Genomic DNA, 143,815 nt, shown 5'->3' with positions numbered 1-143,815 from the left:
ACTGGTCATGTCAGTGGGCTTGGCTTGGAGGCTGCACCAAGGACAAGGAGTGGCCCCCACACTTTCCTGATGCCTTGAATGGCTGGCCCATGGCAGGGCCCCCCTGGAGGCCAGCATTGGCTCCTGGTACTGCTGGCACTCAGATCCCTGCTGCCCACAGGTAAGGGCCTCTCCTGATCCTGATCCTCTGGGAAAGAGGGGACATGGGTGCAGAAGGGCCTGGGGCTCATTCTCAGGCGGCCCTGAGTGTCAGCGGCTCTGGTCTCCCTTTGCTGTCTGGTCTCTGCCCAACCTCTTCCTCTCTCATGTTTCCAAACACCTCACCAAGAGACCACTCTCCCTCCCTTTCTCCCCTTACTCTCCTGCTCTGTACCTGTCATTGTATTCCACCATTACTTATTTACTTGTTTGTTTATCTCCCCCTCTAGCCTGTGAGCCCCATGAGGGCGGTGACACTGTTGTGTTCACTGATTTGCCCCCAGTGCCTGGAATGTTGCCTGCACATAGTAGGCCCTTCATAAATATTCATCTCATAACCTAGTTTAGTCTGGCTGGAGGTGGGAAGCATGGTGGCCGAAGGCTTGGGTTGGGCGTTGAACCCACGTTCACCATTCACTGGCTGTGTTTCCTGAAGCCACTTGACTTAGCCCGTCTGGGACTCAGTTTTTCCATCTGTAAAACAGACATGATGGTGAGAACAGCACAGTTTGTAGGGCATGTTAGGAGGACTCAATGGGGTCATGGAGACAATATCTGGCATGGTGAAAGTCAGTGAGTAGAAGCAGTACTATTGTGAAGGGGAAAGGGCATGCATGGGTGGAGAGGGGGCTTGGGGCTTGAGGCTTGAGGAGAAAAAGCCCGTAGGATTTATGATCACACATGGAGCTTAGAGATTCGGTTTATCTGATGACCCCATTCTACTGAGGAGAAAACTGAGGTTTAGGGAGGTCAGAATTTGCCCAGGACCACACAGCAGGAGAGGCGGGGCCAGGTCACCCAGTTACTCGATGGACATTTGCCTGCTGAGTCCCTGCTGTGCACCTTTGCAGGCTCTAAGGACACAGCCAGCCCATGACCTTCACAACAAGGGCAGGTCGGAAAGATAAGGGTTTTGGAAGTTGTCAGAGTTTCCTGGGTCCGTCATAGCAAAGTGCCACAGTTTAGGCAGTTGAAACCACAGAAACTTACTGTCTCATAGTTCTGGAGGCCAGAAGCCTGAGATCAAGGTGTTGGCAAAGCCGGTTCCTTCTTAAGGGCCTCAGAGGGAGAATCTGTGCTAGGGCTTCTAGCTTTGGGTCGTTGGCAGGCAATCTTCGGCATTCTCTGGTTTCTGGAAGTCTCCCTCCAACCTCTGCCTTCAGCTTTTTACTTTTTAAATTTTTTTAATGTTTATTTATTTTTGGGAGAGAGACAGACACAGAGATGGAGACAGAGAGACAGAGTGTGAACAGGGGAGGAGCAGAGCTGGGTGTGGGGTGGGTGGGGAGCCTTCCCCAAGGAGGAGGGGTTTCTGGTGAGCCCTAGAAGAAGGCTTGGCTGGCAGACAGCCTCTTTCACTGGCCCAGCCAGAGGCAGGTGCTAGGGGTCCCAGTCCTGGGGGGTGAGATTTAAGTCAAAGGAGTCTGCCCACCCACCACCCCCAGGACCCACATTTGCAGAGAGAGAGATGAAGTGAGGGAGAGAAGGACCCTCTTTACTCCAGTGGTTCTCAGACTGGAGGGCATGAGAGCCACCAGAGGGCTTTTTATTTTTTTAATGTTTATTTTATTTTTGAAAGAGAGAGAAAGACAGAGTGTGAATGGGGGAGGGACAGAGAGAGGGAGACACAGAATCCGAAGCAGGCTTCAGGCTCTGAGCTGTCAGCACAGAGCCCGATGCAGGGCTCGAACTCATGAACCATGTGATCATGACCTGAGCCAAAGTCAGACACTTAAACCTACTGAGCCACCCAGGCACCCCACCCTAGAGGGGTTATGAAAACACGGTTTCTGGGACAGTAGGTCCAGAGAGGGGTGGCATGGTTTACAAAGAATTAGCCCTCTACTTCACATCCATTCAGATGACTACTCTAAAAATAAATATATACATTATAAAAAAAAAAAAAAAAGTGTTCCTAAGGAGAATCTGGAGTCCTCGTGCTGATGAGAATGTAAAATAAGGTGGCCACTATGGAAAATGGTATGGTGGTTCCTCAAAATATTAAAACTAGAATTACCATATGATCCTGCAGTTCTTTCTTTTTTAATTTTTTTAAGTTTATTTATTTATTTTGAGAGAGGCAGAGACAGAGACAGCATAATCAGAGAAGGGGCGGGGGGGGGGGAGAGAGAGAGAGAGAGAGAGAGAGAGAGAGAGAGAGAGAGAGAGAGAATCCCAAGCAGGTTCCACACGTCAGCACAGAGCCCGACGTGAGGCTCAAACTCATGAAACTGTGAGATCATGACCTAAGCCGAAATCAAGAGTGATGCTTAACTGACTGAGCCACCCAGACACCCCTGATCCTGCAGTTCTGATTCTGCAGACAGTGAAAGTTTTACTTCTTCCTTACCGATTTGGATACCTTTTATTTCTTTTTCTTGTCTGATTGCTGTGGCTTGGACTTCCAGTACTATGTTAAATAAAAGTTATGAGACTGGATGATGTCTTTCAGTTTTTTACTGTTGAGTATGCTAGCTGTAGGTTTTTCATATATGGACTTTATTGTGTTGAGATATGTGCCCCCTAAACCTAATTTGTTGAATGTTTTGTCGCAAATGGATATACTTTGTCAAATGCTTTTTCTGCATCTATTGAGATGATCATATGGCTTTTATCTTTTCTCTTGTTAATGTGATGTGTCATGTTGATTGATTTGCAAATATCGAACCACCCTTGCATCCCTGGAATAAATCCCACTTGATCATGGTGAATTTTTTTTTTCATGTATCATTGGATTCAAGTGCTAATATTTTGTTGAGGATGTTTGCATCTATGTTCATCAGAGAGATTGGCCTATAGTTGTCTCTTTTTTTGTAATGTCTTTTTCTGGTTTGGGTATTTGGGTAATGCTGGCCTTGTAGAATGAATTTGGAAGCTTGCTTTCCTGTTTTATTTTTTTGGAATAGTTGGAGAAAATAGGTATTAACTCTTCTTTAAATGTTTGGTATAATTCATCTGTGAAGGCATTGGGTCCTGGACTTTTGTTTGTTGTGAGTTTTTTGATTACTGATTCAATTTCATTGTTAGTAATTGGTCGGTGAAAATTTTCTATTTCTTCCTGATTCCATTTTGGAAGGTTATATGTTTCTAGGAATTTATCCATTTCTTCCAGGCTGTCCAATTTGTTGGCATATAATATTTCATAATATTCTTGGGGCACCTGGATGGCTCAGTCAGTTAAGCATCTAACTTCTGCTTAGGTTGTGGTTAGTGGTTAGTGAGTGGTTAGTGAGGTTGAGCCCCGTGTTGGACTCTGTGCTGACAGCTCAGAGCCTGGATCCTGCCTCAGTTTCTGTGTGTGTATGTCTCTCTGCCCCTCCCCCTATCATACTCTGTCCCTCTCTCAAAGAATAAATAAACATTAAAAAGGTATATATATTCTCAGGGCACCTGGGTGGCTCAGTTGGTTACGCGTCTGACTTCAGCTCAGGTCATGATCTCGCGGTCTGTGAGTTCGAGCCCGCGTCGGGCTCTGTGCTGACAGCTCAGAGCCTGAAACCTGCTTCAGATTCTGTGTCTCCCTCTCTCTCTGCCCCTCCCCTGCTCATGCCCTGTCTCTGTCTCTCTCTCAAAGAATAAACATTAAAAAAAATTCTCTTACAATCTTTTATATTTCTGTGGTGTCAGTTGTTATTTTTTCCTTTTTCCTTTTTGATTTTGAGTTCTCTTTCTCTCTCTTTTTTTAATTTACAAAATTTTTTTAAATGAGACTGGCTAAAGATTTATCAACTTTGTTGATCTTTTGAAAGAACCAGCTCCTGGTTTCATGGATCCGTCCTATTGTTTTTTTAGTCTCTATTTCATTTATTTATTTTTCCAATCTTTATTATTTCCTTCCTTCTATTGGCTCTGGGTTTTGCTTGTTTTTCTTTTTCTGGTTCCTTTAGGAACTAAATACTACAATACTACAAAGCTATAATATTACAAAGCTGTAGTAATCAAGACAGTATGGTCCTGGCATAAAAATAGACACATAGATCAATGGAACAGAACAGAGAGTCCAGAAATAAGCCTATGCTTTTAGGGCCAGTTAATCTATGAAAAAGGAGGCAAGAATGTATAATGGGAAAAAGACAATCTCTTCAGCCAATGGTGCTGGGAAAACTGGACAACGATATGCAAATAATGAAACTTTGCTGTGTGTGATGATATGGACAGAGCTAGAGGGTATTATGCTAAGTGAAATAAGTCAGGGAAAGACAAATACCATATGATTTCACTCATATGTAGAATTTAAGAAACAACACAAATGAACAAAGAAAGCAAGAGACAAACAAACAACAACAACAACAACAACAACAACAACAAAACAGACCTGGGGCGCCTGGGTGGCTCAATGGGTTGGGCATCCGACTTCCGCTCAGGCCATGATCTCACAGTCCATGAGTTCGAGCCCCGCGTTGGGCCCTGTGCTGACAGCTCAGAGCCTGGAGCCTGCTTCGGATTCTGTGTGTGTGTGTGTGTCTCTCTCTGCCCCTCCCCCGCTCATGCTCTGTCTCTCTCAGTCTCAAAAATGAATAAATGTTAAAAAATTAAAAAAAAAAAAAACCAGACCCTTAAATACAGAGACAAAACAGGTAGTTGCCAGAGGAGAGGTGTGGTGGGGGGATGAGTGAAGTAGGTGATGGGGATTCAGAGTGCACTTAACTTACTGTGATGATCGCTGGGGAATGTATAGAAGCGTTGAATCACTATATTGTACACCTGAAACTAATATAACACTGTATGTTAATTGCACTTGAATTTTTTTTTTTTAAAAAGGAGGGAAATGCTAACATGTGCTGCAACATGGATGGACCTTGAAGACACTGTGCTCAGGGAGATAAGACAGACAACAGGACAGGTACTATAGGAATGTACTGGGGCACCTGGGTGGCTCAGTTAGTTGAGCATATGGCTGAGGTCGTGATCTCATGGTTCGTGGGTTCAAGCCCCGTGTTGGGCTCTGTGTTGACAGCTCGGAGCCTGGAGCCTGCTTCAGATTCTGTGTGTCACTCTCTCTTTGCCCCTCCCTGCTTTCTCTCTGTCTCTGTCTCTCAAAAATAAACAAACATTTAAAAAAAAAATTTTAAAAGGAATGTACTTATATGAAGACCCTACAAGGGCAACATTCATAGAGACAGAAAGTAGATGCTGGGAGCCAGGGGCTGGGCCGGGGGGATGGGGAGTCAATACTTAATGGGGGCAGAGTTTCAGTTTGGAATGACAAAAAAGTTCTAGAGATGTGGATGGTCGTGGTGTTTGTACAACTATATGAATGTGTTTAACACCATTGGACTGGACACTCCAACGTGGTTAAGGTAACAAATTTGATGTCATGTGTATTCTACCAGAATTGCTGTTAAAAAAGGAATTAGTCCGGTGTCTCCCATATTGGCCAAAACTAAGTGTCAGCTTTTGTTGAGAATGTGGACATCATTCCATTGTTATTAATACTGGAGTTTGAAATGGTGCTAACCCAGTAAGCACAAGCAATCCTAAAAGCATGGTGGTATTATGATTAACTAAAACTGTTTGCTTTGTGCTGGGATTTGTGCTAAGCCTTTTGGCCCGTTAGTCTCGCCAATGACCCTCAGAAACAGGTGTTATCATACATAACTCTGACTTACCAAAGGGGAAACACGGACACAGAGCAGTTGAATGCCTCGTCCAGACCCGCACAGGATTTGAACACAGCATTGATGTCAGAGCCCACTACGTTGCTATGAAATTATAACAAACTGGGCCATCCTGGCCGGCTGTAGAGCTTAGAAAAAAGTAGGAAGTGACATGCAGATTTTGGGGAAATATAATTCTAAAAACCCCATTAAATCATAAGCATTAAACCAGAATGTGCTGCACTTAACAGGCAATCAGCTCAGAGATTGAATGCCTGGCAGAAAGGAACTCTACCTTTCTACGGAGCCAAAACATGCAACTATTACCCAGATGGTTTCAAGAAAAACGATAATTAGTCCTCAAGCCAGAAGACTTGAAATACCATTTATTACACCATAGGTCATCTGAGATTCACCCTGGTAATTGGGGTGACCATCTACACTCCCTGACTCTATCCACAAGAAGGCCAAACTTCTATCTTAATGACAGGACGTGATTTTGAAATTTGGAGCAGGGTACCCGCTGAAGTTAGTCTCCTACCCTCCCACAAAGACTGGGAGACAGGGAGATTTAAGCCTCTTATTTATTTATTTTTTTAATTTCTTAATGTTTATTATTTTTAAAATTTTTTAATGTTTTTATTTATTGTTGAGAGAGAGAGAGAGAGAGAGAAAGAGAGCATAAGTGGGGAAGGGGTAGAGAGAGAGGGAGACAAAGAATCCAAAGCAGGCTTCAGGCTCAGAGCTGTCAGCACAGAGCCCAATGCGGGGCTTGAACTTGTGAACTGCGAGATCATGACCTGAGCTGAAGTCAGACACCCAACCGACTGAGCCACCCTGGTGCCCCTAATGTTTGTTTATTTTTGAGAGAAAGAGACAGAGCAAGAATATGGGAGGGTCAGAGAGAGAGAGGGAGGGAAACACAGAATCTGAAACAGGCTCCAGGCTCTGAGCTGTCAGCACAGAGCCTGACGCAGGGCTCAAACTCACGGACCGTGAGATCATGACCTGAACTGAAGTCAGACACTTAACTGAGTGAGCCACCCAGATGCCCCTTAAGCCGCTTTTTTTTTTTAATGCTTTGTTTATTTTTGAGAGAGAGAAACAGAGAGTGAGCAGGGGAGGGGCAGAGAGAGAAGGAGACACAGAACTAGAAGCAGGCTCCAGGCTCTGAGCTGTCAGCACAGTGTCCAATGCAGGGCTCAAACTCACGGACCGTGAGATCATGACCTGAGCCAAAGTTGGATGCTTAACAGACTGAACCACCTAACTGCTCCAAGCCTCTTATTTTTAATTTTTATTTGCCCTGACACAGATAAATCCAGGATATGATGTCAAAGGAATGTAACACAGAAGCAGAGAGAGGGGCGCTTTGCCTTGTTTTTGTCACCCAGGGGACTGCAAAAGAATTCACAGGAATTAGGTCTTACAGGAACAAGAGTGAAAAGGGCCTGGGGTGAGGGCAACTGGAGCCTGAAAGGCACCTGGGATGCTTGTAGACCACGTCCCACTTTCATGGTTATGCCCCCAGGCTCTTGTCCTCCAGATAAAATGCTAACTTCTCACCATGTGTGTCCTATAATCGGGTCCATTCTGCTCTTCTGCCCCTCAGCTCCTTCCTGCAGCTACATCTGGAGAAGTTTGGGCCACGGGGCCTTTGCACTTGCTGCCCATTCTGCCTGAGTGCTCTCTGTCGTTCTCCCCGAGGCTGGTGTAGCTTATCAGAAAAATAATACAGGAAAATACCCTGTTTTAGAGTCTTCAGAGCATTTAAATATCTGAAATTACCTTGTTTGCTTAATGATTCTGTTTCCTGCACTAGACTCTACGTTCAGTGACAGTGGTGAGCTGCAGGGTGGTAAAGAGTGCTGGTCTGAGGCCACACAGCTGAGGTTCAGATCCTAGCTCTGCTGCGTGACTTGAGGCCTCCCTGAGCCTCCACCAATGGGGAAAACCAAAGAGCTTCAAGAAGGATTAAATAAACAACTGCTAGGACATGTAGGTGACACAGAATAGGGACCACAAAGGGGTTTGCTGTTTTTGTTGTTATGATAGTAATAATATTCGTCTACAGGAGCTTCCCCCTTATCCGCGGTTCTGCTTCCCGAGTTCCTGGTGGGCAACCGTGGTGGGGAAGCAGATGATCCCCCTTCTGAGGAATGGTCGGGAGGCCAGTGTCTGTTGTGGCCTGCCCCCTGCCCCCGCCCACCCCCCACCTCTGCATCTCATCAGTATGCATTTTATCATTTCCCATCATCACAGGAAGAAGGGTGAATATAGCACAATAAGATACTTTGAGAAAGAGACCACATTCCCATAACTTTCATTACAGTATATTAGAACTGCTCTGTTTTATTAATGTTGTTGTTAATCTCTTCCCGGGCCTCATTGATAAATCAAACTTTATCATTGGTACGTGCATCCGGGAAAGCACACAACACGTACAGGGTTCGGTTCTACCTGCGATTTTCATGTCAGGCATCCACTGGGGGTTTGGGGACAGGTCTTTCCCACCCCCCACACACCCCCCTTCGCCCCCCCCACCGGATAAGGGGGGACTCCTGTCATCTTTAGCTTCTAGCATAGAATTTAGCACACATTAGACACTTGGGCACTTTTATTGGATGGGTGGACAGGTGGTGGGCAGGTTTCTGAGTGAAGGACGGTACTAAGCCCTTTCCACACTCCTGATGTGGTTTCTATCAGGGAGCCTTGGGTGGAGAGGGGATGGGGGTGGGGGGGTGCTGCGCTGGGCTGGGCTTCTCATACCCCTAGCTCCCAACCTCCCCACTTCAGAGTTCAAAGGTCAGATCAAACAAATGGAGAGAAACACTGTCAGGAAGGGAAATCTCGTGTGTCTTTGAGGAGGTGAAATCTTGAAAACCAAGTTTGCTCTTCAAGGAGCCCCCGCTGACTCAGCTCTCTGCTGCCTGAGAGAGAGAGAGAGAGAGAGAGAGAGAGAGAGAGAGAGAGAGCGAGCACAGCCCTTGGCTCGCAGCCAGAAAATTACCATCATAAAGCTTCTATTTGTGCTAGCCCTTTTTATTCCCCATAGATTTTGGAAGGAAGAGAAGGCTCCCTACGGTGCAAAGCGTTGCAGGGGGGAGAGGGGACCCCCCCATTTGTGTCAGTTCTATCGTTTTTTCCCAGGGCTGCTTTTGTGGTCTGGCAGCAGGAAATTATGCGGGAGGTTGCCTGCAGCTCTGCAAGCCTTGTGACCCCGATCCTGTTTGGTTAGGATTAAAGAGTGTCAGGACTGCTCGGCTCAAGCCTTGGGAAGACGTGCCAAGAAGTCATTTATCTCCTTCAGGCCTCTAGGTGTGTCGGGGCTCACAAATCATCGAGAATGAAGAAGGGACGACCGCAAATAGGGGCTTGTGGTCTTTCCCTTCGGGTGACAGATAGGAGGCATGACAAGTATAAAAGGGGAGAGATAGAGACAGAGACACAGAAAGATACTGAGAGAGAGAGAGAAAGAGAGAGAGAGAGAGAAAGAGAGAGAGAAGCGAGCTACCTGTTTCCCTGCATTTCTGTCCCATTCATCAAGTGCCCACTTAGTCACAAAATGTGGCACAGAGACAGGCAGCAAATGGACCAAGATATTTAGATCAGTGGCTCTCAAGCCCGACTGCATATCTGAATGCTCTGGAAGCTTTAAAACACAATCCTGTGTCAGCACGCCGCCCCACGCTGGTATTTTTCTTTAAAAAAAAAAAAGCTTCAGCAGATTTTTAACTCACAGAGGGGTCAAGACCCATTGATATACACCAGAGGTTTCCAAATGATGACCTAGGGCTTGACTCAGGCCTAAGGAGGTGTTTGTATTGCTACACAGTGTCTTAAAAATATTTGTATTTATCATCAATATTTTATTTATTTTAATTTTTTTAATGTTTATTTATTTTTGACAGAGAGAGAGAGAGAGAGAGAGAGAGAGAGAGAGAGAGAGAGAGCGCATGAGCCGGGGAGGGGCAGAGAGTGAAGGAGACATAGAATCTGAACCAGGCTCCAGGCTCTGAGCTGTCAGCACAGAGCCCAACGCAGGGCTGGAACTCACAAACCGCGAGATCATGACCTGAGCCAAAGTTGGATGTTAAACTGACTGAGCCACTCAGGCACCCCTGGGATCAGAATTTCTATTTGTGTAGTTTTGTAGTTGAAAACAAGGCTCAGAAGGATTTGACAACTTGCCCATGGAAATGCAGCCAGTAGGTGATAGAGGGGAGCTTAGGGGTTTAAGTCTGGGGGGTCCATACCACTCTTTGGTAGGCTGAAGTGTTTTCAAGGAAGGAGAGAGGAGTAGGGGAGAGCATTTGGGCATGGCTAAGGGGAGGCGGATGATCCAGGGTGAAGGGAGAGACAGGACAGGAGACAAAGATTGGAACAGAAGCCCTTTTTCATTCTACAAACATTTATTGAGCACTTACTGTGTGCTAGGCACTGCAATGGGGATGCAGTGTTGAGCAAAATGGACATTATCCTTGCCTTCTTAGAGTTGATGTTCCAGAGGAGAAGGGGCCAAGAAACAAATGAGGATATGTATCATGTCTGAGGGTACTAAGTGCTATGGAAAGAAGAGAAGAGAGAGAGTAGGTGACGGGGGTGGCATGGGGGTAGGGGTGGTCCTTGAAGAAGTGACATCTGAGCAGATGAATGACTGAGGGGACAGTGGGACCATATAGATATTTGGTGAAAGGATTTTCCAGGCAGTGGGACAGACAGTGCAAGGGCCCTGAGGCAGGCGTGAGTTTGAAACAGCACAGAGATCAGAGTGGCTGACTGCAGGGGAGAGAAGGGATTAGGGGAGGGACATGAGGTGGGGTGGGGGGACATACAAACAGGTCCTCATCAGGACTTTGGCTTTTTCTCTGACATAAATGCAGGGCCATAGTGCTTTGGCTGATCGTGCTCTGTTCTTATTTTTAGCAACCTCCTTCTGGCTGCTGCTGCGTGACAAACAGACCAGCAAGAGGAAGGGGAGGAAGGCAGGGAGGCCGGTCGGAGGCTACTGCCTCATCCGGGAGAAAGGTGATTGCAGGAGACTAGGTGTGTGGTGAGAAGCCGTCCACTTGTGGGTGGATGTTAAAGACCTTGAAGGGTGTACTAACAGACTGGCTTTTGGGAAAGGGGGCAAATGCGTCACAATTCAGGGATTCAGGTGGTTGAGAATGGAAATCAACAGTGCCTCGAATTAGTATTTACAGAAAGGTATAGGGTGAAAACCCACAGTACAGAAAAGGAACAGCTCATGCTCTGTATCACTTTCACAGAAGTAGGGAAAAGGCTTTGCTCTGGGGAGATGGGAAATGGCCTAAGTCTGGGTCACATGGTCCGACAGCCTTTTGGACAGAGAGAGGGAAAGCTCTGGGGCCAGGTCAGTGTGGTGGGTGAAGAGCTGGGGCATTCTGGACCGTCTAGGGTGTGTGGGGTCGGGGAGGGGTCGGGTTAAGAACCACAACCACAGCTGCCCTTCATCAAGCGCTAATTAGGGTTGGGCCATTCATGGAAGGATGTCAGGAAGACATTAGCTCATTTAATGCTACCCCCGAGCAGTATGGGAGCCACACTCATTTCCATCTTCCAGATGAGTAAACTGAGTCAGGGCACGTAGGAAGTGCACCCAAGTTAACAGCCTCTTTCTGGCTCAACAAAACAGATATGAATCTGGAGCGATGGAGGTGGGGGGCAGGGGAACAGACAGTAAACAAAGATGCAAATAGATAACGTCCGGTGCAAGTCAGGGATGTGGAAGGAAAGAGAAGCGGGTGGTGAGTGATGGAACAGACCTGGAATGAAAGCAGAGGAACCACAGAGTCACGGGATTTCTGACACTTCCTGCCTGAAGGTCTGCGGCCGGCCGGCAGGTGCTAGCTCCTGGCAGGAGGTAAGGACAGACCTGGTCCTTAGGGTGAGTGCTGCTTCACACCCAGTAGAGAACAGAGTGGAAAGATCCTTTCCTTCTGGCAGTGACCCAGTGCTCTCGGCTTGCTGGGGGCCGGTCCCTCTCTTGCCAGCTCACCTGGTACCCCTCGCTCCCCCCGATGGCCCTCGTGTTCTTTCTGGGCTGCCCCTGAGGTTTGGGTCCACTGGCGAGAGCCGCAGCATCTGCCCTGGCAGCCTCCAGCTTCCAGTGGCCACTCCGCACTCGCTGGTCCAAACTGAGAGGCACCAGAAGCGTAAAGCAAAGGCTTAGTTAAAAAAAAAAAATAGAATGAAGGGATGTAAAACTTCTCGCTGATATATTTTTTAATGTTGTTTATAAGGCAAAATGATAATGTTTGGGGGGCATTGCATGTGATACAATACAGCATTAGAATTAACATCTTCTAGGGGCGCCTGGGTGGCTCAGTCGGCTAAGGATCAGAGTTCAGCTGAGGTCATGATCTCACGGTTCGTGGGTTCGAGCCCCCCGTTGGGCTCTGTGCTGACAGCTCGGAGCCTAGAGCTGCTTTGGATTCTGTGTCTCCCTCTCTCTCTGACCCTCCCCCCCCCACTGTCTCTCTCTCTCTCTTTCTCTCTCAAAAATAAAAAAAAAAATCAAAAAAATTTTTAAAAAAGAATTAACATCTGTTTCTTTTTCTTTTTAAAAAACGTAGCTAACAGTGACAAAGACTCTCTCCTTGACCAAATTGTTGTCAGACTCTTCTCATCAAGGCCTTGACCTTGGCCTTCTGCGTCCACTCTGTCCTTGATCAAGCCTGCCTACCCCAGTCTGAGCAAGAACATGGCTAAGTCAGCTTATGGAGAATCCCCCCATCCTTCACATCTTATCAGCTTCCTCATCCTTCGATGTGCAAATCCTTGACCTGACTTTAGTGGCAGAGTGGGTCAATTTAGTGAGAATCCCCAGCTCTGATGTCTGTTTTTAGTCATGTTCCATGCACAGACCCCTCACCCTGCCCCTTGGCTGTAAATCCCCACTTGCTCTGTTCTATGCTGAGTTGATGTCCGTCTCCCTCCCTTGCTGTGATTCCCCTACTGCAATGGTCTTGACTTAAGTCTTCCTCACCATTTCAACAAATGTCAGAATATTTTGTCCTTTAACCATAGAGAATTTAAAAATCATCTACATGGCTTGCATTTGTGGCTCGCATTATATTCCTAGCGAGCAGCGCTGCTCTGGGATTTGGCACAGAATCCTCCCCTCCTACCTCCGGGGTGATTTTCCTACACCTCCTGGACCTCCTTTCATTGCTGACTATGAGCTTGTGTTTCTTCCTTCCATCCATCAGTCTACCTCTGCAGTCTGCTCAGCATCCCTAGCTAAAGTTAATGGCTGGCACACTGAGTTTTGAAGCATTGCTCATTTATTCATTCATTCTGCCAGTGTTAAAAAAAAAAAAAAAAAAAACATTTAATGACCTGAGAGTATGGAAAGGAAGACGTTATTCAAAGGGGTGGGGGACTATCAAGGTAGATATAGGGACCATCATAGTGGGATTTTCCAGTTGGGGAGAGAGATTGGGCTCAACTTTGAAAACTTTACACATAGAGTTGGCATTTACAGAAATCACTCTCTCAGTTCTTAGGTTTGCATGAAATTTTCTATTTTCTATCTTCAGGTTCCATTTCAGATTGAAATTCTTTCACGACTTCCAAATGGAGAAGTCAAGCGTATAGTTTGGTACAGGAGAATGGAGCTCAGTGGAGACTCGGTAGCAGAGCTTAGGGCTAAAGCCCCTCCCTGGCCCACCAGACGTGTGCACCCTGCCCTGAGCCCCATCTCCCTTCATCTGTCATCCTGGCTCGCTCCAGCCACAGTGTCACCTTTCTGTTTAACACAAAAATGTGATATAATGTCCATAATGGCTTTTTTTTTTTCTGGCTCAGGATCTAGTGAAAGATCATGCATTTCATTCAATTGTCATGCCAATTTATTCTCCTTTAATCTAGAATAGCGTTCAGCCTTTGACTTTCATGATATTGACATTTTTGAGAGATCAGGACACTTGCTTTGTAGAACGCTCCTCAATGTAGGTTGGTCTAATGTTTCTTCATGATGAGATTCAGGGTATGCATTTTGGTGGGTACCATAGAAGCAATGCTGTGTCCTCCTCAGTGCATCATATCAGGAGGCACGGGATATTGGTTTATTCCATTCCTGGTGATATTAATTTGGACTTCCTGGTTAAGGTGATATCAGCCTAGTTTCTCCACTGTCAATTTACTATTTTCCTCTTTGTAATCATGAGTAATTTATGGGGAGACTCTCCGAAACCATGTCTTGTACCTCATTAAATCTTTACCCACTGGTTTTAGCACCTGTATTAATCAAAGTTCTCCAGAAAAACAGAATCAACATATCCATATATATTGAGACAGAGAGAAATTAATTTTAAGTAATTTGCTTATGTGATTATTGAAGCTGACCAGCCCCAAGATCTGCAGGGTGAGTAGGCAAGCTGGAGACCTAGAAGAATCAGTGATGTAGATTGCAGTCTGAGCCTGAAAGCATGAGAACCATAAGAACCAGGAGACTCTGGGGTATAGTTCCAGTATGAAAGCCAGCAGGCTTGAGATCCAGGAAGAACCAGTGTTTCAGCTTGAGGCTGAAGGCAGGAATGTCCCAGTCCAAAGGTAGTCAGGCAGGAGGAATTGTGTCTTAGTTGGGGGAGTGTCAGCCTTTTTGTTCTATTCAGGCCTTTGACTGATTGGATGCAGCACCCCCACATTAGGGAGAGCAATCTGCTTTACTCAGTCCACCATTTCAAGTGTTAATCTCATCCAAAACACCCTCACAGGATAATGTTTGACCAAAGGCTTGTGCTCCCTGCAGCCCAGTCAAATTGACATGTGCACTTAACCATCACAGCATCCATTGGTGATTCCTGCTGAATCAGTTATTCCCATGATGGTTGCAAAATGTTGATTTTCTAGCTCTGTCATTACTTCAACATTTATTCACTGGCATGCTGCTATAAGGGCAGCTTTTTCCTCCCTCATTGAGTTATTTGTTTATGTAGATGCCCAAATTATCCCAGGCTTGGCCAGTGGGGGGAGCTTTTTTGTCCTATCGTGGTACCCTATTTATCTCTGAGCATCTTCCTTATTTTCTGGTACAAGATATTCCAGACTTTTTATATATTTTCCAAGAGAGAAATCTTTGTTTTCTTCAGTGATGTTTATTTTTCAATTTAATTTGATTTTCTTTAGAGAGAGGGTGCAAGTGAGTGAGGCTGGAGAGAGAGAGAATTCCATGAGGGGCAGAGGGAGAGAGAGAGAGAGAAGTGGGGCTCACCTGAGGCAGGGCTCATGCCCACCCAAAGCGGGGCTTGTGCTCACCCAATGTGAGACTCGAACTCACGAACCATGAGATCATGACCTGAGCCAAAATCAGATGCTTAACAGACTGAGCCACCCAGGCACCCTTCAGTGATGTTTAAATGTTTAAAACAGGGCCTGGTACACAGTGTGTGGCTACTCAGTGTGTGTTGGTTGAAGAATGAATGAATGAATGAATGGTCCCTGGCTAGGGCTTGAGAGGCATCAGGACACTCCCTGCTTGTCTACACTCTTGGTGTATATTTATGTATATTTGTTTCTTCACTAAGGTCTAGATGTATCAATGGGTAGCTAAGGGTGTGTGTGGGTGTATCTATGAATTGGTATGTGTCGATATGTACACTTCTGTATGTCTTTGTGGTTAAATCTGTGGGCAGGTCAGTTGGTAAGTGGTGCTACTGTCTTTCAATTTGGGGATCAGTTCCTGGTGCTGCATGTTTGTGGGTATATGTTCAGGGAGCTGTGGGTGCTTGTATATAGGATCTGCTGGAAAAATGTTTTGATTAAGGGGACTGGATGTCTGCACATACATTTGAGAGTGAAGACTTGTTTATTTTTTCTTATTTTTTTCTCGGAATTTATGTTTTATTAAAATTTTTTTAATGTTTATTTATTTTTGAAAGAGAGAGACAGAACGTGAGCGGGGGAGGAGCAGAGAGAGGGAGACATGGAATCCGAAGCAGGCTCCAGGCTCTGAGCTGTCAGCACAGAGCCCAACATGGGGCTCGAACTCACAAAACTTGAGATCATGACCTGAGCTGAAGTCGGATGCTTAACTGATGGAGCCACCCGGCTGCCCAAAAAACTTGTTTATTTTTAAAACTGAGATATAATTGACATACACCATGATTTTAGTTTCACATGTACAACATAATGACTCAATATTTGTATATATTGCAAAATGATTGCCAATAAGTCTAGGTAACATCCGTAATGAAACATAGTCACACGTTTTTCTGTGATGAGAACTTTTAAGATCTAGTCTCAGCACCTTTCAAATATACAATACAGTACTGTTAACTGTAGTCACCATGCTGGACATTATGTCCCCAGGACTTATTTAGTTAAGGGGAAGTTTGTACCTTTTGACCTGCTTTACCCACTTTGCCCTCCCCCGAACCCCTACCTCTGGCAACCAGCAGGCTGTTTGCTGTACTTATGAGCTTGTTTTCTCTTGTTTTTGGATTCCACGTATAAATGAGATCATACAGTATTTCTCTTTCTTTGTCTGACTTATTTCACTTCGCATTATACCCTCTAGATCCATCCATGTTGTTGCAAATGGCAAGATGCCATTCTTTTTTATGGCTGAGTAATATTCCATTGTATACATATACCACATCTTCCTTATCCATTTACCCACCAGTGGACACTTAGATTGCTTCTGTCTCTTGGCTGTTGTAAATAAGGCTGCAATAAACATGGGGGTGCAGATATCTTTTCGAGTTAGTGTTTTTGTGTCCTTTGGATAAATACCCAGAAATGGAATTGTTGGCTCAGAGGGTAGTCCGATTTTTTTTTTTGAGGGACCCCCACACTGTTTTGCATCGTGGCTGCACCAGTTTGCATTCCCAGCAACAGTGCACCAGGAGAACCTGTTTACTTTTGCTTGTTGGCATCATTACTGCTCTCTATTGCTATGTTTTTTTTAAAAATGTGGCAGCTTAAAACGACAACCACCTTTGGCTGAAGTGAGAAGTCTATGTGTCCACGTTGTGTTGACTGAATCTGCGGTCGTGTAAAGGCTGGACTGGGCCATGCCTTCAGGATGGTTCTCTCTTCTGGGTGAGAGCGTTGCTGTCCCCTTGGTGTGGCTTTCCCCAGCACGGCGGATCGTGGGATCGAGCCCCACCTCAGGTTCTGGGCCACCGAGCATGGAGCCTGCTTGGGATTCTCTTTCTCTCTTCCTCTGCCCAGCTCCCCACTTGCTCTCTCTCTCTCACTCTCAAACACAAATAAATAAACTTTGAAAAAAAAAGTCGCAGGACCACGCCCAGATTCAAAGGGTGGCGAAATAACCTCCACCTGTTAACGGAAGGAGAGGTTTGCGGCCGCCCCACCCACAGAGGTTCTTGCCGTGACCACACTTCACGAAAGTGACGATGCTTCCTTGATGTCCTCTTACACCCAGTCCACGCCCAAATGTCCTGGTCATCTCTGATAGGTACCCCCCCCCCCAGTTTCTTTTTAAAATTTTGACTCCTGTAGTTAACATACTAGTTTAAATATTAGTTTCAGGTGCACAATTTAGTGATTCAACACTTCCATTCATCACCCGGTGCTCATCACAAATGCACTCCTTAATCCTCATCCCCTATCTTTTTTTTTGAAAGAGAGAGAGAGAAGAGGTGCAGAGAGAGAGGGAGACAGAGAATCGCAAGCAGGCTCCATGCTGTGAATGCAGAGCCTGATGCAGGGCTCGAACTCACAAACTGCGAAGACATGACCTGAGCTGAAATGAAGAGTTGGACACTTAACTGACCGAGCCACCCAGGTGCCCCAATCTTCATCCTCTATTTAACCCATCCCCCCACCCACCTCCCCTCTGGTTACCATCAGTTACTCTGTAGTTAAGAGTCGGCTTCTTGGTTTGCCTCTTTTTTCCACACCATGATCATTTGTTTGGTTCTTAAATTCTACATATGAGTGAAATCATACGCTATTTGTCCTTCTCTGACTTGTTTCACTTAGCACACTACTCTGTAGGTCCAGCCATGTTGTTGCAGATGGTAAGATTTCTTTCTTTTTTGTGGCTGAGTAAAGAAAAAAACCTTGCCATCTGCAACAATGGGATGGAAGAACACACACACACACACACACACACACACACACACACACACACACACCCCACATCTTCTTTATCCATTCATCAGTCTATAGACACTTGGGTTGCTATTGTAAATAATGATGCTATAAACATACGTGTGCATGTATCCCCTTGAATTAATGTTTTTGTACTTGTTGGGTAAATACCCAGTAGTGCAATTGCTGGATTGTAGAATAGTTCTATTTTTAACTTTCTGAGGAATCTCCATGTTGTTTTCCACAGTGGCTGCACCAGTTTGCATTCCCACCGACAGTGCAAGAGGGTTCCCATTTCTCCACATCCTCTCCAGCATCTATAGTGTCCTGATTTGTTCATTTTAGCCACTCTGACAGGTGTGAGGTGACATCTCATTATAGTTTTGATTTGCATTTCCCTGATGATGAGTGAGTTGAGCATTTTTTCATGTATCAGTTGGCCATCTGGATGTCGTTTTTGGAGAAGTGTCTCTTTATGTTTCCTGACCATTTTTTTTAAATTGGGTTATTTGCTTTTGGGGTGTTGAGATTTATAAGTTCTTTGTATATTTTGGATACTAGCTCTCTATCAGATATGCCATTTGCAAATGTCTTCTCCCATTCCATAGGCTGCCTTTTAGTTTTGTTGATTGTGTCCTTCACTGTGCAGAAGTTTTTATTTTGATGAGGTCCCAATAGTTCGTGTTTGCTTTTGTTTCCCTTGCCTCCAGAGATATATCTAGAAAAATGTTGTTATGGCCAATGTCAGAGACATTACTGCCTATGCTCTCTTCTAGGATTTTGATGGTTTCTTGTCTTCATCCATGGAAGACCATCCAAAATGGTCTTTCATCCATTTTGAGTTTATTTTTGTGTATGGTGTAAGAAAGTTGTCTAGTTTCATTCTTCCGCACGTCGCTGTCCAGTTTTCCCAACACCATTTGTTGAAGAGATTGTCTTTTTTGCACTGGATATTCTTTCCTGCTTTGTTGAAGATTAATTGACTATATAGTTGTGCGTCCATTTCTGGGTTCTCTATTCTGTTCCACTGATCTATGTGTTTGTTTTTGTGCCAATACCATACTGTCTTGATGATTACAGCTTAAAGTCCGGAATTGTGAAGCCTCCTGTTTTGCCTTTGTTTTTCAAGATTGCTTTGGCTACATGGGGCCTTTTGTGGTTCCATATACGTTTTGGGGTTGTTTGTTCTAGCTCTGTGAAGAATGCTGGTGTTATTTTGATAGGGATCTCATTAAATGTGTTGGTTGCTTTGGGTAGTATAGACATTTTAACGATATTTGCTTTTCCAATCCATGAGCATGGAATGGTTGTTTTTTTTTTTTTTTTTTCATTTCTTCATGTTGTCTTGCATTTCTTTCATCAGTGTTTTATAATTTTCAGAATACAGGTGTTTCACCTCCTTGGTTAGGTTCATTCCTAGGTATCTTATTATTTTGGGTGCAACTGTAAATGAGATCATTTTCTTAATTTCTCTTCCTATTGCTTCATTATTAGTGTGTAGAAATGCAACAGGTTTCTGCACGTTGATTTTGTGCCCTGTGACTTTACAGTTGGTTTCTTTGAATAGAGGAACACAAGGTCCACACATCCGGTGGGTGTTTTTCCTGGGTCTTTACTGTGTTACAGACCTGGGGTGACTGTGGTCTGTGAGGTAGCCTGAATACTTACGAAGAGTCCTGCGGGTCTGTTTCTGATTGTGTGTTTCCTGGGAAAGGACACAGTTGTAGAGGCAGATAACAGTGGCAGTATGTTTCTAGGTGGGTGGGGCAGGGTGGTCAGTGGGTTTGCGTGAAGATCCTGTTGAGGTATGTGAATGAGCTCCCATGTCCCTGAGGCAGCATGCCAGTGAGGGGTGAGGACCCGAGAGTGGCCGAGTCTGGGTGTGTACTGCCTGTTTGGAGTGGGTGAGTCTGGGTGTGGATTGTCTCTAACCGCAGGTCAGTTTGTTTTAGTGACAGGTGAGTGTGGCTTTAAACAGAAGGTATCTAGAGGCAAAGACAGTTGACATTTCTCTTCCAGTTTTTTCTGGGGAGGCTAGTAGTTGAGGTCCCAGGAAAGGTCCTGAGTCTCAGTGACTCTGGCCAGCTGAGGACCCTTCTGCTTGGGACAGGTGTTCCGGGAAGCTGGGTGCTGACCTTGGCTCTATCCCCAGGGCCAGCCACACTCAGAGAGAGACACACACAGAGAGAGAAAGAGAGAGAGAGCTTTGTTTGCTTTAAACCCAATCATCCGCAAATGCAATTGTGTTTTGTTCCACACCTCACTGTTTCTTCCACCGGGTGCTCACAAATCTTTCCCTCTTGGTGTGTTATGGGGCTCAACATGAGGACGATCGAGATCCGCCCTGGATGGAAATCTGTAGGGGAAAAGACAGACAAGCCCAAACGTGTTGTTCGATTTCAGCCTTTCTCTGTCCAGGGCAGACAGTCTTGGTATCTTGGTGCAAGGGTTCCTTCCTTGAGGCGGAGGGTGGGGGCTGGTCTCTGCCCCTCAGGTACTCCCTTTCCCGCAGACTTCACCACTGATATATGAGGGATGTTGGGGCCAGGACAGTAGCTAAGTGCCCTGACTTTGCAGCCACATGCTCCGGATTCAAATCTGACTCAGCTACTCACTAGCTGTGTTACAACAGACATGTTACTTAACCTCTCTGTGCCTTGATTTGCTTCTGTGTAAAATGAGAGTGATTATAGTATGATACTGTCCGATAGAAATATATTGCGGGGCGCCTGGGTGGCTCAGTCGGTTAAGCGTCCAACTTCAGCTCAGGTCATGATCTCACGGCTTCGTGAGTTCAACCCCCCACATAGGGCTCTCTGCTGTCAGCAAAGAGCTCACTTCAGATCCTTTGTCCCCTCTCTCTGCCCCTCCCCCACTCACATTCTTTCTCTCTCTTCAAAAATAACCTTAAAAAAAAATATATATATATATATATGTATATAGTGAGCCTGTGGCCCTTAAGTGTTTGTAGATCAGGGAAGGGGGAGCCTTTTGTAGTGGCAAAGATTGAAGAATTTAGGCAAGAGGCGAGGTCAGGGTTTCAGTCCCGATTGGACTGATTTTAAAGCCCGAACCTAATTCTCTGAGAGGCCGGGAGGGAAAAGGCAGATGCACCCCTCCCCCACAGAAGGGACAACCCCGCCGAGCTCCCCAAGTAACTGGAAGGGGGTCCTCTATGACACCCGCCCCAGCCTGGGGCCCGCTACCCGGGGGAGAAAGGCCTGGGCACTGCGGCTGTTGGTGACTCTGATTTTGCTACGTCTCAGTCACCATGAGCCTCCCCTTTCTCTCCACACCCTGGAAGCCTTCGGGTTTGTGGTTCTTCCCTTTCCTGGGCTTTACGGCTTTACGGAGCTACAATGGACCTATAACATTGTGTAAGTTTAAGGTGCACATGTGCTAATTTGATACATGATGTGCTGCAAAACCGTAAAGGCCCAGCCTCAGCCAGCACCTCCATCACGCCGCGTGGGGCCGTTTCTCTTCTGCGGTGAGGTCACTTGAGACCTACTCTAGCCAGAAAAAAAAAAAAACAACAAAAAAACCCCCCCAAAAACCAAAAACCAAAAAACAAATGATCTGATTGAAAAGGGGGCAAAGAAGCTGAACGGACATTTTTCCAAAGAGCACATACGGATGGCCAAGGCACGTGAAAAGTTGCTGGACGTAACTCATCGACAGGGAAATGCGAATCACAGCCACAATGAGGGGTCACCTCACACCCTACAGCTAAGTGTTGGGAGGATGCATGTGACCCTCAGGGGACATTATCTGTCCCCATTCCTTCTGCTTTCTCAAGAACCTGGACCCTGGAGAGGGGGCATTATCTTGTCCCAGGAACTGTACTTCCAAAGTTAGTTTCTTTTGAAGTTTATTTAATTTGAGAGAGAGAGAGCACAAGCGGGGGAAGGGACAGAGAGAGAGAGCGGAGAGAGAGAATCCCAAGCAGGCTCTGCACTCTCAGCACAGAGCCCGACGTAGGGCTCAAACTCACAAGCCACAAGATCATGACCTGAGCCCAAGACGGACGCTTAACCGACTGAGCCACCCAGGCGTCCCCAAAGTTTAATGTTTAAAAAGGCTCCTACTTCAAATTGGGTTTTACAGCTTCTCAGTGTCTGTAAAACCCAGTAACTTCCCAGGCCTGTGTGTGAGTTGCTTATCTCCCGGGGAGGAAAGTGGTGGGATGGTCGCCTGGTAGGAAGGGGCCACGGCAGGGGGATGGAGGCGTTGTTCTAGAATAGGTCCTTTCTTTCTGGGCCCCCACACCTGTGCTTGCTCCCCGCAGGGCTGTGCCAGCCCCGAGCCAGGTGGGTGGCTGTCCTGTCTGGGAAATCCTTTTCCTCTGGTTGCAGGGAAGTAAGTCTCGCTGACTTTGAGACGTGGGCCCCAGATCCGTTCCTCACAAGGCCGCATGTCTCCTGCCTGGAGGGCCTCCTGTTTCTGCAACTCTTACGCCTTCCCGGGGATGTGAACATGCAAGAAACAGCGTGCTGACACAGTGTTGTGTGCCCCTGGCACGTCTTCCCCGAGCTTCGGTTTCCTTCCCTGTGAGGTGTCCCTGGGTAATGCCCATCTACCTCGCTGGGCGGTTGTGACGATTATTATAATTAAGTGATAAGAATGACCTCTGCCCAGCTTCTGCTTTCCAGCATCAGAAGGCTGTTTAAAATTTTTATTTATTTTTATTTGCTTATTTTTTAGTGTTTGTTTTAGTTTTGAGAGAGGGAAAGACCGAGTGTGAGCTGGGGGAGGGGCAGAGAGAGAGGGAGACACAGAATCCGAAGCAGGCTCCAGGCTCTGAGCTGTCAGCACAGAGCCCGACGCGGGGCTTGAACTCGTGAACCGTGAGATCATGACCTGAGCCGAAGTCGGACGCTTAACTGATTGAGCCACCCGGGTGCCCCACAGACTCTGCCTTTTAGTAAGTGATTCCCAAGTGGATTCAAGTTTGAGAAGCACTCCCGTTAATGTTAACCAATACTGACAAGAGTTGTCATAAAGGGTGGGAGCCAGCACGATCAGTGCACGCTGGCGATCCAGTAAATGATAAATGATAGGGCCACGGTGTTCCGTGTGTATGATTGCAGCTTCCAGAACGGGGCTGATCCTGGGCTAGCCGTTTGTTTGCAGGGATCTTTTGCAACCAGGGGTTATTTGTTACTCGGGGACTGTTCACAGAGGAATGCTTCTTCCAAAATACATTTGCGGCTCAGAATGTTCTAAGTTACCAAAGAGGTAACACGGGCTCTCCCCCATCTCTGTGTTCTTTATACACTTCAAGAGAGCCAGTGCACCCTGGCTGGGGTTCTCCTGGTCTGGCCCCACCCGAGCCCTTCCTGGCAGTCCTGCCCAGCTGCCTCTGTGGTCACTTGAGATTAGCAGCCTGTCACGGTGTTACCTGAGCCCGCTGACACCCACAGGTGTGGCCAGGAGACCATGAAGAACCGTAGGGCATGATGGTCACTAGACCAAGCGGACGGCGGGAGGGATTCCTCCTGGCAGGCGGGATGTGCCCCCCAGCCTCCGCGAGGGGTAGAGGAAGTGCAGGCTGACCCCCGCCCGCCCAGCCAGCAAGAGCTGGGCAGGGTTTTGGTGCCGGACGTGAGGGCACGTGGCTCTAGATCCCACTCTTACTTTGTTTTCTAACTCAAAGCACCAAGCAGATGCATCTCCTTTGCAACAACTTCATTCACTCAGTCACACAATTGGCAAGTATTTATTGAGCACCTGCTTTGTGGCCATGCTCGTGCTGAGTGTGAAGGGTACGCAGCAGGCAATGCAGTTAAGGTCTCTGCTCTCACAGAGGCAGAACATCTAGAAAGTTACAAAAAAGCGAACAGAGGTCCGGGTGAGCAAGGGGCTGGAGGCAAGTACAGGTAAGGTGGTCACTTAAGAGGTGACATGTGAGCTAAGACTGAAAGGGTGAGAGGGATCCTGCAGGAGGAAGGGCATTTCAGGCAGAAGGAACAGCCTCTGCGGAAGCCGTTCTTGGGAGAGAATATGTGTGGCATGTCCGGGGGCTTTAAGAAGGCTGGAGTGGCTGGGGTGTGCGAACCAGGAGTCAGAAGAGGTCAGCAAGGTAGGCAGCGGCCAGCTTGGGTGGGGCGTTTGTCTCAGGCATCTGTTGGTACGTGACAAATTACCCCACCTCCAAACTTAAAGGCTTGAAACATTTGTTACCCCAGTTTCTGTGGGTCAGGGATCTGGGTGCAGCTTAGCTCCTCCATCGGGCTCCCACAGGCTGTAGTCAGGGTATCATCTCAAGCTCACCGTTGGCAAGATTCAGTTCCTTGTAGCTGTTGGATTAGGGACCCTCAGTTCCTTGCTGGCTTTTGGCAGGAGACCACCCTCAGTTCCTCGCCCCACGGTCCTCTCCCACATGGCCATTTGCTTCATCAAACATGCAAGCAAGAAAGGCAGCAGAGAGGGTATGACAAGAGAGAAGCCATAATCTTGTGTAACCGAATCACCAAAGGGCCTACTGTCACACTGGCCATATCCTGTTCATCAGAACGGACTCGTTAAGTGCAGCCCACACCCAAGGGGCTCCACAGGACGTGAGGGGGGCCATTGAGGGCCACCGTTGATAGCTGCCTACCGCAACTTCCTCAGCCAGTGTGTGGCATTTGGATCTTAATCTGGGTGCAGTGAACTGAATAGACGCTCACATGTACTATTTTGCAATCTGCCTCTGGTTGAAGAAAAAGCAAGAGATTGCATGTTGGAAGAGACAAGACTTTGTAGCTCTAGCAGTCAGAAGGAAGTTATCAACAGAGGGAAGTTGTCATGATTGATCATGAGAGTTCGGATTACTCATGCGAGTTGAAGAACGTAGTGAGCTCACCATCACTGGAGGCATGCAAGGAGAGGCTGCAAGTCTCCACGTGGGGAATGTTGCAGTGGGGCCTTATAGGTAAGGAAAACCCAGGCATTTTCATGTAATTAAAATCTGTCCCCGTGGCACCATCGAGAAGACCACTCTTGGGAAGTTCCTTCCTGAAAGAAAACAGTATAGTACTGAATCCCTTAGTGATCACCTGAGAGGCCTCAACCTGAGGTTTGTGCCCCTTACCCCCACCCTTGCATATCGGGGCTCAAGGTCCCCTCAAAGATTCCCTCCCAGACGTGTCACTGTGGCCACCTCCTTGGAGGAAGGTCCTTGGAGCAGGACACAGCTGCAGCAGGACATCTCAGCTGCAGGATCGTGGGTGCTTTTCTTGGCCCATTCATGTATGCTAACAAACACTCAGTGAAATACACTGGGGAGTGCACGTGTGCAGGCTCTGGGCTTGGACCTGCCCGGGTTCAAATCCCACGTTGGCCTCTGTTTCACTGAATGAGCAAGTTGAATGATTGCTCTGGGCTGTGGTTTCCACATCTGTGAAAAGGGCAAAATAGCCCGTGACTCTGAGATTTTTGCTGTGAGGTTTAAAGAAATGAAACAGGATCCTGCTGGTAAATGCTCAAAAAGGGTGCTGGTGGCGATGGGGACAAGGGCTGCTGGCCTATCTGTTGGTTCATCTATGCACATAGCCCCCTCCCCCCACCCCCCGACTGGTGTTGTGAAGTCCGTCCCGACCAGCCCATGATGTACGAGTTTCCTATGGCCACTGTACCAAGTCACCACAAACTTAGTGATGGGCAGAATCGGTTCCTTGCCTCTTCTAGCTTCTAGAAAGTTGTCCACACTCCTTGGCTCACGGGCCCACCCTCTGTCTTCAAACCAACAAGTGGAGCGGCTTCAGATCTGCCTCTGCCTCTGCTTCCCTCATCACATCTCCTTGGACTCTGACCCTCCTGTGTCCCTCTTAGAAGGACTCTGTGATGACAGAGGCCACCGGGTCATCCAGGAGTACCTCCCCATCTCTACCTCCTTAAAACTCAAGTACATCTTCAAAGTCCCTTTTGCCACCTAAGGTCACGTTCACGGGTCTGGGAATCAGGATGTAGACATCTTGGGGAGGCCATTATTCTGGGTCCACCTGGGTCCATGGCTTCTGGGCCCTACCACCTGTCTCTCCAGATTCTCCCTGGGCCTTTCTCCCCCGGAAGGGAACTTCTGTCCCAGCTCACTCTGGCCTCTGGTCTGGCACGCCATACTGTCTGCCTACCCGCCCCTCTGCCCTCCTTTTGTCCATTACTCACCCTTCAGGTCTCCACCCCCACCCCCGGGTTTCAGCAAGCCCCAGGCTAGATTAAGTCCCCACCTTGCAGGTCACCGGATGTCACAGTGGCAAGCACCCTATTCCTTCTTGCCTGCCTCCTTCAGTCACTCTAAAGTCCCCCTAGCAGTGGGGCTGTGGATCTTGGTCCCTGCTACCCACTCCTACCTGCCCAGTACCTGGCACATGGAGGCTCCTGGCAAAAACCTGTCAGGTGTTTTTTTGTTTGTTTGTTTTTCATTTTATCTTATTTTCATTCCAGTGCAGTTACCAGCCAGGGTTATATTAGGTTCAGGTGTACAAGATAGTGATTCCACACTTGCACACATCACCCAGCGCTCATCATGACAAGTGCACGCCTTCATCCCCATCACTTATTTCGCCCATCCCCCCACCTCCCTCTGGGAACCATCAGCTTGTTCTCATAGTTGAGAGTCTGTTCCTTGCTTTGTCTCTCTCTTTTCCCCTTTGCTCATTTGGCTTGTATCTTACATTCCACATATGAGTGAGATCATATAGCATTTGTCTTTCTCTGACTTATTTCACTTAGCATTGTCCTCTCTAGCTCCGTCCATGCTGGTGCATCTGTAGAGGAATGGATAAAGAAGATGTGGTGTATGTATACAACAGAATGTTATTCAGCTGTAAAGAAAACCTGTCAGTTTGAATTTAATCTTCGCCCCCTGCCCTCTTCGCCCCGCTTCCTTGTTGCTATTTACAGGTGTATTCCTTTCCTAGGCTTCCTTGTTGCCCTGCTTCCTTGTTGCTATTTACAGGTGTATTCCTTTTGTAGGGCTGGCTTGTAACAAAGTGTCACAAGCTGAGCATCTTCAACAAGAGAAATGTATCACGCTTCTGGAGGGTAGAAGTCCCCTGTCAGTACCCATGTGTTGACAGGGTTGATTTCTTCCCAGAGCTTTGGGAGAATTCATTCCCCCCACCAAGGGATTGCAGAAGGTGTTTTGTCTCACTCATGCTCCCAGATAAGCACGCTTAATGTCATCTCTTGGTGTCGCTTGCTTGTTAAGGGGCACAAGACATCACATTTCAGCCTCAATAGCAATGTGGTGAGGTAGGTGCTGTCATTGCCTGTATGAGATGCACAGGAAGAGAGGTCATTGTCCAATATGACCTGACAAGTGGTGGAACCGTGATTTGAATCCTGTGTCCGACTCGAGAGCTGGTACCTGTAAACTCACCTCGATAAATCACCACTGCAAGTTGATGGGAGAGAAAGCAGGTTCAGAGGGAGAAAAGGCACAGCTAGGCCAGAGGTGAATCTGAACCCACAGCCTTACAGACTCCTATTTTGTCCTTTTTTAAGGAATTAGAACTTAGGCACATCGACAGCACAAATTGAAGCGTACATCCCAAGGCATTGTTTTCCATCATCTTGTTATGGAAAATGTCAAAAATACAGCAAACTTGAAAGAATGTTGCTGTGGACTCTTTAATACCCAGTGTGTAGATTCTTTTTTTTTTTAAATTTTTTTTAACGTTTATTTATTTTTAAGAGAGAGACAGAGCATGAGTGGGGGAGGGGCAGAGAGAGAGGGAGACACAGAATCTGAAGCAGGCTCCAGGCTCTGAGCTGTCAGCACAGAGCCTGATGCGGGGCTCGAACTCACGGACCATGAGATCATGACCTGAGCTGAAGTGGGACGCTTAACCGACCAAGCCACCCAGGCGCCCCCCCCCCTCCACTGTGTAGATTCTACATTCACATTTTGTCTTGTTTGCTTTATCTCATATCCATCCATCTTTCTATCCACCTTATCTAACCATCTTATTTTTTATGCATTCCAAAGAAGCTGTATTATCAGTACCCTCCCTCCATAAATAGTTCACCATGCAGAGAACTACTTTAGTATTTGTGTGTAGATCTTTATCTTTAAAAAATTTTTTTTAAATGTTTATTAATCTTTGACAGAGAGAGAGAGAGAGAGAGAGAGAGAGAGAGAGAGAGAGACAGACCATGAATGGGGGAGGGGCAGAGAGAGAGGGAGACAGATTCTGAAGCAGGCTTCAGGCTCCATCTGAGCTGTCAGCCCAGAGCCCAACGCGGGGCTCGAACTCACGGACCGCGAGATCATGACCTGAGCCGAAGTCGGAAGCTCAACCGACTGAGCCCCCCAGGCACCCCTAGATCTTTATCTTTTGATACAAAATTTACATCAGTGAAATGTACAGATTTCAGGTATTTTTTTAAGTTTTTATTTTCATTTCATTATAGTTAACATACAGTGTTAATTTCAGGTATACAGTGTAGTGATTCAGCATTTCCACATAGTACCCCATGCTCATTACAACAAGTGTTCTCCTTAATCCCCATCACCTATTTAACCCATCCCTCCCACTCCCCTCCCCTCCAGTAATCGTCAGTTCCCTATAATTAAGAGTCTGCTTCTTGATTTGCCTCTTCCCTCCCACCCCCCCTTTAATCGTTTGTTTTGTTTGTTAAATTCCACATATGGGTGAAATCATAGTATTTGTCTTTCTCTGATTTATTTCACTTAGCATAGTACTCTCGAGCTCCACCCATGTCCTTGCAGATGGCAAGATTTCATTCTTTTTATGGCTATGATTAATATTCCATTGTATATATATACCACCTCACCTCTTCCTTATCCATTCGTCAGCCAACGGACAGACACTTGGGCTATTTCCATATCTTGGCTACTGTAAATAATGCTGCTATAAACCTGGGAGTGCATGTATCCCTTTGAATCGGTATTTTTGTATTCTTTGGGTAAATACCCAGTAGTGTAATTGCTGGGTCCTAGGGTAGTTCTGTTTCTAATTTTTTGAGGAACTTCCATATCGTTTTCCTCAGTGGCTGCACCAGTGTGCGTTCCCACCAACAGCGCATGAGGGTTTCTTTTTCTCCACGTCCTAACACTTGTTGTTTCTTGTGTTGTTGACTTTCGCCATTCCGACAGGTATGAGGTGGTATCTCATGGTAGTTTTGGTTTGTATTTGCCTGATAATGAGTGATGTTGAGCATCTTTTCATGTGTTTGTTGGCCATCTGGATGTCCTCTTTGAAGAAATGTCCATTTAGGGGCACCTGGGTGGCTCCATCGGTTGAGCATCCGACTTCGGCTGAGGTCCTGATCTCGCGGTCTGTGAGTTCGAGCCCCTCGTGGGGCTCTGTGCTGACAGCTCAGGGCCTAGAGGCTGCTTCGGATTCTGGGTCTCCCTCTCTCTCTGCCCCTCCCCCACTCTGGCTCTGTCTCTTCCTCTCTGTCAACAGTAAATAAACATTTTTTTAAAAATTAAAAAAAAAAACAAATGTCTATTTGTATCTTCTGCCCATTTATTTTTAATGTTTATTTTAGGGAGAGAGAGAGAGAGAGAGAGAGGGAGGGAGACAGAGTGTGAGTGGGGGAGGGGCAGAGAGAGAGGGAGACACAGAATCCAAAGCAGACTCCAGGCTCTGAGCTCTCAGCACACAGCCCGATGCGGGGCTTAAACTCATGAACCACGAGATCATGACCTGAGCCGAAGTCAGACGCTTAACCGACTGAGCCACCCAGGCATCTCTCTTCTGCCAATTTTTTAATTGGGTTATTTGTTTTTGGGTATTGAGTTGTATAAGTTCTTTATGTATTTTAGATACTAATCCTTTATTGGATATGACATTTGCAACTATCTTTTCCCATTATGCAGCTGTCTTTTAGTATTGTTGATTGTTTCCTTCACTGTGCAGAAGTTTTTATTTTGCTGTAGTCCCAATAGTTTATTTTTGCTTTTATTTCCCTTGCCTCAGGAGTCCTATCTAGAATCAAGGATAATGTGCTAAGTTTGGACAAATGCAAACCAAACTGCTATCGAGATATAGAACATCAGCATCACCTTAAAAAGATATAGAATATTACCTTCCCTTTTTCTTTTCTATGGAGGTACAATTTATACCCAATAAAGCCCAAAAATCTTAAGTGGATAACTCAATGAATTTTTATGTGAACTGTAAGCTTTTAACCACTGAGCTGTAGAAGTCGTGACTATGTCTCTTCTTGATTTTGTCTTTGGGCCGGATTCTTTGGCATTGATATAAATCTGTGGTTCTCAATTAGGAGCGATTTTGCCCCCACAGGAAAGTTGGCAGTATCTGGAGATATTTCACTTGGCACCACTCTGGGGGGAGGGAGAGGGGAGAGGGTTGCTACTGGCATCTGTGGGAGGAGGTCAGGAATGTAGCATTTCCTACAGTTCATAAGACAGTCTTCCAGGGCTGAGGATTATCCATCCCCAAATGTCAGTAATGCCAAAGTGGAGAAACCCTGATAATAATAGACCTCACATCCATCTATCTGTCCTCCACAATCACCCAGATCTGTTTTGGATTTGAGATGGAATCAGCTTAGACTCCATCACGGGGGTCCTATGAACCATATACAAAGAACTACCCACTGAGGTCAGAAGGAGGATGAAGCACCAAAGGGGTATAGAAAACACAGGGCAAACTGAAGGTTGATGGGAGTGGAGGGTGGGGGGGCACGGAGAAAATGAGCGATGGGCACTGAGGAGGGCACTTGTTGGGATGAGCACTGGGTGTCGTATGTAAGTGGTGAATCACAGGACTCTACTCCTGAAGCCAAGACTACACTGTGTATGTTGTATATTCGCCAACTTGACAATAAATTATTGAAAAGAAATCACAGAGCAGGTGCAGTGGATAGGTAGAAATTTATTTGCTTTTCCAGCCACATCTGTCTCATTCATCTCTTTATCCCCAGTGCTTAGTGTCTGGTGAGTGGTCAAAAAAATGAATGAATCAGTCAGCAAACTTTTGTTTGTTTGTCTGTTTTTGTTTTGCAAATCTCCTGCGTGTATCTGGTATATGGTATTCATGAATCTGGGAGCTGTAAGAGTTAGAAACACAGATAGAAGATCATGTGGTCAGTCTCTCTCCCAGAGGAAGATACAGAGCGGTGGGGGTGGGGAGTAAGCATTCTGTCTGTGGGAAGCAGGGGTGCTTCATGGATCACGGTCATGTAAGCAAAGCCTCTGAAGGAATGTGTCAGGTGAAGACTGGGAGGCCATCCTGGCAGAGGGAACAGCCATGAAGAGAAGCCATGTCAGACGTGGTGGGGAAGGATGGGTTTTTGGCAGGGCAGAAGGGCTGGTGTATGGGGAAATTGAATAGGGCCAGGTCTTAGAGCAAGGTGGGCCCGGGAGCCAGGTTGCAGAGTTTGGACTTGATCCTGAGGGCGATGAGAAGCCTCCAAAGAATTTAGACCAGAGGCGGGGCATGGCCAGTTTGCATTTTTGAAAGGTCACTGTGTAGTTGGGTGGAGGGAAACCCAGGGACGGGGGCATAGGATGAGTAAAGAGAGTGTTTCGAAAAGTCAGAGAAGACAAGGGGTTGAACTAAGGTGGGGTGGCTGGCAGAGAGTCAAGAATTATGTAGAAGTTTCCGCAGTAGGAAGGGAGGGGTCCGGGACAGCGTTTCACAGAGTGTGCCCCCAGAAGGCTGGTTCCAAGGCTGCCGTGACCTCGCATAGCTAAACTAAGTGGAACAGGATTCCCTGCTCAGCCCCAGTGAGGAAATCTTAGCACTTTAATTCCTTTTTTTAATTCAACAAATGTTTGAGGGCCTGTTGTGTACCACTCATGGGGATACAGCCATGACTAAGGCAGACCCAGCCCCTGCCCACCAGGGGAAATAGAGGCAAGTGAACGCATGAATGATAAAATAGAGACTCAGAAAGCTGGCATGTGCTAAGGAGTAAATAAGGAGGATGGCCAGGTGGTGAGCGACGGAGAGGGCAGGGCAGTTTGGGGTGGTGAGGGCAGACTTCTCTGAGTGGAGGCTTGAGGAATGAGATGGAGCCAGTTGTGTAGGAAGCCAGGCAGAGGGAAGAAAGAGCATGTGCCAAGGCCCTGAGGTGGGCAAAGCTATCACGTGTGCAAGTTCCAGCACCGAGGCCGGTGTGGTAGAGCAGAGCAGAGAGAGGGGAACATCCAGAGGTGGCTGGAGCCAGACCCCAGGGCTTGGAGGTCACAGTGAGAAATTCACACTTTGCTCCAGCTGCAGTGTGAGGGCCTTGGACGGCTTTGAACACGTGAGCTGTAGAGAAGGATTTGGAGGGAACAGGAAGGCAGGCAACCAGCCCAGTGAGCAGGGCGCTGTCACTGTCCACGTGAGAAAAATAGTATTCAGACAGGCCTCAATTCAGCACCGCACTCTGCCGATCGTAGTTTTGAAATTTTAAGTTAACTTTTTATTTAAAAAAATTGCTTTTAATGTTTATTTTTTAGAGAGACAGAGACAGAGACAGAGACAGCGTGAGCGGGGGAGGGTCAGAGAGAGAGGGAGACACAGACTATGAAGCAGGCTCCAGGCTCTGAGCTGTCAGCACAGAGCCCGATGCGAGGCTCGAACTCACAAACCGTGAGATCGTGACCTGAGCCGAAGTCAGACGCTCAACCTACTGAGCCACCCAGGCGCCCCCACATCTTCTTTATCCATTCATCTATGGATAGACTGTGTTGTTTGGCTATTGTCAGTACAGCTGCTACAAACATAGGGGTTCATGCATCCCTTTTTGTACTGTCCTGACCGCCATACTGTTTTCCACAATGGCTGCACCAAAGTACGTTCCCACCAACAGAGCACAAGGGTTCCCCTTTCTCTCCATCCTCACCAAAAGCTGTTATCTTCTTTTTGATAGCAGCCATCCTAGCAGGTGTGAGGAGATATCTCATTGTGGTTTTGATTGGCGTTTCCCTGATGATTAGTGATGTTGAACACCCTTTCGCGCACCTGTTGGCCATTTGGGTGTCCTGTTTGAGATTATCTCTCACTTTTGATGCCAAATGTCCCCTGGGTGGGAGGCAGAACTGGCCCCGACTGAGAGCTGCTGCTCTAGAAGTTTCCCTTGTGCCCCTTTTCCAGGCATTATTCCCATCCCCAGAAAATTATTTTGATTTCTACCCCCATCCATTAACTTTGCCTGTTCTTGAACATGTCGTGAATGGAAATGTATAGTGCCTCACTGCACGGTCTTGTACGAGTTATATGGTGTCTTTGTGCCTCAGTTTCTTCCTGTGTGCAATGGGTCAATGACCACATCACTTCATGGAGACACCATGAGAACCAAATGAACCATTGGGGTCCATGAAAGGCAGGGCTCAGAGAAAACATTGCACAAATGCTACTTGTTAAATGCTGTGATTTAATGTTAGCACCCTTAGTTCCTGGCACCCTTCTTCCTTGTTCCCTGATGCCTGGCATACAGTAGGCGGCTAGTAAACATTATTAATATCGTTGTCATTGCCTTCTAAGCTGGATAATCTGGCATTCTTCTGCACAGAAACTCCCTTCTCAAACTTCCCTGATACCTTCTTCTGAGCTTCCTTTTTTATGATATTTGTCTGGGGAAGTTCTCCCTTGTCCTAGAAACCCACTCTTCCCTCTGGTTCAGTGGTGACACTGTGGGTTTCTTCGCTCACTTCTCTGACTGACGACCCTGTCTCTGCCACTAGCTTCCTTCCCTCTTTCCCCGGCCAGTCCAGCTACAGCGGGAGACAGAGGCCGTTTTGCTTCGTCTCTCATACTGCCTTTCTCTCCACGCACCCATGGAAAGGTGGGCAGAACTCTGGGAGAGGAGAGCACCCAGAGGCCGGCCCTATCCATCCCTAATCTCCAAGCGGTCCTGCTGACATATCTACACACCCTCAGGGGCAGAGAAGGGCACATAAGTTCCACCCCTTCCCTGTCATTGGTGCAGGAACCACCCAGCTGGGCAAGACAGAAAAAAGAGAGGTGAAGGCATTTATAGTAAAGATGATTAAGATTCAGCAATTCGGGGGCACCTGGGTGGCTCCGTGGGTTAAGCGTCCGACTTCGGCTCAGGTCATGATCTCGCGGTTTGTGAGTTCAAGCCCCACATCGGGCTCTGTGCCGACGGCGCGGAGCCTGGAGCCTGCTTCGGATTCTGTGTCTCCCTCTCTGTCTGACCTTCCCCCGCTCATGTTCTGTCTCTCTCTCTCTCTCAAAAATAAGTGAAAATATTTTAAAATTAAAAAAAAAAGTACACGCACAAGACTGAGCTGTTCCAAGCCTACACACAAATTTTCCATTAACGGAACTGAGGATTGGTCTTTTAAATTAAGATGAAATGAAATGAAAGGTCAGTTCCTCATTTGAACTGGCCACCTTTCAGGTGCTCAAGAACCCCCTGTGGCTCACCGTGGGTGGCCCTATCGGGCAGCACAGGCATAGCACCTGAACATTATCCCAGAAGCTTCTGCTGGATGACAGAGCAGCCTTAGACCAGGGTTTCTTATCAGTGGCACTATTGAGATTTGGGACCAGATAATTCGTTGTTGAGGGGGCTGTCCTGGGCACCATACGGTATCAGCCAGCATCCCTGTCCTCTCCCTGCTGGAGAGGACTCCCCTCTCTAGTGTCATGACAACCAGAAATGCCAAATGTCCTCTGGGGGAAAAAAATCACCCCTGGATAAGAAGCACTGCTCTAGATCAAAGCTGAGTTCAAATCCTAGCTCTGCTATGTGCTATAGCTCAGTGACTTTGGGTAAACCCCCAAGACTTGGTGTTTTCATGGAGCCATGGAACCATAAATAGCAACCCCTTTACAGAATGGCTGTGAGGGTGAAACCCAGCCTTAGTGTCCTGCTGGTGACTGGAAGCCATGCCGAGCACATAGCTGGGTGTTCAGTAAACAGTGATGCCATCACCCACTGCAAATCTGGACGCATTAACCCCCGTGTGCCCCTCCTGGACCTTGATGGTGCTTGGGAATGCTCGTCGTCACATCCTAGAGAAAGAAAATTTGAATTGCTTAAATGAGAAGAGTTTGGGGGAATCCAGGGGTCTGGGGTGTGGTCCCAGCTCTGTCACAAATCTGGTGCTTTGGGGTGCCATTTCCCCCTCGAGGTGTGTGGGGGGGGGTTTATACAGTGATCCCCTTCCAACAGGACCCACTGGCTTGGCCTCTGTTTCTCTGTGATTGTTTTCTTAAAGAAGGTGCTTAAGTAGAGAACCCAGGTGATTTCCTGCTTCCCCCTTCCTGCTGCCTCCAGTCTTTGCTAACAATGTGTCTTTTCTCCGGAACACTCCCTTCCCCTCTCCCTACCCTGTCTGGCCTAGCTGACTCCAGCTTATTCTTCAGGTCTTGGTGTAGGCGGCACTTCCTCCAGGAAGACTTCCCTGATTTCTTGCCCCTTCTGATACGGGTGTCTCTTGCCAACCTCTATGCTTCTGCCATTCCAGCTTGATCACCTGCACTTGTGTGTGTCCATCGTGGCCACACTGCGTGCCCAGAGTGGAGTTGGGGCTCAGGGTGCACCTGTCCTAGAAGTACGTGAATGGGAGCTGGACGAGAAGACAGGAGAGTAAGGTTAGCAGGAAGTCACATGGAGCATGGAAGGATCTGGGGGTTTCTGATGAGTCTGTCCCGGCCACAGGTCCATGGAATTTGGTGCCGGATACAAGATGCAGGAGAGATGTGAGGCCCCGTAGGGCGTCCACTGCTCACCACCTTCACACCAGGCACCGACATGTGCCTTCCCCTCCATGAGAAGATAAATTCACCCATCAGGCTGTGAGAGGCTTGAGGGGTGGGGTCTCCCGAGTTCGACACAAAGGAGGAGTGGGAGCGGGGGGCACTGACAAAAGGAGTATGGTACCTAAGGAGGGCTGCCCTGGCCGTCGGTGCTGGGCAGGTGGCAGGGGAGAGGCAGTTTCTGGCACGGCTGTTGTACAGCCTGAGCCCTCAGCCTGGGGGTGATAAGAAGCCTGTGGACGCTGTGGGCTTTTCAAGGAGGAGGCAGAATTCCAAATCCCCCACCTGCCTCCCACGCCAGCTCCTCAGGCCCCCGCCAGGGACAGCTGCAGGGCTCGGCTCCTGTGCGGGTCCTCGGGAGTGCGGGACCGCAGACCCCGTGATGGCCACGTGGGGCAGAGCAGGGGGAGGGGGCAGGGGTGGTATGGATGGAAGAGGCCCAGCCCTCGGCCCCCCTGGCAGCCGGGGAGTTCCCACGTGGGAACGCAATCTCTCCTCTCCACTCCCACACATTCCAAAATGCTCCGAGCCAGCCGTGCCTCCCCCGGGGAGGGTCCACCCAGCTCCAGTCTGCTGGTACCAGGTCCTGAGCAGGAAGGTGTCCCGTAGACGCCCGGGGCTTCAGAGAGTACGGCAGGTCCATGCCTCGGTCCCTGCCCTCCTTAAGCCACGTGCACCCACGGACAGCAGACTCGGGAGCCAGGCTTGGCTGGGGGGGCGGGGGTCCCCTCCTGCCCCTCCTCACAGAGGGTGTCGGTCTGCAGGTGTTAGTCACTACGCGGGCACCAGATAATGCCAGCCGACCTTTGCCAGCAGCGAACCACTCTTCCCCCAGGGCAGGCCCTGCCCCTCTCGGGCAGCTCAGCAAGGCGTGTCCTCAGCACCCTCCCAGGAGCCGGGCCCGGCCGGCCGGGCTGAGCTCAGTCACCGGGACCTGTTCAGGCGGTGAGGAGCACAGCCCGGGGCGGCCAGGCAGGAGCATGGGCTGGGAGGGCCCGGCACCCCGGGGCTGCCAGCGCAGGCACCTGCTGGTTCTGGCCGTCAGCCTCCTCCTCACCCGCGGGCCAGGTAAGCCGGGCTGGGCTGGGGCCAGTAGAGGACAGAGCAGACGTGACACGTGCCTCAGGCTTCCAAGCCCCTCGCGGTCGGCGGAGGTCTTCTGCTTTCTGGCAAAGGCCCAAGTCACAGCTGGCCAGATGAGGCTGTGTGTTCCGGACTGACAGGCGAGTTCACCGAATCCCTGTGCCACGAATTCGATATCTGCCAGGCTCCGCGTGGAGACGGCCAGCTGTCCATTCCTTCATTCACGGGCTCGCTCACACCCTCACTGGCTGGTTCTGTAGACACCCGTGCCTGGCTCTCAGGTGGGAGATGACCCAGTCACAGCTTTGGGCTTCCAGAAGCTCCGGGCTGCTGGGCAAGGCGGGCGGCTGCCCAGTCATTAGGGGTGCACGGTTGAGCAGGAGCACTGAGGGCAGGGAGTTTCCCTAAACTGCAGGGTGGCATTGGGGTCGGCAGGGATTTCTCTGGGCACGATCAGTGGGAGAGAGGGAAGGGCAGGGAGAACTGCGTGTGCAAAGGCCGGGAGGCAGGAAGCTGCCAGGTGTGTTTGGGTTAGTCCGGTGTGATGTGAGTGTATTTGGGCTGCATGATAGGGGGATGCGCAGGGGAGGGGTGGAAGCCGGAAGGCAGCCTGTGAGGTTTCGGGGAGCTGTGTTCTTCGATCTCAAGGGGTCTTTGCAGGCCTGTTGGTCATTTTGGAGGATTAGCTTGGGCCCTTGCTGCCTCGAGGAAGCCCACCTGCCTGAGAGAAAGGCAGGGGTCCAGCTTGGTGTGTTTGCATGCTGTGGGGGGAGGCCAGACTCTCTCCTCTACAGAGAGAAGCTCCAAGATTCTCCACATGTGGCCCCTGGGCTGTCCAGACCCCTGGACTGTTTTACACCAGCTGCTTCCTTGGGCAGGCAGCCTGGGCTTTCTAGCCAAACCTCTGGTGTGCAAGACATCCAGAGGCTGGTAAAAGGGGGCATCTGCCCTCTGCCAGGTGCCTAAGTAGCTGTTCCTTTACTCGTCCCAGGAGAAAGGACCGTCCTCAACATTTAGCTGGGAAACACAGGCCACCAGGGCCAAAGGGCAGTCGAGAGGGCCTTCCCCATCCTAGAAGGGCATGAGACCCTGGACGCTGGCAGCCTGGGAGCCAGCCCGCCCTTCCCTCACCCAGGCCAGGCTGCAGCTCCCTGAACAGGTGGGGAAGGCTCCCCAGCCCCCCAGCCCTGAGTCACTGAGGCCCGGCTCTGGCCCTGGGGAAGAGCTTTGTGGTTAGACGTCATTGTGAGGCATCCACACAATGACCTGAATGGTGGGCGGGTTTGTACGGGACAATCCCACCACCTCCAATGGGGCGTGTCCCCCTGAGCTGTCCCCAAAGCACGTAGCCACAAACAGAGGCTGTTTAACAGCTTTTGTCCCCAAGGTTCACTCTGGGTCTGATGCAGGGGGCTGTTGGAGCTGGGTAGACTCCTGCTCCTGTCCCAGGGAGTACTGGTCACCTGGACTATGGGTTGACATCCCTCCCCACTGCCCCATCATTTCCATAGTACCTGGGACACATCTCATGGCAGGGATTCCCCTGGAATCAATCCAGACACCCTCCAGGACTTTTGACTTAAATGCCGGAAAGGACTCCCTTAATCCCTGGGCAGAGGTGAAAAGAAATCTAAATCTAGCACTTGACAGGCTTTGTGTTCTTGGGCCAGACACTTACCCTCTCTGAGTTTCCAACTCCTCAAAGAGTGATTTTTTTTTTTTTTTTTTTTACAAACTCCAGAGCTGGAGGAAAAGCATTCCTCACTCACCTCTCCCTCTACGTTGGACCCCACCCATATTCTTCCTGTGCTCTCTCCCACCTTGCCCCTGGGGCTGAGACACCCCAAGATCCCACAGGACCTTAGTGACCATCATCTTGTATTGTGCACATCCTGTGTGCCAGGGTTTTACCTGCATTATCTCGATTGAGCCTGCGTGGGTGAGAACAGGACCACCGCTACCTCCCATTTGATGGAAGAGGAGACAGGCTCAGAGAGGTTAAGCCTTTTGTTTAAAGCCACACAGCAAGGGTCCAGATCTCAGTGTCTGGATGATTCCTAAGCCCTGACTTCACCCTCTGCCTGGGAAGAGGGTTGACAAAGATCACTCGTGTCCTGGGAGTTTCCCGGCACATGGGTACCTCCCCCAGAGGAGATGAGCGGTTCTCCTCTGCTGACCCCTCCCAGCAGGGCTCCCCAAGGGCCAGCACAGCATAGAACATACAACGCTCTCTCCATGCTCTGCTGAATGCCTTCCTGGGTCCCTGGACAGTGGCCAGAGGGTATTTGGAACTCAGATGTGGGCCCCTGAGTCTAACCCACTCTGGCCAGAATTTCAGCTCATTTTTCACCACTTATGACTCATCTCCCAGAAAAGAGGAAAGATTTGTTCATGTTTCCCCATGGATCCAGGCAGGTGGGGCAGCCCCGGGCTTCTTCATGTCCAGCTTGTCACTGGATGTTCCTGGGGCTTCTCCCAGGTGGCCAGTCTGAGCAGGTGAATGAGCCCCTCCCACCTTCTGGGAGAGTCAAGGCCAGACACAGTGGCTTACACAGGGCCCCACCCACTCTTGACGGTAGATTCAGTGGTCCAGGTTACCCTCCCCATTTCACAGATGAGGGGACAGAAGCTCAGAAGAAGGTCCCGCATGTGGCTGGTGGGGGGTGGGGGGTGGTGACAGCTGTGCCTGGAAGCCAGGGTGTCTGACTCCAAGCACCACACTCTGCGTCACCTGCCACTATTTAGATCTGGCTTCTGGATGTGGGTACCAGCCTGGGTACCGGCCTCATCTTCTGGCTCCCTGCTCAGACCTCAGAGCTGTCCCCAGAGGCCTTAGTGCATCACAGGACAAGGGTTGCGGGGCCATGAATGCTGAGTCAGGAGGACACATCCCAGGAGGGCGACCAGCCAGCCATCCTGGTTTGCCAGAGACTGAGGGTGTTCCTGGGATGTGAATCTTTAAGTGTTAAAATTGAGAAAGTCCAGGGCAAACCCCGACAAGTTGGTCACTGTCCGTCCTGGCCCCTCTCCTGTACTCACTCTGTTCCTGGCACATCTCCTCTGCCTCACTCATGAAGATTGGCTTCCCTGAGGACAGGCAGGAGGGAGAAAGCCTGGCCCTTATCCCTCTTCCTCTGACCCTCCTGACTGCCAGTCTACCTTCTCTGTCCACATCCGCACTGGGTCCCGGAGGCAGTGGTGCCAGTGGGTCTCAGCCTGGACCTGGCCATCAGCTCTGGCACACACACAGGCAAGTTCCCTGCTGCTGGGGCATCTGGTGGGATGTCCTCTTGGTGGGAACCAGTGTAGACAAGAAGAGGGAGTTTGAGGCTGGAACTCTATCTGGGTTCTTCATGCCGCCCGCCACTCCTTGACCCTGGGCGATGGGTCTTCCCCATCCCAGAGTCTAATTTGTCCCCTATATTTGAGTGGCAAAGATGCCACATAGCAGGGAAGTTAGCAGTACAGACACTGGTGCCAGATGGCCTGGGTTCAAATCCTGCCTCTGCCACTTCCTGGACAAGTGAGGTAATCTCTCGGAGCCCCCAGACTTGCATCTAGAATGTGAGAATAAATGTGTGATTGAGTAGATGTGAAATCTAGATTAAGTTAGATGATGCCTCCAAAATAGTGGTTCTCACCACGGTGTGATGTTGGCCCTCTGGGGACATTGGCAATGTCCAGAGATATTTTTGGGTGGACAACCAAGAGGGCAGGGGCTACTGACATCTGGTGAGTAAAGGCCAGGGATGTGGCTAAACATCCTGTTCTAGCTCCTTCCAGTCCATCCTTTTTGCAGGAAGACTGCTCAGTGCCTACTGTCCTCTGTGCTGGGCTTGTCACGCTGGGGGCTGTGCCTCCTTGGGAATACTGGTCCCATCCACTTCTGTCAAGTCCTCTGGGATCATTTGTACCAGTTTCTGGCTTCTGAGATCTGCCACTGAGACCTCTCTGTGCTCCAGTCCCCCAACCTGCCTCCATCTCTTTAATTGCTTATAAGATGGTAACCTGACCTACTCGGTCCTAAGGGTTCCTTGCCTTCTAGGTCCAGCAAGCTTTCACAATCCTGATCTTTACTCTGTTTTGAGACTTCATTCCTTACCAATTGGAGGACAGAAAGCCTGTGTAGTCTCAGCTTTTGGACTTTATACCAGAACCTTCTCAAAAAGAACTCTCCGGAGAAAGAGTGAGCTGATGAATGTACCTTTGATCCTTATACCTTCTGTTGCCTCATGTAGAGACCATAATGCAAAGCTCAATTGAAGGAGGGAGTGGAGGGGTAGCTGGTGACACTCAGGTATTGGAGAGAGCTGTGTGTACCGCGGACTATGAGAAAAAATGATCTTGGGGCGCCTGGGTGACTCAGTCGGTTAAGCGTCCGACTTCAGCTCGGATCATGATCTCATGGTCCATGAGTTTGAGCCCCGTGTCGGGCTCTGTGCTGACAGCTCAGAGCCTGGAGCCTGCTTCGGATTCTGCATCTCCTTCTCTCTCTGCCCGTCTCCTGCTCATGCTCTGTCTCTCTTTCTCTCTCAAAATTAAACGTTAAAATTTTTTTTTTTAAAGTTTCTTCAGGTTGAGGGCTTAGTCCTATCAGACTGCCCCCCTGACTGCTCCCCCACACCAGATGCCAGTTGCAAAGCCCAGGCTGTTAGCTGTCCTTCTGACCAACCTGCTACAAATCAGAGGTTCCAGTGACCCCCTCCAACTCAGGATGCCAAATGCAAGACCAGGTGGCTGCTTGTACTTCTGACCAACTGACTGTAAATGAGAAGTTCCCACAACCCCCTCCTTGGGTTCCATTAATTGGCTAGTGCTGCTCACAGAGCTCAGAGAAACCATTTACTTACTAGGTTACTGGTTTTTTATATAAGGATATAATTCAGGAACAGCCAGATGGAAGAGACACAGAAGGCAAGGGGTGGGGAAGGCTCAGACCTTCCATGCCTTCTGCAGGAGACCACTCTCCCATCCCCGTGTGCTCATCAACCCAGAGGCTCTCCCAGCCTGCCCTTTGGAGGCTTTATGACACAGAAATGATTAAATCACTGGCCATTGGTTGTTGAACTCAACCTCTAAACCCTCTCCCTCACCCTTTGAAAGTTCCAACCCCCTAATCACCTGGTTGGTGCTCTTCCCCAGCCCTCATCTGCCGCCATCATTAGGTGTGGTCCCAAACTCACCTCATTAGCACAACAAAAGACACCTTTATAGATCCCTTCACTTGGGCAATTCCAAGGGTTTTAGGAGCTTTTTGCCAGAAACAAGAACAAAGATCAAATATATACATTTCTTATTACAAATCACAATATCCCAGCTTCAGAGAAGACCTTCCAGAGGAGGAGATGATTGAACTGTTTTTAAAAGTCACTTTATAGAAGAAAAAATAAATGAGCAGTGATATTTATTCTCCTTCTCAGACTTCCCTGAAAATTCCAGTGGAAGTAATGTGGGCTCATTGTAGAACACTTAGAAAATTCAGTAAAGAGAAAACACGAGGTTGAACTGAATCTTTTTTTTTTTTTTTAGCTTTTTATTTGAGAAAGAGAGTGTGAGTGGGGGAGAGGGACAGAGAGAGAGGAGAGAGAGAAATCCCAAGCAGGCTCCACACTGTCAGCATAGAACCCAACATGAACTCAATCCCACAAACTGTGAGATCATGACTTGAGCTGAGATTAAGAGTCCAACGCTTAACCAATTGAGCCACCCAGGCACCCCTGGACCCCAGCCTCTTGACCATTGACGTCCAGTATTCTTTGCAGTGGGGCTGGCCTGTCTTATGGGGCTGGTAGCCGCGTCCCTAGCCTCTGTCCACTAGGTGGCACCAGAGCACCACTCATCGTAACAAACCAAACTTGTGGTCCCTTTCTGGAATATACCCCGGGGGCGGGGGCATCAGACCCGGTTGAGAACCAGCGCCAGAGGGAGAGACAAAGTGGATCGTTAAGGACATGACAGGCAAACGAATAAGATTCGAAGGAGGGGACTGATAGGGTCAGATTTTTATTTTAGGGAAATTCCTGTGGTTGCCACATCCTTTCAGAAAGGCTGCCCGATTTCCCGCAACCTCCCACGTGCACAGGGGTCATCTGGACCTAAGTGTGTCCGGCACAAGTGCAGAGATCCCAGTTACATCGCCCACCAGAAAAAACTGCAGGGAGCCCAGTGGAGGATGCCAGCAGCCGGCTTGGCTCTCCGAGGGCACATCTTAGACCCGCGTCCGAAAGGCAGATGCTGACGCATCCCTGCTTGGCCCCATGGGCCTCCTTGGGTCCAGTGCTCCTACCTTGTCCTGTAACACAGCAGGCGATAGTGCTGAAACCACCCAGGACACGCACGTTACCAGTTTATTACGTAAGGTTTCCGCAGCTGTGGCTACTGTGGACAAAAGTGCCCTGTCTTTTACTTCCCCAGCCGAGACCGTGACCAGTGTCTCTGCTCCTGGAAGAGAGACCAGTCTGACTATCACCACAGCCTCCAGCCCTGACAGCAGGGTGACAGGTGGGGCTCCGGTGTCCTCATCTGACCCAGAGGGGGAGCTCAGAAGCACGGCTGCCGGTGGGAACTCTGAGCCCTCCAGGGCACCCCTCTCCAGCACCCCAACAGCTGCGTCACAGACCCAGACAGGCTCCGTTCAGGACGCGAGCGAATCCCAGCGCACACGCTGGACAGAGACAGATCCTGGGGGGTCCTCAAGCATTGTGGTAACCTCTGTCAGCCCTTCCCCCACTTCGGAAGTCGCTGCAAAGAGCAGCCCCTCCAAAGGAACTTCACCCCAAGAAACCTCGACAGACACACTCTTCACAGAAGCCACAGGCGGCCCAGCCAACGATCAGCTGACTGTCGCCAGTGGGGTGGGAAACAGCAGCACCAGGAGGAGTTGGACCACAGCCCACCTCCCCACAGAACATACGGCTTCATCTGAGACACTCACGGGTTTGAGTCAGACCATGAGAAGTGCCCCAGTCACTCCAGCTGAGGTGGGGGCGGCTGGTAATCCAAGTACTCTGGGAGCCACACGCTTGCCCTCCAAGACGGTCTCTTCTACTTATCCCGAGACGTCATCTAGAGAGACTCCAGATTCTGGGGGGCAGAGGAGCCCAGGACTGCCTCGGTCCAACACGGAACATCACTTTGCCTCCCCTGAGCTTGGTTCTGAGGGAGACACCACGCTAACCCCCAGTGTTTCCCTGCTGTCACCTGCTTCAGATCTGGGTGATAAAGTGCCAGGCTCCAGCACATCCTCAGTGCAGACAGTTACCTCTTCCATGACCACGGGGATCCCAGGGAGCCCAGAGAGGACGGAGCCCAACTCAGCTGTCACATTTCCCATAACGGCAAGTAATCCAGTGGCAAGTGCTGGGAGGGTCAGAAGTGCCACCTCTGCCCTGGCCCGTCCATCTCCCTCAGGGGAAGAGACAGCAGGGAGCGTGCTCCCCCTCAGCACCTCCCCCGAGACCCCAGACCCGCCCAGCCTCCCCGCAGCCAGGACTTCGGCTTCAGAACCGTCGGGTGGCCCTGGAACCCTCAGCATCACCAGTGTGTCCGGAATGAAGACTTCATTTTCTCCATCCCCCTCCTCTGCCTCAGAAGAGACCAACACCCTTTTATTTACTACTGGAGAGGATTCAAAGAAACCTTTAAATCCATCTGTGTCTCCACCTGAGACCTCTGTTTCCAGAGACAAGACCACCTTGACCTTCACCTCTGTGCCCACGCAAGCCCTCTCAGCCGTGGACTCCTGGGCTACACGCTCAGGTGAGTACCACTCATCCCATATAGCGAATGCCTTCAGGACCACAAACAGCACCTCCATTGCACAGTCAGCCAACGCCACTCTTCCTAAAACTTCTCGGTTGACGAGGACCCCTGCTTTTATTTCTGCAGCCGCCGTGTCACAGACCAACACTGCACTTCACAGCAATGCTTGGCCGGAGACCAGTCCCAAATTTGCAACAAGGTCGCCTCCGGCACGAAGCACTGTGTCAGCGACTGCCCCTCTTCTTTCTGCGGCCGGCGTGGTTCCTGGATTCAGTTCCCTAAAAACCAGCTCCGTGGAAGGAGTGTCTGTGTGGCAGCCTTCAACAGACAACCCAAGAGGTCCAGCCACCGTTCCTTCTGGACCTTCTACCAGGATGCAGCCCACAGAGAGAAATGGTGGGGAAAGGAAGTCGGGAACAACCCACCCACCCATTGGAACCGCATCTCCACCTGAGACATCCACACATGCCTCCCTGGCCAAGGAAAGCCGTTGGGTCTCAACGAGTGCATCTCAGTCCACTGGTGCTTCCAGCTCAAGGACTGTACGAAGGACAAGCCACTTGGCTGGACCCTTGTCTGGGGCCCCCTATGATTTGTCCTCTGGGGGGCTTACAGTTTCTGGGGATGAAACCAGCCCACCTCTGGCTCCAGAAACAACTGCAGTTCACTCGCCTGATAACTCGTCTTCATCTGCTGCTTCTGTTGCCCCAGTCCCAGTGGCCACCACATTTTTAGCCCAGAAGGTCACCGCAAGCACTGTAGCCGGCACAGCTGAGGCTAGCAAATGGGACATGCCCATATCTTCTAGGACTTCCTCATCACTTAGCAACTCCCCAGCCAGTGCGGACACAGGGAGGGGCGTCTCTGTTCCACTGGCTACTCCATCGTCAGCCCCGTCAGTGGAGCCTTCAGAAGAGAGCGTCGCTACCTCTGGCACCCGCCCAGAACCAACAGACTCATCCGGCGTCCTCCTCAGAGAGGTGCAAACCAGTCCAGAGCATCACATGCCCCTTGTCTCACCCTCGGTGAAGGCCACCATGGCTGTATCAATAGCAAAAATGGAGACTGATGAAATCTCTTACTCTTCTGGGTCACCACCTGTGATGTCACTTCCCGGAAAAATCAGCACCAGTGGTACCCGGGCCTCTGCCACATACATCCCCCCTCCGGATCCCATGGTGACACGTTCAGCTCAGGTCTCTTCATCCCATTTGGTGAAGGAGCTCAGAACCACAGACACTTATGCAAGAACAGAGTCCACCAGCCCAGCTGCTCATGCTGGAAGTCCTCAAATCCCAAAGACACCCAGTCCCACTAGCCCAGACACGATGGCAGGGGCCAGCACAGACACAGCTGAACGCTTCACTGGATCCCAGGGCACAGATCTGGCAGAAAAATCCCCTGGATTCGGGACACGGTCAACCCTAGGACCAGTGTCTGTCGTCGCCTCTGCCTCCCCTCCCTCTGGAAGCAGCACGTTGGAACTGACCTCTGATGCCTCAGGTGAGTCCTTGACCCTGAGCACCAGTAACGAGAGCACAATCACTTCTTGGCTCCGGGCTCTCAGTACGTCTCTCCCCATGGTAACGTGGCTGAGTACCAGCTCAACAGAGGAAAGCACCTTAAATGCTCCTGATGCTTCAAGTCCAAGTTCATCCAAGACATTTGCTACATTTACACCTTCTGTACCTTCCCATGAACTTGCAGATCCAGGGGTAGACACCACTGTTCTCCAAAATACAGATTCGACCACCGTAGGCACGAGTGGGGACTTAACTCCTCCCACAACCACAGCCTCCCACCAGCTCAGCATGAGTCCGTCCGCCTCGTTGATTCATTCACCCTCAGATACTACAACCGTAGCTATCACAGCCTCAGGGATGAGGGACAGCACCGATGTGTCCTCTTCCAGATTTCCAGGCCTCTCCAGCACAGAAGCCGGGCAGAGCTCATCTCGGCCCCTCCCCATTACCTCTCCATCGACAGAGCCCACATCCCCAGCAGCACTGACCACTTCAACACCCAAGAGAAGACTCACATCAGAGGCAACAAGACCAGCCGGCTCCGTGTCTCAAGATGAGACGAGCTCACCCCCAAGGCAGACTGCAGAGGTTCAGAGTCTTGCTGCCATGGTTAGCTCTGTGGAAACCAGCAGGGGGGTCGCTCAGACGTCTGACCGTGGAAAAACCACAGTCAATCTGAGAACAAGTTTAGTTGCCCAGTGGAATTCATCTCTGCCTTTAACACACAGCACTGTGGGGGTCCCGGCTTCGTCTGAGGCCACCACTCCTGAAAGGCAACGTGGCCCCTGGTCAGAATCATCAGTGACCACAGAGAGAGTTGGGCCAGAACCCTCTTCTTCAGTCTCCTCTGTGTCCCCTGAGGTGACCACTGCCTTGGACTCTGCCCCCACAATGCCGGAAACTGTGGGCTCCACCTCATCCGTCCCTAAGTTTAGGGAAATAACTACTGAGAAGGCATCAGCTTCCTCCCTGGCCTCTGTACTGCTGGGTGGAAGCTCTCCCCCATCTCCCCCAGAGGCCCCATCTTCCGTGGGCACTGGGGAGGGCACAGGGACAAGTCCACTCATGTCACGGGCCAGCTCATCTTCCAGAAGGGAAATCGACTCCTCTGCTTACTCATCCTCCAGCATCAGCCACAGTGCTGATTCTTTTGATCCATCCGCCAGAGGAGTGACCGGGGCCTCTCCCCTAGACCCCACGGCCTCGAGCTGGATCTCCTCAACAGCACTTACTGACTTTCAGGCACAGACAAGCCAAACTTCTCCCAAGACTCTTTCCTCCTCAGGGCCAGAGCACACCAGCCTGGGAGAGGAGACTGGCCTGGCCAGGACCTCATCAGGAACATTTACCTCTTCTGAAGCCAAGGGAGAGCCCTCCTGGACATCTGTCTCTGTACCGTCAGAGGCTCCACCTGACAGAGGTGAGACTTCTGGGTCAGACCATCTGTTCCTGATCTGGATAGCTTGCCCCCATCCATGAGTAAGGACCTGCTCTTTCTGCCCTCTTGGAAATGGCTTTGTTCTCCTTGGTTTGGTCACTGAAGATGGTAAGAAATCTCCTCCCCTTTTTTTAACAGGATATTTGACTTGTCTTGCATCAGGATTCCGGCTTCAGGGAAATGTCCAATTGGCTAGGGGGCCACTAGAGCCCCTGGGTCTGGTTTTCTACCGGTAGTATGGGGTTGCCCTTCTATAGTGTGCAGTGTAGACTTCCTGATGAATCTCACATTTTTTAAAAACTTTTTTTTAATTGAGGTAAAATATACAGTTCAGTGGCATTAAGCACATTCACACTGTGTGTAACCATCCCCATCATCCATCTCCAGAACTTTATCTTCCCCAACGGACACTTTATTCCCATTAAACACTAACTCCTCCTTTTCCCCTTCTCCTAGCATCTGAAATCAAAATTCTACTTCTGTCTCTGTGAATCTGACTATTCTAGGTACCTTATATAAGTGGGATCATGTAATATTTGTCCTTTTGTGTCTGGCTTATTTCACTTGGCATAATGTTTTCAAGGGTCATCCATGTGGTAGCTCGTATCACAATTTCTTTCCTTTTTTTAATGTTTATTATTATTTTTTTTAAGGGAGACAGAGACAGAGCATGAGCAGGGGAGGGGCAGAGAGAGAAGGAGACACAGAATCTGAAGCAGACTCCAGGCTCTGAACTGTCAGCACAGAGCCCAGTGTGGGCCCTAAACTCATGAACTGTGAGATCATGACCTGAGCCGAAGTTGGCCGCTTAACCAACTGAGCCACCCAGGTGCCCCTCTTTCCTTTTTAAGGCTGAATAATAGTTCATTGTAGATATATAGCGCCTTTTGCTTATTCATACATAGATGGACATTTGGGCTGTCTCCATGTTTTGCCCATTGTGAATCAGGCTGCTGTGAACATTAGCGTACAAATATCTATTTGAGTCCTTTTGATTCTTTGGGGAAAAATACCTAGTAATGGAATTGCTACATAATATGGTAGAATACTAAATTCTTATGTTTAGATTTTGAAACTTCTTCTTGAGGTCACCTGTTCTCACCCAGATAAGAATCAGCCCATCATGACTAAGCTTCCCTAGGTATCTCTGATTGATGGTCCATCTCAATAAGACTAGTGGGAGGGCGCCTGGGTGGCTCAGTCGGTTAAGTGTCTGACTTTGGCTCAGGTCATGATCTCACAGTCTGTGAGTTTGAGCCCCGCATCAGGCTCTGTGCTGACAGCTTGGAGCCTGGAGCCTACTTCAGATTCTGTGTCTCCCTCTCTCTCTGACCCTCCCCCGTTCATGCTCTGTCTCTCTCTGTCTCAAAAGTAAATAAACATTAAAAAAAAAAGACTAGTGGGAATAGAAGTATGTGGCTTCTGTGTCTGTCTTGTCTCCCTGAGATGACTGATCACATCACCTTGGTCATCACTGGTTATAAAACAAGCAGGTTCCTATCAGGAATCTGACAGCCTTTCCTGACACTATCTGGCATATGCCCTCCTCTATGTCCTATTAGGATATCTGACTTGAAGTCACCTGGACAGTCATCTGCCTCACTCTTTGACAAGCCCATTTTTTATGGACTAGACCAGCACTTTGATGTGATGTCCGTGATCCCAGACTTTATGTGGATTCTGTTGATTCTGGGACTAGAGAGAGAAGAGGCTCAATTATTGCCCATTAATATCTTATTTCATCATGCTTGTTCATGGCACAATTCTCACGCAGAGCTGGTGTTCCAGTCCCCCAAATCTGTGTTCTCCTGTCTCTAGCCTTTGAATAACATTTCCTTATAAATAAATGTCTTTGTTTCCAAACTGGGCACATATTAGTTTTTCTCAGGTGCTTTCCCTCTAAACTGACCAGTATCCATCCAACCCACCTGTCTCTCCTACAGGCACTGATGGGACTGTGGTGTCCGTTACTCACTTCCCCACATATGAAAGTTCCTCATGGCTGAACAGTGACCCTTCAACACCTGTGACAGTGGTTGATTCTGCAGGTATGACAGCTGCTGCTAAACTTTGTCTCTCTAGGAACCATGTTTTCTATTCTCTGGTAAGTTGTGTTTCTGCTAGAACTAGCCTGAGATGTTGGTACCACCTGGATTTCTCCTAAAAAATGTAGATCTCTTGGCCCTAATTCTCCAATATGGGACTTAAATATCTCCAAGGACACAAGAGACCATTCAATGTTCAGGACGTTTCATTAGTAGATGGCTCTTACTGAAAGAGGTCCAGAGCTAGCATGATAAGGATTGGTCAGGGGTGGTTGATAGTTCCTGGAATGAGCCCTACATGAGAAAAAGCCACTATCTTGGAGGATGTGATACCATGAGCAAGTCAACTCTGTGTCCTGGAGGTTTTCCTGAAAAGGAAATGGTTCTCTCTTGTCAGGTAGAAGCGATAGAGGTTTAGAGACTGACCTATCATTTTATAATCTAATCTTCCCTGCCCTTAGATTCTCTTTAAAGGCCAAATAGGAGTTTCCAAAATAAGAAATAATAAGATAATATACATATTAAATTATGCCCTAAATCTTTAGAGATAATATCCAGTAATCCAGGGCTTCAGGCGGGGAAGCAGGGACCACAGGCACTTGGTAAATAAGGGTCAGATATGGGGAAGGAGCAGTAGATATAGAAAAGGAAGGACAGACTCTCCCCCATTGGCCAGAAACAGGATTGGTTCAATGTTCTCTCCGAGCAAACTCAAAGAGATCAATCTAATAATCATAGAAACCTTACCATAATCACTAATACTTCCTAAAATCATGAGTACACGTTTTAGCAATGGAGGGCTTGGAGGGACAACTACACTGTATCATGTCACAGCTTCTCCTGGTGGCCAGCGGATGACCACTATGTTTGCTGAGACTTTAGGAATGAGTCAGACTGCTGAAAACCCTGAACTGACAACTCTACATTTCCATTGCTTCTTCTGAGAAGCCAAGCACACAGCCTGATGTAAATGGTCCCTTTCTCTGCCTGGCCCTGTATATACCTGGATCTTGACAACTAGTGCATATCCATCATCTGCAACTATTACCAGGTCAACTTCTCAGAGAGACACAAGTTCTCAGGAACTCATTCTGGAGCCCAAAACCAGCCCATCCATCTCAGTATAAGCCTTCTCTTCAGGGTCCAGGACAGGTAAGGTCAAGCATCTTTGGGTGGTCAGCAGCACAGGAGTGGTCATCATGTCCTTACCAGCACCAGTCCTTACCAGCACCAGTCCTTACCAGCATGGAAGGCAAGCAGAGCCCTCCCTCAACTCTTCCTACAGCATTCACGATGTCAGGGCATAAGTACCCAGTAGCAGTGACCCCTCCTGAAGGAAATCTGACTCTGAGTACAAGTTCCAAGGGACAGAACTTGAAGTCTCCTACACTAGAGATGACAGTGTAAACCATTTTCTGAAGTGAGACACCACTGACCACTGAGATGACGGGGTCACTCACTGGCTCTAGTGAAAACCAGATTGCTGGTGGGTGTGAGCACAGAAATTGGGAGGAGTTCTCCAAGTTGGATCAGTACCTCAGTGGAGACACTGGCTGCTTCTGAGACCACTACAGACACAGAGGGAATTCATCCTTTTACAGTTTTACTGGTAGACTCTGTCTGGGCAACCAGTTCTGGGGCTGGTCATGTTCTCCTGTTCCTACCCACTCAGAATCACACAATGTCACGCCACCAATGGTTACAGCCTTCATTCCAGAGGCAACCAACCTTTAGACTTCAGCCTCCATTCTTCCTAAAACTGCAAGGACTGGGGAAGAATCTGGTTCCTCACAGACTCTTGGACTGAGGGACACTGGTATTTCTCAGGATTCTAGCACAGCCACAGACACAAAAGCATGATCTTTTCCCAAATGTTCAGTGATGCTACTACTGAAATCACTGGGACTTGAGTGTGCTTCCCAGTAAACTGTACCTATCCCAGGCTTTACTCAGTCAGTAGGTGACACTGGCATCCCCAGAAGAACCAACATCAACCGTTGTCTTGCCTCACATGGCTGATTCTTGACACATGACCTTCAACACACCAACAAGCCCATCTAGGACTGCAGCAAAGAGCACTCTTACTCTGGACACCACGACCACAGCCTCCTGGGAAGGAACCCCTCTGCTGAGACTCAGTTTTTCACTCTCAGAGATGACTACTCCTATGAGCAGAGGGCTAGAGGCTCCATCATAGACAAGACCTTCTTTTTTGGAGGTCTTGGAGGATCTGGAGAAAAGACCAAATCCCTGTCCCCTCTGGTACTTATTCTAAGCTCAACTTCAGCTTCTTATGTTTCTTCCAAGGCAGAGAAATCCAGAACCCCTAATTCTTCTTCACTTGCCTCTGGACTGACACTGTCTACATTATTCACCAACATTCAATTCCAGAAAACCACAGTTTTCCCAGGCACTGGCTCCCCAGAATATCCTTGGTGCCTGAGCATTACTGTGGGAGAATACAGGACCCTTAAGGTGATCTCTGTGGCCAGGCCACCAAAGGCCACCACACATGGTGCAGTTGTGACTCTAGCCACTGAGGAGAGCTCCTCTGATGTAGAGCCCAGCTCAGCTCCATGTGTAATACCTGTATCCCATTTACAAGTAAGAACCTAGTTCCTGACTTCTCTTGCACTGGGCATTCTGAGATTTGGTGGATACTATTCAAAAAGGTAAAGAGAGGATTCCTGCTGAGAATGTCCATCTGGTTACACATATCTAGTAGGATCATTCTACTTTCTCTATGTAACTAGTGACGCTTTTAGCATCCTTGAGTCCAAATTCAGTTCCTTCCAGTCTGAGCCTACCTTTACCCTCCCCAGATATGAAGTCTGCATGATGATAGTTATAAAAGAATGATAAAGGGAAATAAGAAAGTGCATAACCAAGACATATTATTTGCATATGTTTGCTAATCTGATATAATAATTTATGATATAATCCTTATTTTACTTATGGAGAGTCTAAAACATGGGAGAGAAAAATCAACCAATGGTGCATTCACATAGGTGCTAGAGACAGACTACTGCCAAATGCTTTTGCTTGAGTCCAATCAATTCAGCAGTCCCACCATCAACAGGAAACTCTTCTATAATGATGATGTAAGACACTTTATCAGTTTGATTTCGTGCCAAGAGAGTCAGTCCTCACCATGTGCCTTCTCAGAGACAGATGAGGACATGCTGAGTCAGTGCCTAGTGAGAGCATTTCTTGTGTGTTCCTATCTTGAAGGAAAGCTAGGCTGACGTGTCAATCCTCTTTTCCTTCAGGCCCTCAGGAGCCTGTGACAACCACCACTGGGGAGCTGAGTGAGGGGATGTATGGAGGCACCACGTGGTCAACGGGTGACCCCATGTCTCTGGTGACTGTAGGCAGCCTGGGTATGTATGATCCTCTGTGTACATTATGCTTAAGATTGGTCTTTGGACTAAAATAATTGATTTCCTGAGTCCCAGGTTCTGGTACATAATCAAAACTTTCTGCTGTTGTACCCAGAGGCTATTGGTAATATTTTAAGTGGAGATTTATTGACTTCTAATGACTTACTTCTCCTTAGTAATTTATATGTTCAAGAGCCAATAATTTCAGCTTTAGGAACAGATATAATGTCTCTACAAAACAGCTGACCAATTGTGAAGGGCCTTCCTAATTCAGATACCATCACTAAGGTCAGGGATTGCCAAGAACAGGGAAAGGTAGACCTGAGATGCCATTGGTTTATTCTATGGGACAATTCATAATTACAAAATGATTATAACGCTGTCCACTGTTACAATGTTCTGCAGGTGAGAGGAGGTGTCCATTTAAGGTGCTAGGTGGATGAATACAGCTGTCCTGATTCCTGAAAGCAATACTTTGACGTGTCTTTCTATGCTGGAAGGTGGAAAGGTTCTTCATTTCACCTAATTAGAAGTGAAAGAATAAGAAAATATATAGGAAGTAAGGTGCCTTAATCTACCTCTTCCCTTAACCTGTTAAAAACCAAGCCACAGAAATTTTCATTAGAATCACAGTTTTGAGGTCTAGGGGATAAAGACAGATATTAGACTAAAAGAGATTGATTGAGAAGGCTGGACCAAGGTGGAAAAATGGAGAGGGAGAGTTTTTATCCACCAAAAGTTGGGAGAGTTTTTCTCTATTCCTGTGTAGAATCTTTACCCTCCACTAAGACATGAGATGTGGTATATAGATCTGCATGGAGGCCACACTGATATAAAAACCTAAGATGCCAGAGGGAGCTCTGAGAGCCAGTAGACCAAGCTCATGTACCCAACATTAGGCACAGGGTTGGACAATATGATTCCTGCCATCTAGAGGAACATATTATGTGCAGATTTGTAAGGAGAGAGGAAGGAGAATCAAAATCAGAAGAGCCCCATTTTTACCTCCTTGCAAACTTCCTAACTGAAGAGCTGTTTCAGTCACAGGCCTGCCCACAAGAAGCCCAGGAACATCTGAAGATATCCTAAATCCAAGCTCCAAGGAGCCCAGCAGCAGCCACAAGACCAGGATCACCGTGGGAACTTCTCTTAGGGAGACTCCAAAAGAGACTGCTCCTGTGGATACCACAGTGGGACTGGCCACCCTTCAGTCCCTGAACACAGGGAGTGTCAGCACCAAACTCCTTCCCTTGCCCACAGGAAACACGATGACAGCAGAATCATCCACAGAAATGGCAGTAGTTACAAATAACATCTCACACTCCACACATCCAGCTGAGGCCTGGGCTAGTACTTATTCTGGGACACCAGAAGAGACAAGCCAGTCAAGAGGAAAAATGTCCTCTTTCCACCCAGAATCAACTTCTGTAGGTGCCACAGGGAAGGTTCAGCAAGTCAGCTCAGGCTTGACTTCAAAGACAACTGAAATGGACTTGTCCACACGGTTTGGCTCCACCGAGGGGACTGCAGTGGGCACTCATTTCCCCTTGAGCACATCTTTCACTGGTCTTCAAGACTCTGCAACAAGTTCAGTTATCTCCAAGGTAGCCACAGGCTCAGTGGCAGATAAATCTGAACTTAAAACCATGCCGTGGGTCAGCACCGTGGTCATTCCTTCCACGGCCTTCAGTACAAAGGCAATGGCAGTTGAACGACAGACAGGTGGATCTGTGGGAAAGGCTTATTCATCTGGCCCGTGGCCAAAGCAGATACCTGGGAGTGACCCAATGTCAAGTGCCTCCCCTGTGAAGCCAGACACAGCTACCACCACCCTCACAACCCACATTCCTCCAACAGGACCTTGGACTTCTGACAGGTCAGAAGGCGCAGCCACTATCAGCCTCACCAGTATGGCAAAAGAGACAACTGGTTCCTCTATATCTGCTACTTCCCCTTTGGTGGGGCCCAATTCTGAGTCCATCACTGGACTGGAGACCACTGAAATGGCATCTCCACCTGGGGTCCCTTCTGTGACATCATATCCGACAGAACTAACAAGCAAGGGTGGGGCTCTCCCTGTGGTGATCATAACCTCCAGCCCCAGGGGAGCAAGGTCAGTTTCAACTATAATGACTAGCCCAGAGAGGAAGTCCAGGGCCACAGGCAGCACTCAAGCACCAGGGACCTCTCCATGGACTGTCACAGACACAGCTGTCCAGTCACATGTCACTGGTTTGCCCAAAGTCAGTTCTACAGGGAGGACACTTTCCTCCTCAGCAGTGGCTACTGGAACAGCTGAACAACAAACAAGTGTATCTGTGGGTGTGGCTTATTCATCTGCTATCACACGGTCAGACAAGACAACTGGGAGTGATCTGATTCATGGTGCATCTCTAGAAGCCACAGACACATTGCATCTCACCTCCAGAGAACAAACCACTTCGGCAACTCTGACCTTTAAAAGCCAAGCCATCACCAGCCCTACCAATGATGCTTCAGGAGGAAAAATGAACTCTTCACCATCTGGTGTATTTCCTTCAATGGGGTCTAAGACGCTGGTGGCCGTCACAAGTGTAACGACTAGTGAGGCTGCCTCTATGACTGAGCAACTGTCACAGACCTCATTTCCTGCAGAAGCAAGCATGATGAGTACGACCACAGCCCCCCCTCCACGTGTCATCACCACTATCACCACTATGGGAACCAACCCAGTCCTGACTACCACGTCTAACCCAGAGAGGAGAGAGAGCACCATGGACAGCACCCTGGCTACAGAGACCAGCACATCTGCCATGGAGCATCCTTCCACCTGGTCATCCACAACTGCTTCTGCCCCAACATCAGGCTCCTGGGCTATGAAAGACATAACTTCAATTTTGAAAGTCACAGGTTCTCCCAAAACAACTTCTGCAATGGGCACAACTTCATCCTTAGCATCAAGCACGGAATCAGGCTCTTTATCTACTCCCCATGGCATTATGACTGTTACTGGAACCAGCCCAGCCAGCCCATCTTCTCATGCTTCAGCTGAGGATATGAGGTCCACAAATATGAGAACATTGATTCCTTCAGACACAACTGCATCTATGCCCATTTCAACTTCTGGTATCGAGAAGATGAACACCTCACTTCCTGACATTGTAGACACAAGTTGGACTACCAGTAAAAGAAATACGGAAGTTCTGCCTGATTCAATGGCTTTCACTGACCATCCAAATACAAACACTGACCCCAATATCCTCCTATCCGTCTCACTGCCTGATTCTCTGCCCACACATGACTGGACTACTGGGAAACCTGTGTCACCAGCCACAACCACTACCTCCACTCCTCAAGGGGACACAACTCAAAAATTCAATGTAATGAACACGATCAGACCAACTACCTCATACATACCATTCTTTACAAGGGGAACAGGTATAGCCCCTTCGCTAGGTTACACTCCTACAAATGAAGAGAGAAGAACAGAGAAATACACCAATGACAAAATATCTACCCCAACACTTCCTCAGTCCATGAGGTCATCAGATACCACCAGGGGCCGTATAATGAAAGTTGTGACAAATGGTGAAAAACTAACCATGAGTGAACAGAATGGTACTACTAGGACTACATCTGAGGGCACACTAGCCTTGGGGACCTCAGCCATAGCATCAAGGGCAGAGATGCACTCGGCTGTGACTCAGGGTTCTAGACACTCAGAGACGACCACTAGCATGGACAGACAGTCAGAGGACATGTCACACCCAAGCCCTTCCTCTGAGCAGGACATCAGCTCTCCATCTTCCCTGGTGCCTTTATCTTCCATGACCTCATCCTCTACAGTGTCCCCCACACTGCCAACTAGTAATCCTCCTTCTCTTGCACCTGTCACATCACCTCTCACCCATGGCCTGCTGAGAACCCACAGCACTTGGGACACAAGCTTGGAAGGTGTGATCAGTTCACCCTCAGGTCTGAGTAAAACCTCAGTAGACATTCAGGCCTCATCTGAAGACTCTACTGATACAGAGGCCACTCACTTTCCCCAAAACACAGCAGTGCCCTACGTAGGGACCCTCAGTTCTGCATGGGAATCTAACCGCTTGGCCCCAGCAGGCTTACAGCCAGCCACAGGCACATCTCAAGTCAAGACCTCCTCCATTGGTGGGGATGCCATGGCTTCCACAAAAGGGTCGGGCCTCTCTGGAACCACGGAGACTGAGACACCATCAAAGATGTCCCTGGCCCCGGACCCATGGGAAACCAACACGTTCCGGCACACCAGCTCAGCCACGGAGGAAATCACTGTCCCTTCCAAGGTGTCCACTGGTACTAATACTGAGGCCACCAGGACAGACGTCATGTTCTTTAGCAGGGCATCCACCCCGGGCCCTGTTCAGCGCACAATGTCACCAGACTTCCCCACAGAATTCAACACCAGGCTCTCTCTTTCCCCCATCATGACAGAATCTGAACCTATAACCATGGACACTATAAACATTCCCTTAGAGACTATACCGCAAGGAACACTAGTCTGGGATACATCAGCCACAGCATCAGGGGCACAGACACACTCAGCCATGACTCAGGGTTCTCCACGACCAGAGATGACCACTAGCGGGGACAGAGGTCCTGAAGATGAGTCACCCGCCAGCTCTTACTCTGAGCAGGACATCAGCTCTCCATCTTCCCTGGTGCCTTCTTTACAAGTTATGTCCTTGACTTCTGCAATATCCCCCACACTGCCAGCCAGTAGTTTTTTTCCTTCAGACTCTGTCACCGCACCTCTCACCACTGGCCAGCCGAGGACCCACATCACATGGGGTACGAGCTCGGAAGGTGTGAACAGTTCACCCTCAGGTCTGAGTCAGACCTCACTCGATGTATGGGCCCCATCTGAAGTCTCTACCACTACAGAAGCTATTCACCCTTCCGAAAACACAGCAGTGACCCACATGGGGACCCTCAGTACTGCATGGGAAGCCCACTCCTCAGCCCCAGCTGTCTCAGAGACAGCCACTGGCACATCTCCGATTGAGACCTCCCCCACTGGTGGGACCACAGTGGCTGTCACACCAATGCCTGGCTTCTCTGGAACCACGGAGACTGAGACACAGCCAAAGTCCTCCCTGGCCCCGCAACCACAGGAAACCGTCACATCCCAGCACACCACCTCAGCTACAGAGGAAATTACCGTCCCTTCCAAAGTGTCCACTGGTACTATGTCTGAGGTCTCCAGGACAGTGTTCATCTCCCTGAGTGGAACTTCCATCCCTGTCCCTACTCGGGCCACAGTGTCACCAGGCATCCCCATGGGAATCAACACCAGGCTCTCTACCTCACCAGTCATGGCAGAATCTTCACCTATAGCCATGGCCACTGAAACCATTCCCCCGGAAGCTATATCCCAGGGCATGGTAGCCTGGGGCACATTAGCGACAGCCTTGGAGCCTCATACGCTCTCGGCTGTGACTCGGGGTTCTCCACCTTCAGACGTGACCACTAGCATGGACAGGCGATCTGAGGGTGTGTCACTCACAAGCCCTTCTTCTGAGCAGGACGTCAGCTCTCCATTTTCCTTGGTGCCTTTACATGCCATGACCTCGTCCTCTGCAGTGTCCTCCGCTCTCCCAGCCAGTAGTCCTTTTCCTTCTGACTCTGTCACCTCACCTCTCACCGCTGGCCTGCCGAGGACCCACATCACGTGGGGTACGAGCTCAGAAGGTGTAACTAGTTCACCCTCAGGTCTCAGTCAAACCTCAGTCGATGTATGGACCCCATCTGAAGTCTCTACCACTGCGGAAGCTATTCACCCTTCTGGAAACACAGCAGTGACCCACAAGGGGACCCTCAGTTCCACATGGGAATCCCGCTCCTCGGCCCCAGCTGGCTCAGAGATAGCCACAAGAATGTCTCCGATCAAGACCTCCTCCCCCGATGGGGATGCCACAGCTTCCACACCAACGCCTGGCCTCTCTGGAACCACGGAGCCTGAGACACAGTCACAGTCGTCCATGGCCCCAGAACCACAGGAAACTGGCACATTCCCCCATACTATCTCAGCCACAGAGGACATGAGCATCTCTTCCAAGGTCTCCACTGAGTCTAGTGCTGGGGCCTCCAGGACAGACGTCATGTTCTCTAGCCAGACATCCACCCCTGGCCCTGTTCAGCTCACAATGTCACCAGACATCCTCACAGAAATCAACACCACGCTCTCTACCTCCCCTGTCAAGGCAGAATCTGAACCTATAACCATGGCCACGGAAACCGTTCCCCCAGGGACTACATCCCAAGGCACACTAGCCTGGGACACATCAGACACAGCATCGGGGGCACAGACACACTCAGCCGTGACTCAAGGTTCTCCACGCTCGGAGATGACCACTAGCGGGGACAGAGTTTCTGAAGATGAGTCACCTGCCAGCCCTTCCTCTGAGCAGGACATCAGCTCTCCATCTTCCCTGCTGCCTTCTTTACAAGTTATGTCCTTGACTTCTGCAGTGTCCCCCACACTGCCAGCCAGTAGTCCTTTTCCTTCTGACTCTGTCACCTCACCTCTCACCACTGGCCTGCCGTGGACCCACATCACATGGGGTACGAGCTCGGAAGGTGTGAACAGTTCACCCTCAGGCCTGAGTCAGACCTCAGTGGAGACATGGGCCACGCCTGAAGCCTCTACCACTACAAATACAATGCCCCCTTCTGAAAACACAGCAGTGTCCCAGGTGGGGACCCTCGGTACCTCAAGGGAATCCCACTCCTCGGCCCCAGCTGGCTCAGAATCAGCCACAGGCACATCTCTAGTCAAGACCTCCTCCCTCGATGGGGACATCAAGGCTTCCACTCCAGTGCCTGACCTGTCTGCAACCACGGAGGTAAAGGCACAGTCAATGTCGTCCCAGGCCCCAGAACCACGGGAAACTGGAACATCCCCCCATACCAGCTCAGCCCCAGAGGAAATCACCGTCCTTTCTGAGCTGTCCACTGGTAATAGTGCTGAGGCCTCTAGGACAGCTGTCATCTCCCCTAGCAGGACATCCATCCCTGGACCTGGTCGGCCAACGTTGTCACCAGACATCCCCACGGGTATCAACAACAGGCTCTCTATCTCACCTGTCATCGCAGAATCCTCACCCATATCCATCGCCACCAAAACAGTTCCCCGACCGACTACATCCCAAGGCAGTATAGCCTGGGACTCATCAGCCACGGCTTCGTGGGCAGAGATGCACTCAGTTGTGACCCAGAGTTCTCCACACTCAGATGGGACTACTAGCGTGGACAGGGTTTCTGAGGATATGTCACGCAGAAGCCCTTCCACTGAGCAGGACATCAGGTCTCCATCTTCCCTGGAGCCTTTCCATGCCATGACCTCGGCCTCTGCAGTGTCCCCCACATTACCAGCCACTAGCCCTTCTCCTCCTGCTTCTGTCACCTCACCTCTCACCCTCAGCCTCTTGAGGACATGGGGCATGAGCTCGGAAAGCGTGACCAGTTCAAACTCAGGACCGAGCAGCATCTCAGTGGAGATCCAGGCCACATCTGAAGCCTCCTCCACTACAGAGGCCATTCACCCTCCCAAAACCACAGCAGTGACCCACATGGGGACCCTCAGTACTGCATGGGAAGCCCACTCCTCAGCCCCAGCTGTCTCAGAGACAGCCACTGGCACATCTCCGATTGAGACCTCCCCCACTGGTGGGACCACAGTGGCTGTCACACCAATGCCTGGCTTCTCTGGAACCACGGAGACTGAGACACAGTCAAAGTCGTCCATGGTTCCAGAACCATGGGAAACTGGCACATCCCCCTATACCAGCTCAGCCTCAGAGGACATCAGCATTTCTTCCGAGGTCTCCACTGGGACTAGTGCTGATGCCTCCAGGACAGACATCATATTCCCCAGCAGGACATCCACCCCTGGCCTTGTTCAACTCACGATGTCACCAGACTTCCCCGCAGAAATCAACACAAGGCTCTCTACCTCCCCTGTCATCGTGGAATCTGAACCTATAACCATGGCCACTGAAACTGTTCCCCCAGGGGCTATATCCCAGGACACAGTAGCTTGGGACACATCAGCCACAGCATCAGGGGCACAGACACACTCAGCTATGACTCAGGGTTCTCCTCGCTCAGAGATGACTACTAGTGTGGACAGAGGTTCTGAAGATGAATCACCCACCATCCTGTCCTCTGAGCAGGACATCAGCTCTCCATCTTCCCTGGTGCCTTTCCCTGCCATGACCTGGTCTTCTGCAGTGTCCTCCACACTGCCAACCAGTAATCCTTCTCCTGCTTCTGTCACCTCACCTCTCGCCCCTGGCCCGCTGACCCACAGCATGTGGGGCATGAGTTCAGAAGGTGTGACCAGTTCATCTTCAGTTCTTACCAGCACACTAGTGAATATCCAGACCATTTCTGAAGCCTCTACCACTACAGAGGCCAGTCGCCTTCCTGAAAACACAGCAGCGACCCACGTGGGGACCCTAACTTCTGCAAGGGAATCATACTCCTCGGACTCAGCTGGGTCAGAGACAACCATAGGCACATCTCCAGTTGAGACCTCCTCCTTTGATGTGGATGCCACAGCTTCCACAACAATGCCTGGCCTGTTGGGAACCACAGAGACTGAGATACAGTCAACATCATCCCTGGCCCCAGAACCACGGGCAACCATCATGTCCCAGAACACCAGCTCAACACCAGAGGAAATCACTGTCCCTTCCAAGGTGTCCACTGGTCCTAATGCTGAGGTGCCCAGGGTACCCATCATGTCCCCGAGCAAAACATCCATCCCTGGCCTTGTTCAGCCCACGAAGTCACCATACTTCTCTACAGGAATCACCACCAGGCTCTCTACCTCATCCATCATGGCAGAATCTGCACCTATAAACTTGGCCACTGAAACTGTTCCCCTGGGGGCTACATCCCAGGGCACAGTAGCCTGGGACACTTCAGCCACAGCATTAGGGGCACAGACACACTCAGCTGTGACTCAGGGTTCTCCACATTCAGCGGTGACCTCTAGTGTGGACAGAGGTTCTGAGGGTGAGTCACGAGTAAGCCCTTCCTCTGAGAGAGACATCAGCTCTCCATCTTCCCTAGTGTCTTTACCTGCCATGACCTCATCCTCTGGAGTGTCCCTCACGCTGCCACCTAGGAGTTTTTCTCCTGTTCCTGTCACCTCACCTCTCACCCCTGGCCTGCTAAAGATCCCCAGCACATGGAGCACAAGCTCGGAAGGTGTGATCAGTTCACCTTCAGATGTGAGTCAGACCTCAGTGGAGATATGGGCCACGCCTGAAGCCTCTACCACTACAAGGTCTATCCACCTTCCCGAAAACACAGCAGTAACCCATGTGGGGACCCTCAGTTATGCACTGGAATCGCATTCCTCAGCCCCAGCTGGCTCAGAGCCAGGCACAGGGACGTCTCCAATTGAGACCTCCTCCCTCCCTGGGGATGCCACAGCTTCCACACCAATGCCTGGCCTCTCTGGGACCACAGAGACTGAGGCACAGTCAATGTCACCCCTGACCCCAGAAACATGGGAAACGGTCATGTCCTGGCATACTAGTTCAGCTCCAGAGCCTATCAGCATCCTCTCTGAGGCGTCCACTGGGACTACCACTGAGGCATTCAAGACAGATGTCATTTCTTCTAGCAGGACATCCATCCCTTTCCCTGTTCAGACAACAATGTCATCAGACATTGCCACGGAAGTCAACACCAGGCTCTCTACCTCCCCTGTCATGGCGGAATCTGAACCTATAACCATGGCCACTGAAACCATTCCCCCAGGGGCTACATCCCAGGACACAGTAGCCTGGGACACATCAGCCACAACATTAGGGGCACCGACACACTTGGCTGTGACTCAGGGTTTTCCACATTCAGTGGTGACCTCTAGTGTGGACAGAGGTTTTGAGGGTGAGTCACCCACCAGCCCTTCCTCTGAGCAGGACATCAGCTCTCCATCTTCCCTGGTGCCTTTACATGCTAGGACCTCAGCCTCTGCAGTGTCCCCCACACTGCCAGCCAGTAGGCCTTCTCCTCTTGCTCCTGTCACCTCACCACCTCTCACCACTGGCCTGCCAACAATCCACAGCACGTGGGGCACGAGCACACAAGGTATGATCAGTTCACCCTCAGTTCTGACCAGCACGTTAGTGGACACTTGGGCCACATCTGAAGCCTCTACCCCTACAGAGGCCATTCACCCTCCTGAATACACAGCAGTCACCCATGTGGCAACCCTCCGTTCTGCCCAGGAATCCCACTCCTCATCCCCAGCCTCATCAGAACCAGCCACAGGAACATCTCCAATCGAGACCTCCTCCATCGGTCAGGACACCACGGCTTCCACACCAATGCCTGGCCTCTTGGGAACCACAGAGAAGGAGACAATGTCATCATCATCCCTGGCCCCAGAACTGTGGGAATTGGACTCCATTCGGCATACCAGCTCAGCCACGGAGGAAATCACCGTCCCCCCTGGGGTGTCCACAGGTTCTAGTGCTGAGGCCTCCAGGACAGACGTCATCTCCCACAGCAGGACATCCATCCCTGTCCCTTCTCAGCCCACAATGTCCCCTGACATCCCCATGGAAATCAACACCAGGCTCTCTACCTCCCTCATTGAGGCAGAATCTGCACATATAATCATGGCCACCAGAACAGTTCCACCAGGAGCTACCTCCCAGGGCACACTAGCCTGGTCCACATCAGCCTCAGCCGGGTGGTCTCATATACACTCAGCAATAACTCAGGGTTCTCCACGCTCAGAGGTGACCACTAGCATGGAAAGAGTTTCTGAGAATGAGTCACACACAAGCCCTTCCTCTGAGCAAGACATCAATTCTCCATCTTCCCTGGTGCCTTTTCATGCCATGACCTCAACTTCTGCAGTGCCCCCCACGCTGCCAGCCACTGGTCCTTCTCTGGTTCCTGTCACCTCACCTCTCACCCCTGGCCTGATGAGGACCCCCAGCACGTGGGGCATGAGCTCAGAAGGGGTGACCAGTTCACCCTCAGGTCTGACCAGCATCTCAGTGGTGGAAACTCGGGCCACGTCCGAATACTCTACTGCTACAGAGGCCATTTCCCATGCCGAAAATACAGCGATGACTCACACGGGATCCCTCAGTTCCACATGGGAATCCCACTCCTCGGCCCCAAATGGCTCAGAGTCAGCCACAGGAATGTCTCCAGTCGAGACCTCCTCCCTCAGTGGGGACACCCTGGCTTCCACACAAATGCCTGGCCTCTCTGGAACCACGGAGACTGAGATACAGTCAGCGTCGTCCCTGGCCCTGGAACCACGGGAAACCAGCACATCCCGGCACATCAGCTCAGCCACAGAGGAAATCACCGTCCCTCCTGAGGTGTCCACGGGTACTAGTCCTGAGGCCACCAGGACAACCATCATGTCCCCCAGCAGGACATCCATCCCTGGCCCTGGTCAGGCCACAGTGTCACCAGACATCCCCACACAAATCAAAACCAGGCTCTCTACCTCCCCTGTCAAGGCAGAATCTGAACCTATAACCATGACCACTGAAACTGTCCCCCTGGGTGCTACACCCCAAGGCACACTAGCCTGGGACACATCAGCCACAGCATCGGGGGCACAGACACACTTGGTTGTGACTCAGGGTTCTCCACGCTCAGAGATGACTGCTAGCATGGACACAGGTTCTGAGGATGCGTCACCCACCAGCCCTTCCTCTGAGCAAGACATCAGCTCTCCATCTTCCTTGGTGCCTTTACCTGCCATGTCCTCGATTTCTGCAGTGTCCCCCACACTGTCAGCCACTAGCCCTTCTCCACCTGATCATGTCACCTCATCTTTCACCCCTGCCCTGCTGACGATCCCCGGTACATGGGACATGAGCTTGGAAGGTGTGACCAGTTCACCCTCAGGTCTAAGCAGCACATTAGTGGACATCCGGACCCCATCTGAAGACTCTTCCACTATAGAGGCCATTTACCTTCCTGAAAACACAGCAGTGACCCACGTGGGGACCCTCAGTTCTGTAGGGGATTCCCACTCCTCTGCCCCAGCTGGCTCAGAGACAGCCACAGGCACGTCTCCAGTTGAGACTTCTTCCCTCCGTGGGGATGCCACAGCCTCCATGCCAATGCCTGGCTTCTCTGGAACCACAGAGACTGTGACATTGTCAATGTCATCTCTGGCCCTGGAACCATGGGAAACTGGCATGTATCCCCACACCAGCTCAGCTCCGGAGGAAAGCACTGTCCCTTCCAAGGTGTCCACTGGTATTAGTCCTGAGGCCTCCAGGACAGCCGTCATCTCCCCTAAGGGAACATCCATCCCTGTCCCTATTTGGCCCACAATTTCAAAAGACTTCACCTTGAGAATCAACACCAAGCTCTCTACCTCCCCCGTCGTGGCAGAAGCTGCACCTAAAACCATGGCGACTGAAACTGTTCCCCTGGGGGCTACATCCCAGGGCACATTTCCTTGGAACACATCAGCCACAGCCTCAGGGGCTCATATGCACTCGGGTATGACTCAGGATTCTACAGGAGCAGAGATGACCACTAGTGCGGACAGAGGTTCTGAGGATGAGTCACGTACCAGCCCATCCTCTGAGCAGGACATCAGCTCTCCATTTCCCCTGGTGCCTTCCCATGCCATGACCTCAGCTTCTTCAGTGTCCAACACACTGCCAACCAGTAGTCCTTTTCCTTCTGACTCTGTCACCTCACCTCTCACCACTGGCCTGCTGAGGTCCCACAGCACATGGGGTATGAGCTCAGAAAGTGTGACCAGTTCACCTTCAGGTCTGAGTCAGACCTCGGTGGAAATACAGGCCACGTCTGAAGCCTCTACCACTGCCAAGTCCATTCACCCTCCTGAAAACACAGCAGTGACCCACGTGGGGACCCTCAGTACTGCATGGGAAGTCCACTCCTCAGCCCCAGCTGGCTCAATAACAGCCCCACGCATGTCTCCAATTGAGACCTTCTCCGTTGATGGAGACACCATGGCTCCCACACCAATGTCTGGCCTCTCTGGAACCATGGAGACTGACACACAGTCAATGTCGCCTCTCGCCCCGGAAATGAGGGAAACCATCATGTCCCAGCCCACCAGCTCACCCCCAGAGGACATCAGCATCCCTTCTGAGGTCTTCACTGGGACTAGTGCTGAGGCCTCCAGGACAGACATCATGTCCCCCAGCAGGACATCTGTGCCTGGCCCTGTTCTGCCCACAATGTCACCAGACATCCCTATGGAATTCAACACTGGGCTTTCTACCTCTTCCCCTAGTGTTGATATTGGAAAAGTCACCATCATCACCAAGAAAGGTACTCTATGGCTATATCATAGGATACCCTTACCTTGGACACATTAACTACAGTTGGTGGCTGAGTGACTCACATTTTAGTGGGTGAGAGAGGATCCATAGCACGCAGATTGTTGCAAGGATACATTAAGCAAGAGTTTCTTTTCTTTTCTTTTTTTTCTTTTCTTTTCTTTTTTCTTTTCTTTTCTTTTCTTTTTTCTTTTTTTCTTTTCTTTTCTCTCTTTTCTTTCCTTTTCTTTCTTTCTTTCTTTCTTTCTTTCTTTCTTTCTTTCTTTCTTATAAACCCTGCTTTTGCTTTTTTGGTAGTGTTCCATGCTTCACCCTTCCTTTCTTCAGATTCTTTCACAATAACTGATATTAGAAAATTATTTCCTATTCCTCCCACCTCACCTCACATTTCTAGCTCTGACAGAGTTTTATTAGTCATAGTCTTGGGATCTTTAATCATTTTATCTCCATTATTGAAGAGCACCTCCTTTGAAACAATGGCCACCCTTGACATTACTGTAAATTAAAAGAATATAAGTTTCTTTTCACAACTATAGTTGTAATTAACGTGTAGACTAGCTTTTCTACAATGTGGCACCTTTCTCTGTCCTAACAAGCCTTGCAGAACCTCTTATCCAATGGGCATTATCTGCTCCATGGAGGAGACTAATATTTCCACTCCAATACTGATCTTTGGCCCCAGAACATTGAGGCAGGGCCACTTTCCCATCTCTCTCCTGGACTGCAGGAGACATTCATAGCCCTAGACTCTAGTTTATAGTCACCTTTAAACACACCTTTATCTCCTCTGTCCACTAATGTTTTTCTGTTTTGTTTTATTTTAGAGACAGAGAGGGAGAGAGAGAAAGAGAGAGTATGCACAAGATCAGGGGCTAGGGGCAGAGGAAGAGAGAGAGAGAATCTCAAGCAGACTCCACCCTTGTCACGGAGCCTGACATGGGGCTCGATCCCACAGCCCTGGGATCGTGACCTGGGCTGAAATCATGAGTCAGACACTCAACTGACTGACCCACCCAGGTGCCCCTCTCCACTCATACTTTCAAGGGTTCCAAGCCTGAAGTCACTGGGAAAATATGAGTTTTGGACCAGCCTTCATCTTGGCAGTGTGATGGAATTCAAGTCGATCTCTCTCTCTTACGCATCTCTCTCTTTCGCAGGGCCTGCCAGTATAACCTCCTTCCCAGAACCCAAGCTTTCTGTGTCCGTATCAGAAAGGACTCATCACCTGAGCACAGTAATGCTGTCTTCAGCTGAGACCCTTTCAGCTGACACATTGGCACCTTCTCCGTCAGCAGCTACATCTGGAGTCCCAGGTGCCAGCTCAGCCGCCTTCTCAGCCAGTCCATTATTTTGGACACAACCAGGCCCTAGAGATGCTCTGTCCACTGTGGCAGACAGTCTACCTTCAACAGTTTCAACGCCTTTCGCCTCTTCAGCCTCCACTACCACAGATGTTTCAACCAGCCCAGTCCCCCAGGGGAGCACTTCCTCAACAGCTACCCCACACACGGTGGCCACCAACACTGGGACAGAGGGTAGCACTGCTGAAGGACCCTTGGTTGTGGCCAGTACTTTGGAGACATGGACCAAGCCAGTCAGGACATCTTTATCATCCAGTGTGGATACCAGAATGACAGAGCAGATTCACTTAGGAACAGAGACGAGGGCTTCTCAACTTCCTCCACACTCAACACAGCTGACAAGTAAGGACCCACTGATCCTGTACTCCCATTATTAGGGACTCATAGGAAATGGCTCTTTTCCTGAGAGGTATAAAGGAGTTATTAGGAGTTTATTACTGCACAGAAATTCCTTCAGCAAACATTTGTTGATCTATCCTCAGTTCTAGGCACTGGAGAAGCAAATATAAATAAGCAAGTCATTGGATGACTCCAGTACCATGATAGATGTTTTAACATTACTATGATTATGACAACGATAATGCTAATAACAATAGATTTTTATTTCTTTAATGCTTATTTATTTTTGAGAGAGAGACACACACACAAGCAGGGGCAAGCAGGGGAGAGGCAGAGAGAGGGGGAGACACAGAATCTGAAACAGGCTCCAGGCTCTAAGCCGTCAGCACAGAGCCCAATGCAAGGCTTGAACCCACGAACTGTGAGATCATGACTTGAGCCAAAGTCAGACACTCAACCAACTGAGCCACCCAGGCACTCCAGTAACAATAGATTTTCCTAGGGCACTTATTCTATGTCAAGGCACTGTTTTATTAAGTTACATAATCCTCAGGCGCCTGAGTGGGTTCAGTTGGTTAAGCATCCGACTTTGGCTCAGGTCATGATCTCGCAGTTCGTGGGTTCCAGCCCATGTCAGGCTCTGTGCTGACAGCTCAGAGCCTGGAGCCTGCTTTAGATTCTGTGTCTCCTTCTCTTTCTGCCCCTCCCCCGCTCTCTCTCTCTCTCTCTCTCTCTCAAATAAATATAAACATTAAAAAAAATTTTAAGTTATTTAATCCTCATTCCAACACACTTTTTTTAAAGAAAAGATGATTATAAGCTCATTTTACAGATGAGTAAACCAAGGCACAGAAGGTTAAGTGATTTGCTCAAGATCACAAAGCTAATAAGTAGTAAGAACTCAGACTATATGGCACTAGGAATCTATGCTTTTAATTATTAGGCTAAGCAGCAGTGGTCAGGAGGGAGTAGAAAAAGAAAGAGATTCTGGCATCACAGAAGCTATAGGAGGGGAGAGTTTTAGGAAGGAAAATTGTCAGTCCCATCAGATGCTTGATAGTCAAGTTGAAATGAGGTGAGTCCTTTGACAACGTGTGGGCCCTCAGGGACTCTAATGAAGGGAGTATGAGCGAGTTGAATAGAACTAGCAAAACAGCTAAATTACACATAGATATAGGCTCAATATCCCCCTTTGAAATGATTATGTTTTTATATTAAGGACAGAGTCAAACACAAGGGAAAAGTGAAGAAATTGGTGAGCAAATAAAAGATGATGGAACAAAGTATGTATGGGATGTGGGAAGGACTTGGGGCCTAGGAAGAGGTACACCCCCTCCAAGAGATCTGAAGATGAGGAAAGGAACCTCTTGGGGATTCCATTCCTCTGAAAAGTTGAATTTGGCCCCAACTTTTGTTTGGGAGACAGGTGCGCTAACCACTTTAGCACCTGCTTTGATGGACAACATCTATAGGAGGATGACTTGGTTACCTCTCAATTCACATTAAATTGATTGGTACATTGACAGGTATTGATCTGGGTCTTAAAACATGGCTCAGTAGTTGAGTCATGGGTGTTCAGGAAGCAAGGGATGAGCAGGATGGTAAGAAGGTAGAAGGGTGGTTGGGGGAATAGGAGGATCAAAGGAAGAATGGGAAAATGGATAAATGAAAGAAGGAAGGATGGATGGGTACATATAGCAATGGTAGAAGGAAAGATGGACAAATCTATGGGTGGATGAATGGGCAAATGGACAGGGCTGGTCACTCGTGGCATATAGCCCTGGCTCAAGTCCTGGACTTGAGAAGAATTGAGTTATATAGTCAATGAAGTGGATTCATTTGAACAGTGCTCTCTCTCTGGATGAGATGAATTAACCCAGGTTTCTTCTCCACCCTCACCCACAGGGACTGATGGTGTCGTGGAGCGTATTACAAAGATACCCAATGAAGCAGCCCATGGAGGTGTCACAGGACCAGTCCATGTACATGTGGCACCCACATCATCTGCCAGTCCTACAGGTAGGTTCACCTTTGCTTACTTCCCTGTAATCCCACTTGTGACCTTGTTTCCTCTTCCAGAGAGATGAGATGTTTCTTAAGAGAATAATGTGGGGTTGTCATGGGCTTCCCTGTCTTAGCTGGATCTTTGTCTAATTGTTACCAGGTGGATGTTACCACTTTTCTTTTCCTCATAACATGCATAGTGAGTTTAGTTCAAGGGTGGATATGCCAATCCCACAAATATGACCCAGTTTAACTTAATTCTGAAAATGCGTATTGATCACTCTCTGTGTTAGAGACTGTGCTATAAGCTGAGGATGTGCAGATGAGAATCCTTGGGCATGGTATCCTCAGAGCTCTCAGACCCCCAGGGAAACAACAAAGGAACAAAATTCCCGTGATGCAAATGTAAACGTATGCAATGAAGATGTATTTGAACTATAGAAGGAAGGCTTCATGGGGGGGATAATATTTGAACTGGGTTTGAAGGGATGACTAGGGATTTACCAGAAAGACAAAGGGAGTTGATGAAGACATTCTGGATAGAGGGAACAGCCAGCCACATGCAAAAGCACAGAGAGGGGTAAAACTGGAAATATCTTGGAGGAACAAATAATTCACCTTTGCTAAAGTGTGAGGTAGAAGGATGGAGTGGTGGGAAATGATCCTGGAGACAGCAACAGAAAACAATATTCAGGAAACCTTCTAAGGCTTGGTAATGCTTGGATACCCTTTAACAAAAAGACAAAGAATTTTGTGGCAAAAAAAAAAAAAAGTTTGGCGAATATGTTGCTCCTTCCTAAAGAACGATAGCATGCATAAATATATTAAAGGCTCTGAGAAATTCTACTGTAAAGAAATTCGTTTGGCTTTATTCAACCTAAGGTTTTACACCATTATTGACTGTGGAATCTTTCCCTCTGAAAGGCACCTGTTAACATTTCTCAGTATTATTGTTCTGTCTGAGAGTTTAAGAGGTGCAGGTGTATATGGCAAGGGGTCCTCCTCATTGTGTGGTTAAAAGTTAAAGCTCCCCATACCCATTAAGCTGTTCCCGAGATTTTTGGAGACCAGTCTATTTTACCAGTACATTTTGGAGTCTTTTTCCAAGATGCAGGCTTTGGACAGAGTCACTTCTACCCCCCAGTCAGGTTATTAGTCTTATCTTGTGACCAGGCATCTTTGATTGGGTTCCCCCAGAAGCAAACTTGAGTTAAGGATATGGGACAGGTGGTTTGTCACAGGTGGGGGATGGTCCCAGGAAGCACTGGAGAAGACCAGGAAGGGAAGTCAACGCAAGGTGCATTCATGATCAGGCCACAGCTACAGGCCACAGTGTCGGTCCCACTGGGGAGCTCTGGGAGACAGCCTAGAACATCTCAGTGTTGTCTAATCTGAGGAATGAAGCAGCTGGGGCTTTTGTCAGCCAACTTTCTTCTGTCATTGGCTGTGGGATGCTTGACCCTGCGGTTATAACCCTCAGCACTTCCAGCCTGCCCTGCACCCCAACACACACAGGCTGAGTGAACGCCCTTAGGTGTGGAGTCACAGAGGCTGCATCAGGATCCCATCGGGGTCACTGTATAGGGTATAAGTGGGGCATTGACAGGATTGACTATGTCAGGTCACCAAGAAATGAATCACTGGGTTTCATTCAGGTGGTGACCAGTATTTAGATGGCAAAGCTTCTGAGGAATAGCTAACCGTATTCACTGACTGCTTTCAAAATAGAGTGGGGTTTCTCAGCCTCAGTCCCATCGGGCAAACAATTACTTGCAGGCTGTCCTGTGCACTGTGGGATGTTTAGCAGCATCCTTGGCCTCTACTCACCACATGCCAGTAGCACCCTCCACATATACACAGTAGCGATGACCAAAAAGGTCTCCTGACATCACCAAGTATCCCCTGGGAGCAAAATCACCCCAGGTTTGAGAACCACTGAACCAGAGAACTCTTGTTTAACCTCTCCGGATGGACATTTTCTCCTTACGTCCTTCTCTTTTCATCCTGGCTCCCACAGGATCTTGAACTTCAGTTAGGGAATCATAGATTTCAGTGCTGGAGAGTGCTGGTTTAGCACTCAGGCAGAACGATGTTCAAATTTCCACACCAGTGGCCAGCAGCTGTGTGACCTTGGTAAATGATGAGCTCTGAGTTTCTGTCTTTCTCTTCTACAAAACTGCAAGAACAATATAATGTATATTAAGTGCTCTGATGAGGATCAAAGAGATAAAGCACGCTAGGTGCTTGGCAATTGTCCCTCCCCACCCCCCTCCTCATCAACACCAAATACATATAAAGCATTTTAGTATATCCACTCCCAGAAATGTGGGGTTTTTTTTAGATGGTCTTAGTAAAAGAGGGACATGGCTCCCCATCAGAGTCCAAATCCCTTTTATTTTGTTCCTGGACTAAGTCAATGGGCTTTGTGGTCTTTATGGAGAAGCCTCCCAATGGTCCTCCATCCTTCCCTCGGACCATTTTTTGAGGCCCCAGTCAGTAGCTGCTGTCTCAGCCAATGCAACTTTACTCGTCATCAGAATCTGAATTCCAGTCACCTTGGCCAGCTTTGGTCTAGCATGGTTCCTGGCAAATTCCGACTCAGCAAACATTTATTTTGTGGTGGAAACACAAAAAGTAGTAAAAATAACAGTAATAACCCCAGTGAGGTAATAGTAGCCGAAGTAATGGTAATAATAAATAGGAGTTAACAGCAGTGATAGCAGGTAGTAGCAGTATTTGAGCCAGGCACCATGCTTGGTGAATTTTTATCAGCATTCTGAGATGGCCACTGTACTTATACCTACTTTACAGATGACAATATGGAAGTCCAGCAAGGTTTGGTAACACATCCATTTAGTGGGGGAGTCGGAATCTGAGTGCAGGACCACCTTCTAACGGAGCCCAAGCTCTTAAGCACAATGATATCTGATCTCTCTCAAGCCAGAGAAGACATCTCTCTTTGCATACCTCCATGTATGTATCCATTCATTCACTCACTCATTTATTCAGCAAATATTTGTGGGCACCTACTGTATGCCAAGCAGTCTTCTGGCTACGAATAGCTCTTACCAAGCCAACCATGAGGAGTGCCACTGTGCCGATTCAGACATTAGGATAAGGAAATATCGACAAGGGAAAGATGAATTCTGACATGGATTTGTAAAGGTAGGTTCATGCTAGGGTTTGAAGAAGGGCAGAACGTAAGGAATCTGATGAATAATGGATGAGGCAGACAAGAGAAACAGCCTTAAGAAAAGGCTCGGGGGCCGGAGAGTACAGAAAATGTTTGGGAACAAGGAGTGGTTAAGAATTCATGGAGTTACAGTGCCACATGAGAAAGGGAAGGTGCAGGGATGCCTCTGACAATTCCTTCTCCCGTTCCAGAAGCATATACCCCAGGCAGACACATTTCTCTCCGTTTCCTCATGTGGAGAAAAAAAATAGCTGGTGGCAGTCCAGTAAGCGGCCATTATTTTGTGCAAACTATGTGTCCATCCCCCAATTCACAGGACTACCAACAGACTGGATGGAGAGAGCAGAGACCACAGCTCTGAAGACCACCTCTACAGCAACTCTGACCACTACTGTCTCTACCCCTGCTTCGGGAACATGGACTCTCCTCAGGACATCAGGCAAGGTGACCAGCACAAGCACAAGAGGAACGATCATTTCAACCCCAGATATTTCCTCTGATGTTCTACAGATGACCGCCTCGTTGGCCACCATACCTGGAGCAGAGACCAGCACAGAGGTTCCCAGGACAACCCCGTCTGTTTTCAATAGAGGCTCACAGACTACACCCTCACTGGTCCCTAGTTCTGATGCAGAGAACGGTCCAGCTTCTCCAACTCTGGCTGTTTCCCTTGGTGAGCCAGAGACCACAACCTCACGAGCCTTTCATTCTGCAGAGACCAGCTTGACTGGTTCCAGGGCAACCTTGAGTGTTTCCCGCAGCGAATCAGACAGCACACCCCCAACAGCTACTGGTTCTGGGGAAAAAGTCAGTTTAGCAGTTCCAACTCTGACTGTCTTTCCTGGTGTACCAGAAATGGTGACTTCACTGGTAACTAGTCCTGGGGCAGAGATGAGCACAGTTATTTCAACTCTGACTGACTCCCAAGATGAACCAGAGACCAACACCTCATGGGTCACCCAACCTGGGGCACTGAGCGGTTCATCTATTCCAGTTCCAAGTATCCTTCCTGGTGAGCCAGGGCTGGTGACCTCAGTGGATACTAGTTCTGGAGCAGAGACCAGCCCAACTGATCAAACTGCGACTACTTCCCCTGGTGAGCCAAATGCAGCAGCCTCATTGGTTACCCATCCTGGGGCACAGACCAGTTTAGCCTTTCCAACTCCAGCCATTTCCCCTGGTGTATCAGGGGTGGGAATCTCACCAGTTACCAGTTCTGGAGCAGAGACCAATACAACTTTTACAACTCTGACTGATTCTCCACATGAACCAGAGACAACAGCCTCATGGGTCACCCCTCCTGGGACAGAAGCCATTTCCACTGTTGCAACTTCAACTGTTTCCCCTGGTGAGCCAGATGCAACGGCCTTGTGGGTTCATTCCACAGAGAATAGCACACCTGTTTCCAGAATAACTCCAAATTTTTCCCAAAGTGAATTAGACACCATACTCTCAATGGCCACCACTCCTAGGGTAGAAGCCAGTTCAGCCATTCCAACAGTGACTGTCTCATCTGGTGTGCCAGCTACAGTGACCTCCCAGACCACTAGTTCTGGGACAGACACCAGTACAACTTCTTCGACTCTGACTGAATCCCTGCATGGATCAGACACAACAGTCTCCTTGGTCACCCATCCTGCAGTGTCCAGCCCAACGGTTCCCAGGACAACCCCCAGTGTTTCCCATAGTGAATCATATAGCAAACCCTCAACAGCCACCAGCCTTGAGACAGAAGCCAGTTCACCTGTTCCAACTACACCTATCTCCCCTGACGTACCAGATATGGTGACCTCACAGGCCACTAGCTCTGGGACAGATGCCAGTATGGTTATTTCACCTCTGACTCTTTCTCCTGGAGAACCAGCAAACACAGTCTCATGGGTTAATCATCCTGGAGCACAGACCAGTTCTTCCATCCCAACTCCGACTATCTCCCCTGGTGTATCAGGAGTGGGGACCTCACTGGTCACTAATTCTGAGGCAGAGACCAGTATGATTTTTCCAACTCTGACTGATTACCCACATGAATCAGAGACAGCCTTACGAGTCACCCATTCCTCAGAGACCAGCACACCTGTTTCCAGAATAACTCCAAATTTCTCCCATAGTGAATCAGGTATCACACTCTCAACAGCCACCACTCCCGGGGCAGAAGTCAGTTCATTTTCAGCTACAACTATCTCACCAGGCATACCAAGGTTGGTGACCTTAGTGGTTACCAGTTCTGGAGTAGAGACGAGTACAACTTTTTCAACTCTGGCTGATTCTCTGCATGAACTGGAGGCCACAGCATCATGGGTCACCTTTTCGGAGAAAGAAGCCAGTTCAGCTATTCCAACTCTGCCTACTTCTTACCCCGAGGAGCCAGATACAGCAGTCTCATTGGTCACCCATCCTGCAGAGACCAGCTCAACTATTCCCAAGGCAACACCCAATTTTTCTTACAGTGAATCAGATACCATACATTCAATAGCTACCAGTTCTGGGGCACAGACAAGTTCAGCCATTCCAACTCTGACCATCTCCCCTGGTGTACCAGAGGTAGAAATCTCACTGGCCACAAGTTCTGGGCCAGAGACAAGTACAACTTTTACAACTCTGACTCTTTCTCCAGGTCAAATGGAGACCACAGGCTCATGGGTCACCCATTCTGAGACAGAGTTCAGTTCAGCTGTTCCAACTCTGCCTGCTTCCCCTGGGGAGCCAGATACAGTAGTCTCATTGGTCACCCATCCTGCAGAGACCAGCCCAACAGTTTCCAAGACAACTCCCAATGTTTCCCATAGTGAATTGTATACCACATACACAATGGCCACCAGCCATGGGGCAGAAGCCAGTTCAGCTGTTCCAACTCCAACTGTCCCCCCTGGTGTACCAGATATGGTGACCTCACAGGTCACTAGTTCTGAGAAAGATGCCAGTACAGTCATTCCCACTCTGAATCTTTCTCCTGGTGAGCCAGGGACCACAGCCTCAACAATCATTTATTCTGAGATCCAGACCAGCTCAGCCATTCCAGCTCCAACTGTCTCCTCTACTGTGCCAGAGCTGGTGACCTCACTGGTCACCAGTTCTGGGGTGGAAGTCAGTACAATGTTTACAACTCTGACGGATTCCCCACAAAAGGCAGAGATGACAGCCTCGTGGGTCACCCATTCTGGGACAGAAACCAGTTCAGCCGTTCCAACCCTGACTATTTCTCCTAAGGAGACAAATACAACAGTCTCATCAGTCACTCATTCTGAAGAAACTAGTCCAACTGTCCCCAAAACAACTCCAGTTTTTTCCAAGGGTGAACCAGACACCACACAGTCAATAGCCACCAGCCGTGGGGAAGAAACCAGTTCAGTGGTTCCAACTGTCTCCCTTGGTGCACCAAATATGGTGACCTCTCACGTTCCTGCTTCTGAGACAGATGCCAATATGACTATTCCAAGTCTGACTCTTTCTCCTGGTGAACCAGCAACCACAGGCTTATTGGTCACCCACCCCAGTGCAAAGACAAGTACACATTTTCCTGGTTCAACTGCTTTTCCTCATTTACCAGAGACCATAGCCTCACTCTCCATCCAACCTGAGTTGGAGATGAGTACAGCTCCTCCAGTTCGGACTGTTTCCCTCGGTCTACCAGAGACAACATCCTTCACCACATCCATGACAGAGACCAGCAGAGTTGATCTGAGTCCAACAGTCTCACCTGGTGTTCCTGTAGAAACAGCCTCACTCTCCACCCATCTTGGCACAGACATCACAACTATTTCAACATCAACTCTTTCCCCTGTGTTATTGAAGACCACAGGCTTATTGGCCACCAGCCCTGCATCAGAGGCCAGCACAGGTGGCCCAACTTTGACTGCTGGTGTTCTTGGGCCTGTCAGTATCCCTGAAACCACTGGTGAGTCTCATACCTTAACTTCCTGGAGCACAGAACCCTCACCACCTGTGACCTCAGTTGAACTCCTGGAATTGTCCAAGACTGTGACAGGGGACACTGTGACCTTGATAGCATCAGAGACCCCAACACCACCTAAAACCAGTCACAGAGACGGATCGAGTCCAACTGCTATCTTGAAAACCACAACTCCTGAGACCACTAATTTAGCTGCCACAGGCTCAGGCCCCATCATGGCGGAGACCGCAGCCACCTTCAATACATCTGTGGCAAGTCCCTTTGTCCCTGAGACCTCACCTGGGATGTCCACCTTGACCTCTCTGAGTGTGACTTCAGAAACAAGTAAGAATGACTTTTTTTTTACGGTGGTAAAAATGTGTATATAATATAGAATTGGCTATTTTAACCATTTTAGATGCATAATTCAGTGGCATTAATTTCATTCGCAGTATTATATGAATATTGTCCTTTTTCCAAAACCTTTAATCACTCCCAATGGAATCTGTGTCCCCATTAGCATTAGCTTTCTTTCCCCACTCCCCTCAGCCCCTGGTAACTCTAATCCACTTCTGTGTTCTTGAATTAGTCTACTTTAGATATCTCATGTATGTGGAATCACACAGTGTATTTGATTTTTTGTGTCTGACTTATTTCACTGAGCACAGTGTCTTCATGGTTCGTCCATGTTGCAGTGTGCACCAGAACCTCATTCCTGTTTATGGATGGATGACATTCCATTGTATGGATGGACCACATTTTATCTGTCCATTCGTGTATTGATGGACACTCATGCTGTTTCTACCTTTTGGCTACCGTGGATAGTGCAACTATGCACGTGGGTATGCACAGATCTGTTTGAGTCTGTTTCCAGTTCTTTGGAGTATGGTCGTGTGGTGTGCTAATTCGTTAGAGCAATAGCAGTGAGGTATCACACACCGGCTGCCTCGAATGGTAGAAATTTATCAGGTCTGGAGGCTGGAGGGGAACCCCAGGAGAATGCATAGAACGTGAACTTTGGAGTCCTCCTCTCTGGGGAGCGGGTTAGGGAGCTGGGATATGTATCCGCCAACCCCCATCAATCATTGCTAGCAGGATGCTCCCTGGGGCCTGTTCATTCCCCTGCAACAAAGAGATACAGGTGCTATTGCATGCTGAAACGGTAAGAGCCAAGGGGAAGTGGCAGGAGGGTGACCAGCTTGGTTTTCCCAAGTCTATATCACTTTTCCAGCTGGAAGTCAGCATCCCAGGAACCCAGATGGTCCCGGAAAAACTGGGATGGTTGGTCACCCTATGTGGGAGGGTCTTAAATGGTGACATGATGTGTTCTCAAAAAGGACAGCTTAGGCCAAGCCCCGGCTAGGTGCTGGAGTTAAGGTGTGTCCTCAGAGCCTCACCTCCCACCCCCAGCCCAGGCCTGACTTGGGACTGACCTCATTTTACTCTCTCCACCACCACAGCTGCAGCCCCTTTCTTGATACCTTTTACTGTCAACTTCACCATCACCAGCCTGCACTACACCGAGGACATGGGGAACTCGGGCTCTGAGATATTCAATGCCACTGAGAGACACCTGCAGCACCTGGTGAGAGCCCCCCACCAATGCTCATCTCATCCCAAGACCTCCACACCCTGCCATCTTGGCCCCTCCGGCTCATCACTCTCTCATTTGTTCCCAGCTCAGGACTCTGTTCGAAAACAGCAGTGTTGGTTCCCTCTATGATGGCTGCAGGCTGACCTTGTTCAGGTGAGTCTTCTTCTAAAGCACCTACAGATACCCCGATTCTCTCCCTTCTTGGTCCTTCACGTCTCAGTCAACCACAGCCTTGGGCCTTTGCCAAGAGACAGTATATCATAGTGAATCCAAAGTTTCTAGGTTTGAACCCTTGATCTCTCACTTGTTAACTGTGTGACCTTGGGCAAGTTGCATAACCTCTCTGTGCTCCTACAACCAAGTGTTATAGACTAAAGCCATCCTAAATGAGCTCCACCCACCACACCTGCCCCCATCTCCCCATGAGATGGGGGCATCAATAAGATGATATTGCCCATACAACATGCCACCGAGAATCTACGTGAGGTACATGTTTTCGTTCATCTCATCTTTACGACACGATTATTATCCCACGTTGCAGAAGAGAACACTGAGGCTCAGAGTAGTCAAGTACTTGAGAGGAGCCAGGATTTGAACCCAGAGGTCCCAGTTCTTGAGTCCCTCCCTTTAACCACGGTACAGCAGTGTTCAAGGTCATTGGGCTCAACAACCTACATCCTTAAAAGTACTCAGAACTCCAAAGAGCCTTTGGGCTTGGGGGTTGTATCTGCCAGTATTTACTGGATCCAAAATTAAGACAAACACTATATTAATACGTTCATTTATTTAAAATAACAAACCTATTATGTGTTAACACAAATAACATTATTTTTATGAATAATAGCCATGTTTCCCCTCTCCCCTCGCCCCCCCAAAAAAGCATAACAAGAAGAGGACCATTGTTTACATTTTTGTAGATATTTTTAATGCTTGTTTTAGTAAAAGACAGTAGGCTGTCTGCTTCTGCATTTTTAAAAGTTTATTTATTTATTTTAGTAATTGGTACACCCGACACAGGGCTTGAATCCATGACCCCGAGATCAAGAGTCATATACTCTTCTGATAAAGCCAGCCAGGCCCTCCTCTGCTTCTGCATTTAATTTTTTACAATATTTCATCTCATAGCCTCTGGAAAAAAAATTTCATTGTGTACTCCTAAGAGAATAAAAGTGAAAATAACGTCTTGGTATGAATATGAAAATATTTTTACTTGGTGGGCTCCCTGTAAGGGTTTAGGAAGCCCAGGAGTCCCTGAGCCACACTTTGAGAACCACTGCCCTACCTTAGATGAGCATCAAATGGGAATGCTTTGACTAGCGTGGGTAATAGTGAGAACTCCCAGACAAGGAAGAGAGGGGATCTCTCTTCTTGTAAAGCCCCCAGTCTGGATGAATCACTATAGATGCAGCTTAAATTCAGGACAAAAGTATTTTTGAAACACATTGCCCCTTATTACCTCTTATGTCATTTTCTCTGTTTTTGTTTTCCTCAAAATTTGGTTGTCTGCTCCAAAGGTGTTCCCAAGGGGTTGGCCTCAGCCTTGGGGTTCACCAACTTGAAACAAAGTCTTCCCTTCAGGCTCCATGATGACTGTTAAGACAGAGTCACAGCCAGACACAAAGGTGACTCACTCACCTCCTCCAAGGTCTTCAGTCATGCTGCCTGGGTTCAGGATTCTCATTTCCTCCCTGGGAGCTCCACACCCCCAATCCCATGGCCCAAGCAGGACTCCGCTCTTACTGGAGGGGATGTCACCTGTACTTACCTTCTTGAGTGGACAGGGACTGTACTGGCTCCTGGTAGTTGAAACAATGAGCATGAACCAATAAGGAAAAGATTGGGGAGCAAAAGCAGAAGACTAGGTATGGAGCAGCCCTGGAGAACAGTACATTTCAGAAGGTGAGGTGGTCCCCATATGAGACAGAAAAAGATGTGTTTGAGAAAGTAGATGAAACCCAGAGAAGAGTGCTAACATAAACATCAAGGGGTACAATTGAAGGAAGGAGCTGTCAAGAGTAGCCAACTCTCAAGTGTCTTTGCATGTCCCTATTCCTGTGCCCTTCCTTCCGCAGGGCTGAGAAGGATGGGACAAGCACCAGGATAGATGCAGTCTGTACCTACCGCCCGGATCCCACCGGCTTCAGGCTGGACAGAGAGCAGCTCTACCAGGAGCTAAGCCAGCAGACCCATGGCATCACTCAGCTGGGCCCCTACACCCTGGACAGGAACAGTCTCTGTGTCAATGGTGAGAACCTCTATGGCTGTTGGGGTCTCCTCCCGAGTCCCAGATGGGGTCTCCTTGCAGTGCAATTTCTTAGTACCCAGGTTCATAGTTCTGGGCCAACCTAGAATTTCCATGGGGGAATTCTCTTTCCTCAGAACACCTACAGAGCTTTCTTCCCTCCCTCTCCACCTCCCTCCCTTCTTTCCTTCTTTCCTTTCCTCCTTTCTTCTTCTTCTTCTTCTTCTTCTTCTTCTTCTTCTTCTTCTTCTTCTTCTCCTTTTTTTGTAAAACTAGTATTTAATAACCTGTCATTTTAAATATTAGAAACTTTGGGGTGCCAGGGTGGCTCAGTCGGTTGGGCATCTGACTTCAGCTCAGGTCATGATCTCACGGTTCATGAGTTTGAGCCTCGTGTCAGGCTTTGTGCTGACAGCTCAGAGCCTGGAGCCTCCTTTGGATCTGTGTCTCCCTCTCTCTCTGACCCTCCCGCCCCCCTCTCTCTCAAAAGCAAATAAACATTAAAAATTTTTTTTAACATTAGAAACTTTGAGAACAAAACATTTTTTTTTCTTTTGGAAAATTCTTAGGACCTGCACTTGCCTTTTTCTCATCACATTATTTATAATACAGAGCACATCTTTTTCTGTACCAGGGTGAACTGTCATATCGCTTTCTAAGTTTCCATCAGATTCTAGCATTTTTCCCTGTGTGCTTTCAGTGTGGTAATTTATCTCTGAAAATCTCATTAATGTGAACTTTTGTCTGTGGATGTTACCTCCTTTAGATATTCTCACCTTTTCTGTCACAGCTTTTCTTGTGAATGCTGATAAATCTGTCGCCACTACAGTCTTCTGGTTGCATAAACGGAGCCTCTCCAATATCAGCAGCATGAACATCCATGTTCGTTTAATTCTTCTCTAAGTCCTACTATTATTTGTTTTTATGCTTTTAATTTAAGTTTTTATTAAAAAATTTTTTTTAAGTTTATTTATTTTTGAGAGGGAGAGACCGAGTATGATCAGGGGAGGGATGGAGAGAGAGGGAGACACAGAATCCGAAGCAGGCTTCAGGCTCCGAGCTGTCAGTACGGAGCCCGATGAGGGGCTTGAACCCAGGAACCACGAGATCATGACCTGGGCCAAAGTCGGACGCTTAGCCGACTGAGCCAGCCAGGTGCCCCTAATTTAAGTTTTTATTTTAATTCCAGTTAATTAACATTACAGTGTTACATTCGTTTCAGATGTACGGTATAGTAATTCAAACTTACAACACCTTATGCTCACAGAACAACTTCCAAGGTCTGGAAATAAAGGCTCTCTCCATAGTCTCTCATTGCAGTGACCTTTCACAGAAACCCAACGTCAGAGAAGGAAGAGAACAAAGCAAGCCCGCAGTGGCTGCTGACGTTAACTCCTCCCCAACAGGCAACGAGTTCCCAAAGTGGGGACTGATCCACTTTTTTCTCTTTGTTATAACAGCTTGTGGCCCTTTACTCATCCTCCAGGGCCCAGGCAGAACTACAACCCACCTGAGAAGCAAACAATAAAGCTGTTAGCAATGTTTTTAGCAATAAATCCCTCTGCATCAACGTTCTTAGCAACAAAACCCACAGTAACGCCTGCACTAAAGGCTAATATTTATTGAGGGATGCCTGTGATCTGGAACATTGTGTGTATTGTGTCTTACTAATCCTGTCCAGCACTCTGTGAGGCATTACGTACATTTTACAGAGGAGCAAACAAGGATCAAGGAAGGACATCTATTTATCCCAAGATCAGAAACCTTATATAAATGGTAACATCATGACGCAAACCCTAAATTGGCTCTAAGGCCCCCAGAAGGGACCCCAACTACAAGGCTACACTGCAGACTAACCCAGTTAGAACAAGCCTCAAATCTCAGGATGGGAAGGCATATCAAGGAGCCTCTAACACAACAATTTAAACTAAAGCTCAATCATGTCCCCTGTGGATTGCCTTTGACATTTTCTTTCTATCTGGATTAAAATCTGTATTGTATTTCAATAGTCTTTGAGAGTTACTTAAAGCTGTAGTTGACAGTGTGGGTTTGGGTGATTTACAGGTCTTTCTTTAAGTGCTGGTCCTGTTTTTTTGCTCCCCCTATGGCCCTGAAGTGTCTGTTTTTAGCATGGAATTTTTAAAACCCTCACCTAAGCTTATTGTAAAGGTCAACTGGGATAAAACCTGAGTAATGTAAGTAAAGCACAGGGCTCCCTCTACTGGGTCCGGTCTCAGAGAAGAGTTTCATTTCAAGAAACCTAGTCAGACCATCAGATATAAAATAAGTCTAAGTTTTACTTGCATTGCTTACCAAGCCTCAGAGAGGATCCAATCTATGACCCAGAACCATACTTATTCAAACCCTCTTTTCCCCACTCCCTCTTATTCTCCAACTTGATGCTTTTTGGTTGACTCCCCAGTCTGTCTGTCTATCTCACTCTCTCCCTCGTTCAACATTACAGAAATCCGGGAACTGTGTCAAAAATCAAGCTGTTTCTGAAAACCGGAGAAGTAGGAAAAACTCAGAGATCAAGGACAAAGTTATATTTAATTGGTGGAGAAAACACAAATAAGGCTGGAAACACATAAAGCTGTTGTTCCTATGACTCATCTGATGAGGTTGCTGTTGCTTCTGGCACCTCATGAAACCCCCACAAGGTGGGGGGTATTTTGATTATTGTGGTCTTTGTGGTTAATGATACAGAGGATGACACAGTCCTGAGCATTGGAGTACCAGGCAGTTAACTCATAAAGAGCAGCCATCGTTATCTTTGATGAGTCTCAGAGAAAGCACTGGAGAAGGGTCTGTGTCCATGTTTCAAGTCCTATCCTCACCTTTTTCTCCACCTCCTCCCATTGACTTCCTCTTCCTCTCTGGCTCTCTCTGCAGGTTATAACCATCAGTACTGGACCCCCACCACCAGCAGTAAGTCACAAGGGCCCAGATGTCCCTGCGTCCCTGGGACACTTCTTCCCTGCACCCATTCCCAAGGGAGAGTACCCACGTATCCCACTCCCAGATTCTCAGCCCCAGAGCAGCTCCAGACCACCAATTAGAGACACAAGTTCCCATCAACAGCCCTGTCCTCTTACTGCTTCATGATTTATGTTGATGTTGTGTTTTCTTTCAGCTCTGGTGACCTCCACATTTTCTCCAGGGCCATCGATATCTCTGCCTCCCACCCCCAGCTCTACAGGTAGGAGTCTGATCTCTGAGTCCCATGAAACTTCAACTCCCATTCTGGCTGATCTCCAGCCTGTCTCCTGTGCTCCTCCATCTCTGGCCATATCAGCCTTGTTTCTGTTTCAGGGACCAAACATCCTCCCATCCTCAGTGCCTTTCCTCTTATGTAATGGGAACTCAACTCTGTTCCTGATTTCCCGTTGTCCTCCAGATTCAGCTCAGCTGGCTTTTGCTCAGACTTCCTCCTATAAAGTAGCATCATGTCCCCATATCCCACACACAGGTGGGATCTAATCTCTACCTCTCTGATCGTTTCCTTCATGGAAATTACTACCGTTTGGCTTTCTTGACTTCTCAAGAAATTTGTGGCCCATGATCTGAGCACAAAAGGTCTTGGTGCCTCCTCTTGCCACCAAAATGTCTGTGACAGGTCAGCCTTTGGGGACACTCTGGGATGAGAAGATTGAGGTTTCCTTTTGAGCTGACAGGACACATCTAACATGGAGGTCCTCCCTTGGCTGGCCGAGGAGGGAGGTATCCCAGATGGGATATCTCAGGCCTCACCTACGGGACACTATGGACAGAGAGATGGCACTAGTCCCTTCCCCCTAATGTATAGCTCAGGCCTATAATTGTGATGGGTCTCCTCTCTCTCCTTCCCTCCGGCTGCAGTTGTGGGCCCAGCCCTGGTGCCATTCACCCTCAACTTCACCGTCACCAACCTGCTCTGCACCCCAGACATGAGGCACCCAGGCTCCATGAAGTTCAACTCCACTGAGAGGGCCCTGAATCGCCTGGTAAGAGCCCAACAATGCCTCCCCTGGCCTGCCTTGTCCTTACCCCACCCAGTCACCTCAGCCCCTCATGCTCACCTCTCTCTCCTTCCTCCCCAGCTTGGTCCCTTGTTCAAGAACACCAGTATTGGCCCACGGTACTCTGGCTGCAGACTGACCTTGCTCAGGTGAGACTCCCCTCCCTCACAACAGTTACAGGCAAGTTCACCTGGCGGTGAGGACCTAAACATGGCAACTAGAAGATGCATAAATGGCTTCGAATGGAATTCCAAGAATTCAGATGGAAGGCATCCCCTCTGGCTGAGTGTATCAAAGAGGGCTTCCTGAAAGAGGTGGCTGTCCAATAAAGGTCTTAAATTACTTGGATAAGAAGAGCCATGGAGCATTCACACTCACTGGTCAGAAATGAAATGAGGTACCTCAGGCCATGCCCTGTGACAGGTGCTAAGGGCACCTAGAGATTGAGTCATGGACTCTTCCCTCAAGGTACCCACAGTATGGAGAGGACAGCAGCCATATAAACTTAAACATAATAGTAACAGGGTTAGTACAATGATAAAGCACTACATGGAAGCCATAGGAGCCTGGAGGATGGACTTTTAGCTGAATGTGGGGGAGTTGAGTAGAAGCAGTCTGGAGAAGGTGATGCCTGAGCTGAATGAGCATTAGCCAAAAGAATTGCCAGAAGACATTTTGGCAGAAGTATTTCAAGGGTTGGCATATCTCAGATCAGGCGGGGATTAATGGAGTTTTAAGCAGAGCCTTGATGTAATGTCATTTATTTTAAGTAGTACACAGGTAGATATGGGTATGGGAAAATTTGATGTGATAATGGGACAGGAGGTGGGGAAATCAGTGAGATGTTGGGCTCACCTAGATGTTGCTTGGATGGGGGGACCAAGGACAGGGGAGGTCCAGGATGCCTCCCACATGTTTGGTTCTGGCCCCAATATGGGAACATGGCAGAAGGAGGAGACTCTGTGTTTTTATGGGGAATTAATAAACTTAATCTGGGACAAATGGAATACAATAAGTCTGAAGGACATCCTTGGGGCTGTTGGTGACATGGCACAGAGCTCAGGAGAGGGGTCTTGGCCAGAGAGTAAGATTGGATCTCATGAGAATAAAGCTGATAGCTGAACCAATGAGTATGAACCATATGACTCAAGAAGAATGAGGCCAAAAGAATAGAAGTTGGCTGAGGCTGAAGCCTTGGAGATTAACCACTTTAAGGAGTAGGAAGATACCTAGATGAGAAGGTCCCAGAAAAGAATGTGCGTGAGAAACCAGACAAGACCCGGTAAAGAGAAATGTCATAAGGCCAAGGCTGGGGGTGGGACAGGCTGAAGGCAAGAGGTGAACAAAGTATGTAACCCTCCCACATCTCAGGATGTCCCTATTCCTACGTCCCTACCGCCCTAGGACTGAGAAGGGTGGAACAGCAACAGGAGTGGACGTGATCTGCACTTATCATCCTGACCCCATGGGCCCTGGGCTGAACAGAGAAGAATTGTACCAGGAGCTGAGTCAGCTGACCCACGGTGTCACCTGGCTGGGCACCTACACCCTGGACAGAGACAGTCTCTATGTCAATGGTGAGTGTCTGTGCTGTAGTTGGTATCTCCCAGCCCCATGTTTCTCTCTACCAGTGCTCCTCAACTGGGGCGATTCTGCTCTCCATGGGACATTTGGCATGTCTGGAGATATTTCACATCATACCTGGAGTGGTACTAATGACATCTAGTAGGTAGAGGCCAGGGTGCTGCTAAACATCCTACAGTGCACAGAGCAGCCCTCCACCATGAAGAATTATCTAGACCAAAATGTCAATAATGCTGAGTTTGAGAAATTGCTGTATACAAATTGATGGTTCCAATGCAAACCTAGCATTTCCTTGGAGACTCATTTTTGAATGCCTAACGCATCATGGGAAGCTGATTTCCTTTCCCTTTTCACCTCCTGGAATAACATTTTTCTTCCTCATTTTCACTGCTTCCCATAAGAGACCAACATGCAGACTCTAGGAAAAGAAGTGGGTGATAAAGAACTCTGTGGTTAAATTTTCCAAATGGGCAGCAGGTGACCATTTCAGCCTTCACCCCATTTCATTCTCTCGCAATGATGACCAATTTACTAAGTGCCCACAGACCAGTCAGTATGACACAGTCTTCATGAGATAACATCACACTTAGCAAATAGTCCATGAATAATATCTACTTACACAACACCATTAGCAACAATGCCCCTAACAGCAATGCTAATGCTGAGAATAATAAGTACAATAGCGGCTAACTCTTATCAAAAGGTTCTTATGTGCCAGGAATTGTGATAAAGTCTTTTATAGGTATTATCTCACATTGATCTTACTCACAACCCTGTGAGTTGTTACAGTCATTTTTATGGAGACAGCCATCATGCTTTCAGACAGGAAGTCATTTCCCTGAGATAATCCAGCCATCATGCCTGAGGGTCAAGACTCAAACAAACTGGAGATTGAATCTAAACTCCAAGTTCCTAACTACAAGACAACACCACAGACCATCCAGATAGAGAAAGCCTCAAATCTCAGGATAGGAAGGGGCATAACTGATCTCTAGCCTAACAATCTAACCTAATGCTTGGTTAGTTATGTCCCCTCTATATCAACTTGGATATTTCCTTAAAACGGTGGTTGACAGTGATTGGCAAGGGACAGATCTCTGTTTTATGTGATGCTGGGCAAGCCATGCAACCTGTCTAGGCTTTAATGTCCCATTTACAGAATGGAATAAACATATATACCATGCAGGATTTTCCTGATGGTCAAATGAGATAGTTCACAGGAATAACCCAAGTAAATCATGGGGCTCCTCTGGGTCCAAAATGACTCCCACCCCTCACAGAACATCCAAGGAGATGATCATGACCCAGAGAAACACTGATGAAAAATTCTCTTCTCCCCAATTCCTTTCAGACTCCAATTTTTATGCCATCCATCTGACCTCCAAGTCTCTTCTCACGTTCATTATCCTAGCCCATTCCCAAAGTTTCTCTAATATTCCAAACCACATGTACATTCCCTCTCCTCCATCTTGCTTGCTTCCACAGACCGCTCTCTCTAATGGCCACAATTTTGTCACTTAAACACCACCCCCCTCCCCAGAAACTAAGCTAGAAAGATAAAGTCATACTATCATAAAATTTTGTGAAGGGAGAGAAGCTGAGAGAGCAATGATAAAGTTGTGGATAAGCCTTGGAACACTCTTGTTTGTAATTACATTACCTTGTAATGTACTGTTTAGTATTATTTCTGGTGCATAGTATATTCCCAATAAACAGGGGCAGTTATTATTATTGTATTTTTATTTTGGCAATAATAATGGGAATGATGTTCATCACTATTTTCAAGGGATAAGCCACATGAGGGCACTGAATGAAATGTAGGAGCCATTATTGTTCATTTATAAATCACAGCAAGTTTTGCTAATGAATTTCATCTCTGGGTCTACTGTCTACCCCTTCCTTAGCTCTTACCCATTATAACAGTCCTTTACTCCTTTCTACAGGTTATAACCACCGGTACTGGAACCCTACCACCAGCAGTGAGTATTCAAGACCGAAATTTCAATGCCCACTGGACCCTTATTCCCCAAAACACATTTTTCTGGAGGGAAGCTGCCAATTCTCCTTCCCTAAGTGTCTAGCTACACTCAGAAGAGCCTCTAACCCAGGGTCTTGCCCTGAGTCAAGACAGAAGACCAAATTCTAATGAATAGCTTTAGTCCCCCATTCATTCAGGATGGGACTTCATAATTTTTCCCCTGTTCTTTTTTTTCTCAGCTCCAGTGACTTCTACATTCTCTCCAGAATCTTCCACATCTCAGCCCCCCATCCTCAGCTCTACAGGTAGGAGCCTACTCTCTGGGACCCATAAAACTTCAACTCCACACAGTCTGGTTCCTGTAGACCACCCACCCTCAGAATGTCCTACTCACTCCCTCCCTCACTCTCCAAACTTTGGCCACATCAGACACTGTCTGTTCTCTAGTGTCCTAACCTCTGGACTTTATATCAGCTCTTCCTGGAGATCCACTACACCTGGAACCTCATTGCTTTTCAGATCCCAGCGCAATCTCACCTTCTTTGAAAGACCTTCCTAGACCCTCTTATAGGAAGTAGCACATCTGAATACACACCTGGACCACAGGTTTTCACTATCCACAACCATGAGTATTTTCTGATGGAATTTACTGCTATTTGCTTTATTCAGTATTTATGTATCTGTCACCTTGGAGCTGAGCACCTAGTCTGCACTCACTTTATACTGATTGACTGGTTGAATGAATGAATGTAGCAATCTTGCGTATGTCCACATTTGTGGATTTTATTAGAACGTCCAGAAAATCATTCAGGATCTTAGTCCTGGACTTGGTTCTTGCTCTGTTTCCTCATCTGACCCAGATGTGGGTCTAAGGGCTCTTGAGTCCCCAGGAACCTGAAACAAGGGCTTGATTTATGTCGGGAAACTTGTCTTACTCCAACCCTTAAGATTTATTTTAAAATTTGAGTCTATAGGTAGTTTTCACACTTATGTCACGACCAAGACAGGGCATCCCTGACCTTTAATCCTGCCGTGTGCATCTACAGTTATGGGATACAAGCCGGTGAGCTATAATTTGAATCCTGCCTTCTGGAATTCTGGGTTTTATGAGTCAAGACACTGCAAACTTTGCTCAAGCTTTAGACAGAATGCGCATTCTCCACTCCCTACTGTTCACCCTGATCAACTCAACCATTTCTGTAACAGGCTTAGCTCCTACAAGCTTGGCATGTGCTACAGACCAAGTCATTCCATGACTGATGACGTCATTTTTTCTGTAGATGCATTCAAGATTTCTTCTTCATCTTTGGTATTCAGAAGTTTGATAATGATGTATCGGAACATGGTTTTTCTTTGAGTTTCTACTATTGGGGATTTTTGAAGCTTCCTGAATCTGAAAATGTATGTTTTCAAGAAATTGGGGCAAGTTTTAGCTCTGATTGCTTTTTTTCCCCCAGTTATGCCAGTACCATTTATTTAAAAAATTTCCTTTCTCCATTAAATTATACAGGTGCCCTGGTTGAAAATCAATTCACCATAAATGTGAGGCTTTGCTTCTAGACTTTCAATGATATCCCATTGATCTACCTGTCCGTCCTCATGCAGTACCTCACTGTCTTGATTACCGTAGCTTCGTCTACTGTAGGTTTTCTTTTCTTTTTGTTGTTTATTTGGATTCCAGTTAACATACAGTGTGGGAGTACTTTCAGGTGTACAATTTAGTGATTCGGCACTTCATACAACACCCGGAGCTCATCTCAGCAAGTGCCCTCCCTAATCCCCATCACCCATTTAACCCATCTCCCCGACCACCTCCCCTCTGCCAGCCATCAGTCTGTTCTCTATAGTTAAGAGTCTGTTCCTGCCTGGTCTCGTTCTCTCTCTCTCTCTTTCTCTCTCTCTCTTTTTCCCTTTCGCTCATTTGTGTTGTTTCTTAAATGGTACGTATGAGTGAAATCATATGGTATTTGTCTTTCTCTGACTTATTTTGCTTAGCATGATATACTCTAGCTCCATCCGTGTTGTTGCAAATGGAAAGATTTCATTCTTTTTTTTCAGTTTTTTAAACATTTTTATTTATTTTTGAGAGAGAGAGACAGAGTGTGAGTGGGGGAGGAGCAGAGAGAGAAGGAGACACAGAATCTGAAGCAGGCTGCAGGCTCTGAGCTGTCAGCATAGAATTCTAATATTCTGTGAATAATATTCACCTATTGTGAATAATGCTGCTATAAGCATGGCTGTACAAACAGAAAGATATCTACTTTTGAGTTAAAAAGGTATTGTAGGGGCGCCTGGATGGCTCAGTCGGTTGGGCAGCTGACTACAGCTCAGGTCATGATCTCGCAGTCTGTGAATTCGAGCCCCGCATCGGGCTTTGTGCTGACAGCTCAGAGCCTGGAGCCTGCTTCGGATACGGTGTCTCCTTCTCTCTGCCCCTTCCCTGTTTGCTCTCTGTCTCTGTCTCTCTCAAAAATAATAAACATTAAAAAAAATTTTTTTTAATTAAAAAAAAAGGTATTGTAGCTGTGCTGTTCATTTGTGGGACTTGGGCAAAATTTACTTTCTCTGAGCCTCAGTTTCCCAGACTGTAAAATGGAACTGGTAATACTTGACTCTGAGGATTGTGGTTAGGGTAAGCTGAGATGCCAAAAATGAAATGCCCAGTACAAAGGCTGGCCCCCAATTGGTGCTCCTCAGATGAAACCTGTAAACGGTACTGTCACCCAGTTCAGACTTCTGGCATTCGATTCTTCACACCCTAACCCCAGAATGACCATACAGTGTTTTTGTGTTTGTGTTTGTTTTTGTCTTATGGGACACTTTTGACAAAGAGAGGGAGGGTTCTAATTAATATTTACATGCAAGCCACATGACTGTTCAGGGAAAACTAGGAGATGTGGTCAGTCCATGTAAAATCCACTCTTCAAAGAGAGTTTAGTGAAACTGAGACAGGAGTCACTCTCAGGGGGAATAGACAGGCCCACTCAGCGGTTGCAAGTTCTCTCGTGGTGACGTCAGAAGACAATGGGAGACCTCCACCCCAGGGGGCAACTGAGTGATTTTGCTTCTTTTCCTCCCACCCAAATGTCCACCAGCTGTTTTTCTTTAGACACACTGGGCTGAAGAGTTGAGGTTCTTTTTCCAGCTAAAATAATCCATCCAGGTTGGAGGCCAAGTGTGGCTGGATGCAAGGGTGACACAGATACGGTGGCCACCCTTGGATCTGCCACCTACAGCCATCCCCACCAGAGAATCATAATGGAGCCCTTCTCACCCTTTCTGGCTGCAGGTGTGAGCCTGTCTCTGGTGCCCTTCACCCTCAACTTCACCATCACCAACCTGCGCTACACAGAGGGCATGGGGCCCCCAGGATCTGAGCTATTCAACTCTGTAGAGAGGATCTTGAATCGTCTGGTGAGAGCCCCTCTAATGCGTGCCCTCCAGTGCCTACTTTTGTCCTTCCCAGCCCCTCAGCCCATCTTCTTACTTCCATGTCTTTCATCCCCAGCTCAAACCCTTGTTCCAGAACAGCAGCATTGGGCCCCTCTATTATGGCTGCAGATTGACCTTGCTCAGGTGAGAACTCCAGAGTTCACATGCAGGCCATATGCAGGGGGCAGAGGGACCATGAGCTGGACCATCATCCCAGAACAGCTGACCACCAACTGCCAGTCTGTCTCACATTGCATTCCTAACCAGAAAATGCAGAATCCTCTTGGACTGCCCTTCCCAGGTGACAAGGTTGAACTTTTCCGAAAGATCTTTCTTCTGGAACTCATCAAGAAAACAACTGGTCAGTCGTGCTGGCTTTATCACAATGGAGCCATCGTTTTCAACCAAGAATGATTTCCATCCCAGGGGATATTTGGCAATGTCTGGAGACATTTTTTGTTGTCAAAACTCAAGGGTGGAGTTGCTACTGACATCTAGTGAGTGAGGCCAGGGATGCTGCTAAATATCCTACAATGCAGAGGATGGTCTCTCAGGGCCACGAACAATCTGACTCGAAATGTGCACGGTGCCAAGGTTGAGAAACCTTGCTCTAGGGGATGCATAATTCTCTCTCCTGCTTATGTCACATTTTTGATAATGATTGGCCTGCCTGTAACACCTAGCCAGCAGTGACCAAATCCTGCTTTCTGACCTCTCAGAGGTGGACTTGGGATCACTGAGTAGTAAAGTACAGTGGTTATATAGTGGGGTTTTTTTAAAGTTTATTTATTTATTTTGAGAGAGGCAGAGACAGAGATAGCATGAGAAGAAAAGGTGGAGTGGGGGAGACAGAGAGAGAGAGGAAATCCCAAGTGGGCTCCACACTGTGACCACAGAGCCCAACACGAGGCTCAAACTCCTGAAACCATGAGATCATGACCTGAGCCAAAACCAACTTAGCCACCCAGGTGCCCCTATGCAGTTTTATTTAGAGTCTGACAGGCCTACCTCTCCTACTTCAAGGCTGTGTGACCTGAACAAGTTACTTAACATCTCTGTGCCTCTACCTACTCACCTGTCCGCTGAAGTATCTCAATTTGCTTTCTTGTACAACAAAGTTAGCCCATGATTCTGCTGGAAGATTCTCCTGCCTGGGTTGGCTCAGCTGATGTCAGATGAGGCTCATTCCTGTGTCTGCAGTCAGCTGCTGTCTGGGATACCTTCGTTCTCCTCCACATTTTCTCATCCTCCAGAAGGCTAGCTTGGGCTCATTCACACGCTCAGAGTTCCAAGAGCAGCAAGAAATGGCAAGCCCTATTGCACACCTGCCTTCCAAGCCATTGCTGGTATCACATTTGTGAACGTGCATTGGCCAGTTCCAGTTCTATGGCCAAGCCCAGATTCAAGAGATGGAATCTCTTTGCTTCTTTTTTTTTTTCTTAATGTTTATTTATTTTTGACAGAGACAGAGATAGAGTGTGATCAGGGAAGGGGCAGAGAGAGAGGGAGACACAGAATCTGAAGCAGCAGGCTCCAGGGTCTGAGCTGTCAGCACAGAGCCCAATGCGGGGCTTGAACTCCATGAGATCAAACCGCAAGATCATGACCTGAGCTGAAGTCAGACACTTAACTGACTGAGCCACCCAGGCACCCTGAAACAGACTCCACTTCTGACTGAAGGAAAGAATTTGTGGTCATTTGTGTGAGCATAGTGAGGATTAAAATGAGAGGTGCTTAGTTAGCAAAAGAACTAACATATAAAGAACACACAGTAAATTATTCGTAACCTTGCCTAGACCTAGGTACTGAGAATAACTCTAGCATGTGGGAGCCCCCACATGTGCACTTGGCTCACCTTACTCTTTGTGTGAGATCTCCCAATCACTGACCTTTTGTCTGAGGATGGAATGCCCTCAGCTCCAAAGACACCACTGTCCTCCAGCCACAATGCTATGTCTTCCCCTTTCCGCTGGCCTTGAGATTTCTCTGGCTCTCAGATACCACACAGCCTCATGCCCCTCTCCACCCAAGGCTGCCTGCTGACCTCACTGTTTCTTTGAAAAGGCTCAGTCTCTCTCACCGCAAGGTCCATTCACACCAAGAACTTTGGCCCTATTAATGCCTAATAAAAATGGCTGTCTTCTACTGAGCATTTACTAGTGCTAAGTGCTGTAGGGTCTGTCCTATTACCTCATTTGATGGATGAAAAAAACAATGAGCTACAGACAGGTTGAGAGACTTACTCAGAGTCAGCCAGCAACTGAGCAGCAGAGCTGGGGTTTAAGCAATTTGACATTGCCTTTTCTTACCTTGTCTAAGTCCTCTCCATCATGCATCTGTTGTTAGCATCTGTTTCAAGAATAAAACCCAGTGATTCATCACTTACATACAACACCCAGTGCTCATCCCAACAAGCGCCCTCCTTAATGCCCATCACCCATTTAGCCTATCCCCCACCCACCTCCCTCCAGCAGCCCTCAGTTTGTTCTCTGTATTTAAGAGTCTCTGGAGGCGCCTGGGTGGCTCAGTCGGTTAAGCGGATGACTTCAGCTCAGGTCGTGATCTCACAGTCCGTGAGTTCAAGCCCCATGTGAGGCTCTGTGCTGATAGCTCAGAGCCTGGAGCCTGCTTCAGATTCTGTGTCTCCCTCTCTCTCTGCCCCTCCCCTGCTCATGCTCTGTCTCTCTGTGTCTCAAAAATAAATAAAAACATTTTTTAAAAAGTCTCTTATGGTTTGCCTCCCTCCCTGTTTTTATCTTATTTTTGCTCTCTTTCCCCTATGTTCATCTGTTTTGTTACTTAACTTCCACATATGAGTGAAATCATATGATATTTGTTTTTCTCTGACTGACTTGTTTCACTTAGAATAATATACTCTAGCTCCGTTTTAAAGCTCAGCACAAGGCATCAGTATTTGGAGATGCTGCATATCCTCTGTGCTCAAGGACCTTGGTTGTCCTAATCATTTCCAACCCTCCTCCAGCACCAAGGCTGTTCCAGGTTGTCCACCAGCCCTTCTGCTTTCTCTGTCCCCTCCTTCAGTAGGGCTTTCCCGGGCTCCTACCTGGAGTCCCCACCTCCCCTTTCCCGTGTCTTTCCCTGCCCAGGCCTGAGAAAAAGGGAACAGCCACTGGAGTTGATGCTGTCTGTACTCACCATCCTGACCCCATGGGCCCTAAGCTAGACAGAGAGAAGCTGTACTGGGAGCTGAGCCATCAGACCCATGGTGTCACCCAGCTGGGCTCCTTCACCCTGGATAAGAACAGCCTCTATGTCAATGGTGAGCAACCTTTTTTGTAACCACAAGTTGAAGCTAAGAATCTGCCCCCCACCGCCCTGGGGGATGGAGAGGGATGTGAACTCTCCAGTTCATCATAGAACCCACCCTATGTGTTATTCTCCACCTGCGTGATATCCCTTAATGAGTCAAGGACCCCCATAGACCCTCCAGTTTGCAAATCCTTTTTTTCTCTTTGCAGCCCTGCATTTCAGGGCTGTGATTTATATACTTGTCTGGGCCACAGTCTTTATCCAGACTGATAAAAGAGGATATCTCTCTGGCTGAAGTCAATGGCTATGCAAAGATCTGGCCATCTCTGTTCCTGTCAATGTCTATCTCAAAATCCCCTCTGGAGCCTGAAAAGCACAGTTGACAACCCCATTTCTAGAAATGTTGGTGTATTTGTCTTCCCAAATAAATTGCAAGCTCATGAAGACAGGGGACTGGGTCTCTGATTTCTCAGCCTTTTAGAAACAAGGTAAAGTTACCCCTGAATCACAATTGCTGAACTGCATAGACTTGAAGTCTTAGTTGGGGGTAGGGACTGGTGGGCTTTGGGCTATATCATGGACCTCCCTTTCCTGCTTGCATCCCAGTTCTGTCTCCTTTTCTCATTTCAGGTTACACCCACTGGACCTCAGCCCCCACACCCAGTGGTGAGTACCCACAGCCCTGATGACTACATGCTGTGGACCCCTGGTGGACAGCCACTGATCCCCTGCCCCAGGGCCTGGGGAAGAGAAGTGGCTAGGAGACCTGACGGTCTTACCCAGTTCCTCCTACATTCAGTGGCTCTAGCTGGACAGGAAAGATGCCCTACTCTGAGTCCCCTTCTTACTCCAGACTATTCATCCTTAGCTCCTGTGACCCCTGTGCACTTCCCAGGGACCTCGATGGTGCCAGCCCACTTCTCCAGCTCCACAGGTAGGTGACTTCTCTCTCCAGCTCCTTGTGAGGAGTCTCAAATCTATATCTGGAAGTTATCAAGAAAAACCCTGGAGCTACCATGGGCTCCCCTGCTCTGCTCTGACCTCCTCAAGAGCAGAGAACGTGTCCTCATCTGTCCAACTGCATTGGCCTTAGACAATTGACCAGCCCTCTCAGTGCCTCAGCGCCCTCATCAGCCAAGCAAGAATAATCATGCCTCATAAGGTCGTTGTGAAGGTTGAATGAAAATGTATGGAAGCACACAGCACAGGGACTACCAAAGAATTTAATACGATGGACATCACTGGGCACATGACCTGTGCCAGGCAGAGGGGAGAAGATGCTGAGCCAGGTGTGGTCCCTCCCCTCACCAAGTTGACAGTGTACTAAGACTGGAATTGAATGTGCAGTTACAATTGATAATAATTGTAAAAGATAACCATGGGGCCCCTGGGTGACTGTCAGTGAAGCATCCAACTCTTTTTTTTTTTTTAAGTTTATTTATTTTGAGAGAGAGAGAGAGAGTGTGTGAATAAGCATGAGCCGGGGAGGGGCAGAGAGAGAGAATCCCAAGCAGTCTCTACGGTGTCAGCACAGAGCTCTTGGGCCACCTGGGTGGCTTAGTCAGTTGAGTGTCCAACTCTTGGTTTCAGCTCAAGTCATGATTTCACAATTCATGAGTTCAAGCCCCACGTTGGGCTCTGTGCCGCCAGTGCAGAGCCTGCTTGGGATACTCTCTCTCCCTCTCTCTCTCTGCCCCTCCCCTGCTCACGCTCACTCTCTCTCTGTCTCAAAATAAATAAATAAACATGAAAAAAATTTAAGATAACCATGTTATTCAGCACATAAACATGCCACACTCTGTACTTCTGCTTCTTAGTTTTATTTTTCATTTTTTTGATAGGAAAAATATTTTCATTTATTTATTTATTTTAATATAATTTATCGACAAATTGGTTTCCATACGACACCCAGTACTCATCCCAACAGGTGCCCTCCTCAATGCCCATCACCACTTTCCCCTCTCCCCCACCCCTCATCAACCCTCAGTTTGTTCTCAGTATCCAAGTGTCTCTTACAGTTTGCCTCCCTCCCTCTCTGTGACTATGTTTTTTCCCCCTTCCCCTCCCCCATGGTCTTCTGTTAAGTTTCTCAAGATCCACATATGAGTGAAAACATATGGTATCTGTCTTTCTCTGACTGACTTGTTTCACTTAGCATAATATCTTCCAGTTCCATATTCACGGAAAATTGCAAAATATAGTAGAGTTCCCTGTATGCTTCATTCAATTTCTCCTCAGTGGTTACACCTTCTGTAACTACAGTATGATATCAAAACCAAGAAATTAATTATGAAAATCTATAGACCTCAGATTTTACTAGTTTTACATGGATTTCTGTGTGTGTGTGTGTGTGTGTGTGTGTGTGTGTGTGTGTGGTTTTATGCCATTCTATTACATAGGCAGATTTTCATAAGCACTGCTACAATCAAGGCTCAAAACAGTTCTATCACTGCAAAGGTGTTTTACAGGCATACCCACCCAGCATCACTCTGGCAACCACTAATCTGTTTCTCATCTCTTTAATGTTATTATTTTGGGAACGTATTAATAGCATAATACAGCATGCAATCATTGGGGATTGGCTTTTTTTTAATATTTTAAAATTTTGTTTATTTTTGAGAGAGAAAGAGACAGAGCATGAGCGGGGAAGGGGCAGAGAGAGAGAGAGGGAGACACAGAATCCAAAGCAGGCTCCAGGCTTTCAGCCGTCACCACACAGCCCAACACAGGGCTCGAACCCACAAACTATGAGATCATGACCTGAGCTGAATGAGGCACCCAGGTGCCCCTCAATGACATTGAGTTTTAATGACAACAGAACAGGGGTGCCTGGGTGCCTCAGTCAGTTAAGCGCCCAACTTCAGCTCAGGTCATGATCTCACGGTTGGTGGGTTCGAGCCCCGCATCGGGCTCTGTGCTGACAGCTCATAGCCTTGAGCCTGCTTCAGATTCTGTGTCTCCCTCTCTCTCTGCCCCTCCCCTGCTCATTCTGTCTCTCTCTCTCTCTCTCTCTCTCTCTGAAAAATAAATAAACATTAAAAAAATTGTTTTTAAAGACAACCGAAAGAAGCTGGTTTTGCCTTCTTGCTTTAAATATACTTTTGAATGAGGATATACTTGAGAGGACTTATTCATAAAATGTCTTATTAAATGAGTTAATTGGGGGAAAAATTGTTAGCTGACAAATTGTTCCTCAGGCAAATTTTCAAACGTGGCATTGAAGGCTGAACCTACCTGGGAGGGTCTTCAAAGGTGCCCTGGTAGGAGAAAGAAGCTGGCTGGAGCCAAGACAGTCTTAGGGTCCTTAGTTCTTGGTTCATCACCTGGTCTCATGTTCGTCCAACCCAGCCTAGGGGTTTTGAGGGATATGGGCGTTGAGCAAAGAAAAAGATATGACCAGTAGATGGCAGTAGCGCACACAAACGTGAATGGGCAGCACGGGTTTGCCTGCAGGGGAGGAACCTCCGAGGGGACATCTTTAAGAGGTTAGGGCATGAGGATCCAAATAGAACATACCACTGCCTCCGCTCCCCACCCCCACTCCATCCCCAGCCTCAGATGAACAGAGAACGATACCCAAAAAACATCCCAGGTGAGGGTAGTCTCTCCCTGGCATCTCCAAGATGATAGAGTCCTCTGAGCAGGCTAGGGTCGTGTGTCCCAGTGGCCCATTGCCTTACAGCTGGTCCAGACCCGACTCAGTGCATAGCCTCTTCTCCTCCTTCCCCACTGCAGCTGCTGGTCCTGCCCCAGTGCCCTTCACCCTGAACTTTACCATCATCAACCTGCACTACACGAAGGACATGCAGCCGAGCTCGGCAAAGTTTAACTCCACAGAGTCAGCTCTACAACGCCTGGTGAGAACCCCCTGAAACCCATCCCTCTCTTCCAACGTCCTCCCCACCCTCTTTGAGTCTCCTTCCTGTACTTCTGGAGGATACGGACGGCTGGAGGGGAAGAAAGTTTCTAGGTTCAAAACTTGGATCTGCCATGGAGAAGTGATGTGCCTTCGGAGTAGTGATCTTACCTTCTGGTACCATTTCTTCCTCTGTAAAACTAAGATCATAAAAGCATTGATCCCAAAGGGTTCTTCTGAGAATTAAGTGTTGTATCGAGATGACTGGGGAGCTGCTGTTTTATTTTTGAATATGGTGTTTTAAAATGACGGTTGCTTTTACGTCTATTTTTCATTCACCTTCTTCCTCCTTCCCAGCTCAAGCCCTTGTTTGCCAACAGCAGCATTGGTCCGCTCTACATTGGCTGCAGAGTGACCACACTAAGGTGAGACCTCTTCTTTTTTTTTTTTTAATTTTTAAAAACATTGTTTTAATGTTTATTTTTGAGAGGGACAGGAACAGAATGCGAGTGGGTTAGGGGCAGAGAGAGGGAGACACAGTATCTGAAGCAGGCTCCAGGCTCCGAGCTGTCAGCACAGAGCCCCATATGGAGCTCGAACCCACGAACTGTGAGATCATGACCTGAGCCAAAGTCGGACTGAGCCACCGAGGCGCCCCTGAAAACACTTCTTTGTCTTGCCTTAGGAGGCATAGTAAGGGATGGGCTGGTTGGGCTGGCCAGGGCCTGGCCTGGGGAGGGAAGTAGGTGCCGAGGGCACAAAATTTAAGGAGGTGCTCCCCCTCAGGTGCTCACCCTGTGTCTGCACAGCCCCTGAGAGCAAGCACTCCCTTAAATGTTGCATCCAGGCACCTTGTGTGTCTCACACAGTTCCCAGCTCTGGTGCCAGCCCTCTCTCGGTCATCTTAAATCCAATCCAATCATCAAACTTGCAAGGTCCGAACAGGTCACACTCAGACAAGAAATGGCATGCCAGCACGGCAAGCATTGGACGTTTCTTTTTTCTAAGAACCTTCTTGGAAGTCCAAGGACTATTCTTTTGGAATCCAGGTGATGGTTAATGTGCAAAGAAACATAACTTCAGTGGATAGGAGATGGGGCCACTCTGGCTTACATGTTCCATGTCCAAAAGGTAACCAGTATCTCTTGTAACAGTCCTGACACGTTAAGAGGTTTACCACGCCTAAGGAAGCCCAAAGCGATAGCTTCCGTCAGGTATTGTTGTCCATTTTCGGCCCTCCCAGAAAAGATGCAGGCCGTCAACAAGGGGTCATTGTCACCATAAGCAGCATCACCGGTAAACACGAGTGACATTGCACCTTTAACAAGTTTCTAGGAGACCAGAGCTAGAAGCAGCTTGGCTCCAGGTCACTTCCATCCTGTTGAGGTGCAAGGGACACTCTGTCCGTCCCCAGTAATCTGGCAGTGCTACCTGCCCTTCAGGGTTAATTTTTCCTGCTTCCTTTGCCAGGGAGCTGGGAATACAAGAGGCAGGTGGACGGTGGGTAGGGGGTCTTTGCTAGGCAGCATCTCATGCTCCGGTGCTCAGGCCCAAAAGTTGGGTTGGATCAACTGCTCAGAGCAGAATCCAGTGCTCAGAGCTGCTATCCAGTGCTAGGGACTGTAAATGCTTGGTTCTGTGAATATTTGTTAAACAATTAAACAGTTAATTAAAGAGTTATCTGGCACCAAAGCTAGATATTAGTATCATTTCCAAACCCCATGACATTCTGAAATGATATTTTTAAATGTTTTTATTTATTTTTGAGAGGGAGAGAGAGAGAGAGAGAGAGAGAGAGAGAGAGAGCCCAAGTGGGGGAGGGACAGAGAGAGAGGAAGACCCAGAATTTGAAGCAGGCTCCAGGCTCCAAGCTGTGAGCACAGAGCCCGATGCGGGACTTGAACTCACGAACCATGAGATCATGACCTGAGCGGAAGTTGAGTGCTTAACCAGCTGAGCCGCCCAGGTACCCCCCAAACACCATGACATTCTAACAAAAGGGTTAGAGCATTATCCACACTGCAAAGATGGGAGAACCGAGTTAGACACACTTAGGTGGATTATTCAACAAGTGACGGAGCCAAGGTTTGAACCGATGGTCATCTGACTCTAAAACACCCACTCTGGTCCTTTGTTGTGTAAAGATGCCCCTTCTCTTACGATCAGCTCCTGTCTGGACAACAAAAAACAGGGAAGCAGGCATTCACATACAGGCGGGCTGATAGAATGATGTCCTGCCCGGGATGCCTCTCTGTCGCATACCCATGCCCAGGTCCTTCTCTCCCCAGGCCTGAAAGGGGTGGAACAGCCACTGGAGTTGACGCTGTCTGCACCTACCGACCTGGCCCTTCGGGTCTCCAGCTGGACAGGGAGCGCCTCTACTGGGAACTGAGCCGCCAGACCCATGGTGTCACCCAGCTCGGTTCCTACATCCTGGACAGGGACCGTCTCTATGTCAACGGTGAGCATCTGGTGGTGACAGGGGTCTCCTCCTGTACCCCAGATGGATTATTCTGTTGGTGCCCTGAGCTCTGGACAGAGGATACATCCCTGTCTGCCTCTAGACGCTTCTGTCCTCATTCTTCTTTTCCTTGTGAGATCCTCCTTCCCCACCAAGGGCTACATCATACACAGGGAGGTGGAGAGTCAGAGAAAGGTTATAGGAGGCACTACCCACTGTCTGGAAGGGACAAGACCTCCTGATGGAATCTGTCCTTCCAGCAGTGGCCCAGCCCCTTCATCCTTTGCTTAAACTTTTCAAACATCCCACCTCTCTCTTGTCCACTCTCTGCAGGTTACACCAGATCACCACTGACCCCCATCCCCAGTGGTAAGTGCTCAAACCCTACATGGCTCTATGCCCCCACACCTCGTGGGAACAGCTGCTCCCTCTACCCTAGCCCAGGGCCTCATGGAGGAAGGAAGCCTTGAGGGGCCTGGTCACCCCCATACCCCTACCTCTACCTTCTGTGACTCGGGCTGGGTATCAAGGGCCCCTGTCTTCGGCATCTCCAAGGTTATAAGGCTGCATCTTTCTTATTTATGCTGTTTGCTTCTCAGTTCCTGTGATTTCTACACCCTCAGGAACCTCAGTAGCTCCAATCTCCTTCTCCAGCTCTACAGGTAAGAGCCTTTTCTCCATGTCTCCTTCCTTCCCACCCACGTGCCTCTGTGCTTAGCAATGAGAAGGGCAAAAGGTATGTGCAGGCAGGTCACAACAAGGGGACAGTGTGGGGAGGATGATTTTGGGGGACCATGCCTTTGTAACAGACCAGTCCAACTCCATCCCTAGGTTTGGAGAGCTCTGTAACTCTGGGTTTTCAATCCCAGGCTAAAGCAGTGACTCCTTTTAATCCACTCTGCTTTCTGTGAAGGTGTTGTATCAGCTAGGTTTTACTGCATAACAAATGACCCTCAAATTTACTGGATTAAAACAATCACATACTGCTCTGCTCTCTAGTATATAGGTCAGCTGGACAGTTCCTTGGGTCTGAACCAGGCTCCCTTATGTGTCTGTAGTCACCTGCCCGTAAGCTAGGTGACTCTGCTTCTGGAAGATAACTGACGGATGGCTGGGGTGCCTCAGTTCCCTTCATGTGGACTCTCATCATCCCATAGACTAGCTGTGGCTTCCTCATATGGTGATCACAGACTTCCTAGAAGCAAGAGAGGCCATCCCATTGGCCACAGCAAGTCACGGCCAAAAGTCAAGAAATAGGCTCTTGGCAGAAGGGGCTGCCACACCACACTGCAAGGGTGTAGAATCTGTGGTCACTTTTACAATCTACCTCAGGTGACCTGCCAGGGACCAACCTGTGACCGTGTTGGCCTTAGGGGACCCATGGGGGGTCGGTTAGTGAGATTAGATGCAGTGGTACATTCTGGAACAACTCTCAAAGCTTTACCTCCTGCTAGAGTAGAATGGAAATAGTCATGGGCAAATCCAGGACTAATTCCCAAAGGGCAGAGACGAAAGCAGAGAAAGCAGATGTAAGTAGCAACAGCAACAATGTCTACAAAGCAGTGACAGCACCATTCACAGCTTGTTTGTCACATCATGCAGACTCTGCTTTACGTGTATGATCTTTGACCCCAGCGGATAGACACTGCTCTTTCTCTGTTTGAGAGAGGCATAGACTGGTTCTTGCGGGGCTGAGTGTTTTTCTGAGGTCACACAGCCAGAAGATGGGCAGGACTCCTATTTAAGTCATTCAAGCTCTAGAATTTGGGCTTCTGTCCTAAAATAGCTGTGTGGCTTTGGGGAAGTGACTTAACTTCTCTGAAACTTGTTTTCATCCTCTGTCAACTGGGACTAAGTAAAAGGATTCACTTCCAGGGTTTGTTTGAAGACTACATGAGATACTGGATAGAAAGTTCTTAGCATAAAGGAAGCTCTTACCAAACATCAGCTCTCATGATTGCTGTTATTTTTGTTGTGATTATTAACATCATTACTATTAGTAGAATAACAAAATAAAGTCTCGCATTTGGGGAGGAGATATTCTGAGCTCTTGAACTAGATGTGAATATACTGGGCACCAGGGATGTGGATCCAGACTCTACCCCACCATCCCTAAATCCAGCTTAGACAGTGGCTCAGGGCATGACTTTTCTCCCAACCTCACTGCAGTCTCCGGCCCTGACTTGGTTCCATTCACCCTCAACTTCACCATCACCAACCTGCGCTACACAGAGAACATGCAGCTTATGGGTTCAGCCAAGTTCAACGAAATAGAGAAGGTCTTGCAGAGCCTGGTGAGAGCCCCGCCCACCTCATTCCTGTACCACTTGCTGATGCCCGCCTACCCACTGACCCCAGCCCCACCTACCTCTCCCATGTCCCGCCTACCTCCCCCATGCCCCACCCACCTCTCCCTGTCCCCCAACGGCTGCCATCCCCACCCAACTTGCCCCAGCCCTGCCCTCGTCAAGCTCAGACCTTCCGCTCACCTCCCTCTCCTTCAACAGCTCAGACCCTTATTCAAGAACACCAGTGTCGGCCCCCTCTACTCTGGCTGCAGACTGACCTCGCTCAGGTGGGACCCCCAGAGAAGATGGCCCAGTGAGGCACAGTGGAGATTCTTACCATGGTCCTCCAGGGCTCACTCCTCACTTTGGCCTCAGCCCTTTCCAGCTCCCAGCCTGGGATAACCACTGTCCCTTGGGCTGCTGGCCCCCAGGCCCTGCTCCAGACCTTCCCATCCTCCTGAGTCTCAAATCTCCCATGCAATATTTAATGGGAACAAAATGACAGATCATAGCAGCTGGAAAGTTGCTGGAACCGAATTCCTTCATAAAGGACCCATCCCTGATCCTTCACAAAGGCTATGATCCCCAGTCTACCATGTCCACACTACATGCAAATATTTCTGAAGGCTGACACACAGCAAATACTTAGTCAGACATTGGAGTTCTTGGTGTATGGTCACTACTGACATTCTGGGCCAGAGAGTCCTTGTCATGGCTGGCTGTCCTCTGCACTGTAGGCTAGTTAGCAGCATCTTGACTACTCGATAGATGCCTGTAGTATCCCCACCCCAAAGTAGTGATGACCAAATCTGTCACCAGGCATTGTCAAATGGCTCCTGATCCAGAGCACCCCAGGTTAGAGTCACTGGGCGAGATGCTTCCTGTCCATCATCTCCCTGGACTCTCTTAATGTCACTACTATTACCCCTATGTTATAGATGGGAAATCATCAAGGCACAAAAAAGCTAAGGAGCCTTCTCAGAGCCAGTGGCTGTCAAGTGGTGGGGCCAGGACTCAAGCCCAGCCTCCTCAGAGTCCATACCTGTTCCCACTAAGCTTCTTTGCTTCTTTTCTTTGGGAAGAACCATGGGTTCCCTTCCCTTCCCCATAATCCCAGCCTTCAATTCCCTGCTCCCTTCCAGTGCAGACATGTGCAACTCAGCCCCCCTTCACTGAGTGATGGGGCTTCTGAGCATGAGGGGGCCCTCTCCATTCCGAGGTCCCCTGGAGGGTTCAGCCTTGGTGGGCATCTCCCCAGGATATCTCCATGGCTCCAAAAATAGAATTTGAGAAAGGATTCCCTCCCTGCGGTGCTAAGATAGAGCAGGATGGAATGAGGCCCTCTTTCTTGGGGTCTAGCCCAGGGTACTGATGCACCCACAGCAGAAGTGCCCTCCTACCACTGCCCTGGCGTTCTACAAATTTTCTTTGCATTCACAAGCATTGCTTGAGCACCTACTGTGTCCAAGCTCCATGCTGAGCTCTGAAATCTCCATGGAGGCCAAAGCATTGACTCTGCCATCAAAAAGAGGGTACCACGTTAATTATATGCAAACACATGCAAACATATGCACACAAATTAATTATATGTAATTATTATATGTGAATTATGTGATTAATGATATAAAAACACATAACTTAATGGTGAATAAAACAATAGTGGCAGATACTCCCCTAGCACTTAGGGAGGTACCAGATACCGTTGTAAGCCTTATACTTACAACAACAGACTTAATCCTCACGAGACATACCTGGGTACCATGATTACACCCATTTTATAGATGAGAAACTGAGGCCCGGAGAGACTGTTGCAGTGCCGAGAGATGGGAAGTGTAGTGGGTCCAGGAGGAACTGAAGTGGCAGCTCATACCTGGAGAGGAGGACTCGGTGGCCAGGAGACATGGCTCCGGGCCAGGAGGAGTGGTTCAGGGAGAGGGAGCCACAGCTGAGAACCTAAGGTAGCCAGCATGCAGAGCAGACATTCTCACCCACAAGGGGGGAGGCGCGGGGTGGCCGTGAATGCCGTGATGTGCATGTTGGGACAGCACAGTGGGGCTTCATCCACAGGCAGTAGGGAGCCGGAAGGATTTCAGCAGATTCCCGACAAAGGCAGATTCCCATTTTAAGTGAGACTCGGCAGTGTGACGATGGTGCATCATAAAACACAGAGGGGCCCGGTCTCAGGAGGCGGCCCCGAAAGGAACCATTTTCAGCATGTGGAGCAAATTCCCTCAGTGGTGGATGACGAGCATGTCGGGGCCTGTCGACAGGAACCGCACCGCTTCCTGGCTTTCCCCATGGTGCCCCCATAATGGTAGCCCTCAGGGACCCTCTGCAGATGGATCTTAACCTTCTGCACCGCTGTGTCCTGCCCTCCCCAGGCCCGAGAAGGCTGGAGCAGCCACCAGGGTGAACACAATCTGTTCCTACCGCCCCGACCCTGCGGGCCGCGGGCTGGATAGAGAGAAGCTGTACTGGGAGCTGAGCCGGCTGACCCGTGGTATCACCTGGCTGGGCCCCTACACCCTGGAGCAGGACAGTCTCTTTGTCAGTGGTGAGTAGCGGCCACCTGCCCTTGGCTGAGCTGTCAACCTCACGTTTCCCGCCCCCCCCCCCAACCCCCAGGGCTTCTTTAGTCCTGCTTCACCTCAACACCTCCCCTCTCTCTCGCCCTCTCTCCGTAGGCTACACCCACCAGACACCAGTAACCGCCCCCAGTGGTGAGTACTCAGGGGTCTTCAGGAGCTCTCCCCGCCCCCCCCCCCCCCCCCCACCACCAGGGAAGGAGGCTGCTGCGGGCACCTCCAGCTGTCAGGGAGGGAAGAGATCAGGGACACAGGCTGGGAAGTCATTGCAGTAAGACTCAGCTGTGCGTCACCTCTGTGCTGTTGGCTGGACACAGAGAAATGGCCACCACGTGGGGGTGGTCGGGCGGACGGAAGGAAGTACCTGAACGTGGGCTTGAGTAAATAAGAATGTCAGGTGGTAAACTGTCTCCTGCAAATCACGCCCACCTTCGCCTGCATCATGTGATGGTCTCGTGTCCACACCGGTGGTTCTGAGATTAGGTCCCCAAGGACCCTCAGCCCTTGCTACGGTCCCCAGTGAGACGGCTGCTATTCCCAGGCCCTCGCGTATCCATCCCGGGCCTGACAGCCTGGCCTCTCCTCTCCCTCCCCTGCTGCAGCCACGGGACATCCCCTTGTGCCTTTCACCCTCAACTTCACTATCACCAACCTACACTACGCTGAGGACATGCAGCCTCCTGGATCCTTGAAATTTAACACCACGGAGAGGTCCCTGCAGCGCCAGGTGAGAGCCGCGCCCACCTCACCCTGCCAGCCCCGCCCACCTAGTCTCCATCCTGCATTCTGGTGCCAGCCCCGCCCACTCCTGCCCCATCCTCCGGCAGCTAGCCCCTCTCACCTCATTCTTGCCCCGCCCACCGATACCATCCTGCCCCTGCATCACAGATCATCTATGTTTTTTTTAATTTTTTTTACATTTATCTATTTTTGAGAGACAGAGAGACGGAGCACAAGTGGGGGAGGGGCAGAGAGAGAAGGAGACACAGAATTCGATGAAGGCTCCAGGCTCTGAGCTGTCAGCACAGAGCCCGACGCGGGGCTGGAACTCACGAGAGCCGTGAGATCATGACCTGAGCCGAAGTAGGACGCTCAACTGACTGAGCCACCCAGGTGCCCCACAGGTCATCTATTAAGTTTCCTTGCCCTCACCCACAGCTCGGACCCTTGTTCCAGAACACCAGTGTGGGCCCCCTGTACTCAGGCTGCAGACTGACCTTGCTCAGGTGAGACCTTACAATCCCTGGCCAGGGCTGCCTTAAGCGCTTTCAGACCCTAGGAGTTCCCTCTGCTTCCTTCCTTCCCTCTCTGCCCTCAGCAGAGGTGGAATTCAGGAGGCACTGGCTCCAGGATCAAGGCCTCTTCTGATTGTAACCACCTCCCTCCCCCCGCCCCCAAACTGTTCCCAGATTCTGCAGAGCCCCTCAGTAGGATGGGGACCCTAGTCTGGTCATCCTTCTGAATTTCCTCCTGCCTCGATTTGACCAAAGAGGGTACTTCCTTGAGGTTTTCAGTTCTATCCCTAGGATTCCTCTCAAGACAAGCATGCCTTTTCCACTTGCTTTAATCCCCAATTCCAGCTCTCCGCCTGTCTCAAGTAGAAGCCCTCCCGTCCCCATGCCGTGAGGCTGCAGGTTTCAGACTTGCGATTTAATAAAAATCCTCCCACCCATTGACAGTGTGCATGGTCCCAGGCTGGCCAGAGGTGGGTTCCAGCCTCCTCGCTTCCCCTGGCCCCTTTCTGTCCCGCCCCAGGGGTCCCAGGAGCCCTGCCTGGGGACTGCATCAATTGTTACCTCTACCTGCCCTCCCCAGGCCCGAGAAGGATGGGGCAGCCACTGGAGTGGATGCCGTCTGCACCCACCGCCCTGACCCCACAGGCCCTGGGCTGGACAGAGAGCGGCTGTACCAGGAGCTGAGTCAGCTGACCCGTGGTGTCACCAGGCTGGGTCCCTACACCCTGGATCCCAACAGTCTCTACATCAATGGTGAGGGGCTGCCACCCATGTCTGCACTTCTCCAGGCCCCACATCCTCCTCTCCATCCATTCCTCCCTTTCCCTCACTCCTCCCCCTCCTCACCCTTTCTCCCTCGACCTGTGCAGGTTTCGCCCACCAGACGCGGGCCACCACCCCCAGCAGTGAGTATTCAGAGGCTTCAGAAGTCCCTGCAACCACGTGAGGCCCTGCCCTTAGAACAGAAGAGGCCAGGAGCCCACCGCCTGCCCTCCGCACCCCTGCTCCACCCCGGCCTCGGGTGAATGGGGATCCATGCCCATTAAAGCCCCAGACATAGGCCCCCGGTCCCTGGCATCTGCAGGATGACGAGGTCCCCACCCCGAGCACCTGTCTCCTCCCAGCTTCCGGGATGACAGACTCTCCATCCATGGTGCGGGCTGTGCCGGGCTGTGGGTCTCCTGCTCCCTGTGGGTTCTGCAGCAGCAGGCGCTGCATGAGTTCAGACTTCCCCCGGGGCTCACATTTCCTGTGCTTTGGGCAAGGTTTTGGTCTCTCCGGAGATGTCTTCCCGATTGTCTTCCTTGTGAGGAATCATGGCTGGGATGGTCCAGCTGCCTCACAGCCAAGTTGCCCCTTCACGCAGGACCTCTCCGTTCCCCTCCTCCTCATCTTGCTTTCTCTTTGCAGGTCACACCCAACCGGCTTCAGCCACCACCCCCAACAGTGAGTATTTCCGACCTCGTGTGCCTGTGACCACCACCCTTCCCCTGCTCAGTCAGCCAGGCCTTCCCTCCTGTTCCTCCCCTTCTGGATGGGAAGTCCCGAGGACATGTATGGAAATGCGGGCCGAGCTGGAGGTGACAGGAGCCGCCTCTCCCCCCAACACAACTGAGGACGATGCCCTGATGTCTCTCTGATGGGCAGAGAGACAAGGACACAAGTTATCACAGGAGCCACCACTGTTACCACCATTCCCACACCGATGGAGCACACCTCTGATAGCATCCCCTGTGGTTTTCTCCCTCTGCTGCTGTCACCTCCGCATCCTTCTCTAGCTCCAACCCTCAAGCCCTCAAGTAGGAAGGTTCTACTGGTACCAAAATCATTTCTACGAAATCCTTCATTCAAGATCACTTCTTCTCTCGTTGCTTATTCAGCTTCCCCAAGGAAACTCATCCATTCCCATGGGTTTCAGGGAGCATCTAGCTTCTGTGGGTCCAGCTGCTCAGAATCCAAATCTCGAGTCTAGCCCACTCCAGGAAGCAGCTTCTGATGCTTGGTCCACCCACCCACCTCCTGGACATCACCGGGGCCCTTGGTCTCTGACTCTGAAGTCACAGTCTCCTCCCAAACTTGCTCCCTTTCCTTATTACCGAAGGCAGGGACATGGGTGTCAACCTTGGCCCTCCCTCTCATTCACCTCCCACATCCATCCATCCATCACCAAATCATCTCTTCTCCCTTTGTAATATTTTGCAAGTCCTTTCTCTATATCTGTGTCACTCAGCCTTGATTCAGGCCATGGGCATTTTTTTTTTTTTGCCAGGACTAATGCAGTAGCCTCTTCTCTGGCCTCCTACAGTCCTCTGCACAGCGGCTGCAGCGTCCCTCCCTCTGTCCACATAATTGCTGTCTTGTTGACGATCTTTGAATGACTCCATCTTATCTACATGTCCAAACCCCTGAGCTGCATAGTCACTGCCCCCCCTTTCTGGGCTCCCAGGACCCCTCCAGTCTCACATCTATACTTCCTCATGGCCACAATGAAAGCATTCAAGTCCCTTGAGTACAACTACCCTGTCCTCCTGCTGGGCTTGTGTCCAGAGGCTGATTCTTCCGCTTGAGTGCTCTTCCTCTTGCTCAGCTGACTCTTACTCATGCTCTTGGTCACATCTGAAGTGATGCTTCCTCCTGGAAGCTGTCCTCAGTCATTTGTTGGATACCCCTCTGGAAATGCACAGCCTCCGGGCTCCCCTGCAGCATGATGGTCTGGCCACTCTCCTGGCTTCAATATTAGCAGCCTATGCCCCACCTTGGACCCGCAGAGCCCAGCACAGAGCCTCACACACATGAGACACCTGGTACACGCTCACTGAACGAAACGAGTGAAGAATTCCATGTTCTCTCCTTCCGCCTCTGCAGTCCATGGCTGCAGTTAGGTCCTCTGCCAGTACTCTACCGTTAGAGCTCCAAGCAACCTTGGCCCTTACCGTGGTCCAAGCTGGACATTTTTCTCTTCCTCCCTCACTGCAGCCACTGGCCCCGCTCTGGTGTCCTTCACCCTGAACTTCACCATCACCAACCTGCACTACACTGAGGACATGGGGCACCCCAGTTCCTTGAAGTTCAACTCCACCAAGAGGATCCTCCAGCACCAGGTGAGAGCCGCTCGATGACCACCGTCAGCGCCACCAATGCCCGCCCGCCTAGCCCTTCAGCCCTTCTGCTCACCCTCCTCTCTCTCCCCACCAGCTCAAGCTCCTGCTCAGTAAGACCAGTGTCGGCCCCCTCTACGCTGGCTGCAGACTTGCCTCGCTCAGGTGAGACCCTCGGGTGGAGGGATGTGTTGGGTCCAGTGGATCCTCACGCGCTGGCCAGCAGGGCTCAGTTCCTGGGCATGCCTTTGGCACAGCTGGCCTCCAGCACCCATCACAATGCTTTCATGCCTTCTTCATGCCCCCGGAGTAGGAACGCTCAAGACCTAGAAGTGAGGCATCGTGCTTATACTTACAAAATCCAGACGATCATCTGTTTTAGATGAAAGCTTTCCTCTTGGAAGAACCACTAGATCTTGTCTGCCAATTCCAATTAAGGTGTTTTCTGTTCTTAGTTGTGAGGGGGTCATCTCCAACAAGAGACACTTAGGAGAGCCCCTTTGGCCTTCAGAGCCAGCCCTTTTATACCCTCTCTGCCTCCTGCCTTCTACCTTCTTGCTGTCCCCATCCAGAAGGACCCCTCCAACAGTATTCAACATTCCCATGTCCTTCTTTCCCCAGGCTTGAGAAGGGTGGGACAGCCACTGGAGTGGACATCGTCTGCACCGTCCACTCTGACCCTGTGGGCCCCAGGTTGGACAGAGAGCGGCTATACTGGGAGCTGAGCCGTGAGACCCATGGCATCACCCGGCTGGGGCCCTTCACCCTGGACAGGGACAGCCTCTGTGTCAACGGTGAGGGGCTGTGCTCCCACAAGGGTCTCTTTCCCAGCCAGAGTTTGTGTTTCTCTAAAGGAAGCTGTGGCCCATCTCCTTCTCCTCTGCTCTGGGTTCATTCCAATGATGGTACCATGGGCTCCAGCCACCTCCGATCCCACTATTTGGACACCTCCTCCCTAAGCATCCCTCTTCCGCCTCTCCCTCTCTGCTTTTCCCACAAAGGCCCCTAAATCCTACCTTTCCCTTACTCCTTTATGCTCACCCCAACTCCCACTCAGCTCCTCTGGCCTTCTCTCTGCAGGTTACACCTATGGAGTCACAGCCCCAACTACCACTGGTGAGTATTCCTTGCCCTGGCTTCCTGGGTCTCGTCCCCACTTTGGGATTGGGGAGCAGCTGTTGTCCTTTACCACCTGTCCTTGATGAGGAAAACAACTGGAAAGGACCCTCATTCATCCCTTCTCTCCCTGGGATCTGGTGGAGAGTCCCAGCCTAGGGCTAGAGCATCTTACACACAAGTCTGTCCCCCCACTATTCTGACCCCCACATGTTTTTCACTCAGATTCTCCTAAAGCTGCCCTGTTACTCTTTCTTTCTTTCTTTTTTCTTTCTTTCTTTCTTTCTTTCTTTCTTTCTTTCTTTCTTTCTTTCTTTCTTTCTTTCCTTCTTTCTTTCTTTCTCTTAATGTTTATTTATTTATTTTGAGAGAGAATGCACAAGCAGAGGAGGGGCAGAGAGAGAGGAGAGAGAATCCCAAGCAGGCTCCTTGCCGTCAGTGCAGAGCCTGACTCGAGACTTGATCCCACAACCTTGAGTCGTGACCTGAGCCAAAATCAAGAGCCAGATGCTTAGCCAACCGAGCCACACAGGCGCTCCCCTGGTTCTCTTCTCTTATCCTTTTACTCACCTCTCTGCTCATTGTTCTGAGTGTCTTGACATCAGAGTTGTGCAGTTGTTGGATTTTCAGTGAACACGTACTGAGGCTGGCTGCCTTGCAGGCACCGTGCTAAATTGCATACTGAATTAGTCAGCTCTGGCTGCCAAAGCAGCCACCACAGGCTGGGTGGCTCAGAGCACAGAAGTGTATTTTCTCGCAGCTAGAACCTGGGGGGTGCCAGCAGGGCTGGGTTCTCTGGGGCCTCTCTCCTTGGCATGTGGGTGGTGACCTCTTACTGCCTCTTGGCATGGTCATCCTTTGCACACACATTCCCCATGTCCCTCTGTGTCCCAATCTCCTCTTCTTATACAGATAGCAGCCAGATTGGATTAGGGCCCACCCCAACAGCCTCCTTTTAACTTAATTACCTCTCTAAAGACCCTGTCTCCAAATACAATCATGTACTGAGGTCCTGGAGATTGGAGCTTCCCAAATTTCGGTGGTTGGGGGGAGACTCAATTCATCCCAAAGCACATGCACCTTATCCTTTCATTCTTGCTACAAGCATGTGACTTAGCTCCAATTTACAGATGAGTAAACCCAAGCCCAGAGAGGCTGCCAAGTCACACAGCAAATAAATAATAGAACCAGGAGTTCCTTGACTCCAAAAACTCACAGTCTCATTCATCTCTCAGTTAATTTTTTTACCATGACACACTGATTTTTGGTGCACACTTGTCTTGTTCAAGTTCATGGGCCAAACTCCCATTGCATCCCCAGCAAACCCTGGAATGAGGGCCTTGTAGCTTTTTCAAGAGTTAAATGCCCTTGCATCCGAGGTGTGTTTTTACAACCCTCGCAAACTCTTCATGGGTCCATCTCTGGTCTTTTACACCACAGTATCCTCATTTGCTCCTTCCAACATCAGCAGGGTTCTGGGCTCCTCAGGTCCAATGAGAACCATATTTCCCCAAATGATAGGAGGAAAAATAAGTTAAATTCATTCAATTGGCTGTGGTTTGTTTATCAGTATCCAGTCCTTGGAATAGATTCAGAAGCATTATAGTCTTTTTTTTTTTTTCAACGTTTTTTATTTATTTTGGGACAGAGAGAGACAGAGCATGAACGGGGGAGGGGCAGAGAGAGAGGGAGACACAGAATCAGAAACAGGCTCCAGGCTCCGAGCCATCAGCCCAGAGCCCGACGCGGGGCTCGAACTCACGGACCGCGAGATCGTGACCTGGCTGAAGTCGGACGCTTAACCGACTGCGCCACCCAGGCGCCCCAAGAAGCATTATAGTCTTAATTCAATGTACATGGAGGGAAGGCAAGATGGATGGGTGGAGGGATGGATGAAGGAAGAAGTGATGAACAGAAGGAGGGAAGGAGAGAAGATGGATGAGCAGATGGAAGGAAGAAAAGATGAGTGGAAGGGGAAAAGGAGGGAGGAACCATGTCTAAATAGATGGAAAAAATAGATGTGGAAGGAAGCAAATATGGATAGATAGAAGGAAGAAAAAGGGTGGAGGAAGGAAGCAAGGAAAGGTAGGTAGGTGGAAGAAAGTGAGGATACAAGGAAAGACAGACAGAAGGATGCATAATGCATAGAAGGTATGAATGGGAAGAAGGAAAGACTAGGAGTGATGAAGGAAGGAATGATGTATGCAAGGATGGTGGCTGGCTGGCTGGCTGGATGGGTGGATGTCATGGGTGCACAGATGGATGAGTGAGTTGATGGAGAGATGGAGGATGGATGGATAGAGAGATAGATGGATGGATGGATGGGTGAATTGATAGATGGAATATGGAGGATGGATGGATGGAGACATGGATAGATAAATTCATGGATGGATGTCATGGGTGCATGGATGGAGGGAGGAAAGGAGGGAGGGATGGGTGGATGAATGGATGATGGAGAATGTATGAGTGGAGAGATAGATGGATGGATGTCATGGATGCATGGATAGATGCATGAGTGGGTAGATGAAGAGATGGAAGAAGGATGAATGGGTGGAGAGATGGATGGGTGCATAGACAGATGGCAGATGAAAGGAAAGAATGGATAGAGGGAGGAAGAACCAAAGATGGATAGAAGGAAGGAAGGAAGGAAGGAAGGAAGGAAGGAAGGAAGGAAGGAAGGAAGGGTGAATGCATGGATGAATAGAAAGTTGGAAGGAAAGAAGAAAGGAAGGATGGAAGGAAGGATAGACAGAAGGAAGCTTGGAAGGAGTGATGAACAGAAGAGAAGGAGGAAAGAAGGGAGGTCAGCTTTTCTTGCAGAGGTTTGTCCTAAACAGTTGACCCTGTGCTGCTCCCTGCTTATCTAGTCTGGAGTCAAACCACCAGGCCTCTGTTCTTACTTGCATCATATATTTATTTATTATACTTCTCCTGGGGTCTATGCAGGTCACCCCCACTATTGAACACTGGGCCAGCTGCATGTGTTTAGGCAAGAGCATGTGTATTATCAGGGGAGTTCATGAGCAAGGACTCTGGGGTTGGAGAACCTGGGTCCAAACCCTGACTTTCCCTCCCTCCAGTCATGTAACCCTGAGCAGGAGATCATTTCTGTGCTGTGGTTCTCCTTTGTTTAGTGTGGAGAAGTCTAGTGCCCAGCTCATATTCATCTGGGTAAAAACTCCATTTGCAGTGAGTGATCAGGAAGTATTTGCTTATTTGTCTTCTATAATAAACACTCAAATAGGTGTTTACTCTGTGCCCAGCACTGTGCTTAAGCACTTTACAAAATTCGACTTGTTCAAACCTCATAACAACTTTTGAAGTAGGAATCATTATTATCTTACAGATGAGTAAATTGAGGTGCAGAGAGATTGGTTACAGCTGCTAGTTGTTGTTTTTTTTTTTTTTTTTTACACAATGCCTAGAAGATTGGCATACCTGGGTGTTATAGAGAGACAGAGAGAGACAGACAGAGAGAGAGGAAAAGAGAGACAGAGGCACGGAGAGATAAAGAGATAGAGATGGGGGAACAGAAAGAAAGTGAAGGAACATGTCTGGGGTTATCCTTGGTCCCACATCAGCATGGTAAGCTGGAGCCTTTCCTTCTGGGAAAGAACAAAGCCACCATGATTTCCACAGAACCCTCCCCTCCTGCACCTGGGTGGAAACACCATCTCCAGCCCCCAGATCATTAAGCCTGTCCTTCCTTGCTGCTGGAGTTGTCTCCATTAAAACGTGGCCCTCGGGTTTCCTGGGAGGAGGACAAGAGGCCCTTGGAAGGCCCACTGTGGGTGGATGTTGGGCACCCGACCTCCCACAAGCCTTGGCTCTCTCTGCACTTACCACAGCTGGGGAGGCCCGTGAGGAGCTGTTCACACTGAACTTCACCATCGACAACCTGCGCTACTCAGCGGACATGGGCCGCCCCGGCTCCCTCAAGTTCAACATCACAGATACCCTCATGCAGCACCTGGTGAGAGCACTTCTTCTGCCTCTGTGCCTCCATGACCCCCTCTAGGGGCTGTCGCCACCTCTGACCACACTGGCTCTCTCCTTCCTCTCCAGCTGGGCCCATTGTTCCAGAAGAGCAGTCTGGGTACCCGATATACAGGCTGCAAGGTCACCTCACTAAGGTGAGAATCCCCCACCCACCATGGCCCACCGCCAAAGGACAAGGACTGTCCTGGGGCCACTCCCGGTTGTGGTGGACTGTGTGGGAGGGTCCTTTTTGGCATCATTTTTTTTTTAAATATAATTATTGTCAAATTGGCTAACATACAGTATGTAAGGTGTGCTCTTGGTTTTGGGGGTAGATTCCCGTGGTTCATAGCTTCCATGCAACACCCAGTGCTCATCCCATCAAGTGCCCTCCTCAATGCCCACCACCCATTTTCCCCTCTCCCCCACCCCCATCCACTTTCAGTTTATTCTCTGTATTTAAGAGTCTCTTATGGTTCGACATCCATTTTCTGATATTACGTTGTTGTAATTGTCATAAAATATCTATAGACATAAAACTAGCCATTCTAACCATTTTCAAGCATACATTTCAGTGGCATCTGTTACATGCATGATGTTGTCACCCTTCCCCACCATCTAGTTCTGAAACTCTTCATCACTCTGTACCCATTGGGCAATTACTCACACTTTTCTGGGTCAGTGTGTGTTCTCTTGGCATTTATGAAGCCCTTCTCTATCTGTATTTTCATTCCACTGCCATTGGTGGTGTGGCTCCTCTGAGGCAAGTGGTGGGTCCCACAGTGATGGGCAGACACTGCCCCTGTGCTCATCTAGTGGATAAAGCAGAAAATAAGTAGAAGGAGAGATATCTAAAGTGGTTTCAAATGCAGTAAGGTGATGAGCATAATACATAAGAGATGGGAAAACAGCTTTACCTGGGATACTCCAGCTCTTTGTGGTGGTGATTTCTCAGCTGGGTCCCAACTGGAAACAAGGATTTGGCCCTGAAAACTGTTCCAGGCAGAGGAAACAGCATGGGCAAAGGTCCTCAGGTAGGAATGAACTTGGCATGCTCGGTGAACAGCAAGGAGGCCAATGTGGCTGGAGCAGAGAGAGAGCAAGAGGCAGAGAGAAAGGAGGTGAATTTCCAGACATTTGGATTAGACTTTCCAGAGTCTTGTCAGGAGTTGTTGTTTTTTTTTAATTGTGGTAAAGTACACATACCATAAAATTACCATCTGAACCATTTTTAAGTGTCCAACTCAGTAGTGTTAAGTGTTAAGCACAACTCATATTGTTGTGCAACCAATCTCCAGAACTTGTAAAACTGAAACTCTATACCCATTAAACAGAAGCTCTCAGCTTCCCTCTACCCCCAGATATTAACAATCGCCATTCTACTTTCTGTCTCTATGAATTTGACTACTCTGGGTACGTCATACAAGTGGAATCATATGATATCTGTCCTTTCATGTGTGGTTTATTTCACTGACCACAAAGTCCTCAAGGTCCATCCATGTTGTAGCAGGTGTCAGAATTTCCTTCCCTTTTAAAGCTGAATAATATCCCACTGTATGGATATGTCATATTTTGTTTATCCATTCATCAAGACGCTGGTTTTTACATGGAACAGGCAATGTGAGAGGTACTAGGGGTTCAGTACAACCATGAGCTAGACTGTCGTCCTATTTCCTGACCTCATGGAGGCCACTGTCTGGAGGGAACAGGAACAAATAATAGATGCTCACACTGAGGGCAACCAGGCCTGTGATGGGGGAAGCATGAGGTACTGTGGCAGCCAGAACCCTCTCCTGACCCAGCCTGGGAGGGTTTTTGGAGAAGGAGGAGGTATCTAAGTTGGGACCTGAAAGATGACTGGAAGTTACCCAGGTAAGGAGAGACAGGGAGAAACCTCCAGACAGAAGTCACAGCATGTGCAAAGATCCTGGGGTGAGAGAATGTGGCCAGGTGGAGAAAGTGTGAATGGTTCAACAAGGCTGGAACACAGGATATGAGGTGTGCGGTGACCTCGGGTAGAGAGATGCCACGTGGGCTACAGTCCCCAAGCATCAACCTCTCCTTCCTCAGGTCCGTGAAGAATGGTGCCAAGACGAGGGTGAACATCCTCTGCACCTACCGGCAGCACCCCAGCAGCCCGGGTCTACTTGCCAAACAGGTGTTCCATGAACTGAGCAGGCAGACCCGTGGCATCACCCGGCTGGGCCCCTATTCACTGGACAAGGACAGCCTCTACCTCAATGGTGAGTTGTTCTTCACCCACCTCACTGCTTCTGCTTCCCCATCTCTGGAAACGTTTCTATTAACCACAGGTCAGTTCTCTAGCGGAAACCTTGGGACAAACTCAGGCATGAACCTCAACTCCACACTGACCCCCATCCTCCTACAGTCATTCTGCAAGGCTGTCCTTGATCACACCTATTTTACAGATGTAGAAATGGAGGCTCTGAAAGATTAAGTAATTTGTCCAAGTGGGTGTAGCTGGAGAGGGGTGAAGCCAGGCATGAGCCCCAGCAGTCAGCGTCCAGTGCCTTTAACTCCTAGAAGAGTCTTTTGGGAGAGACATGGGGAAAGAAAATCCCACATCTGTCTCCCCTACCACCTTCTCACCCTTGACCATGGATGGTCTACTCTTCTGGGTGGGACCCCAATGCCGGAACTAAGGTGGGTGTTCTGAACATCTGTGGGGCCCGAGCTTTGGACACACTGGACATCAGCCTAGCATCCAGGAAGGGACAGTGCTTAAGAGGGTGAGCCTTCTCTGGGGTTCTAAGAGGCAGAGCATGGCTGTAGTGAAGTTCATTGGAGTAACTCAGCTTCTCTCCTCTCTGTTTCCAACTTGGGAATGGAGTTTGGCAACTCACACTTTCTTGTCACCATTGCCACGTCAGGTGAGCAGGGGGGACATCCTGGTCCTTTATGATGCCCATTTTAGCAAAGAGGGAGCTGGTACAGAGAAAGGAAGGGTCCTGCCCATGCCCGCAGTAGATTTATGGCCAGTCTGGGTCTTGGTGTTCCGAGTTCATATCTCTTCCCTTCGCCTTGGCCGTTGCAGAGGCCAGGGTAGGATGTTTCCTCCTGTAAACGGCACAAGTTATGTGCTTCTTCTTGCTCACTTGGTCAGTATTCGCCAGCATCTGCTAGAAGCTAGGCACTGTGCCTGGCACCAGGGACACAGACAGGAGGCATGTGCAACCTGTCCTAAGGTAAGCTCCAGAGGTGCAGAGACATTTTTTTCGGTGCCGTATTCCCCAAATGTAATGGAACTTGGTACATAGTAGGTTCTCAATAAATATTTGTTGGATGGAGGGATAGATTGGAGGGAGGATGGAAGGGCAGAGGGTGGGATGAATGGGTATGTGGGGGAATGAGTGTGTGAACATGAATGTGGTGAGAGTCTCATGGGGGCATGCTGGAGAGGTGGACAGGGAAGGGTTGTTTCTAACCGGAAGATCAGGAAATCCTTAATGGTAGAGATGACATTGGAGTCTGGTCTTAGAAGATGCATAGATAGCCACCTGGTACATAGAAAGAGAGGCATCCAGCTGGAGCACCACATGGACAAAGACATGGAATGTCTGGAATTGTTCTGTCCCCTCCCCTTATGTGTGACATTTCTGTTTCCAGGTTATAACGAGCGTGGTCCAGATGAGCCTCCCACAAGTATGTATCTTTGCACCTCATACCCATCTTGAGCCAAGCTTTTCTCCTCACTAACAAAGGGAGCTTGCCCAGTATTGGCTTCATAAACTTTCCACACCCATCTGGGTTGGAGAAAGAAACTTGAGCAAGCATTTCCTATAGGGATGGGGGTTGAGGTCAGATAATGACCTTGTAGTTCGTGCCTCCTGGAAACAAAATCTACAAGGGCCACAAAAGGGGCCTCAATATCAAGCTGCAAATCGTGGTGGCCACTTAGTGGTTTGGCCAAATTTTCCCATTCACTTAGCCAATGGTCCCTTCATCTATCTTTTAACCCATCCATTCTTCCATTCTCCCAGTTATCCTTCTCTTAGACTCTTCCTTCCCTCCTTCCTTCCCTTCTTCTTTTCTTCCTTCCTTCAATCTTTCTTTCCTTCCTTCTTTCCCTTTGTCCATCAATCCATTAATCCATCATCCTTCCTTTCCTTCTTCCTTCTATTCTCTCATCCACCCATCCTTCCATCTCTCCTTCCCCCCTTCATCCATCCTTCATTCGTTCTGTCCTTCATTCATTCTTCCATCTATACATCTTTCATTCTTTCCTTCCTTTCATCCATTCATCCGTCCATTCATCCTTTCTTCCTTTTCCCTGCTTCCCCCATCCCTCATTCATTCTATCCTTCATGTATTCTTCTACCCTTCCTCCATTCTTTCCTTCCTTCCTTCCTTCCTTTCTTCTTTCCTTCCATCCATCCATCCACCCATCCATCCATCCTCTGCCTGTTCACTTTTTGTCCTTTCTGCCTTCTTTTCTTCCATCCATCTCTCTTACTTTCCTTCCTTGTGTTTATTCTTGCTTTCCCTTTTACCCTTCATTTGTTCATTCTTCCTCTGTCCATCCAGGTATGCCATCTGTCTGTCCACCTTTCTTCCCATTCGTCTCTCTGCCTTCTTTGCTTAGTCTCTCTCTTGTTCACCTACCCTTACTCTCTTGGGTTCATTTCATTCATGGGCTCTCTCACCCCTCTGCTCACGCAATTCTTCCTTCCCTTGCTCTCATTTATGGCACACCTGTGAACTCGTGTCTTGGGACCACCATTGCTGGAGTCCAGACAAATGTGGGGAGTTTCTCCCACTCTGTGGGGAGCTCTGTCCCCTCCTGATAACTGCCCTTTCCACAGCTCCTGAGGCAGCCACCACATTCCTGCCTAGTTCATCATCATCTGTGCAACCAGAAGCCACCACAGGTATTTAGGGAATCCTTTTTCTTCCTAAGAGAAATTTTACAGCCCTCCACCTCTACCAGCCAGTTGTAACACAGGGGCTGAGAAGCCAGAGTGTAAAATTCTGGTTTAGGACAGTCATGCCAATCCAAAGATTCTACTGACAATTCAATCTAATGCATACCTTCATGGACCCCCCAGTATTGTGAGATCAACAGACCATTATAACAGTGTGAAATGTTTTGGGGAGAGGGATCTAACATAATTTGGAAGGTAAGGAATTTCTGGAGAAATTTGCACCCAAACTGATTCTTTAAGAATGAGTAGGAGTCATCCAGGCAAATAGGGGATGAAGAGTTTTCCTGGTGTAGGGAATCTGATGAGCAAAGGCTCAGTGGCCAGAAACAGCATAGTATATGGAGAGAATTGAGAGGGATTTAGTTTGCATGAACCATGAACCTTAACCTGGAATAGATGGAGAAGTGAAGCTGAAACACTGGCAAAAACCAGATTGGGAGGGACATTGAGTGCCAGGTCAAGAAGCTTGAACTTAGCACTGAAGGCCAAAGGAAGCCATGGGAAGTGGTGACTATACTGAGATTTTCACTTAAGAAAATTCTTCTAGGGTCTAGTCAGTTAAGTGTCCAACTCTTGATTTGAGATCAGGATATGATCTCACAGTTTAGGAGATCAAGCCCTTCATCAGGCTCTGTGCTGATAGCACAGAGTCTGCTTAGGATTCTCTCTCCCTCTCTCTCTGCCCCTCCCCCATGCTTTCTCTCTCTCTCTCTCTCTCTCAAAATAAACAAGCAGTTTAAAAAAATTTCTGGGACACCTGCATGGTTCAGTCCATTAAACATCCAATTTTGGCTCAGGTCATGATCTTGTGGTTCATGAGTTCAGGCCCCATGTCAGGCTCTGTGCTGACAGCTCAGAGCCTGGAGCCTGCTTCAGATTCTGCATCTCCCTCTCTTTCTCTGCTCCTCCCCTGCTCATGATCTGTCTTTCTGTCTGTCTCTCTAAAAAATAAACATTAAAAAATAAATTAAAAATTAAAAAATTAAAAAATTTTTCCGCTAGAGTTCAGTGCAGAGAACATTCTTTAGATGGGGCATCCAGCAAGTCTGCTAGGATGTTGGTCCAGGTGAGAGAGGATAAGACTTAATCTGGGACAGGATAGAGAGAGGGTGTGTGAGGACCATTCTGTAAGTAGAAATGGTGTTACTTGGAGGGGAGAGAGAAGGAGCTAAGCAACGTGCTGGTTTTGGCTTGGGTGACCACATGGCGGGTGGTGGTGACACTGGAAGAGAAGATGACAGAGTAGGACGAATGCAGAATTTTGATTTGGTCTCAGGCCAGCTGTCAGTAGTCACCGTCTCTCCCCCTCCTTCTCGTAGCTATGGGACACAACCTGAAGACCTTTACACTGAACTTGACCATCTCCAACCTCCAGTATTCAACAGACATGAGCCACAGCTCAGCTACATTCAACTCCACCAAGAGGACCCTGCAGCACCTGGTGAGACCCTGCTCCTAGCAGCTCCTAGTGGGATAAATCCCAGCCAGCCCCTCCTGCTCATCCGCCTCTTCCTTCCTCCCCAGCTTGGATCCTTGTTCCAGAAGAGCAGCCTGGGCCCCTTCTATTCAGGTTGCAGACTAATCTCCCTCAGGTAGGACTTCCTCCTGAGCATTTGCCAGTAGTGACCATTTTGGTGACCAACCCTTTCAGTCTTCCCACTGACCTCCCATTTGCCCTTCCATCCTTTTGGCCCCCATACTGAGGTTTCAGAACCTCTCTTTAAGAGTTCCCACATCCCTCTCTCCCCAGGCCTGAGAAGGATGGGGTAGCCACTCATGTTAACGCCATCTGCACCTATCATCATGACCCCATGGGCTACAGGCTGGACCGAGAACAGCTTTACTGGGAGCTAAGCCAGCTGACCCATGGTGTCACCCAGATGGGCATCTATACCCTGGTCAGGGACAGCCTCCTCGTCAATGGTGAGTGATTTATAGCAATCATTATTTGTCTCTGTTCTATTTTATTTCTTCCTTAACAAGTCAGCCCAAGCTCTGATTGAAGGACACCCTCCCCAAACTCTCCATGGAGAGAGTCTCTCCTGTTATTTCAGGTAAAAAGAGTGAAATTCTTTGACCAAATTAATATAAATAATTTTAATTTGCACTCCAAATGTCTGACTCGTAGATCTCTTGGGACAGGATTTCTTCTATACAAGGTTCCTCCATGCCAGTGGTTCTCACCTGGGGGTAATTCTGCCCCTCAGGAGACACTTGGCAATGTCCGGAGACATTTTGATCACCACAACTGGGGGAGAGTGGTACTGGCACCTAGTGGCTCGAGGCTAGGGGTGTTACTAATGTCCTCCAATGATCAGGGATCCTCACTGCCAAGAGTTACATAGCTCCGAATATCAGTAGTTCTGAGAATGAGAAACCCTGCTCTACATGGGCCTCTGGTCCCTAGATGGGCACCAACTTATCACACGTTATCACAATTATTTAATTGTGTAAGAGTTATTTAAATGTAAGAGTTACATAGCTCCGAATATCAGTAGTTCTGAGAATGAGAAACCCTGCTCTACATGGGCCTCTGGTCCCTAGATGGGCACCAACTTATCACACGTTATCACAATTATTTAATTGTGTAAGAGTTATTTAAATGTAAGAGTTACATAGCTCCGAATATCAGTAGTTCTGAGAATGAGAAACCCTGCTCTACATGGGCCTCTGGTCCCTAGATGGGCACCAACTTATCACACGTTATCACAATTATTTAATTGTGTAAGAGTTATTTAAATGTAAGAGTTACATAGCTCCGAATATCAGTAGTTCTGAGAATGAGAAACCCTGCTCTACATGGGCCTCTGGTCCCTAGATGGGCACCAACTTATCACACGTTATCACAATTATTTAATTATCCAACTCTATGAAATTAAGGTCTCGTAGTCTGGCGATATACCCTCAGTTCTTTATGTGTCAGTACATTGTCATCCCCAATGAGTGAGTAAATGAGTGAACAAATGGGAGATGAGTATCTCAGCCCCCATATTGGGGGATCCACTGTAGTTCACATTTACGCATTCAACAGATGCATAGACAATACCATTCTGTCCCAAGCCATGTGCTGGATACAGAGATGGAACTCGCAGGTTCTCTCCCTGAAAACTAATAATCAAGAGAATGAATGTTATCTAGGGACACACAAACAAGGCAGGGACACTGTTATTAACAGGGTGCCGTGGAAGCACACAGGAGGAGCAAGTCAAGGAGGGCTTCTTGGAAGAGGATATTATGTACCCAGCACTGTAGTAGGTATGGGGACATGGCAAGAACAAGACAGATGGGTCCCTGCTCTCCTGGAGTCTCATCTCATCGAGGTCCTGAAACATGAGTAGGAGATTCCCAGAAAAAGAGGATTGAAAATATTCCAGGAAGCCAGAACTGCCTAAGCACAAGCAGAAAAGCTCAGCTCAGGAGAATCACTGGAAAATTCCAGTTTTCCCCCTCTTTGGGGTGACTTTCCACTAGGAACCCCCCGGCATGTGGGCCTGAATTTGGCTGATTCTGACAGCAGTCATCAGGCCTCTCTCTGTTTGAAAGGGTAAGAGTCTCCACCTCTCTTCTCTTCCTATCATTGGCTCCAGGCTACGCACCCCAGAATTTATCTATTCAGAATGAGTATCAGCTGAATTTCCGCATCCTCAACTGGAACCTCAGCAACTCAGACCCTGCATCCTTGGAGTACACAACCCTGCTGAGAGACATCCAGGACAAGGTGACATCTCTCTCATCTTTCCTGTCTCTCCTTGCCCTCCCCTCCCCCCCCCCCCCCACCATTCCTCTGTCTCACTCACATCCATTAAGTGTTTCAACTCCTCACTTTACCTAATGTGTTCTGGGTTCTCTCAGTTTCCAAAGGTGGTGCTCTGATTGCCTTCCCCCCTTCCCAGATGGGCACACTAAGGCTCAGAAAGGGGAGTGGTGTGCCCAAGATCACACAGTGAGTTAAGGGGCAGAGCCAGGATTTGAACTCACGTCTCCTTTGTCCCAAAGCCTGTGTTCCTTCCATGACTCCAGGAGCTCCTGCCAGCCCCAGGCGATCTCCATCTTACCCTTTATTCTAGGTCACCAAACTCTACAGAGGCAGCCAGCTACAAGACATTTTCCGCTCCTGCCTGGTCACCAACTTGACGTAAGTTGAGGAGGTTGGCAGCACTGGCTGAGCTGGCAGCTTGTGGCTCTGAGCTACCATCCTGGCATACTCCTTGAGCTGGAAGTCAGTGGCATGGTGCCCATGCTCTCCCACGTCCCTGTCAGTTAATCCTACCATCTCCTTTCATAGGTCTTCGGTTGGTGGGGGGGGGTGGGAGGCAGGAAAAGGATTAACTTCCCGGGACCACCAACTCCATTAGCCACCACCTTCTCCTTTCTGGATGCTTTCAACAAATATCAGCCCAATAATAACATTTCCTATGGCCACACACCATCTATGACCATCTCCATTGTTCAGAGGGGAAGCTGAGGCTCAGAGAAACAGTGAACAGCCCAAGAATTGCCCAAGTTGGATTTTAACCCAAGTCTCCGAGGGATGGGTAGAGGAACTGAGACATCTACACTGGGGAGCAGGACAATCATGGGACACAGTGCCAACATTGAGTGTTTCCAAACTTCAGTTCCTTTGGCTTTAAGATGGGGATAATTATAATAATACCTTCCACTGGGGTGATGGTGAGGGAATGTGTATTCACTTCCTAGAGGTGCTCAATAGATGTTCGTTAATTTTATAGTTATTTGTTCTATTCCCAACTCCTAGAAACCTTGTATTTTTGGCCAGGGTCTCTTCTCTAGCCTGAGGGAAGAGGAAGCCAGGTAATTTCTTACTTCTTGCCTGTAGGTCTTTGGCTGTATAAAACGGGAACTCAGGAGACACTACTGGTGTTGGGTGCTGGCTAAGTTCCATGGTCTCTGTCCCTAGGTTGGACTCCATGTTGGTCACCATCAAGGCTCTGTTCTCTTCCAATGTGGACCCCAGTATGGTGAAGCAAGTCTTTCTAGACAAGACCCTGAATGTCTCATCCCACTGGCTTGGTGCCACCTATCAGCTGGCGGATTTGCATGTGACAGGTGTGAGATTGTGGGGTTGGTTTCATGGCTTGAAGAAATGGGGCTTTGAGGAGGAATGGGGCTTCTCTGTAGCAGTGGAATGGATGGAGGCTCTGGAGGGGAAAGGGGGTCTTTCTGGAGGCCCATGTTGATGGACCATGGCAACGGGTCATCCCAACAGGAGGAGGAAAGAAAACATGCAGCAACTGCACCCAAGGGGACAGTCATTTTTACATGTAGATATTTCTAACCCAAAGTGTGGAGTATCCTGCGTGTCCTTCTTAGGCCCTCCAGTTATGAGTCATGTACTGATTGACTGAAGGACTCATTCATGCATTCATTCAACGAATATGTCATGAAAGTAAATAGATGCTGATGATTCACTGTGCTAACTGCTGTAACCAGGTAATTTAAAGAGCCTGTGGGCACTCACAAGGAGAGACACATGGCCCATCTTGGAAAGTTTTCTGGAGGAAGTTATTGAAAAACTGAGATGTAATGGCGAACATAGCCTAGCCAATGGGAAGAGGTGGGGAGTTGAGCTAGCTGTGTTTATAACCTAGAAGATAAAATATTTGGGGAGACTGTAAGGAGTTTGGTGTCACTAGAGCAAACACTTTGGCATGAGAGAAGTGATAGGTAAGGCTATAGATGCAGGCAGGGACTTTCTTGGGTATTGGGATGGTTTGCAGAAGAACACAACACAGAGTTCTGCTTTAGAAAGCACATCTTCTGAGTTCTGTGTAGAGAGTGGATTGGGAGGGGGAGAAAACCAGAGGCAGCAAGACACATTAGGAACCTAGGTCAACAAAGGGGTATGACAGATGTCCCCTGAGGTGATCGGCACCTACACTTGCCATCTGTGCGCCAGAGAAGCCCAGTCTCATCTTCCCCACATGCTAGTGAGCTCTCATAATGCTTAAGGAAGGGTTGGATGGATAGACAGATCAATGGATTCAAAGTGGCCAGGTAGATGGAGATCTTATGTATCCCACCTTTCAGAATCCAACTCAGGTCACATTGCCAAGAATAATTAGACTAGCTGGAATGACTTCTTTGCTTAAATCTTCACCTGTTGGGGACCTCTATACCTTCTTTTTATTATAGAAGTGGAGTCAACAGCTCATCTACCAACAGACAAACCAACAAGCAGTCCCACCTCTCAGCACTTCCAGCTGAATTTCACTGTCACCAACCTACTCTATTCCCAAGACTTATCCCAGCCCAACACCACCAAACACCAGCGGAACAAGAGAAGTATCGAGAATGCGGTGAGAATGGGTTTGTGTCCCATGTAGAGACAGACTGATGGGTAGTCAGAGGGTGATTTTTTGTGACAATTCATCCAGACAGGTTCTTTTGCCCATTTACAAATAAAGAAACAGGCACAGAGAGGTTCAGTAGCTACTCTAGGATCATATAGCTAAGTCACACCCTGGAATGGGATGTCCTTTGGTGCACATACCTGGGCTAGTATTTGTTGAGATAATAAAAAGTAGATGGGGAAGTATGCTCAGTGGCTAAAAATTCTCTGATGCCACTGGGCCTGGAATTCTGACCAAGGGAACATCACCCTGTTTTTCAGCTCAACCAGCTCTTCCGAAACAGCAGCCTGAAGAGTTATTTCTCTGACTGTCAAGTTTTAGCATTCAGGTGAGTTCCAACTCGGGACCTAATCACTCTGGAGACTCCCGCGGTCCTTTAAGTAAAAGTATCCCCATGTCATGGTCTCAGTTTCTAGTTCTTATGGAAGATAGCCCTACGAGCATAAAACTGTTACCTAAAAACCAGCTTGTTCCTAAACCAATGACGCCAACTGGCTTAGAAACTCAAGAGAGCCAGTGTAGACCTCAGTAGACATGGAGGTGGCTGGTGCTGGGAGCCATGGAATATGGAGTGTAGCATCAATGAATGCCTTAAGAAATCAGCTGCTGGAGGGGCACCTGGGTGGCTCAGTTAAGCATCCGACTTCAGCTCAGGTCATGATCTCACAGTTCGTGAGCCCAAGCCCCATATCAGGCTCTGTGCTGACAGCTCAGAGCCTGGAGCCTGCTTCGAATTCTGTGTCTCCCTCTCTCTCTGCTCTTCCCCTGCTCAGGCTCTGTCTCTCTCTCCTTCAAAAATAATTAAAACATTAAAAAGAATTTTTTTTTAAGAAATCATCCGTTGGAGTCGGGATCCATAGAAGATGGGGGTGGGTAGAACCAGATGACTTAGAATCCAGCAGTCTAACCGGGTTACTCAGTAGTATAGCCACTAATCACATGAGGCAATCGAAATTGTTTATACATCTCTTGAGATATGATTCATCTATAAAATGCACCCTTTTGAAGTATACAGTTTAGTGGTATATTTATAGAGTGGTACAACCATCCCACTCTCTAATGGTAGGATGTTTAAAAAAAAAAAAGTCCCGTCCCCATTAGCAGCTGCTACCTATTCTTCCCTCAGCCCCATCCCCTAGCAAACAATAATCTACTTTCTGTCTCTCTGGATTTTCCTATTCTGAACATTCCATTTAAATGGATCAATACACTATGTGGTCTTCTGTGACTGACTTCTTTCACTGAGCATCCTGTTTTCAGGGTTGATCCATGTTGTAGCATGGATAGGTACTCTATTCCTTCCTCTGTGACTGAACAATGTTCTGTTGTATGGATATGCCACTTTTCATTTATCCATCCATTCACTGATGGACATTGGGTTGTCTCCCCCTTTGCCTATTATGAATAATGACCCTGGACCCTATTACGAATAATGAAAAACTTGTGTAAGTCTTTGCATCAGTTTGAGTTTGAAGTTCTTTGGGGCATATACATAGGACTGGTCTTGTAGGGTCATGTGTTAATTTCATGTTAACTTTTGAGGAACTACTGAACTGTTTGCCCAAGAGGCTCTACCATTTGCCATCCCCACAAGCAATGTATGAGGGTTCCAAATTATCCAGGTCTTCACCAACAATTGTTATTATCCTTTTTTTACTCTAATCATCCTAGTGGATGTGAAGTGGTATCTCACTGTGGTTTTGATTTGCATTTTCCTAGTGATTAGTGATGTGGAGCAATTTTTCATGTACTATGGGTCATTTCTGTACCTTCTTTGCAGAAATGTCTATTCAGGTCCTTTACCCAGTTTTGCATTGATTTTCTTTCTAATTGTTGAGTTATAATTGTTCTTTGTGTGTTCTGGATACTACACCCTTATCAGACATATGATTTGCAAATATGTTCTTCCATTTTAGTAGGTTGCCTTTTCACCTTCTAAGTACTACCCTTTGAAACACAATCATTCTTAATTTTGATGACTCTCAATTTATCAATGTTTTCTTTGGTTGTTTGTGATTTTAGTCCCATATCCAAAAAACCATTGTCTAATCCAAATTCACAAAGATTTATTTACACCTAGGTTTTCTTCTAAGGATTGTATCATTATCTCTTACATTTAGGCATTTGATTTATTTTGAATTAATTTTTGTATATGTTGTGAGGTACGGGTCCAATTTCATTCTTTTGTATGTGGATATCTAGTTGTCTTAGTACCATATGTTAAAATTTTTTTAACATTTATTCATTTTTGAGAACAGAGAGAGACAGAATGCGAGCGGGGGAGGGGCAGAGAGAGGGAGACACAGAATCCAAAGCAGGCTCCAGGCTCTGAGCTGTCAGCACAGAGCCCGAGGTGGGGCTCGAACCCACAAACCTTGAGATTATGACCTGAGCCGAAGTTAGGCACTCAACCGACTGAGCCACCCAGGTGCCCCATCAGTACCATTTGTTAAATAGACTATTCATTCCCTATTATCTTGGCAACCTTGTTGAAAATCAGTGTCCATGATTGCATGAGTTTTTTATGGATTCTGAATTCTATCCCACTGATCTATATGTCTATCCTTATACTAGTGGCAACTGTTTTTATTACTGTAGCTTGGTATAAGTTTTGAAATTGGGAAATCGAGTTCTCCAACTTTGTACTTTCTCCATATTGATTTACCTATTTGAGGTCCCTTGCAACCCCATATGGGTTTTAGAATCAGCTTATTAATTTCTGTAAAAGAGTCAGCTGGGATTCTGATAGGGATTGCATTTTATCTGTAGATCAGTTTGGGGAGTATTGACATTTCAACAATAATAAATCCTCAGTCTATGAACATGGGATACGTTTCCATGTATTTAGGTATTTTAAAATTTCTTTCAACATGTTTTATAGTTTTCAATGTACAAATCTCACAATGTTTTTGTTAAATTTATTCCTACATGTTTTGTATTTTGTTCTTTGATGCTGTTATAAATGGAATTGTTTTATTTCATTTTTAAGAATGTTAATTGCTAGGGGCACCTGAGTGGCTCAGTTCGTTGAGCATCTGACTTGGGCTTGGGTCATGATCTCACAGCTCATGGGTTGTGCTGATGGCTTGGAGCCTGGGGCCTGCTTTGGATTCTGTGTCTCCCTCTCTCTGTGCCCTCCCCCACTCACTCTGTCTCTCTCTCAAAAATAAATAAACATTAAAAAATTTTTTTAAAGAATGTTAATTGCTAGTGTATATAAATACAATGATTTTTGTACATTGGTCTTATATCCTACATTCATGCTGAACTAATAGTTTTCAGCTATGTGTGTCTGTGTCTGTGAGTGTGTATTAGGATTTTCTATATTTAATAACATGTCATCTGCAAATAGAGATAATTCTACATCTTTCCTTTCCATCTGAATTTTTATCATTTCTTTTTCTTGCCTGATTATTTTATTAGAATTACATCTATTAAAATGTAAATAGGACATGAAATGAAGGAAGACAACACTGTCTTGTCCCCAATCTTAGGGGAAAACTTTCAGTCTTTCACCATTGAGTATGATTTTATCTGTGAGTTTTTCACAGATGCTATTTTTCAGGTTGAGCAACTTTACTTTCTATTCCTAGTTTGTTGTTGTTGTTGTTTTTTAATCATAAAGGATGTTGTATTTTCTCATATTCTCCTTTTGGATGTGTTTGAGATTGGGTGGCATTTGTCCTTTATTAATATGCTCTATTTCACTGACAATTTTTTAAGATATTAAGCTAGCCTTTTAGCTAGAGGTGAGAGATTAAGGCCTACTCAAATATTTCCTAGGTATTCACACAACCCCACACACTTGTGACTTTCTAGATCCCCACAAACATATTGGAGCTTTTCAAAACCCCTCAGGGACATCTCATTCCCTACTTCTTAAAAACTTTTTGGCTCACCTCTTGCCTGCCTCAACTGTTACTGCTTCCTCAGGCAGCTGCCATGTTAAACAATAATCACTGATTGTTTTGGGCAAGTGCCCTGAGAATAGGCTTCCCTGACCGAAAAAGTTCGGAATCAAATAAAGTCAAATCTTGAAAATGGGGCTTTCTAAAAGGAATCTCCAGACAGGTCAAATATTGAAAAGTCAGTGGGAATGGGTTGTTTTTGGGAATTCCAAACACATTATGGCTACTAGGCTGCTGGTTTTCACAGCTACCATGGTTCTCATACTGCTGGTTTTCAAAGCGTCTAGGGATATTGTGAGAGCAGCCTGGAAATAATGCAAGTTCCAATGCCATGTAGCTTGCTCCTTTTACCAAGATTCAGCCATTTTTTTCCTCAACTAAATGATCCTCAGATTATTGCAAACCTTTGGTTAATGAAAAGGTTGATTTTGGCCATTCTTGCCAGTATTCTCAATGATTTTATGCAGTTTTGGAAGTCCTTAGTCCAAATGTTTCAAATGTGTTCTCCCCGTGGCTATTTATTTATTAATTCATTAAATTAAATTAAATGAGATATTCAGTTACTCACCCATAGTACCATACTTTAAGTGTTCAACAGCAACATGGGTCTAATAATGACTGTATTTTGATATTTAGGCACAAATGTTTGTATCATTGCAGAAAGTCCTTTTGGACATGACTTCCTTCTAGAAGCAGGGTAGAATTCAAGATACCCTTGTTCATCCCTTTTGCCCTTCCAGGTCTGTCCCCGACAGCAACCACACTGGGGTGGACTCCATCTGTAACTTTTCACCATTGGCTCGGAGACTGGACAAAATTGCCATCTATGAGGAGTTCTTGAGGCTGACCCGAAATGGTACCCAGCTGCAGAATTTTACCCTGGACAGAAACAGTGTCCTTGTGGATGGTAAGGCATCCTGGTCATTGGGGCAGGAGTGGAGGGTTCCAACTTCCACACATGGGGCTCTTCCTGGGAATCTGGAGACCTGAACTTTTTCTGGAGCATTGAACTTTTTTTAGGCTGCCAGGAAATGGCATAGTCTCCCAGGCTTTATCCACCATCGAAGGAGACGAAAGGACACCCTGTGGGATATTGGAGATACTTGCTCTCTCGGAGATAGCTCTGTGACTTCAGGCTGGTCACTTCCCTTCTCTGGAATTCTGTCTCTCATCTCTGTACTGAAGTCACTTGGCAAGACAGTCAGTAAGGGCCTCTGGCTCCAAGCTGTGTGTGAGCCAGCCTTGACGGACATAGGGGATGGACCTCTTTTCTTCCTGACAGGCTGTATAAAAACAGCCAATGGACCTGACATGGCCCACGGGCTGTCATTTGCCAAGTTTTGCTCTAGATCAGCACCATGCAGAACTTTCTGCAATGATGGATTGTTCTATATGTGTGCTGTCTAGTACAGCAGACATATGTGACCATTGAGTACTTGAAGTCTGGCTAATGTGACTGGCTTTTACAGTTACCGAGTTTTAATGTTACCAAGATACCATATTTTTAATTTTATTTAATTAAAATTATTTTTTTATTTTAGTTAACATACAGTGCAGTATTGGTTTCAGAAGTAGAAGTCAGCGATTCATCACTTACATACAATAGCCAGTCCTTATTACAAGTGCCCTTCTTAATAGCCATTACCCATCTAACTTATCTCCCAGCCACCTCCCTCCTTCCACCCTCAGTTTGTTCTCTCTCATTAAGAGTCTCTTGTGGTTTGTTGGAAAAAAGAAAAAAAAGAAAAATTAAACTTATTTTTAAGAAGCCACTTGTAGCTGCTCCATATTGGACAGCACATCTATAAGAAATTGGCTAGGGAGAGGGTGTATACTAGGGGGGCCTGAAACCTGCCCCCATGCCCAGTGGGTACTATGTGTCCCTACCCTCATGGGGTTTATGTTGCAGTTGGCAATAACAAGAATAGGCAATTGAAAATTATAAATTATTTAATGTGAAATAATTCATACTTGGGAGTGGTGATCAGAGAAGCCTTCCTGGAGGAAATTACACTGAAGGTGAATCCTGGAAGGTGGGTATAAAGCAACTTGGTAAAGGAGAAGGGGGTGAATGTGTTTGTAGGCAGAGAAGAGAGCATTTGGGAATTTACAAATTTAGAGACATCCCTTGGGCTTACCAACTAGGATGACCCATTCTCCCCCAAACTATCATAAGATGGCTCAGCCCAATTTCGGTCCTCCTTGTCCACTGGTATGAATTTGATTTAATTAATTACACCCCTGTAGTGTGATAATAGCCTTGGATTAGGTAGCCTTTTTAGAGAAAAATGGGTCAACATCATAATTCCTACTTCAACATTTCAGTGAAAATATGAAGCAAGGGTGGTGAGTGCTGATAATTTATACATTGGATGAAATAATGTTTTAATCGGGTGAGATATGCATTGTTAAACCTAGGTGATGTATGTTCATGATATTCTATGTTTCTGTGCATTTGAAAAGTTTTATTTAAAAAGCATAAAACAAACTCACGTGCATTCTCCATTTCATTCACTTCCAGGGTATTCTCCCAACAGAAATGATGTCTTGACTGAGAATTCAGGTAAGCCTCAAAGAAGCTCCAACCCAGATTGGGGAGGGAATGTCTTGATGCTGTACCTGGTCAAAGAGACCCATGTACCCAGAGTCATAGATGATGATGAAAGGTGGCCAAGGCACGTCAGGGACTGTTAGGCACAACGCAGGGATGCCAGGAGCCCTGGGAAATGACAGGAGGAGGCTAACACCAGCCCTTGTCTCCCCAGACCTCCCCTTCTGGGCCATCATCCTCATTTGCTTGGCGGGACTCCTGGTACTCATCACATGCCTAATCTGCTGTTTCCTGGTAAGTAAGGAAGGGTTGCTTGTCTTTTTATCATTGGGTTGTAAGAATTCTTTATATTTTATAAATACATGTTATTTGCTGGGGATATGTTTTGTGATTTTTTTCTCCCAGTCTGTGTGTGGCTTGCTTTTTCCTTTTTTTTTTTAATGTTTTTTTATTATTTATTCTTGAGAGAGTTAAAGAGACAGAGCACGAGTGGAGGAGGAGCAGGGAGAGGGAGACACAGAATCTGAAGCAGACTCCAGAGTCTGAGCTGCCAGCACAGGGCCCAATGTGGGGCTCAAAGTCATGAACCACAGGACCTGACCTGAACTGAAGTTGGACACTTAACCAAATGAGCCACCCAGGCACCCCAACTTTTTCCTTCTTTAAAACAACATTAGTCATTAGGGAAATGTAAATGAAAGTCATAATGAGGTATTGTGACACACAAGGGTGGCTAAAATTAAAAAGACTGACTATAATAATTGTTGGTGAAGATGAGGAACAACCGGAACTCTCAAATAGTGAGAAATAGCTTGGATGCATCTTTAAAGGTCACGTACACCTGCCCAGCCTTTCCACTCCTAGGAATTCATGCAAGAAAAATAATAAAATATCCTTTGGATAGGGGCGCCTGGGTGGCTCAGTTGGTTGAGCGTCTGACTTCAGCTCAGGTCACGATCTCGTGGTCTATGAGTTCGAGCCCCGCGTTGGGCTCTGGGCTGATGGCTCAGAGCCTGGAGCCTACTTAGCAGCACTCTCAACAATAGCCAAATTATGGAAAGAGCCTAAATGTCCATCAACTGATGAATGGATAAAGAAATTGTGGTTTATATACACAATGGAATACTACGTGGCAATGAGAAAAAAATGAAATATGGCCTTTTGTAGCAACGTGGATGGAACTGGAGAGTGTGATGCTAAGTGAAATAAGCCATACAGAGAAAGACAGATACCATATGGTTTCACTCTTATGTGGATCCTGAGAAACTTAACAGAAACCCATGGGGGAGGGGAAGGAAAAAAAAAAAGAGGTTAGAGTGGGAGAGAGCTAAAGCATAAGAGACTGTTAAAAACTGAGAACAAACTGAGGGTTTATGGGGGGTGGGAGGGAGGGGAGGGTGGGAGATGGGTATTGAGGAGGGCACCTTTTGGGATGAGCACTGGGTGTTGTATGGAAACCAATTTGACAATAAATTTCATATATTAAAATAAATAAATAAATAAAAATAAAAATAAAATATCCAAAATTCCAAAAAAAAAAAAAAAAATCCTTTGGATAAATACCTAGTAGTACAATTGCTGGGTTATAGGGTAGTTCTATTTTTTTTTTTTTAGTAACCTCCATACTGTTTTCCAGAGTGGCTGCACCAGTTTGCATTCCCACCAGTCATGCAAAAGTGTTCCCCTTTCTCCACATCCTTGCCAACATCTGTTGTTTTCTGAATTGTTAATTTTAGCCACTCTGACAGGTGTGAGATGGTATCTCATTGTGGTTTTGATTTGTATTTCCCTGATGATGAGTGACATTCAACATCTTTTCATGTGTCTGTTAGCCATCTGGATTTCTTCTTTCAAAAAGTGTCTGTTCATGTCTTTTGCCCATTTCTTCACTGGGTTATTTGTTTTTTGGGGTGTTGTGTTGGTAAGTTCTTTATAGATTTTGGTTACTAACCCTTTATCCAATATGTCATTTGCAAATATCTTCTTCTATTCCATTGGTTGCCTTTTAGTTTTGTTGATTATTTCCTTTACTGTGCAGAAAATAATAAAAGAAAAGAAAAGAAAAGAAAATCTATACCAAGTCATGTACACAAATGTTCATAGTAACTTTTATTTTACTAGCCAAAAACTGAAAACAACCCAGAAGTCCATCAACAGGTGAATAGACAAACAAACCGTGATCTATCACCTGATGGAATATTACTCAGCAATAAAAAGGAATGAATTATAAATACATGCACTGACATGTATAAATCTCAAAATAATAATGTGGAGGGAAAGAAGCCAGATAACAATGAATACATAGTTTATGATCCTGTTTATAAGCAAATTGTTGAATGTAAGCTAATCTATAGGGATATCAATCAGATCAGGGGTTGCCTGGGAATGAGAATGTGCTTGCAAATGGCAAGAAAGGAGTGATTACAGAGGGGCTCGAAGACACTTTTGGGGATGAGGAGCACTCCTTGTCTTGATTGTGGTGATGGTTCAAATTATAATCAAAACTTATCAAATCATTTGCTCTACATGTATGCGTTCATTGTACATCAGTTATACCTCAATTAAGCTAGAGGGGGTGTGTGTGGAAGGAGAAGAAGGGAGAGGGGGTGAATGAGTGAGATGGAGAGAGGGAGGGAGAGGGTATGAATGGGATATCAGACAAAATGGTAGAAAAACAAAGTTAAAGGGAAGAGAGAAGATGAGAAAGAGATAAAAGAGAGACAAAGCAGGGCGCCTGGGTGGCTCAGTCGGTTAAGCATCTGACTTTGGTTCAGGTCATGATCTTGTGGTCCGTGAGTTTGAGCCCCGTGTCAGGCTCTGTGCTGACCGCTCAGAGCCTGGAGCCTGTTTCTGGTTCTGTGTCTCCCTCTCTCTCTGACCCTCCCCCGTTCATGCTCTGTCTCTCTCTGTCTCAAAAATAAACGTTAAAAAAAAATTTTTTAAAAGAGAGACAAAGCAGTGGCACCTGGGTGGCTCACTCGGTTAAGTGTCCAACTCTTGATTTTGGCTCAGGTCTTGGTCTCGTGCTTCATGGGTTCCAGCCCCACATCGGGCTCTGTACTGACAGTGAGAGCCTACTTGGGATTCTCTCTCTCCCTCTCTCTCTGCTCCGCCCACTCATTCTGTCTCTCTCTCAAAAATAAATAAATGAACTTAAAATTTGTTTAAAAAAAGAGGGACAAGGGAAAGGAAAAGAAGGAGTAAGAGAAAATTATGTCGAGAGAGATATAGGAGGCAAGCCTCTGTGGCTTTGGCCATCTCCGTCCCCGGAGTCCCATGTAGCAGATCAGACCATTCTCATGCCCTCTCCTTGCCCTTGCAGGTCACCATCCGCCTGCGGAAGAAGGAGGGAGACTACGAGGTTCAGCAACAGAGCCTGGGCTATTACCTGCCACACCTAGACCTGAAGTTGCAGTGAGCTCTGCCTGCGGCTCCAAGGGAGCTTGGCTGGAATAGAAATAAACCACATTGGTCGGACACAGCCTCTGAGCCCTTCTTGACTTGGCCCCTAACTAGTTCCCAGGGGACAAAGATGAAAGGTTTCCCCTTTCACTAAGTCCTCAAAGGGCAACTGCAACCCTGTCTTTTGGTTTTATGCCATTTCGTCCCTCAAGGGCACTAGAACTGGCAAAAAAAAAAAAAAAAAAAAAAAGATTCACAGACACTGTCATTATATAAAATCAACATCCCACCTCAGTGTGAGGTTTCTCTTCCTAGAAACCTGGGAGCACACCTCCCCTTGCCTCTGTGCCAGCCATCACTGCCATCTCTGTTCCTCCATCTTGCCCCACCCCCAAAGTTCCCCTTACACCGCCTCATTCCCTGAAGCTCAGGTGCACCAGGACTTCCATACCAGTCTACCTCAGGGGCTCCTCTCCTATCATGGGTCCCCCATGATGGGAAATGGTCCAAGAAGGAAACGAGCGAGTCATAAATGACTCCATGATCAACTTTGGGACTTGGAGCTGGGATCACTAGGTATCCAGAAAGCCTCAGTCCCCAGAGTAATACCAAGACTGGAGAGAGATACTGGGTCTGCTTTGGATCTAAAGACAAATAAAGCTCATTGGGGAAAAAAATCTAAAGACAAAGCCAGACAGTCTTTCTTCATCCAACAAGATAGAGCAGGGGCTCCCCAGGAAGCAGCCTAGAGTGACCCAGGGTCAGGGAGCTATGCTGTCCTGCCTTGGGTTCGTGGGAACAGATGGCCCAATCTCTACGCAGTTTGCAGACGATCACGGCTGAAGACACAAGGGCTGAGAAGTAACAGCGATACCACCATTCGTACTTACTTGGTGTGAGGTTCACATCCTCAGTCCCAAGCAGTCTCTGAGAATGTCTTCTCTGGAGATTATAATAATAATAACAAGAGTATTGTTACTGACTACTTAATATCTACTAAGCAACATGACTGGCAAGCTCTGCGTGCACGATCTCACTTAAACTCACCATCCCTGACAGCTGCACTCCCATTTTATAGCTCATGATATGGACACTTGGAAAGACTAAGCAGCGAGGAAGGAAAAAATTACTAAGAACCTAAATTAAACACTTCACCACACTATCTTTCAAAGAAAAAGATAAAAGCACTTTCTGAAATACAGACAGACTCAACGTTGACCTGCCACAGGCCTTCAGTGATAGAACCAGTAGAGAATGTTCATCAGGAAGCAGAAATGTGAACCCAGAAAAATGTAACAAGAGTCATGAGGAAAGGAGAGAAAATCAGTGTATCTAAATCAGTTATTTTTTTAAATTTTTTAATGTTTATTTTTGAGAAAGAGAGAGAGAGAGAGAGAGAGAGACATAGCATGAGTGGGGGAGGGGCAGACAGTGAGGGAGACATAGAATCTGAAGCAGGCTCCAGGCTCTAAGCTGTCGGCACAGAGCCCGACACAGGTCTCGAACTCACAAGCAGCAAGATCATGACCTGGGCCGAAGTCAGATGCTCAACTGACTGAGCCCCCACCCAGGTCCCTCAAGATTCAATCTTAAAATAACTCCTTTTTAGGGAAGATAGAAATACTACAAATATTCTGTTATTTTCTATCAATTCATTCTCAGAAATTGATGAGTCCATGAGACAAAATAAGTAATGATGGAAGGGATTTGAATATTGCCACAGGTTAGTTGGGCAGACAATTAAATCCCAACAAGCAGTGGCTCACTGATAGAGTAAAGATGCTGAGAACAGTCCCTCTTGACATCATGATCCCCAAAATGGCACATCAATTTTCATGGATCAAATTTTCAACACGTACAGGTATTTAAAAAATGGGAAGTCTCTTATTTCTTCTTTCTGTTGACCTCTGAGTTCACATGCAACAAAGAACAGAAAAATAGAGACCTACAGACATATCTTCTTTGAGAGCATAGATATAACAGCTTTAATGAAATATTATGTTGGAATCTGTTGGAATATTACACAAAATTAACTAGGCAGGTTTTACTCTGTGAGGCCAGAACACTAAATAATCCCGTGACTTTGATAACTCGGTTGACTTGAAAATACAAATAAATGACACAGTAAAGAAAGTAAAGGAAGACAAGAGTACAATACAGAAAGGAAAGATCTCCTTTCTCCCCTCACCGGAAACCCAATCTCGCAGCTCAAAAAAAAATCGCTGTCTCCATTGTGTCACACAATACAATTTAATACAAGGAAAGTATTGGTACATACTTAAGTTTCAGGGGCTCAGAGCACGAAGACACAATGGACACTGCAAAGAGACATTAATAAAGTGCTGTGCTGCATTCCATCTACACAGGGCTCTCCTTTTCTTCGTGGTGTTTTTCGAGATGTCCTTCTTGGCCCCTCACTTTTTCTGCCTCGCTAGCGAGTCTGTCTATAGCCAGTGCTGTAGCCAGCCTTTCTCTTGCCGTCTTCACTTTCTTTTCTTGTTTCTTGATATCCTCCTCAGTCACCAGAAATTGTTTGCACATGAGCTGCGGGATACCCAGACCAGCTTCTGGAATCATCTTGGCCAAATCCGAAGAGCTGGCAAGGATGGGCATGGGGCTCGAGTTCGGGCCACCTGCAAGAACACCTGGCAGATAGCCACCTGTGCACTGAGGTGCGAGCTTTTGCAAGGCTTTGGCAAGGTCCAAAGTGCTTAATGGTTCCCCTGTGCTGCTGCAGGCCTGGAGACCTTGCAGTCTCTTTTGCCAGCAAACCTGTTGGGGCTTATCCAAGGTTCCCTCCCAGTGATGGCATCTGACCTCGTTGCCAGGATGGGCTGTGATTCTGGTAACTGGCGTCTTAAATACATAACTGGACATCCTCAAAGGGATTGAGACACTTAAGCGAGACTTCAGTTTGGATTGGTTTCCACAATCATGTTGCTTCCTCTGTGAAGTCTTGACCATCATACTTCTTTTCCTTTTGCCCTATAAAAATAAGTCATGATATTGGATTAAAATGATAAATGAGGCCTGCCTTCTTAGGAGCATTCTATTTGGTATCTTGTACATCCACCTTCCTTCTCTACCTTTGGGGATAGGTCTGACTTGTGTCCTGGGACATCATCAAATAAATTTGTGTCAGAACCAGAAAGTTCAAGGTTAAAACTCAGGATCTACTCCAGATCGTTTCTCCTCCATGGTTTTGTAAGATGCTCTCTGTTACGATTTATTCTCACTTGTGCTTGTCACTCTCAACCACACAATTCCTGGTCCTCCCTCTCTGGACACACAGTTACTTAGTCTTTCTCTAAGTCTCCAACCCCACCATCCTTCTGTGTTATGTGACTATTCATTTGGTCACCCATGGACCTCTTTGTTTTCATAGCTCCTTCAGAGCTTAAACCAATAATGAAATTATCATCTGCCCCATTCTTAGCAACTCGCTCCTATATCCCAGACATTTACGTCAACTGAAATGGCCATGACCAAAAATAAATAATTCAGAAAACATATTCACACACCATAAATTCCTCATTTTCAGTTTTCACTCAAACACTCATACAATAGTTACCTGTCCCTCAAGATCGGAAGTGATGCCAGATCACCGTATCTTCACCTTACTTTCTCCCCTATCCCTATCACTCCTGGATTCCATGGTCTATGATCTCAATAATTCCCTTGGAATAATCCAGAATTCTTTAACACTTGTCATATCTGCCTTATAAAACTTCGAATCTGAAAGACCCTGTTTATCTGCTATGCTAGATACTGCTGGTCTTATAACTACTGAGAAGAGCACACATATTTTGGTACCACTATAAATCCAAAATCACCTGCCTCCCCTGCGAAGCATCCGTAATGTCTGGAAATTTTACTTTATTTTCATGTGTTGGCATTTTTATTCCCTGTTTTTTCACAAGGCTTGTTTCAAACATTCCCTACTTTTCTTTCTGCTTCATACCTATTTAAGATCCCCTAACTTGCCTGATATTTCGATAAGGCTCTTTCTATTCCTTCCCCTTTGTTGTGAGCTGCTGAGAAAAGGCCCTCTACATCATGTGCCTCTGGAGCCTCATCTTCAAGAACCTTCTCAGACTACCCCCACCCTTGTGTGTGCCCTCACCATTCTGTGGGTTTTGCCTTGGTAAGGTCACAATGACTCCTTTGTTACTAGACCCAGTAGGAACTTTTCAGTGTTCATATGACATGATCTTTAAGTGGAAAACTTTTAAGTATGTTTGCAGCAACTTACATACGGGACTCCTATTTCACAGCTGTGAGTCATTTACAATGTAAATATAGAGCAGGTACATCCAATAAAACTCAATTTACAAACCGAGGTTGTGTTGTGAGTGCAAACTGGATTTCTGATAGCACACAAAAATACGTCAACTATCTCTATTAATTTCTACACTGATTGCATGCACAGATGAAAATATCTTGGCGATAATGTTTTAAAATATGCTATTAAGATTAGTTTCACGTGTTTATTTTTAGCTTTTTAAAGGTGGCTGCTAAATAAAAATTTCAAGTCCGTAGTAAAGAGTGCTTAGCGGTCCTACTGACAGCACTTTTTAAGCCATGTGTAAAAATAAAGCCCAGAGCAAAACGTCTGGGAAAAATTTTCCCAAGGAGAGGGGTCTACCTTGACCCCACGGCAAGATGCAGAACACACACACACACACACACACACACCGAAGCAGACATCGGCCCCAGAATACCACCACTATTTCTCAAATGCCATGAGGTTTCCCTCCCACACAGTCCAAACTGGACTTGATCTCAAGAGAGACGTTGGAAGTTTACATAATTTACCAATTAGGAAGAGCCAAACCAGAGACTAAGCATCAAGACTTTTTGTGACTTGTCCATCCTTGGCTTCTCTTGTAAATTCAATAGGTTTGGAAATATTTTTCAGGGAGGGTCATTTTTAAAAACACACAGTAAATGTAAATAATAATTACTGTAGCCAATACTTGAAAATAAGAGGCTAGAATGCGAATATCATTAATATCAAATCACTACTGGGTTTGTGAGTCAGGGAACAGACAAGATTGGACTGACTTGGGCTCATTAGGCTGATGCTGATTGCGTTTGTTGACACAGAGAAGAAAACTTATAGTGTGCACAGTTAGCAGGGTCCAAGAAGCCCCAGTAATTCCTGGGTAGAATCAGAGAAGAGGACACAGGACAGAACAGGTATCTTAGGGTGTGATTTTGCTTGGGAATATCAGTAGGATGCTGTGTGTGACATAGGTGATGCATTCATCAATGTTGCTCGTTCATTTACCCATCGTTTGTTATTGAGTACTTTCTACATACATCAAGGCACTTGTTCCTGCCCTCTCGAGCTTACAGTCAGTGCCAGAAGAATTTATAAATGTTATGTATGATATACAGATATAGCACTTGAGATATGGCAGGTGTTCCAAGCATTTTTCAAACATTAACTCCTTTAATGGTCTCTATGACCTTACAAAGTAGGTACACGTGTTATCATGCCAGTGACAGATGGAGAAACTGAGACACAGATAAGGCAAGCCACTTGCCCAAGGTTGAAGATGTAGTAAACGGTAGAGCTGGAACCCAGGCCTGTCCTGAGAGGTATTCTGTGCCATGTCCCCTTCTTGTAATTCTCATCTCTGAGTTTATATATCAGACACACGGGCCACACGCCCACAGGTGTTGCAAATATTATCTTATATATCCCTGGTGATGTCAACAGGAAGTAGTTACCAGCATGAACCCCATCGTTGTTTGTTTTTTTTTAAGTTTATTTATTTTTGAGAGACAGAGCGTGAGCTGGGGAGGAGCAGAGAGAGAGGGAGACACAGAATTGGAAGCAGGCCCCAGGCTCTGGGTAAGGCAGGAAATGAGGGGAGGGGGTGCCTTCCTGGGCAGGAGCAGGCTGTTAGGTATAGGAAACCTGGCAATCCATCAGGTTCATACCCCAGGTCATGGCTGGCAGGATGGAAAGGTGAGTTCTCCATACCAAGCACCTCTACCCACATGTTCATCCCAACTCTCAAGGTGCCATCTTGTTCCCTCCCTGGCTGGAAGGTCTATGCAGATGCTTCTCTGTGTTGGGTCTTGGGAGCAGAACTGGTGGGCCCCATTTCCTCCTGTGGTGGTGTTCACGCAGGACACTGAAACCTCCTTCCAGTAAAAGCTTTCAGGATTAAAATAGGTACCAGTGGAAACAGGCATTCAGGTTTTATCTCCTAAATCTCTATCACATTTTTAGGCTTTTGAACAATAAACCACTCAGATACATTATATGTTTACTCATTCAGATCTTAGAAAACAAACTGTTTTACTTCTATCAAGAGATTTTCTCCTCTCCTTTTAAGAGTCCCTGTCTACAATTACCCTCGGCCATCAAGACTCACAGATAAGTGCTCTGTCTTGGATTAAGGGCTGTCCTCAAGGATTTTCCTACTAAATTGAGCCATGTTATCCATCTTTGAGTACATGGCAAGCATATCTTCTATTGCTTCAGTCACTCCTCTAGCCTGGAAAGCTCATTTCCTAAGAACTTTTCAGCCCACCCTTCATTTACTTTCCATGTTTTTTTTTTTTTTAATTTTTTTTTTTAACGTTTATTTATTTTTGAGACAGAGAGAGACAGAGCATGAACGGGGGAGGGTCAGAGAGAGGGAGACACAGAATCTGAAACAGGCTCCAGGCTCTGAGCTGTCAGCACAGAGCCCGACGTGGGGCTCGAACTCACGGACCGCGAGATCATGACCTGAGCCGAAGTCGGCCGCTCAACCGACTGAGCCACCCAGGCGCCCCCTCCATGTTTTGTTTCATCAACTGACAGTATAGACATTCATATTCGGGTAAAATATCTAAGTTATGCACGCTTTATCTATAAACTATTTAGAAAAGTTTTTAAATTTAAATTTTAGCTTCAAAACTTTTTTCTGAACTCAGACATTAGCCACATTTTAAAAGACATAAATATATTCTCCTTAAACAATTTTAAATAATCATTTTA

General features: G+C 47.9%; 2 protein-coding genes across 5 annotated transcripts; one reads left to right on the top strand and one right to left on the bottom strand.

Moving 5' to 3' along the window:
• The first annotated feature begins 43,061 nt into the window (after positions 1-43,061).
• On the top strand, positions 43,062-136,890 carry LOC109254162 (mucin-16-like). Of its 3 annotated transcripts, XM_019427842.2 has the most exons (56): positions 43,063-47,365; positions 49,327-49,431; positions 52,698-52,808; positions 67,297-67,842; positions 69,745-69,858; positions 73,353-77,270; positions 78,386-78,510; positions 78,605-78,672; positions 80,592-80,764; positions 83,654-83,689; positions 83,895-83,960; positions 84,620-84,744; positions 84,841-84,908; positions 86,164-86,336; positions 88,287-88,322; positions 88,561-88,626; positions 91,611-91,735; positions 91,830-91,897; positions 94,861-95,033; positions 95,654-95,689; positions 95,892-95,957; positions 98,759-98,880; positions 99,237-99,304; positions 101,168-101,340; positions 101,674-101,709; positions 101,940-102,002; positions 103,510-103,634; positions 103,848-103,915; positions 106,010-106,182; positions 106,313-106,348; positions 106,816-106,940; positions 107,372-107,439; positions 108,029-108,201; positions 108,318-108,353; positions 108,859-108,894; positions 110,425-110,549; positions 110,644-110,711; positions 111,168-111,340; positions 111,627-111,662; positions 115,511-115,635; positions 115,728-115,795; positions 117,711-117,883; positions 119,268-119,303; positions 120,464-120,529; positions 121,903-122,024; positions 122,108-122,175; positions 122,334-122,506; positions 124,171-124,301; positions 124,651-124,718; positions 125,502-125,650; positions 126,737-126,900; positions 127,215-127,282; positions 131,603-131,769; positions 133,384-133,425; positions 133,628-133,707; positions 136,736-136,890. In XM_019427842.2, exons 1-56 carry the CDS (start codon positions 43,612-43,614, stop codon positions 136,829-136,831), a joined length of 13,452 nt encoding a protein of 4,483 aa, XP_019283387.2. In that variant the 5' UTR covers positions 43,063-43,611; the 3' UTR covers positions 136,832-136,890. The 3 variants fall into 3 exon arrangements, with proteins under 3 accessions (XP_053752611.1, XP_019283388.2, XP_019283387.2); XM_053896636.1 differs by lacking the exon at positions 120,464-120,529 and having other exon boundaries at positions 43,062-47,365; XM_019427843.2 differs by lacking the exons at positions 125,502-125,650; positions 133,384-133,425; positions 133,628-133,707; positions 136,736-136,890 and having other exon boundaries at positions 43,062-47,365; positions 131,603-131,711.
• Positions 136,891-139,046: 2,156 nt separating this feature from the next.
• On the bottom strand, positions 139,047-140,903 carry LOC109254173 (methyl-CpG-binding domain protein 3-like 1). 2 transcript variants are annotated; one of them, XM_019427871.2, is made up of 2 exons: positions 140,800-140,903; positions 139,047-139,800 (listed from the first exon to the last, which is right to left on the bottom strand). In XM_019427871.2, the coding sequence occupies exon 2, from the start codon at positions 139,780-139,782 to the stop codon at positions 139,174-139,176; it is 609 nt and encodes a 202-aa protein (XP_019283416.2). In that variant the 5' UTR covers positions 139,783-139,800; positions 140,800-140,903; the 3' UTR covers positions 139,047-139,173. The 2 variants fall into 2 exon arrangements, with proteins under 2 accessions (XP_019283416.2, XP_019283415.2); XM_019427870.2 differs by lacking the exon at positions 140,800-140,903 and adding an exon at positions 140,387-140,793.
• Positions 140,904-143,815: the final 2,912 nt, after the last annotated feature.

This window comes from Panthera pardus, unplaced genomic scaffold, assembly GCF_024362965.1.
Source record: "Panthera pardus isolate Hobbes unplaced genomic scaffold, ASM2436296v1 HiC_scaffold_8, whole genome shotgun sequence".
Lineage (NCBI taxonomy): Eukaryota > Metazoa > Chordata > Mammalia > Carnivora > Felidae > Panthera > Panthera pardus.
Note: the sequence above shows the minus strand (reverse complement) of the source record. Positions and strands in the feature narration are given on the sequence as shown.

Bases quoted from the DNA above. Each gene is read 5' to 3' on its own strand.
- LOC109254173 (XM_019427871.2), bottom strand. From the start codon at position 139,782: ATGATGGTCAAGACTTCACAGAGGAAGCAACATGATTGTGGAAACCAA.
- LOC109254162 (XM_019427842.2), top strand. From the start codon at position 43,612: ATGAGAAGTGCCCCAGTCACTCCAGCTGAGGTGGGGGCGGCTGGTAAT. The intron at 88,627-91,610 runs GTAGGAGCCTAC...TTCTGGCTGCAG, and splicing joins CCCCATCCTCAGCTCTACAG to GTGTGAGCCTGTCTCTGGTG. The intron at 91,736-91,829 runs GTGAGAGCCCCT...TTTCATCCCCAG, and splicing joins AGAGGATCTTGAATCGTCTG to CTCAAACCCTTGTTCCAGAA.